This window comes from Salmo salar, chromosome 13, assembly GCF_965601325.2.
Source record: "Salmo salar chromosome 13, fSalSal1, whole genome shotgun sequence".
In the NCBI taxonomy this organism is placed as follows: Eukaryota; Metazoa; Chordata; class Actinopteri; order Salmoniformes; family Salmonidae; genus Salmo; species Salmo salar.
In genome coordinates, this window is record NC_138303.1 from 12,131,930 (window position 1) to 12,244,579 (window position 112,650).

The window sequence follows — 112,650 nt, forward strand, 5'->3', positions numbered from 1 at the left end:
CTTGAAATCTTTGGTTGTTTAGTACATAGCCTCACATGTGAATCCTTAAAGAGATGGGTGGGGCTAAACCTTAAGAGGGTGTGAACAATGCTGAATGGGTGTAGACAATGAGGAGCTCTCCAGTAGATACCAAAACATTCAGTTTATCAACTTTCAAAGCAGAATTTTCTAGCTCTGAGTCTCTACATTTATCCAACGTAAAAAACATAATTTCAAATGTTGCTTCATTTATTTAACCTTTATTTAAACAGAAGGTCACATTGAGATTAAACATCTCTTTTACAAGAGAGCCCTGTATACATTACAATAAAAACAGAATATTTAAACAACATACACATATGTATATAAAACAAAATAATTAAACAAAATTAAACATATTTAATAAAAGCAATCACATTCAACTACATGGCACCAGCACATCTAGCTGCAGTGAACTCTGTATATTGTTCCAGAAATTAGGGGCAAAAAAACAAAATGCAGATTTTCATAAATTTGTGGAGACTGGAGTGATCTCTAGTGTTATCCATTCCTGTGAACGGGTTTGGTAATTTATGATTCTTATCTTAATTAATGATGTTACATTAGAGGACATTTCTGGAAGATTTCTTTGTAAATAAATAAAAGAGAATGCAGCTCTCTTCTTACAGACAGAGAGGTCCATCCCACACTACAATGATGAGTCCTAAAATGGTCCCCTGTGATAAAACGTATTGCTGTATGGTAGACTGCATCCAAGGGTTTCAAAACAGAGGTTGCCACATGCATGTAAACAATATCACCAAAATCCAATACAAGGAGAAGTGTTGTTTGAACAATCTTTCTCCTATTTTTAATGCTAAGGCATGATTTATTTTCGATATAAAAAAAGTATCTTGGATCTTAGCTTCTTAGTCAGATTTTCAATATCCGTTACGAAGGACAACTTGTCATCAATCCAGACACCCAGATACTTATACTGAGAAACAAGCTCAATTTGGGCTCCATTTGTAGTGCAAATATGCAGGGCCTCAGGGTGAACATTTCATGACCTAGAGAACAGCATGAGCTTGGTTTTACTTGTATTTACCACTAATTTAAGATCTGTACGTGATTTCTGAATTTAATCAAAGTCATGCTGAAGTTCACGAATGGCCTGCTGCACTGAGGTCGCACAGGAATACAAAATCTGCATAGAGATGAATGTTAAAAGTATTAACAGTGTTTCCAATGTCATTAATATACAAAGTGAACAATAATGGACCCAAAATCGAACCCTGAGGAACACCTTTTTGAATCTCAAGAAATTCAGATTTAACCCCATCTATCAAGATGGCCTGAGTTCTGTTGCTAAGATAATTCTGAAACCATATCCCAGGCCTACTCTTGATAATTTCTTCAGCAAAACAGAATGATCAATGGTGTCGAACGCCTTTGACAGTTCAATTAACAAGGCAGCACAGCTCTTTTTAGCATCCAAGGCATTGACAAGATCATTAACAACTAGCGTGGTTGTTGTGGTAGTACTATGCCCAGGCCTAAACCTTGATTGGTTTATATTAAGAATACAATTATCAGATAAAAAGGAACGAAATTGTACATTAACCAAGGATTCAAGAATCTTAGCTAAACAAGGTAGTCTTGAAATGGGGCGATAGTTGTCAAGATCATTCATATCCCCACCCTTATGGAGTGGCAGCACATACACGGATTTCCATGCTTTTGGAATACTTCCTGATAACAATGTGAAATAAAAAATGTGGGCTACTGAGCCAGTATTAAGGGGTGCTGCACACTTAAGCAGACCAGGCTCCAAATGATCAGCACCTGTGGATTTTTTTGTTGTCTAATGTTAGCAAAGCATCCAGGACTTCTTCATCAGTGAATTTCCAAAAAGAAAACTCCTGATCAGCATTTTCAGTATCATTCAATAGATTTTCCCCATCTACATCCAAACTTCTCTTTTCAAGAGTTGGCTTTGAAATACATTCAAATATAAAGCCCGCAGAGATAAAATGGTGATTAAATGCATTAATGATATCAATTTTGTCAGTAATAGGGCCAGAATCTGCATTAATTTATTGGGGGAGAGAAGAGGAGACACAAACCCTTCAGTGATTTAACAGCGTTCCATAATTTAGCTGGGTTCCCTGTACATTCAGATAGTGTTTCAACATAATAATCCGATTTTGCTTTTTCAACTAGTTTTACCCACAGATTTCTCAATCGCCTGAAAGACCGAATCGAGTCAGTCGGTCATATATGATATGTGTAGTTTGAATAATATTGACCAACTGACTAAATTATGAATGTATAGTAAATCAAATAATTATTCTTTAAAACGAAGAATGCATTTACTCAATTCAATTAATAGGATTTATTAGTCTCAAAATATTTGACACTCAAAACAATTACAATGTACATGGAATACATGAAACATTACAGAATAACACAGAGTAAATTACTATCAACTAACTAAGACTTAATATGGTTACACGTGTCTTCAGATCAGAATCATCTCTAAGAGAAAAAACAAATGTGTCTGCACATGCTTTCTAACAAGTCTTCAAAGTATGAGCGAATTCCCTGCCCTTTTAACCAAATTCAAACGGGAACTCATTTTGCTAGTGAAAACAAAAAGTCAAGAACAACACACTCAGATTCCAATCTAATCAACTCAATTTGAATGACTGGACAACAGGAATGTGCCTGATAACCCGTCAACAAAACCTTTCATTTCAATTCAGTCACTTTAAAATACATCAACCAGAAAACATACAATGCAATAAGACATATCAACATTTTGCAGCTCTTTATGAACTCTTGAAACAATCCAAACAGGACAATTTAATTCACAGTAATATGAATTTTGTCGGTTCATGTTTCCTCAGTCTTCACATCTAAGGTATTCGTGCTCCCAGGATTCTGTGGGAACGTCACACCCCGGAGAAAGCCATAGATAAGGTGTGTTTGACTCTTGTGACAGCTCACATATGTTCAGCCATCCAAACAATGTCCTAAATCGTGATTGAGTCATCACGCTGGGCCTCGGCCCATGCAAGTCGCTAGACGCGATTATTACCTTATGTAATTTTTCACACCACAACTGAGATGTCATATCTCTATCGCCCTAGAGCTTGCTGGTTTTTAACACTTGGTTTCTCCCCGCATGTGAGACAAGCGCTGTAGAGAGCCGGTCAGCAGGCAGGCAGGCACCTCAGAGCTGCACAGAACCAGTCATAAGCACCTCAGAGAGCTGGAACTGAAGGGTCTTAGACAGCCAGGACAGGGTCTCTGAGGAATACTTTAAACACACCCTCTTCCTTCCCATCCTTCTATGAGGAAATTACTGATCACAAGGTTTGATTGGTGGAAGCAATGGGGTAGAAATCATGTTTTACCCTGTCAACACATTTATAGATCAGTGATTACCTGAACGAAGGCAGGATGGAAGGAAGAGAGGGGCCAGAGTCTCTGAAGAGTACTGCCAGTTAGAACTGCCGCTGCTTCTCTCTAAATCTCACTGAGTCAGAATGGAATAATGCCAGCCTACATTATCTGACAGCTATTACCAGACCCACTGTCATGGTAAGACAAGCAAACAAACAAACTGACTACGGCATGCAGGGATGATTCCAAAGAAATATGAAGAAGATAAATTCCAGCGTCAGCATTAAATTGGAATTGTGTGACCATATGACGGGACGGGACGGATTATGTAGGACCTCTTGTTCTCATTTGCTTTGAGATTGTAATTACTTTTTTTTTCTCAGTAAGAATAATCGTCACTGTTCTACTCAGTGGTTGTGTCTGAAATGACACCATATACCCTATATAGTGCACTACTTCTGACCTGAGCCCTATGGAACCCTATGCCCTATATAGTGCACTACTTTTTTTCCTGAGCCGTATGGAACCCTATGTCCTTTATAGTGCACTACTTTTGACCTGAGACCATATGAGAATAGGGTGTAATTTCAGACCCAGCAGCCTGTGTCTCAGTGGCCTTCAGCCTAATTAATAACACTCATGTCACAGGGTCAAGTTAATGCTTAGGCTGCAGGAATGTGTCTGAAGAGAGATGGAGGGAGAAGATATATTAGGGACAGAAAAGGAGCGAAAGAGAAAGAGAGAGAGAGAGAGAGAGACTGACGCAGACAGGCAGCATGATAGACAGTTGGAGAGAGACACAGAGAGCAAGGCTAGAGAAAGAGACTTAAATCCTTCCTGATCTAAACTCTAAAATTGTCCGTCTGCCTGTCAGTAAGCGCTGACCTATCATGCTGTCATGCTGCCACATCTGAAAGCAAGCGTGACCTCTGATTGGTCTCTGCAGAGGTGTGTGTGTGTATTTGTGTGTGTGTGTGTATTTGTGTGTGGAGAGAGTCAGTGCAGAAACCAGTTGAACCAATGTTGTTTACAAATAATTTCAACAAAAACTTTCAATGTGATGATGTTGAATCAACACGGAAAACGGATTCGATTTGAAAAAAAGTAATCAAGGTGCACACGCACACGCACACACACACACACACACACCACCACCACACAGACACACACACACACACACACACACACACACACACACACACACACACACACACACACACACACACACACACACACACACACACACACACACGCCGCAGATGAAGAAGAAGACAGGTGTTCATCTCCTCTCCTCTGTTCCCTCGCTCTCTCATTCCTCCTTGTCAGAGTGACTCAAAGTGATTAAAAATGTATCTCTATCCTGCTGTTACTTCCTCTCTCAAAATATTTATCTTTCTCACTTTCACTCTCTCCCTCTGTCTCTTTCTCACGCTCTCTAGAATAATTCTCCCTCCATCTTTTTCTCTCTCTCTTTCTTCCAAACCTTCTCTCTCTCTGCCTTTCTCTCTCTCTGTCTCTCTTTCTTCAGTCTCTCTCACACTCTAAAATAACTCCCCCTCCATCTGTCTCTCTGCCTCTCTTTCTATCCCCGTCGCAGCTTTGCTTAAAAAAAAGTTAGCCATTAAGAGTGCCTTCATGCACTTCAAGTTGTCCGAGTCATATTTTATTTAGTGATAGTATGTCCCATTGAGCATCATGGTAGATTTGTGTGGGACCGACTCCGGCGGAAGTCGTGACATACTACTAATAATAACATAGTAAGAACAATAACATTTATAATAATAATACTAAAATGGTAATAATAACATCTAATAATAATAACAACATTTATGTGTCATTTGGTTGTCTATTTGTAGCACAAAACACTGAATTTAAAGTATGATAGGTGTCGTCACGCTTGTTGTATGAAAGAGACCAAGGCGCAGCGACCAAGGCGCAGCGTGCTTATCGTTCCACATCTTTATTTCTATGTGAAACTATGCAAGACAGACAAACTATAAACAAAAACAACAAACCGTGACGAAGAGGTGCTACATGCATAAACTCTAAATAATCTCCCACAAACACTAGTGGGAAAAACAACAACTTAAATATGATCCCCAATTAGAGACAATGATGACCAGCTGCCTCTAATTGGGAATCATACGAAAATCCCAACCTAGGAAAAAGAACCTAGAATACAACATAGAAAATTTAAAGTAGACAAAAACCCAACATAGAAAAAAGAAACTAGAACCAAACATAGAAATAAATAATCTAGACAAAACCCCCAGTCACGACAAGACCTACTCTACCATAGAAAAATACGAGCTCTCTATGGTCAGGACGTGACAGGTGTAGTGAAATGTGGTGTTTAACAGGGTGTGAGAGCAAAATTGCAAGATTATGTTATAATATTGCATCAAATGGAATACAGAATATAGGGTTCTTATAACTATTGTGTCTGTGTAAACTGAAAGTGGGCCTCTAGGAGATAACACTGACAGGAGATTTGCAATGTCTTTTGGGTGATAAAATTGAAAGAGCGTTCCAGAGCATGAGATAACGTTTCTGTTCTATATAGTGCCAGGAAGAGATGATCCCAGGGTCAGACCTTGGTCTCTACACAAAGAGAATGGTTGTTACAGCAGATACTGTCTGGTGTGAATTATAAGTATCTTTCATACAAATCTTAACCTTGCGACCCATTCCATACAGCTGTTGTTCGTCATGTAGACTGAGAGGGGTGTATCTTAGCTATAAAAGACCTTTCTACTTTTGTCTCGTGGCTCTCAACGAATCGTAGAGCACTCAATCGATTCACTTGATATGTGTGCGTTGTATTGACCTGCTCCCTTATTAACAAAGTGAATAAAGATTTAGTTTAAGTATATCTCTGACTTGTGTGATAAGTTTGTCTCTCCTCATTTGATAGTAAAGAAATTAGCCACCACAAGCGTCAGCCATAGTAGTATGATAGGTGCAGTGAAATGTGTTGTTTAACAGGGTCAGCCATAGTAGTATGATAGGTGCAGTGAAATGTGTTGTTTAACAGGGTCAGCTATAGCAGTACAGCACCCCTGGAGCAAATTAGGGTTAGATGTCTTGATCAAAGGCACATTGACAGATTTTTCACCTTGGGTAGTCAAACCAGCGACCATTCGGTTACTGGCCCAACGCTTTAACCACTAGGCTACCTGCCACCCTATCAGTAGAAGCATATGAACATCATAATCCGTGATTATAATGTAAAAAGTATGTACATTGGTCAGAAGATCAGTCAAATTATTCCAAATTTTGCCCTGCACCATGCAGTTGCTTTAGGATGTGCATTTTGCCATTTTTGATGAGGCAATAGAATGACAACTTTATGGGTGACCAGTCAGGGCCAGTGATTGGTTGGTATGCATGAGAGCTAGTCTTTCAGTTCCCTGCCCTTGTCTCCTGTTTCACTCATACAATGGGATTGATTAAAATGGATTGTATAGGAAACCTTGGCGATGACTGGTGGGAGTCTAAGAGATTTTATTGTCGGCAGTGTGGGTGCCATACTCCTACATCTAACAGTATACCTATAAGTTATATGACTGTAGTACTACAGTATAAGTAGTAGTGGAATAGTGGTTATCATCAGTGTGGATGGTGTGTAAATATGCTGTAGAAATGTTCCCATGAGCTCAGAAACATTGTCTATTTCAGCAGAAAGTAAACATTGTCGGCATACAATATTTCAAAAATCGCTGTGACATTCACTTGATTCCAGCCATCCCATTTGAATTGAGTGAATATAAGATTATGGAGTCCGGAAACCCCAGATGATTTTGATTCAAGTCTGTCATTACGCAATGGGTTTATCATGAGGAGGATCTGAGGACCGAGACAGATGACATAATCCAGACGTGACCAGACCAAATCAGACTCGCTCTCATCAGATATCTCACCAACAACAGATTACCGCATTATCCTCAGATTAGGAGATCTGTGTTAGGATATCTGCCTCGGAGAGATCCAGCCTCGTACTACTGTTATCCATAGATAACCTTACAGCAGTGTGTGTGTGTGTGTGTGTGTGTGTGTGTGTGTGTGTGTGTGTGTGTGTGTGTGTGTGTGTGTGTGTGTGTGTGTGTGTGTGTGTGTGTGTGTGTGTGTGTGTGTGTGTGTGTGTGTGTGTGTGTGTGTGTGTGTGTGTGTGTGTGTCACCAGAGAATATCTCTTCGGCACCTGAACAAAGAAAATCGACCAAAGCAATGTACAGCTATGTTTCCCAGATAAGTGATACCCTATGTTGCGAAGAGTATTACACTCAAAGTGAGCTCTCATACATAAAGTGATTATTTCCCCGGAATGACTTGAACCCTTTCAAGATGAATAATTTGAACCAGCTCAAGATGAATGACTTGAACCCTCTGAAGATGAACAACAGAAGTTCATGTTTCTGACTCAGATCACACATTATGTGTTTCTTCTCTAAATGAAAAGATGAGAAGTGGTTTGATTAAGAAATCAGGCACCCGTACTGTGTCAGTTGGAAACAGTCATACTGTAATAGTCTCAAGATTGTCGTCTGATGCCTCAGCTCGGGGATGGGTCAGTCACTTTCTAAATGTAATCTGTTACAGTTACTGTCCAAAATTGTAATCAGTAACGTAACTTTTGGATAACACAAACTCAGTAAAGTAGTCTGATTACTTTTTTGTTACTTTTGGATTTCTTTCCCTTTAAGAGGCATTAGAAGAAGACAAAAAGGATCCGTCAAACACATTTGGTGTGTCATCATAGTGGTCTCTGACTTGTGGTCAGACTCGCTCAGGTGGAACGAACTTAAACTTGCGCCTATGTTCAGTGCTGAATTGAATCCCATTGTGAAAACAGAAAGGTTGTGTAGTTTGGTCAGGACGTGGCAGGGGGTGTTTGTTTAAAGTGTTTCAGGGTTTGTTGGGCTATGTTCTTTGTTAGTCTATTTCTATGTTAGTTCTAGAATGTCTATTTCTATGTGATGTTTATTGGGTGGACCTTCAATTGGAAGCAGCTGCTCCTCGTTGCTTCTAATTGAAGGTCCTATTTAAGAGGGGTGTTTTTTCTATGGGATTTGTGGGTAGCTGTTCCTTGTTTAGTGTTTGTTGCACCTGACAGGACTGTTTAGTTTTTGTTCTTCTTTTGTATACATATTTAGTTGTTTCTCCTTCTTCAAAATAAAAAGAAGATGAGTATACATATTCCCGCTGCATTTTGGTCCAATCCTTACGACAACCGTGACAAAGGTATCAATGTATTTTTTTCCACAAACGTCCTTTCTGAAGTTAATAGTAATCCAAGCAGTAATAATCTAGTTTTTCAAAAGTATTTGTAATTTGATTACACTTTTTTTTTTTTTGCTGGTAACTCAATAGTTTATTTTAATTTTTTATCAGATTACATGTAAGTGATTACACATGAATGTTTGTTCGACCACATGCTGCTAAGTCTCTTATCCTGGTAACCAATCAATCAATCAATCAAATGTATTTATAAAGCCCTTTTTACATCAGCCGATGTCAGAAAGTGCTGTACAGAAACCCAGCCTAAAACCCCAAACAGCAAGCAATGCAGATGTAGAAGCACTGGGAACCAATAGAAGATAACCTGTATATGGGTATTTCTATAAACTAAAGTTCCAGTGAGGATTTACTACACTGGACAACTTGTTACAGCTGTTGAGAAGTCATTGATAATAATCTGCAAAAAAAATGTATGTCATTAAGCATTTTTCTACGGCTGGCCATGCTTTCCACCTGGCTACTCCTACCCCGGCCAACATCTCAGCACCCCCTGCAGCAACTTGCCCAAGCCCCTCCCGCTTCTCGTTCACCCTACTCCAGACAGCTGATTTTCTGAAAGAGCAGCAAAATCGGGAACCCTAAAAATCAGCTGGGCTAGAGAATCTGGACCCCCCCCCCCCCCTTTCTAAAATGATCTGCCGAAATTGTTGCAACCCCTATTACTAGCCTGTAGCCCCTATTACTAGCCCCCTCTTTCGTATCGTCTGAGATACCCAAAGATTCGAAAGCTGCCGCGGTCATCTCTCTCTTCAAGGGGGGATACACTCTAGCCCCAAACTGCTACAGACCTAAATCCATCCTGCCCTGCCTTTCTAAGGTCTTCGAAAGCCAAGTTAACAAACAGATCACTGACCATTTCGAATCCCACCGTACCTTCTCCACTATGCAATCTGGTTTCCAAGCTGGTCATGGGTGCACCTCAGCCAAGCTCAAGGTCCTAAACGATATCATAACCGCCATCGATAAAAGAGAGTACTGTCTTCATCAACCTGGCCAAGGCTTTCGACTCTGTCAATCACTGCATTCTTATTGGCAGACTCAAAAGCCTTGGCTTCTATAATGATTGCCTCGCCTGGTTCATCAACTACTTCTCAGATAGAGTTCACTGTGTCAAATCGGAGGGCCTGTTGTCCGGACCTCTGACAGTCTGTATGGGGGTGCCACAGGGTTCAATTCTCGGGCTGACTCTTTTCTCTGTATATATAAATGATGTCGCTCTTGCTGCTGGTGATTCTCTGATCCACCTCTACGCAGACGACACCATTCTGTATACATCTGGCCCTTCTTTGGACACTATGCTAACAAACCTCTAAACGAGCTTCGATGCCATACAACACTCCTTCCGAGGCCTCCAACTGTTTTTAAATGCAAGTAAAACTAAGTGCACGCTCTTCAACCGATTGCTGCCCGTACCCTCCCGCCCGACTTGCATCACTACTCTGGACGGTTCTGACTGAGAATATGTGGACAACTACAAATACCTAGGTGTATGGTTAGACTGAAAACTCTCCTTCCAGACTCACATTAAGCATTTCCAATTCAAAATTAAATCTAGAATCGGCTTCCTATTTTGCAACAAATCCTCCTTCACTCATACTGCCAAACATACCCTCCTAAAACTGACCATTCTACCAATCCTTGACTTTGGTGAAGCCATTTACAAAATAGCCTCCAACACTCTACTCAGCAAATTGGATGTAATCTATCATAGTTGCCACTGCAACCTGTATGCTCTCGTTGGCTGGCCCTCACTACGTATTCATCGCCAATCCAACTGGCTCCAGGTCATCTATAAATCTATGCTAGGTAAAGCCCCGCCTTATCTCAGCTCACTAGTCACCATAGCAACACCCACCCGTAGCATGCACTCCAGCAGGTATATTCCACTGGTCACCCCCAAAGCCAACACTTTCTTTGGCCGCCTTTCCTTCCAGTTCCCTGCTGCCAATGACTGGAATGAATTGCAAAAATCACTGAAGCTGGAGTCTTGTATCTCCCTCTCTAACTTTAAGCATCAGCTGTCAGAGCAGCTTACCGATCACAGCCAATCTGTAAAAAGCACACCCAACTACCTCATCCCCATATTGTTACTTACCCTCTTGCTCTTTTGCACCCCAGTATCTCTACTTGCACATCATCATCTGCACATCTATCACTCAGTGCTAAATTGTAATTATTTTGCCTCGTTGGCCTATTTATTGCCTTACCTTCCTACTCTTCTACATTTCCACACACTGTACATAGATTTTTATATTGTGTTACTGACTGTACGTTTGTTTGTGTAATTCTGTGTTGTTGTTTTGTCACACTGCTTTGCTTTATCTTGGCCAAGTCACAGTTGTAAATGAGAACTTGTTCTCAACTGGCCTAGCTGGTTAAATAAAGGTGAAATATATATATTTTTAGATAAACAGTGCATTCAGAAAGTTTTCAGACCCATTGACTTTTTTCACATTTTGTTACGTTACAGCCTTATTCTAAAATTGATTGAATAATTTTTTACCTCATCAATCTACACACAATACCCATAATGACAAAGCAAAAACAGGATTTTAGACATTTTTGCAAATGTATTAAAAATAAAAAACAGAAATAGCGCTTTTGCATGAGACCCTTTAATCAGTACTTTGTCGAAGCACCTTTTGCACTGATTACAGCCTCGAGTCTTCTTGGATAGGACGTAAAAAAGTTGGCACACCTGTATTTGGGGAGTTTCTCCCATTTTTCTCTGCAGATCCTCTCAAGCTCTGTCAGGTAGGATGGGGAGCGTTACTGCACAGCTATTTTCTGGTCTCTCCAGAGATGTTCGATCTGGTTCAAGTCCGGGCTCTGGCTGGGTCACTCAAGGACATTCAGAAGCCACTCTTGCTTTGTCTTGGCTGTGTGCTTAGGGTTGTGTTCCTGTTGGAACGTGAACCTTCACCCAAGTCTGTGGTCCTGAGCATTCTGGAGCAGTTTTTCATCAAGGATCTCTTTGCACATTGCTCCATTCAACTTTGCCTAGATACTGAGTAGTTTCCCAGTCCGTGCCGCTGAAAAACATCCCCACAGCATGATGATACCACCACCATGCTTCACCGTAGGGATGGTACCAGGTTTCCTCCAGACGTGACACTTGGCATTCAGGCCAAAGAGTTCAATCTTAGTTTCTTCAGACCAGAGAATCTGGTTTCTCATGGTCTGAGAGTCTTTAGGTGCCTTTTGGCAAACTCCAAGCGGGCTGTCATGTGCCTTTTACTGAGGCGTGGCTTCCATCTGGCCACTCTACCATAAAGGCCTGATTGGTAGTGCTGCAGAGATGGTTGTCCTTCTGGAAGGTTCTCCCATCTCCACAGAGGAACTCAAGAGCTCTGTCAGAGTGACAATTGGCTTCTTAGTCACCTCCCTGACCAAGGCCTTTCTCCCCCGATTGCTCAGTTTGGCCCGGTGGCTAGCTCTAGGAAAAGTCCTGGTGGTTCCAAATTTCTTTCATTTGAGAATGATGGAGGACACTGTGTTCTTGGGGACCTTCAATGCTGCAGAAATGTTTTGGTACCCTTACCCAGATCTGTGCCTCGACACAATCATGTCTCGGAGCTCTATGGACAATTCCTTCGACCTCATGGCTTGGTTTTTGCTCTGACATGCACTGTGAACTGTGGGACCTTATATAGACAGGTGTGTACCTTTCCAAATCATGTCCAATTAATTGAATTTACCACTGGTGGACTCCAACCAAGTGGTAGAAACATCTCAAGGATGATCAATGGAAGCAGGATGCATCTGAGCTGAATTTCGAGTCTCATAGAAAAGGGTCTGAATACTTACATAATTAAAGTATTTCTGTTTTTTATTTTTAATATATTTGCTAAAATGTTGCTTTGTCATTATGAGGTATTGTGTGTAGATTTCTGAGGGAAACAAATATTTAATACATTTTAGAATAAGGCTGTAACGTAGCAATGTAACGCAGACGCTGGGAGTCGAAAAGCAGGTGCAGGTGGTAAGTTTAATATAACAAATAATATGGTACGATACAACGTAGGATTAGCATCTAGACATGAACAACAGAAACAAGACTGCCTGGGGAAGGAGCCTATTTTCTGTAATCTATATAAAGTGTAATATTGGGATGGAAACTCAAAATGGAATACATTTCAACTCTATATGTGACATGGTACTTTTGTCTTCTTTTCTTAAGCCCATAACCATGTGTGTGAGGTGTATACTTTTGTTTCATAGTAGATTTGTTTAAGACTACCAAGAAACACTGTGTGACCCTGATTTAGCCCACTACAGTAAAAGGTTAACCCTTTCTCATGGTTTGTGTCTTGACGGATTTGTCCAAAATTGTGTGACTTATCGCATTAATCAGTTAAATTAGACATTGAAATTGAACCCTGTAAGAAACATGGATCTAGCTGTTGAACAGTTTTTTGTATATGTAACATTTTGTGTCTCATTATGTTACGTGGTGAAAACGGTTTTCATGGGCACACAAATCCAAAATAATAAATGCAATTGCACAATCGAATGCTTCTGACCGAAATAGTCACCTTACCTTGATACTTCAAATCAAAATTGATACTGTCGTTAATGTGGTTCTTCAACAATTATGCGCATTTGGTGTCCAGCTGATTAGTTACGCTGTGATATTTTAACACATCATCATCTGATCCAGGAAATAATTTACCGAATGACATCTTTTGTGATAGCGCATGCAATAAAACAATAGCCCAAGTGCTGGAAAAAAAGGTGTTGGCAAAGAATGCCTAGAAAATTTTGGTGTCTCATTTGTTACACTGGTGAAGACAGTTGTGCCATTGGATCTAATATCCCTTTTATTTAACCAGACAAGTCAGCTAAGAACAAATTCCTATTGACAATGACAGCCTACCCCGGCCAAACCCTAAACCGGACGATGCTGGGCCAATTGTGCTCCGTCCTATGGGACTCCCATCACGGCTGGTTGTGATACAGTGGAATTCAACCAGGGTCTGTAGTGACACCTTCTAGCACTGAGATGCAGTGCCTTTGACCGCTGCGCCAATCGGGATCCCCCTAGTGAATTGAGGTCGATCATCTGTTGTTGTCTGCTTGATTTACAGCAGGGTCTTGTTAGATTTAACAGAGAAAGCATCAAGGTACACTTCAATTTGCTTACCGCCCCAATAGATCCACAGACGATGCAATCGCCATCACTCTGCACACTGCCCTATCCCATCTGGACAAGAGGAATACCTATGTAAGAATGCTGTTTATTGACTATCGGTCAGCATTCATTTACATTTTACATTTACGTCATTTAGCGGACGCTCTTATCCAGAGCGACTTACAAATTGGTGCATTCACCTTATGATATCCAGTGGAACAACCACTTTAAAGTAGTACATCTATATCTTTTTTTTTGTGGGGGGGGGGGGGGGTAGAAGGATTACTTTATCCTATCCCAGGTATTCCTTAAAGAGGTGGGGTTTCAGGTGTCTCCGGAAGGTGGTGATTGACTCCGCTGTCCTGGCATCGTGAGGGAGCTTGTTCCACCATTGGGGTGCCAGAGCAGCGAACAGTTTTGACTGGGCTGAGCGGGAATTGTGCTTCCGCAGAGCTAGGGAAGCGAGCAGGCCAGAGGTGGATGAACGCAGTGCCCTTCTTTGGGTGTAGGGACTGATCAGAGCCTGAAGGAACGGAGGTGCCGTTCCCCTCATAGCTCCGTAGGCAAGCACCATGGTCTTGTAGCAGATGCGAGCTTCAACTGGAAGCCAGTGGAGTGTGCGGAGGAGCGGGGTGACGTGCGAGAACTTGGGAAGGTTGAACACCAGACGGGCAGCGGCGTTCTGGATGAGTTGTAAGGGTTTAATGGCACAGGCAGGGAGCCCTGCCAGCAGCGAATTGCAGTAATCCAGACGTGAGATGACAAGTGCCTGGATTAGGACCTGTGCCGCTTCCTGTGTAAGGCAAGGTCGTACTCTGCGAATGTTGTAGAGCATGAACCTACAGGATCGGGTCACCGCCTTGATGTTAGCTGAGAACGACAGGGTGTTGTCCAGGGTCACGCCAAGGCTCTTAGCACTGTGGGAGGAGGACACAATGGAGTTGTCAACAGTGATGGCGAGATCATGGAACGGGCAGTCCTTCCCCGGGAGGAAGAGCAGCTCCGTCTTGCCGAGGTTCAGCTTGAGGTGGTGATCCGTCATTCACACTGATATGTCTGCCAGACATGCAGAGATGCGATTCGCCACCTGGTTATCAGAAGGGGGAAAGGAGAAGATGAATTGTGTGTCGTCTGCGTAGCAATGATAGGAGAGACCATGTGAGGATATGACAGAGCCATAGTACCCTCCAAGCTTATCATTAAGGTTGAAAGCCCTGGGTCTGAACCCCGCCCTGTGCAACTGGGTCCTGGACTTCCTGATGGGCCGCCCCCAGGTGGTGAAGGTAAAAAACATCACCTCCACTCTGCTGATCCTCAACACTGGGGCCCCACAAGTCTGCGTTCTCAGCCCCCTCCTGTACTCCCTGTTCACCCATGACTGCGTGGCCAAGCACGCCTCCAACTCAATCATCAAGTTTGCAGATGACACAACAGTAGTAGGCTTGATTACCAAAGATGACGAGATAGCCTACAGGGAGGAGGTGAGGGCTCTGAGAGTGTGGTGCCTGGAAAACTACCTCTCACTCAAAGTCAACAAAGCGAAGGAGATGATCGTGGACTTCAGTAAACAGCATAGGGTGCACTCCCCTATCTACATCAACAGGACCACAGAGGAGAAGGTGGAAAGCTTCAAGTTCCTTGGTTACACATCACTGACAAAATGAAATGCACCACCAACACAGATCATGTGGTGAAGAAGGTGCAACAAAGCCTCTTCAACCTCAGCAGGCTAAAGAAATTCACCTAATACCCTCACAATCTTTTACAGATGCACAATTGAAAGCATCCTGTCGGGCTGTATCACCGCCTGGTACAGCAACTGCACCGTCTGCAACAGCAAGACTCTCCAGAGGGTGGTGCGGTCTGCCCAACTCATTACCGGGGGCAAACTACCCGCCCTCCAGGACACCTACAGCACCCAATGTCACAGGAAGGCCAAAAAGATCATCAAGGACAACAACCACCCGAGCCACTGCCTGTTCACCACGTTATCATCCAGAAGGCGAGGTCAGTATAGGTGCATCAAAGCTGGGACCGAGAGACTGAAAAACAGCTTCTATCTCAAGGCCATCAGACTGTTAAACAGCCATCACTAGAACATTAGAGGCTGCTGCCTATAGGCATAGACTAGAAATCACTGGCCACTTTAAGGAATGGAACACTAGTCACTTTAATAATGTTTACATATCTTGCATTACTCATCTCATATGTATATCCTGTATTCTATACTATTCTACTGTATCTTAGTAGGTTCTGCTCTGACATCACTCGTCCATATGTATAGTCTCAATTCATTCCTACTTAGATTTGTGTGTATTGGGTATATGTTTTGTAATTTGTTAGATATTACTTGTTAGATATTACTGCACTGTCAGAGCTAGAAGCATAAGCATTTCTCTACACCCGCAATAACATCTGCTAATCACGTGTATGTGACCAATAAAATTGGATTTGATTTGGTAATGAGTTCATGTTTTCATATGTTTTTGTGCCTCGTATTGGACACCGAGTCCACTGTGCGCAATTGTGTAGGATAGACTATTGCGCAACACCCAAGCTATTCCTATTAATTATTCTGGATATAATGAAATGACATAGTCTAGTGGGCTTATCAATATGATCTGGTAATGAAATAAGATGACAGATGTTAAACATTTCAAGGAGCTCAAAGTAGAATACTTGATCTTGAATTTGGAGTACTGGAATGTGCCTATCTTGAAAAGGACATTTCCTTAATTTGGTGCTTGAAAAGTCCTTGCAATTTATTTTAGCCAATTTATAAGTTCTCCTGCTCCCTTACAATTATCTGTGATTACATTTGTTATCTGTTTTTGTGAGAGATGTGGCCACTTTCGTTTGTTTTCCGCCTCTTCAATTGAACGGTGTTGCGCTACTCTGTTGCAGTAAATCCATATTCGGTTATTATGAGGACCACAGCATCTAATTATGGCTTCAACTTGGCTTTCCATAAGAAACCCTTCACTTAAAAAAGGAACCTGTTTTTTGGTCCCTTTCTCATTATAAAAACAGTGACAGTGAGATTAAAATGGTGAGATTAATGCATGAATCCAATCTATTTTGTCAGGTAATGGCCACATTATTCTCACATATTTTAGAATGTAAGAAAATATCAGTGCATTGGCAAGGCCAAACATTTTTACTATTCTTAAAGTGGCAACATATAATTTATATAAATTATACAATTGTATAACATTGAGGCCATTGAAAATGACTATTAAGTGCTTGAATTTGACCTGCCAATGTCTGTAAAAACCCTAAAACCCTTTAAAGAATGTACAGTATAGTCCTATGCCATGGTGTTGTATAGGTGTAGTTATGAGTCAATTTTCATATATTAGCTTTTATTCCACTAAGTACACATATGGAACTGCATGAAAATCCTTTTTCGTTTTTTCAAAACATTTTGAAATGTTGATCTCAATGTCACACATTGGCTCCATTATTTATAAGTGCTGCCACTCTTGAAAAAAATGACCTGCTTAGAGGAAATGCTGAGCTTGTTGTTGCATTATTATTGCTAACCTCCACATCTATTGGACAATGTCTGAAAACTCTCTAAACACCATTGGTAAAGTAAGAGAGAGACATTAGTCATTGTGTCCATCGTTACATTCATCACAGGCTGAATTGCAGGGGAGAAAACAGAAGCCAGGGGTAAAACAAACTGTGTTGTCACTGTGTGATCGTTAGATTCCTCATTAGACTCTCAGTCCATTACCTCAATTACCTCGACTAACCTGTACCCCCGCACTTTGAGTCGGTACCGGTATCCCCTGTATATAGCCTCGTTATTGTTATTTTACTGTGTTACTTTTTTAACTTTAGTTTATTTTTCTTAAAACTGCATTGTTGGTTAAGGGCTTGTAAGTAAGCATTTCACGGTAAGGTCTACTACACCTGTTGAATTCGGTGCATGTGACAAATACTATTTGATTTGATCCTTTATCTACCCTAAAAAAAAGCAAAGTTATCAAAACCACCCTTTGAGAAAATATCTTCAACCATTGTTGTACAGATCCAACAGACTTTAACCACTTTAACCTGCTGCTTTTTCAACTGTAACATCAGTGTTCCACGCAGGGGTGGGCAACTCCAGTCCTCGAGGGCATGATTGGTCTCACACTTTTTCTCCATCCCTAGCAAAAACAGCTGATTAATCAAATTACATTCTATACTGAAGATCATGATTAGGTGATTATTGGAGTCAGATGTGTTAGCTGGGCCTGGGGCAAAACTGTGACCCCAATCAGGCCCCAAGGACTGGAATTGCCCACCCCTGTGACTAGTGTATACACCCTGATGTTATGCTAGGGAAATGTTGTTTCCAAAGCTAGGGATGATAGTGAGTATTTGGGAAAAGCACAATCAACAACCTCTGCATAATCAAACAGTTGCTTTGCGGGACACAAAGGTGTAAACCCATGTTCACAGTTAGTCATTGTTATGTTAATACCACCCGGAAAGCCCCAGAGCAGGTCCATTGAGGCCATGGCCCAGTATGTCCCAGGAGCCAGGCCGTGTAAGTGGAAACCCAAGACTCTGAGGCTTTCAGGTCAAATACTGGGGGAACTCCTCAGTGGAAATGCATCAAAACCCGGACTCCGGCCCTGGGAGTTATTTCACACCTCTGGGCCTGGCCACACTGTTGCTAAGGGGGTGTGCTACGGGTCCCTATCACATTGTGGGGTCAGCTAATCACAGGCAGTCATCTGGAGTTACAGATCCCCAATTCCTGCTTCCCTCGCTCAGTCTTCAGCAACAGCGGCAGAGTGAGAAGATCTCTCATAAACCTCTGCCCAGCACACCAACAGCTGGGCTACAACCTCTGGACTCTTTTCCAGCAGCCCTGGACTCTCACAACACATGCTAGTATCAGTGCGTCACTGACCTACAGACCACTATCACTTCCAGTAGTCCCTTCTGTTTGTAATGCAGTGTGTGTGTCTGTTTGGTATGTGCAATGAACGTGTGAATTGGATCCCCTGTCTCCTGCTGGTCATACATGTCCTCTGGGACAGGACGCTGGAACAGTTGTACCTATATTTAAACCTGCACCTCTTTTGAGACCACCACCCATGTGGCTCAGTTGGTAGAGCATGGTGTTTGCAATGCCAGGGTTGTGGGTTTGATTCCCACGGGGGACCAGTACGGGGGGGAAAAAAAATAAAAATGTATGAAATGTATGCATTCACTACTGTAAGTCGCTCTGGATAAGAGCGTCTGCTAAATGACTAAAAATGTAAAAAATGTGGTGCTCTTGTTCAGCATCACTGGCTGTATCTGTAGTTGATGTCTGGTAGATATCTACGTAATTGATTGGTTATGCGTGTCATTGTTATAACTGGATATTAACAATGAGGACTAGCAGATAGTAGCTTGGTGGACTGCATGTTAATTGTCTGATTTAGGAGTTAAACATAACTGAACTGGATAATTCACTGCCTTATCTCCATCAGAATTAAAGAACTAACAGAGGAAAATGTCGAAATTCAACGCACCAGTGCCGTTCAATTTCTCGCAGCCGTTGGCGCTCCGGATCTAGAGACAATGTTTTTCCCATTTTCGAGTGGTATCGAATCTGGATAAGGAGACCTGTTGCAGGTGAATTCATTACTTTATACAATTGGGAAAGAAGCAGAGATTGTCTATAATGCATTCTCCTTTGATGACTTTAATGATGAGTTCAACTATGATGTGGTGATTGAAAAAATGAATGAACATTTTGTGCCACAGCTAGGGGTGACAGTGAGCCAAGTTGTGATTCACGAACGAGCATGTTTCCATAAAGGGGACAGACAGTGGAATCTGCATGAGCTGGCTGAACACTGTGAGTTTGGAACTACAAAGGATGAACAAATAATGGACAGGATTGTGATTGGCAGTATGAACAACAGGGATGTTTCACAAAAGCTACAGCTCGAGCCAGACTTGACACTGGAGAAGGCGATACAAATGGTGTGCCAGTAGATAAAGAAGCAGCATGCTCCAGTCAGAGCAGATATAGAAGTAGCACGAGGACATGAGTGCAGGAGCTGAGAACTACGTTGATGAGGTGAGACGCCAACCACAGCATCACAAAAATCATTCTAAGTAGACTGCAGGTGGCCAGAACAAACAGTTCTCAGCAAAGAAACAGTCAGTCAAAACAGGGAAGTTTGCCCACGTTGTAACCGCAGCCATGATGACAGTGAAAATTGTCCAGCACGCAACAAAGGATGCATGAAGTGTAACAAAATTGGGCATTTTGAGATTGCATGCAAAACAAAAATGGCCAAATAAGTTACAGCTGAGGATGAAGAGGAAATGCAAGGGGTGTTATTTTTAGGATCAGTTACTAAGCAGTCTGATTCTGAAGAACAGTGGCATGTTGAGCTCCCAGTGAATGGCACGTGTAAAGTTCAAGGTTGACACTGGTGCTGATAATATAGTGATGTCTCAGAGCACTTAACAGAGGTTGCCACAGAGCCGCCTGCTGGTTAACATTGAAACTGACGTTCACAGCCAAGGTGGCAGGATTGATTGTATGGGGAAATTCCTAGCAACAAGTAAAAGAAAAGTATATGCTAATAGCCTACTTAGCAGAACCGTTGCATGAAATATGGGTTTGGTCCTCAGAGCAGATGAGATCAGCACAGATGTGTTTGGAGAGATAAGGCTACTGAACTTTGAACCAGTCAAGTGAGCTTAGGCCTGATGCAGTCCCCTATTCTCTGACTTCGCCACGCAGAATTCCTTTTCCACTCCTTCCAAAAGCGGAGGAAGAACTGGACAGAATGAGAAAAAATTGCCTCATCGAGGGAGTAACCAAGCCTACAGACCGGTGTGCTCCCATGATGCTGGTGTTGAAGAAAAATGGCAAAGTGAGAACATGTGTAGACTTAAAACAACTCAACGAAGCACCGAAACAGGATAGGTTCACTTTACCCACCTTGGAGGATATAGCACCAAACCTATCTGGGGCGAGAGTCTTCACCCCATTCGATGCATCTAGCGGTTTTTGGCAGATACCGCTTGAACAGAGCTTCAGAGAACTGACGACTTTCATTACTGCTATGGGGAGATTCTGCTTCAAGCGCCTTCCTTTTGGAATAACCAACGCGCCAGAGAATCTTTCAGAGGGAGATGAGCAAGCTCCTGAGAGGACACAAGGGCACAGTCGTTGTGATGGATGACATTCTGGTCTACGGTGCAAACAAGGAAGAACCCAACAGGAATCTGAGCAAAGTGCTACAGACCATCAAAGAGTTATGACTAAAGCTGAACAAAGACAAGTGTCACTTTGGGAAGTCGGAGATCCAGTACTTCGCTCATGTGATCGGAGCGGATGGGATAAAGCCGGATGACAGCAAAGTGAAAGCCGTCTCCGAGATGCCCAGTCCAATTAACATCACTGAGCTTTGCCAAATACTGGGACTGCTGAACTACTTGCGCAAATTCTTGCTGGTTCTGTCATCAGTGCTACACCCCATCACTGAGCTGTTGAAAAAAAGAGACAGAGTGGATGTGGGGAGACCGATAGGAGCAGGCATTCCACAAGGTCAAGGCTATGGTAGTGTCAACACAGGTATTAGATAGTAACCTGCTGGTACCACTGATGTCATCAAGGCAAAGGGTGGCAACTTTGAAGAAATATATTTTGATTTGTTCGGTTACTACATGATTCCATATGTGTTATTTCATAGTTTTGATGTCTTCACTACTATTCTACAATGTTAGAAAACAGTAAAAATAAAGAAAAACCCTTGAATGAGTACGTGTGTCCAAACTTTTGACTGGTATTGGACATACATCACATCACTGCGTATTCATCACCCCCTGTGCTTTCTCCATGCACACATCCAACCCTAGCAGGAATAATGCATTTCACACATCCTAATGACTTCCTCTCCATGAATTATGTATAGCTCCCTCCCACATAGAGAGAGAGCGAGCGAGAGAAAGTCATATTTCACATTACCCATAGTTCACTGATGATCAATAAGAGGTGATAGCAGCTGAAGAATAAAACCATGATGGGTCCAATTGTTCTAATTTATGAAGGGGAAGAGTAATTACAAAATATGAACAAGAGTTGCAAAACAGTCTATTCATCATCACACCAGTGAGCATGATTTTCAACAGGATAAAGTTTTCAGCTACTTTCTCAGTGCTCAAAGCACTGAAGCGTTAAAACATGTAAACACAAGAGAAAATTGAGTTCAGGTAGGACGCAGCGCTCCGGCAAACAACAGAAAGTGCTCAAAATGAGGGGTGCTCAACAACAATGACAGGAATCCAACAATATCTTACCCAGGGAAAAAAATAAAAAATGACGACTTCATGGTAAACAGTAAACAGGTGTTGGAGCAGTCAAAAAACAGCCAGATATATATATATATAAAGATACAGTATGGACAGAAATACAGTGAGATATATACAGAGATAATGTACAGCTCCAACAGTATTGGGACAGTGACACTTTGTTGTTGTTTTGGCTCTGTACTCCAGCACTTTGAGGTTAAAGTGCAAACTGTCAGCTTTAATTTTAGGTTTTCGTCATCTATGAACCATTTACAAATTACAGAACATTTTGTACATAGTCCAACCATTTTAGGGAAACAAAATTATTGGGACAAATTCACTTTTATGCATATTAAAGTAATCAGTCAAAAGTTTAGTATTTGGTCCCCATATTCCTAACATGTAATGATTACATCAAGATGGTGACGTTACGAATTTGTTGGATGCATATGCTGTTTGTTTTGGTTGTGTTTCAGATTATTTTGTGCCCAATAGAAATGAATGGTAAATAATGTATTGAAGCTGACAGTTTGCACTTCAACCTCACTGTCACAACCTGATCTGTTTCACCCTGTCTTGTGACTGTCTCCACCCCCTCCAGGTGTCACTTATTATCCCTGGTGTATATATCCCTGTGTTTCTTGTCTCTCTGTGCCAGTTTGTCTTGTATGTTTTTCAAGTCAACCAGTGTTTTTCCCGTACTTCTGCATCTATTCTCTTTTGCTAGTCCTCCTGGTTTTTGACCCTTGCCTGTTTTCTGGACTCCGTACCCGCCTGCCTGACCTTTCTGCCTGCCTTGACCTCGAGCCTGCCTGCCACTCTGTATCTCCTGGACTCTGAACTGGTTTTGACCTTTTGCCTGTCCACGAACATCTCTTGCCTACCCCTTTTGGATTGTTTAATAAATATCAAGACTCAAACCATCTGCCTCTCATGTCTGTATCTGGGTCTCCCCTTGTGCCCTTATACTCATAGTCATTGTATTGTTTCAAATCCAAAGTGCTGTAGTACAGAGCCAAAACAATAAAAATGTGTTACTGTCCCAATACTTTTGGAGCTCACTGTATAAACAAGAGAACAGTTTTCAGGGCTCAAAATGTGTGAGAAGTCAAATCACCACTTTCAGCCAGGCTGTGCTTTGTGTGGAGTACCTGTTGCATCTGTATCTGTTTTGTATCTTTTATCTCTGTCATGTCAATGGATATGTAGCGCTGTCAGGTCAAAGTCAATGGATCTGTTAGCGCTGTCAGGTCAAAGTCAATGGATCTGTTAGCGCTGTCAGGTCAAGTCAATGGATCTGTTAGCGCTGGCAGGTCAAAGTCAATGGATCTGTTAGCGCTGTCAGGTCAAAGTCAATGGATCTGTTAGCGCTGTCATGTCAAAGTCAATGGATCTGTTAGCGCTGTCATGTCAAAGTCAATGGATCTGTTAGCGCTGTCATGTCAAAGTCAATGGATAAGTAGCGCGGTCAGGTCAAAGTCAATGGATCTGTTAGCGCTGTCATGTCAAAGTCAATGGATCTGTTAGCGCTGTCAGGTCAAAGTCAATGAATCTGTTAGTGCTGTCAGGTCAAAGTCAATGGATCTGTTAGCGCTGTCATGTCAAAGTCAATGGATCTGTTAGCGCTGTCAGGTCAAAGTCAATGGATCTGTTAGCGCTGTCAGGTCAAAGTCAATGGATCTGTTAGCGCTGGCAGGTCAAAGTCAATGGATCTGTTAGCGCTGTCAGGTCAAAGTCAATGGATCTGTTAGCGCTGTCATGTCAAAGTCAATGGATCTGTTAGCGCTGTCATGTCAAAGTCAATGGATCTGTTAGCGCTGTCATGTCAAAGTCAATGGATCTGTTAGCCCTGTCATGTCAAAGTCAATGGATCTGTTAGCGCTGGCAGGTCAAAGTCAATGGATCTGTTAGCGCTGTCAGGTCAAAGTAAATGGATCTATTAGCGCGTTCATGTCAAAGTCAGTGGATCTGTTAGCGCTGTCATGACAAAGTCAATGGATCTGTTAGCGCTTTCATGTCAAAGTCAATGGATCTGTTAGCGCTGTCAGATCAAAGTCAATGGATCTGTTAGCGCTGTCATGTCAAAGTCAATGGATCTGTTAGCGCTGTCAGGTCAAAGTCAGTGGATCTGTTAGCGCTGTCATGTCAAAGTCAATGGATCTGTTAGCGCTGTCATGTCAAAGTCAATGGATCTGTTAGCGCTGTCAGGTCAAAGTCAATGGATCTGTTAGAGCTGTCAGGTCAAAGTCAATGGATCTGTTAGCGCTGTCATGTCAAAGTCAATGAATCTGTTAGCGCTGTCAGGTCAAAGTCAATGGATCTGTAGCACTGTCATGTCAAAGTCAATGGATTTGTTAGCGCTGTCATGTCAAAGTCAATGGATCTGTTAGCGCTGTCAGGTCAAAGTCAATGGATCTGTTAGCGCTGTCATGTCAAAGTCAATGGATCTGTTAGCGCTGTCATGTCAAAGTCAATGGATAAGTAGCGCTGTCATGTCAAAGTCAATGGATCTGTTAGCGCTGTCATGTCAAGGTCAATGGATCTGTTAGCGCTGTCATGTCAAAGTCAATGAATCTGTTAGCGCTGTCAGGTCAAAGTCAATGGATCTGTAGCGCTGTCATGTCAAAGTCAATGGATCTGTTAGCGGTGTCATGTCAATGTCAATGGATCTGTTAGCGCTGTCAGGTCAAAGTCAATGGCCTTCTGGCTTGCACACCTTCATAACCTTTGTCTCTGTGTCTTTTCTACCATTTTGTTGTTTTAGTTGCTAAACACCAAGGAAAAGGCTGTACTCACCTCAACAATCTTCATGTCAAACTAAACAGTTACATAATTGTCGGTGTGTTATTTTGGGCTTCGGCATTGCTCACATCAGTGAGATGACTCCTGAGCTTTGGTTCACTCTGACACACAAAACATATCAGCTTTCAATAATACTAATACAATAATAATAATATTTCTATCCACACTTATAGCATTATGGGATGAATACCTTGCCTGTGGTAGACGTAAGAGCTCTCTTTTTAAGTTTGTCTTTCAACTTCCCTGGCCGGTCGTTTGATTCGGATCAATATTTCTTCCCTTTGAAGGAGCTCCAACCTCCATCCCTCCTTGCTTTACAATTCCCTTCATCCCTGCCCATTTGAAGGAGATCCAACATCCCTCCATCCACCCCTTCATCCTACCAGGATAACATGCCCTGTGCTGGACAGGATGAAGTGAAAATTCATGCCATAATATTAATGCACCACTAAATTGGTTTAGGAGCTAGTCTGATCTACCTCAGTAAGGCCTTTGATTTGGTCCGGAGGAGTCATAAATAAAGCATAGAGCGTGTCCTGACCCAGGTGTGTGTGTATGTGTATATTCTGCCCCTGCTGCTTCAGCCACAGGAAACACTGCTGGGCCCTAACCTCATCTCCATAGGACAGTACTGATTTGGTCTAGAACTGCTTTACCAAAAGTACATGACAGCCTCACTGACCGAGACAGAGAGACAGAGAAAGAGAGAGAGACATGTGAAGTGTTGAATAGAGCACATTGACATGTTCACTCCTTTCCGCACATGCACACACACAAATTCACAGCTGCTAAACAGGAGAAGTCCAACAGAGCACAAAACAGCAAGATCAGCCAACCAAGTGTACACCATAACACATATGGCTCTGTTCAACAGTAGTGCAATAGGGAACAGGGTCGCATTTGTGATTCTTTGTATTTGTTGTGTCTGTTCTGTCTGTTTGTTGGTGTATTCATGTTGTGTGTGTGTGTAAAAAATCTAAACAACTGTTCAAGTAATCATGTTTTTTTATTTTTTTTACATGGGCTGATTGATGATCCTCATAATAAGCAACAGTCAACATTTCAAGCCTCTTGTATTGTTGTTGAACCCATAGGCCTTTTCTAATCTGGGCAAAAGTCCTTCTTCTCTCCTCCGGGACCTGGAAACCAATAAGTGGTCGAGGAGATGTCACTTCGTTAGTAGAAGAGTGTCCTCAATAGCCACCTTTCATCCTTTGTGGAAGAGTTTGGAAAACTGCCACACCCTCTTTGAATCAGCGTTTGTTTGTCGTTGGAGAAAGGAATGCACACATTTAAAAACAATATGTTACTTATCATTTTTTATCTATAAAACATCTCGCACAGCTAACTTCATTTGTTTTTATAACTTTACACATTTATTTTGGGATCCACCCCTGTAAATGTCATTTGCCTGATAACGCTCGAGTGGAGAAGGAGACTCTCATTTCATATAAGTGCATTTTCGTCCACATTCCCGCTCCTCGCCACCTCTTGACATTTTTCAAAAGGAGGCGAGAGAGGATGGAAGACAGAGGACGCAGGAGTTGAACAAATTCAATTTGTATTCATTATGTCTCCTCAATAGTTCCTGCCAAGGCAGCAGCTACTCTTCCTGGGGTTTATTAAGGATCGCCATTAGTTCCTGCCAAGGCAGCAGCTACTGTTCCTGCAGTTTATTATGGATCCCCATTAGTTCCTGGCAAGGCAGCCACTACTGTTCCTGCAGTTTATTATGGATCCCCATTAGTTCCTGCCAAGGCAGCAGCTACTCTTCCTGAGGTTTATTATGGATCCCCATTAGTTCCTGCCAAGGCAGCAGCTACTCTTCCTGGGGTTTATTATGGATCTCCATTAGTTCCTGCCAAGGCAGCAGCTACTCTTCCTGAGGTTTATTATGGATCCCCATTAGTTCCTGCCAAGACAGCAGCTACTGTTCCTGGGGTCCAGCAAACATTTAAGCTAATGAGCAAAGGCCATAGAGATACAATATGATACATGTCATAGCCTAATATAATTTCTGTTTTGTTTAATTCAGTAGTGGGACTCTTGTGAAATAACAACAGATGACAGTCAAAGCAGCATGTGAATCTGTTCTCCAATAAAGGGAACAGTTGGATGCTGAAAATACGTATTTCCCACGTACCCCAAAACAATCAATTATTCACTGCAGTGCCATACAAAATCAGGGCAACATCAATATTTCATGGCCTGTTATATCTTTAAGAAATATTTTTCTTCTACTCTGAAAGAGTGTTGTGAAAACATGTCAGCCCAGTAGCAGGGACTTGAAACGCAGGCCGCTATTGGTTGTTTCAGTTCAAACACTTTATTTCAAATTCCGTGTGAAATGCATTATATTTAGTTGAAATATGAATGTCTGCTAAACAAAGGAATTGAACACATTATCAAAGTGTGACAAAGCTGACCGATACCTTGTCAACATAAAAGGCTTCTCAAAAACTACTGAGAAATAATAGGCATAAAGTATTTTACTTTAAAACTGCATATTTACTGGATATTTTTATTGGGTTTGACAAGTAAATGAAATTTCTCAAAATCTAAAAAGGCACAACCTAGATTTGAGCCAATATCTTAACCCTTGTGTGGTGTTCGGTTCTGTGGGACCCATTTTCAATATTTACAAACAGAAAAATGAAAAAAGAAATTCAACCTGAGACTCATTGGCCTTGGCTCATTTTCTGTGAAGAACATGTAAAATAACACATTTTCATTGAATGCACACTGTGCACGCCCCTATACATTTATATTACATATGTGGTGTTCAGGTCCGCTGGACCTGAGGGTAATAAAAGTGTGGAAAAGTGTGTGTGTGTAGGTGAAAACAAGTAAAAATGAAACAAAAAGGTTTGTTGTGTGCCTTATCTCTGTCTTCCTTCTCCCTGAGCCTGCTGTTTCAACATAGCAGCAAAAACCTGTCTGTCTCCGTGCCTGTCTGCCTGTCCCGCTTTTCTCGCACTCTTTACCCTTTGTTGTGTGAAACTACACAATGTCTTGCGGGAACCTGCACAATGTTATTACAATACATTATTTTGAAACATTATTTCGATACATTGAAAAAAATACATTTTTTCCCCAACACTCTACCCCAGCCAGGTGAAAATTGGGGGAGGGACACAACAAATAAATAGCTTTGCATGTGTGGCTCCTTACCACAATCAATCAGTATGGCAAAAATGATCTCTGCTCACAGGGCAGCTTGGACGATGAAGATATTTCTGAATATGAGGGTCATTTCTCTCTCTCGGAGGACCTGAGCCCTAGGACCATGCCTCAGGACTACCTGGCTTGATGACTCCTTGCTGTCCCCAGTTCACCTGGCCGTGCTGCTGCTCCAGTTCCAACTGTTCTGCCTGCAGCTATGGAACCCTGACCTGTTCACCGGACGTGCTACCTGTCCCAGACCTGTTGTCTCAGACCTGCTGGAACCCTGACCTATTCACCGGACGTGCTACCTGTCCCAGACCTGCTGTTTACAACTCTCTAGAGACAGCAGGAGCGGTAGAGTTACTCTCACAGATCGGCTATGAAAAAGCCAACTGACTCTTACTCTTGTGTTACTGACTTGTTGCACCCTCGACAACTACTATGATTATTATTATTTGACAATGCTGGTCATTTATAAACATTTGAAAATCTAGGCCATGTGCTGTTATCCTGTTAGGGCTAGGGGGCAGTATTGACACGGCCGGATAAAAAACGTACCCGTTTTAATCTGGTTACTACTCCTGCCCAGTAACTAGAATATGCATATAATTATTGGCTTTGGATAGAAAACACCCTAATGTTTCTAAAACTGTTTGAATGGTGTCTGTGAGTATAACAGAACTCATATGGCAGGCAAAAACCTGAGAAGATTCTGAACAGGAAGTGGCCTGTCTGACAAGTTGTTGTTCATCTTGGCTCTTTTTATTGAAGAGTGAGGATCTTTTATTTTCTCTCTCTTTGTACGTATACACGCTTTCCCGGTCGGAATATTATCGCTTTTTTACGAGAAAAATGGCATAAAAATTGAATTTAAACAGCGGTTGACATGCTTCGAAGTACGGTAATGGAATATTTAGAAAATTTTGGTCACGAAATGCGCCATGCTCGTCACCCTTATTTACCCTTTCGGATAGTGTCTTGAACGCACGAACAAAACGCCGCTGTTTGGATATAACTATGGATTATTTGGGACCAAACCAACATTTGTTATTGAAGTAGAAGTCCTGGGAGTGCATTCTGACGAAGAACAGCAAAGGTAATAACATTTTTCTTATAGTAAATCTGACTTTGGTGAGTGCTAAACTTGCTGGGTGTCTAGATAGCTAGCCCTGTGATGCCGGGCTATCTACTTAGAATATTTCAAAATGTGCTTTCACCGAAAAGCTATTTTAAAATCGGACATATCGAGTGCATAGAGGAGTTCTGTATCTATAATTCTTAAAATAATTGTTATGTTTTTTGTGAACGTTTATCGTGAGTAATTTAGTAAATTCACCGGCAGTGTTCGGTCGGAATGCTAGTCACATGCTAGTCACATGCTAATGTAAAAAGCTGGTTTTTGATATAAATATGAACTTGATTGAACAAAACATGCATGTATTGTATAACATAATGTCCTAGGGTTGTCATCTGATGAAGATCATCAAAGGTTAGTGCTGCATTTAGCTGTGGTTTGGGTTTTTGTGACATTATATGCTAGCTTGAAAAATGGGTGTCTGATTATTTCTGGCTGGGTACTCTGCTGACATAATCTAATGTTTTGCTTTCGTTGTAAAGCCTTTTTGAAATCGGACAGTGTGGTTAGATTAACGAGAGTCTTGTCTTTAAAATGCTGTAAAATAGTCATATGTTTGAAAAATTGAAGTTTTTGCATTTTTGAGGTATTTGAATATCGTGCCACGGGATTACACTGGCTGTTGAGTAGGTGGGACGCAAGCGTCCCACCTAGCCCATAGAGGTTAAAATCTCCACCCGGCACAGCCAGAAGAGGACTGGCCACCCCTCATAGCCTGGTTCCTCTCTAGGTTTCTTCCCAGGTTTTGGCCTTTCTAGGGAGTTTTTCCTAGCCACCGTGCTTCTACACCTGCATTGCTTGCTGTTTGGGGTTTTAGGCTGGGTTTCTGTACAGCACATTGAGATATCAGCTGATGTAAGAAGGGCTATATTTGATTTGATTTTGATTTGATGTCTCTGTGAATTCGGAGTCTGACAGTGAGTTGGAAGAAGAGGATGAGATTGACCCTCAGCCAGCCACAGGACCAGGCCGTCAGCAGCCAGTCCCAGGACCCGCCCATCAGCAACCAAGCTCATCAGCAGCCTGCAGGAGGAGAAATATAGATGTAAAGAAATTGTGAAATTGAATAATCTTCTTGCCCAAGGAATGAGCCACCCCGCATGGCTGCCAATGTGATAAGGATGCAACCAGGGCCGATACGGATGGCTGTTACTCATGTGCAGGACATAAAGTCTTTTTTTCAACTGTTCATCCCAGACACCATCCAGAAAATCATTCTGGACTGCACTAATTTGGAGGTAAGGCGTGTTTTTGGAGAGAGATATTACTCATTTTCATGCATACTTCTGGGTTCTTATCCTTGCTGGTGTTTTCAGATCCAATGGCGAATCCACAGGATCCCTGCAGGATGCAGACACTGGCAGAGAACTTTTCCGTGCAACAATGTCTCCAGGATTATCCGCTTCGATAACCGAGACACCAGACCAGCTCGGCGGCAGAGAGACAAGCTAGCTGCAATCAGGTCAGTGTGTGACAAGTGGGTGGACCGCCTTCTCCTGTTTTACAACCCTGGGCCCAACGTTACTGTTGATGAGCAGCTTATGCCATTTAGGGGCCTCTGCCCCTTCAGGCAATACATACCGTCTAAACCCACAAAATATGGAATCAAGATCTGGGCTGCCTGTGATGCTTCTTCATTATATGTGTGGAACTTGCAAGTGTATATGGGGAAGCCAGATGGAGTGGTCCCTGAGAAGAACCAACGTGACACAGGGACTCCGTGGCCACAACTTCATATGCAATAACTTTTTTACTTTGCACAAGCTGGGACAGAAACTCCTCAAGGGGAAGTTGCCTATTGTAGGAACAATACGAAAAAAACAAGCCAGAGCTCCCACCTCAGCAGTTGAATATTGGGGGCTTCTGAGGCTCCCGAGTGGCGCAGTGGTCTATGGCACTGCATCTCAGTGTAAGAGGTGTCACTACAGTCCCTGGTTTGTTCCCAGGCTGTATATCACATCCGGCTGTGATTGGGAGTCCCATAGGGCAGCTCACAATTGGCCCAGTGTTATCCGTGTTTGGCTGGGGTAGGCCGTCATTGTAACTAAGAATGAGCTCTTAAATGACTTGCCTTGTTAAATAATGGTTAGTTTAAAAAATACACAGAACAGGCCTATCAATTCCTTTTAGTTTGTGTTCATGGCCAACACGTCCCTAATGTCCTACTTGCCAAAGAAAACCACAAATGAGTACGCTGAATAGAGATGGGAGAATCTCTGGCCAGGAATATCAAAAAACAGAAATCGTAATGGATTACAATGCCACAAAAGGAGGGGTGGACTATTTAGACAAGCTGGTGACAGCTGCAAAAGAAGAACCCTACGCTGGCCACTTGTGATATTCTTCAACATCTTGGACATCTTGGCACATAACTCTTTTGTCATCTGGATGGCGTTAAACCCAGATTGGAACAGATGGAAGCTCCAGAGGAGACGACTCTTTCTCGAGGAGCTGGGCAAGGCATTGGAAAGACCTCAAATCCAGAGGAGGCAACATATCCCAAGGACCCCAGCTTCTGCAGCCATTGTGAGGAGGATTCAGGAGGAGGATGCTGGTGCCCCATTTGCCTGACCCACAGAACCAACAACTTCAATACCGGAGGTAAGTGTGAGTGAAGCTGTTGCATGTGTGTGTGTGTCTGACTCTCCTACCTTGGCCTGCTGTAACTATATATGTGAGTGAGTGAGAGACATGTTAGTAAAATTCCTGAACTAAGTTTTTCCATCATTCTAGATTGCAGCCGGTAGAAACAAGAAGAAGCGTTGCGATGTGTGTGGACCCAAGAAGGACAGGAAGACACAGTACACATGCATCAAGTGCAAGAAATACATTTGCAACACACACAGTAAAACTCTATTCCTCATGTGGTGTCTAGACCAGCCTTAATTTGTGTTCAATTTGGGTCATTTATCATTTGCGTAAAATACTGTATATAAAATGTGTCCTTCCAATTTTTTCAGTTCAAGCAATAAACATCAATAGTGATGAAAACCTTGTTTCATTTATATTTGTTCAAGATAAACATGATTCATTCCACCGATGTCTTGATTAGCCCATCCAACTACTTCATCCCCAAACTGCATTTATTTATCTTGCTCCTTTGCACCCCTGTATCTCTACTTGCACATTCATCTTCTGCACATCAATCACTCTAGTGTCTAATTGGTATATTGTAATTACTTCGCCACCATGGCCTATTTATTGCCTTACTTCCCTTTCTTTACCTCATTTGCACACACTGTATATAGATTTTCTTCAACTGTATTATTGACTGTATGTTTTGTTTATTCCATGTGTAACTCTGTGTTGTTGTATGTGTCGAACTGTTTTGCTTTATTCTTGGCCAGGTCGCAGTTGTAAATGAGAACTTGTTCTCAACTTGCCTACCTGGCTAAATAAAGGTGAAGTAAAAAAATATATAAAAAATTATAATAGATTGTTGTTCATAAAAATCACCTTTTGGTTTTTAAACAAATAGCACTTTTATTGATAAATGTGATCAAGCAGAGGTAAATGGCAAATATTAACCATGCATGCCGTCTATATTGCTTGTAATTGATATAAGTCAACTTCTCAGTATTAAGTATTTTTACATAAATTGTTATGGCTGTATTAAAAACAAAATAATGTTGTGGGTCCATTAGACCCGCAAACATTGGGTGAATTACAAAAAACATGAACACCACACAAGGGTTAAGTAGTTCACCACGTTACTGACACGTTTTCATTTTCGTCAAAAACGACTTTATATCAAAGGAGTGCATTTGAAGGCCTGCAGATGTACAGTTTGGCTTGAGATTAACATTGGATCCAATGACATGCTTCTACGCATGAGCTCTGCCTAGGAATGTACACTGTAAGTTCCTATGATCTTTGCTAGCCAATGTCGCCATGACATGGCCTACAAATGTGATCAGGGAATTCTATTGGCGAAGCAGTTTTAGGCTATCTTCATACTATACCATCTTTGGTAGTATGCTAAGCTCACTATTGTGTTAAATGTATACACGGAGACACAAGGACAGCTGTTGAGGGCAGAGGTCAGAAAACTCAGATCAACATTACTTGTATCCTGAGGCACGTTTGGTAGGGAAACGTTATGAAACGTTGCAGACAGAAATATCATCAATAGATGTGATTCCTTACTTAAAATGTCAGAGAAGCATGCTTGTTTTACATAATATATTTCTGTCTCAACATTTCACAATGTCATGCTGAATGTGGCCTGGTCAGTTGGAACGTGTTAAATACTGCCTAGGCTGAGCAAAGCAATAGGTTTGTCACTAGGAATATTACACTTCTTAGTGATTACTATGGGTCCAGAAAATCCTGTTTTGTGTGTTTCTTGATTTTTAATATCACTTGCAGTGTACAGTGAAATCTTGCCAGCGCCAGCTTCTTGCCAGCTCCAAACCCAACAATGCAGCAATCAATATCAACGTAGAACTAAAAATAACACACTGAGAAATAAAAATAAGAAAGTAAGAAGCTGTACAGGGTCAGTTCCAATACCATATTTACAACGTCCAGAGATACTGGAGTGATCAAGGTAGATATGTATATGGGTCAGCTGACTAGGCATCAGGATACACGATAAACAGAGTAAATGTGTGCATGTTGGAGTGTCAGTGTTTTGTTTTTTTTACATTTAACTAGGCAAGTCAGTCAAGAACAAATTCTTTTTGACAATGACAGCCTACCCCCAGATGACTCTAGACCAAATGTGCGTCGTCCTCCAGGACTCCCAATCACAGCCTGATGTGATACAGCCTTGTTTCAAATCAAGGACTGTAGTGATGCCTCTTGCACTGAGATGCTGTGCCTTAGGCCGCAGCGCCACTCGGGAGCCCCGAGTCAACTCAGATAGTCCATTTAGCCATTCTGTTAGCTATTTAGCAGTCTTATGGCTTGGGGATAGAAGATGTTCTGTATGTGTGTGTGTGTGTGTGTGTGTGTGTGTGTGTGTGTGTGTGTGTGTGTGTGTGTGTGTGTGTGTGTGTGTGTGTGTGTAAGAGAGAGAGAGAGAGAGAGAGAGAGAATTGTCAGGGGATGTATCTTCACAGCTGCTATAGGGGGAGGTGATATTGTAGTGTTTTCCATTGCCATGGACCGTTTTATAGGATAATGAGATATTTTCCTGTCGTATATTGACATCTAGTGGACAATTTGGGTTAGTGGACATATTTATCAAAATATTATGAAGGAGTCATTTTCATTACAAAATGTATTTCCCTTCCTGCCTTGTCCTCCTGTAATTTCTATAGATTATATATATAGATAGAGATTATATTGGGACTGTTTTCTTTTTTTGTGCGTATTGTTCTTTTTTGAGTATTAAAACAGACAATTTACTTGCATTGACGCTGCTCAACATTTCCATGACATTCAGTCATCTAACAGACTCCCATCCAGAGCGACCCACAGAAGAAACCAGGGTCAACGCCCTGCTCAAGGGCACGTCGACAGATCTCCCACAAGGTCAAAAACAGGGAACCGAATCAGCAACCAATCAGCTACTTACCCGAGCTCCCAACCACCAGGGCACCAGCCCTCCAAGATCCCCAAGTGCTGCTCCTCAACCATCCAACACTTTTTCGGTTACTACATGATTCCATATGTGTTATTTCGTAGTTTTGATATCTTCACTATTATTCTACAATGTAGAAAATAGTACAAATAAAGAAAAACCATGGAATGAGTAGATGTGTCCAAACCTTTCAATGGTAATGTGGCTGAAGCCATTTAGCTCCACTGTCCATCACAGAACTCTAGACTGTCATTGAACTCTCATGGTGCAAAGCTTTTACTTCCTGTTTTTTTAAATTCCGTTTCTCTCCCCAATTTACTAATATCCAATCACAATCTTGTCTCATTGCTGCAACTCCCCAACGGGCTGAGGTGAGGCAAAGGTCGAGTCACGCAACCTCCGAATCATGATCTACCAAACCACACTGCTTAACAACCGCCCGCTTAACCCGGAAGCCAGCCGCACGAATTTGTCAGAGGAAACACCGTTCACATGACGAACAAAGTCAGCCTGCAGGCAACCAGCCTGCAACAAAAGCCAAGTAAAGCACCCCCGGCCAAACCCTCCCCTAACCCAGACGACACTGGGCCAATTGTGCACAGCCCAATGGGACTCACAGTCACAGCTGGTTCTGACACAGCCTGGGATGGAATTCAGGTCTGCAGTGACACCTACAAGCACTGAACCACTTGGGAGGCCCTACTTCCTGGTTCTTTATACATCAGTGGCCACACTGGGTGCAGCGAAAATAGATACATACAGTGCATTAGGAAAGTATTCAGACCCCTTGATTTTTTCAACATTTTGTCACGTTGCAGCCTTATTCTAAAATTGATTACATTGCCCCCCCCCCCTTTTTTTGCAAATTTAATGAAAACCAAGCTTCCAGAGATGGCTTGTGGAGGCTAATCATGCTGGCCAGTGATGTGTACAAGCTGGCTAAACACTTGAATTGTTAGCCAGTTCAGCTTTACACAGTTAATCTTTACAGTTGGTATGTTTGAACTCATTCAAAAAATTTCCTTTTTCCGTGACATCGGAATATCTCAATTGCATACTGCTCACGTCCTCTCTCCTCTCACCTCGCCTACTTCTCAAAACCCATTGGATGAGAAAACCAGAGGTCCCTCCTCTCTGACTTTCTCCACCAATGGTGCAATGAAATGCCTGAAAAAGGTACTTTTGAGAGTCAAACTCAGGATCTCCTGTTCATAAGACAGGAGGTTTAACCAACTTAGCCACAGCACGCTGCTCAACTATTCGTTTTGTGATTAGGCTGCGGGACTTAGAGGTAATTTGAGTTTTAGTACGGTACCCTGCATCACTCCTTCATTGCTCCAGACCAGCGTGGGGGAGTTAGAGCACTGATTATGCTTTTGGGTCCTAAGGCGCTACTGTGTCTCTAACTGACAATGAATGGGCGACATAAACCAAATAGAAACTGAGAATTGTGCACTTACTTACTAAAACGGTTGTTACACTATGGTTTTTATTCTAAGAGAAACTTAGACTACAATTAGAGTGAGGAAATGTTAGGATTATTTTGCTCTTACTGTAGTACTGTAGGCTTCTCCCGACTAGTGAGGTTGTACAGAGCCTGAGTGGCGCAGCGGTCTAAGACTGTGTTTCTACGGTTTAATATCTGAGCAGAGCAGACACAAAAGACTGACCTAGCCCATTGGGAAGGGAGGAGGAAGAGGGGGGTAGCTACCCAGTGCTACCCCACTGGGTAGCAAGGGGGAGGACCCCCACCCCGCCCCACTGGGTAGCACAGAGTAACACTTTAAGGGGCATTGCACGAATAATGGCGCTGACTAGGGAAACGTTCCAACTGTTCTTTGTGCCTGTCTGCACGTTCAAACTAAAACAATGTAACTAATAATGGCACGAAGAATGCCTCTTAGATATGAATTTGGAGGGCAGAAATGATTAAATATTAAAGCAATAGACCTCTCACTAAAGGCGTCAGTCAAAAGTTATACTTAAATCAGAACTGGAGTTAACGAAAAATGACATGAAAAGTGCACATTTGTAAATCCCAAACTCTAAAAGTAATTGGAAAGGTAGATACAAATTATTTGTGACATTGTGGTTACAATAAAGAATGTAAACAAGATGTAAACAAGATGCTGCACTTTTATTTACAGTAGTGATGGACAGCTGGAGGCATTTTGAAAATGTGTTTTTAACAAGTATACTGTAATACTGTAGCAGGTGGAGCCCTATTAGTAGCATAATAGACTCATTATAGCCCGGCTATTGAATGTAAGAAAATCCCCCAACTTCAAATCAAAAATCAAATCAAATCAAATGTGATTAGTCACATGCGCTGAATACAACAGGTCCTTACAGTGAAATGCTTACTTCCAAGCACCTAACCAACAATGTGGTTTAAATACAAATAAGAAAAATAAATAAAAGTAACAAGTAGCTAAAGAGAAGCAGTAAAATAACAATAGCGAGACTATATACAGGGGTACCGGTACAGAGTCAATGTGCGGGAGCACCGGTTGTCGAGGTCATTGAGGTAATATGTACATGTAGGTAGAGTTATTAAAATGACTATGCATAGATAATAACAGAGAGTAGCAGCGGCGTAAAAGAGGTGGGGGGCAATGCAAATAGTCTGGGTAGCCATTTGATTAGATGTTCAGGAGTCTTATAGCTTGGGGGTAGAAGCTGTTTAGAAGCCTCTTGGACCTAGAGTTGGCGCTCCGGTACCGCTTGCTGTGCGGTAGCAGAGAGAACAGTCTATGACTAGGGTGGCTGGAATCTTTGACAAATTTTAGGGCTTTTCTCTGACACTGCCTGGTATAGAGGTCCTGAACGGCAGGAAGCTTGGCCCCAGTGATGTACTGGGCCGTACGCACTACCCTCTGTAGTGCCTTGCGGTCGGAGGCCGAGCAATTACCATACCAGGCAGTTATTCAACCAGCTCTCGATGGTGCAGTTGTAGAACCTTTTGAGGATCTGAGGACCAATATTAGTAAATAACAACTGTTTTGTGTTGTGATTTCAATATTAGTAAATAACAACTGTTTTGTGATGTGATTTTGCAAGACAGCGCTTTGGGTTAAAGGAATGAGACTGGTTTGATTTAAATACGTGTGGCAGTGACCTTACCTGCATCAGAAATGATGTCAATGGGCGCTGTGGCTTAGTTGGTTAAAGCGCCTGTCTAGTAAACAGGAGATCCTGAGTTTGAATCTCAGCAGAGCCTTTTCAAGCAGTTCATTGAACACATAGATGGAAAAGGTCAGAGTGGAGGGCACTCTGCTTTTCTCAACCAATGGTTAACAGAATTATGAGTGTTGAGAGGAGAGAAAACTTGAGGAGGGTGCAATTGAGATATTCCAAATTCACGGAAAAAGAGAACTTTTTGAATGAATTACAACGTACCAACTGTCTGAAGTTCAACTGGTTCTTCAGTTTATTCATTTCGAGCGCTAAATGAAAAGAGTTTAGCCAGCTTGTACAACTCTCTGTCAGAGCATGAGTAGGCTCTACAAGCAATCTCTGTTAGCTTGCTGTGATCGTATAGTGGTTGGTACTCTGCGTTGTGGCTGCAGCAACCCCGGATCGAATCCGGGTCACGGCACTTCATTGCTATTTTGTAAGGGTTGTAATTTTGATTGAGTTGAAACTTACTCTCTGAGCTAAGAAACTCCCCGAAACGACTAAAATGATGAAGAAATAGTGTATGATTCTGAATGTTTACTCATATCTCGTGACACACCTATCACATGTTAATGCCCACTTTGGGTCCCAAACCGTAGTTTAAGAATCCATGTCAGAGGATCTTGAGTTTATTCAGCTCGAGACCCAAATGAAAAATGTACTGTCCTCGAATGACCCAAATTAAGAAGAAAAACGTATGTGACTACAAATGTTTACTGATATCTCACTGCCCACCTCTCACATACTCAGGCCCACTTTGGGTCCCAAAACATAGCATAAGAAACCCTGTTGCTAGACAATTGAAGGTGTCCATATCGATTCCAAAATTAGTAAATAACATCTGTTTTGTGATGTGATTTTGCAAGACAGAGATATGGGTTAAATGAACGAGACTGGTTTGACTTAAATACGTGTGGCGGTGACCTTACCTGCATCAGACGTGATGTCTATGGGCGCTGTGGCTTAGTTGTTTAAAGCACCTGTCTAGTAAACAGGAGATCCTGAGTTCGAATCTCAGCAGAGCCTTTTAAAGCAGTTCATTGAACACATTGATGGAAAAGGTCAGAGTGGAGGGCACTCTCCTTTTCTCAACCAATTGGTTAACAGAATTAGGAGTGTTGAGAGGAGACTTGAGGAGGGTGCAATTGAGATATTCCAAATTCACGGAAAAAGAGAGCTTTTTGAATGAATTACAACGTACCAACTGTCTGAAGTTCAACTGGTTCTTCAGTTTATTCATTTCGAGCGCTAAATGAAAAGAGTATAGCCAGCTTGTACAACTCTCTGTCAGAGCATGAGTAGGCTCTACAAGCAATCTCTGTTAGCTTGCCGTGATCGTATAGTGGTTGGTACTCTGCGTTGTGTCTGAAGCAACCCAGGATCGAATCCGGGTCACGGCACTTCATTGCTATTTCGAAAGGGTTGTAATTTTGATTGAGTTGAAACTTACTCTCTGAGCTAAGAAACTGCCCGAAACGACCAAAATGATGAAGAAATAGTGTATGATTCTGAATGTTTACTCATATCTCGTGACACACCTATCACATGTTAATGCCCACTTTGGGTCCCAAACCGAAGTTTAAGAATCCATGTCAGAGGATCTTGAGTTTATTCAGCTCGAGACCCAAATGAAAAATGCACTGTCCTCGAATGACCCAAATTAAGAAGAAAAACGTATGTGACTACAAATGTTTACTGATATCTCGCTGCCCACCTCTCACATACTCAGGCCCACTTTGGGTCCCAAAACATAGCATAAGAAACCCTGTTGCTAGACAATTGAAGGTGTCCATATCGATTCCAAAATTAGTAAATAACATCTGTTTTGTGATGTGATTTTGCAAGACAGAGATATGGGTTAAATGAACGAGACTGGTTTGACTTAAATACGTGTGGCGGTGACCTTACCTGCATCAGACGTGATGTCTATGGGCGCTGTGGCTTAGTTGGTTAAAGCGCCTGTCTAGTAAACAGGAGATCCTGAGTTCGAATCTCAGCAGAGCCTTTTAAAGCAGTTCATTGAACACATTGATGGAAAAGGCCAGAGTGGAGGGCACTCTCCTTTTCTCAACCAATTGGTTAACAGAATTAGGAGTGTTGAGAGGAGACTTGAGGAGGGTGCAATTGAGATATTCCAAATTCACGGAAAAAGAGAGCTTTTTGAATGAATTACAACGTACCAACTGTCTGAAGTTCAACTGGTTCTTCAGTTTATTCATTTCGAGCGCTAAATGAAAAGAGTTTAGCCAGCTTGTACAACTCTCTGTCAGAGCATGAGTAGGCTCTACAAGCAATCTCTGTTAGCTTGCCGTGATCGTATAGTGGTTGGTACTCTGCGTTGTGTCTGAAGCAACCCCGGATCGAATCCGGGTCACGGCACTTCATTGCTATTTCGAAAGGGTTGTAATTTTGATTGAGTTGAAACTTACTCTCTGAGCTAAGAAACTCCCCGAAACGACCAAAATGATGAAGAAATAGTGTATGATTCTGAATGTTTACTCATATCTCGTTACACACCTATCACATGTTAATGCCCACTTTGGGTCCCAAACCGAAGTTTAAGAATCCATGTCAGAGGATCTTGAGTTTATTCAGCTCGAGACCCAAATGAAAAATGTACTGTCCTCGAATGACCCAAATTAAGAAGAAAAACGTATGTGACTACAAATGTTTACTGATATCTCGCTGCCCACCTCTCACATACTCAGGCCCACTTTGGGTCCCAAAACATAGCATAAGAAACCCTGTTGCTAGACAATTGAAGGTGTCCATATCGATTCCAAAATCAGTAAATAACATCTGTTTTGTGATGTGATTTTGCAAGACAGAGATATGGGTTAAATGAACGAGACTGGTTTGACTTAAATACGTGTGGCGGTGACCTCACCTGCATCAGACGTGATGTCTATGGGCGCTGTGGCTTAGTTGGTTAAAGCGCCTGTCTAGTAAACAGGAGATCCTGAGTTCGAATCTCAGCAGAGCCCTTTCAAGCAGTTCATTGAACACATTGATGGAAAAGGTCAGAGTGGAGGGCACTCTGCTTTTCTCAACCAATGGGTTAACAAAATTATGAGTGTTGAGAGGAGAGAAAACTTGAGGAGGGTGCAATTGAGATATTCCAAATTCACGGAAAAAGAGAACTCTTGAATGAATTACAACGTACCAACTGTCTGAAGTTCAACTGGTTCTTCAGTTTATTCATTTCGAGCGCTAAATGAAAAGAGTTTAGCCAGCTTGTACAACTCTCTGTCAGAGCATGAGTAGGCTCTACAAGCAATCTCTGTTAGCTTGCCGTGATCGTATAGTGGTTAGTACTCTGCGTTGTGGCCGCAGCAACCCCGGTTCGAATCCGGGTCACGGCACTTCATTGCCATTTCGAAAGGGTTGTAATTTTGATTGAGTTGAAACTTACTCTGTGAGCTAAGAAACTCCCCGAAACGACCAAAATGATGAAGAAATAGTGTATGATTCTGAATGTTTACTCATATCTCGTGACACACCTATCACATGTTAATGCCAACTTTGGGTCCCAAACCGTAGTTTAAGAATCCATGTCAGAGGATCTTGAGTTTATTCAGCTCGAGACCCAAATGAAAAATGTACTGTCCTCGAATGACCCAAATTAAGAAGAAATAGTATGTGACTTCAAAAGTTTACTGATATCTCGCTGCCCACCTCTCACATACTCAGGCCCACTTTGGGTCCCAAAACATAGCATAAGAAACCCTGTTGCTAGACAATTGTAGGTATCCATATCGATTCCAAAATTAGTAAATAACATCTGTTTTGTGATGTGATTTTGCAAGACAGAGATATGGGTTAAATGAACGAGACTGGTTTGACTTAAATACGTGTGGCGGTGACCTTACCTGCATCAGACGTGATGTCTATGGGTGCTGTGGCTTAGTTGGTTAAAGTGCCTGTCTAGTAAACAGGAGATCCTGAGTTTGAATCTCAGCAGAGCCTTTTCAAGCAGTTCATTGAACACATTGATGGAAAAGGTCAGAGTGGAGGGCACTCAGCTATTCTCAACCAATGGGTTAACAGAATTATGAGTGTTGAGAGGAGAGAAAACTTGAGGAGGGTGCAATTGAGATATTCCAAATTCACGGAAAAAGAGAGCTTTTTGAATGAATTACAACGTACCAACTGTCTGAAGTTCAACTGGTTCTTCAGTTTATTCATTTCGAGCGCTAAATGAAAAGAGTTTAGCCAGCTTGTACACCTCTCTGTCAGAGCATGAGTAGGCTCTACAAGCAGTCTCTGTTAGCTTGCCGTGATCGTATAGTGGTTAGTACTCTGCGTTGTGGCCGCAGCAACCCCGGTTCGAATCCGGGTCACGGCACTTCATTGCCATTTCGAAAGGGTTGTAATTTTGATTGAGTTGAAACTTACTCTGTGAGCTAAGAAACTCCCCGAAACGACCAAAATGATGAAGAAATAGTGTATGATTCTGAATGTTTACTCATATCTCGTGACACACCTATCACATGTTAATGCCAACTTTGGGTCCCAAACCGTAGTTTAAGAATCCATGTCAGAGGATCTTGAGTTTATTCAGCTCGAGACCCAAATGAAAAATGTACTGTCCTCGAATGACCCAAATTAAGAAGAAATAGTATGTGACTTCAAAAGTTTACTGATATCTCGCTGCCCACCTCTCACATACTCAGGCCCACTTTGGGTCCCAAAACATAGCATAAGAAACCCTGTTGCTAGACAATTGTAGGTATCCATATCGATTCCAAAATTAGTAAATAACATCTGTTTTGTGATGTGATTTTGCAAGACAGAGATATGGGTTAAATGAACGAGACTGGTTTGACTTAAATACGTGTGGCGGTGACCTTACCTGCATCAGACGTGATGTCTATGGGCGCTGTGGCTTAGTTGGTTAAAGCGCCTGTCTAGTAAACAGGAGATCCTGAGTTCGAATCTCAGCAGAGCCTTTTCAAGCAGTTCATTGAACACATTGATGGAAAAGGTCAGAGTGGAGGGCACTCAGCTATTCTCAACCAATTGGTTAACAGAATTATGAGTGTTGAGAGGAGAGAAAACTTGAGGAGGGTGCAATTGAGATATTCCAAATTCACGGAAAAAGAGAGCTTTTTGAATGAATTACAACGTACCAACTGTCTGAAGTTCAACTGGTTCTTCAGTTTATTCATTTCGAGCGCTAAATGAAAAGAGTTTAGCCAGCTTGTACACCTCTCTGTCAGAGCATGAGTAGGCTCTAGAAGCAGTCTCTGTTAGCTTGCCGTGATCGTATAGTGGTTAGTACTCTGCGTTGTGGCCGCAGCAACCCCGGTTCGAATCCGGGTCACGGCACTTCATTGCCATTTCGAAAGGGTTGTAATTTTGATTGAGTTGAAACTTACTCTGTGAGCTAAGAAACTCCCCGAAACGACCAAAATGATGAAGAAATAGTGTATGATTCTGAATGTTTACTCATATCTCGTGACACACCTATCACATGTTAATGCCAACTTTGGGTCCCAAACCGTAGTTTAAGAATCCATGTCAGAGGATCTTGAGTTTATTCAGCTCGAGACCCAAATGAAAAATGTACTGTCCTCGAATGACCCAAATTAAGAAGAAATAGTATGTGACTTCAAAAGTTTACTGATATCTCGCTGCCCACCTCTCACATACTCAGGCCCACTTTGGGTCCCAAAACATAGCATAAGAAACCCTGTTGCTAGACAATTGTAGGTATCCATATCGATTCCAAAATTAGTAAATAACATCTGTTTTGTGATGTGATTTTGCAAGACAGAGATATGGGTTAAATGAACGAGACTGGTTTGACTTAAATACGTGTGGCGGTGACCTTACCTGCATCAGACGTGATGTCTATGGGCGCTGTGGCTTAGTTGGTTAAAGCGCCTGTCTAGTAAACAGGAGATCCTGAGTTCGAATCTCAGCAGAGCCTTTTCAAGCAGTTCATTGAACACATTGATGGAAAAGCTCAGAGTGGAGGGCACTCAGCTATTCTCAACCAATGGGTTAACAGAATTATGAGTGTTGAGAGGAGAGAAAACTTGAGGAGGGTGCAATTGAGATATTCCAAATTCACGGAAAAAGAGAGCTTTTTGAATGAATTACAACGTACCAACTGTCTGAAGTTCAACTGGTTCTTCAGTTTATTCATTTCGAGCGCTAAATGAAAAGAGTTTAGCCAGCTTGTACACCTCTCTGTCAGAGCATGAGTAGGCTCTAGAAGCAGTCTCTGTTAGCTTGCCGTGATCGTATAGTGGTTAGTACTCTGCGTTGTGGCCGCAGCAACCCCGGTTCGAATCCGGGTCACGGCACTTCATTGCCATTTCGAAAGGGTTGTAATTTTGATTGAGTTGAAACTTACTCTGTGAGCTAAGAAACTCCCCGAAACGACCAAAATGATGAAGAAATAGTGTATGATTCTGAATGTTTACTCATATCTCGTGACACACCTATCACATGTTAATGCCAACTTTGGGTCCCAAACCGTAGTTTAAGAATCCATGTCAGAGGATCTTGAGTTTATTCAGCTCGAGACCCAAATGAAAAATGTACTGTCCTCGAATGACCCAAATTAAGAAGAAATAGTATGTGACTTCAAAAGTTTACTGATATCTCGCTGCCCACCTCTCACATACTCAGGCCCACTTTGGGTCCCAAAACATAGCATAAGAAACCCTGTTGCTAGACAATTGTAGGTATCCATATCGATTCCAAAATTAGTAAATAACATCTGTTTTGTGATGTGATTTTGCAAGACAGAGATATGGGTTAAATGAACGAGACTGGTTTGACTTAAATACGTGTGGCGGTGACCTTACCTGCATCAGACGTGATGTCTATGGGCGCTGTGGCTTAGTTGGTTAAAGCGCCTGTCTAGTAAACAGGAGATCCTGAGTTCGAATCTCAGCAGAGCCTTTTCAAGCAGTTCATTGAACACATTGATGGAAAAGGTCAGAGTGGAGGGCACTCAGCTATTCTCAACCAATTGGTTAACAGAATTATGAGTGTTGAGAGGAGAGAAAACTTGAGGAGGGTGCAATTGAGATATTCCAAATTCACGGAAAAAGAGAGCTTTTTGAATGAATTACAACGTACCAACTGTCTGAAGTTCAACTGGTTCTTCAGTTTATTCATTTCGAGCGCTAAATGAAAAGAGTTTAGCCAGCTTGTACAACTCTCTGTCAGAGCATGAGTAGGCTCTACAAGCAATCTCTGTTAGCTTGCCGTGATCGTATAGTGGTTAGTACTCTGCGTTGTGGCCGCAGCAACCCCGGTTCGAATCCGGGTCACGGCACTTCATTGCCATTTCGAAAGGGTTGTAATTTTGATTGAGTTGAAACTTACTCTGTGAGCTAAGAAACTCCCCGAAACGACCAAAATGATGAAGAAATAGTGTATGATTCTGAATGTTTACTCATATCTCGTGACACACCTATCACATGTTAATGCCAACTTTGGGTCCCAAACCGTAGTTTAAGAATCCATGTCAGAGGATCTTGAGTTTATTCAGCTCGAGACCCAAATGAAAAATGTACTGTCCTCGAATGACCCAAATTAAGAAGAAATAGTATGTGACTTCAAAAGTTTACTGATATCTCGCTGCCCACCTCTCACATACTCAGGCCCACTTTGGGTCCCAAAACATAGCATAAGAAACCCTGTTGCTAGACAATTGAAGGTGTCCATATCGATTCCAAAATTAGTAAATAACATCTGTTTTGTGATGTGATTTTGCAAGACAGAGATATGGGTTAAATGAACGAGACTGGTTTGACTTAAATACGTGTGGCGGTGACCTTACCTGCATCAGACGTGATGTCTATGGGCGCTGTGGCTTAGTTGGTTAAAGCGCCTGTCTAGTAAACAGGAGATCCTGAGTTCGAATCTCAGCAGAGCCTTTTCAAGCAGTTCATTGAACACATTGATGGAAAAGCTCAGAGTGGAGGGCACTCTGCTATTCTCAACCAATGGGTTAACAGAATTAGGAGTGTTGAGAGGAGAGAAAACTTGAGGAGGGTGCAATTGAGATATTCCAAATTCACGGAAAAAGAGAGCTTTTTGAATGAATTACAACGTACCAACTGTCTGAAGTTCAACTGGTTCTTCAGTTTATTCATTTCGAGCGCTAAATGAAAAGAGTTTAGCCAGCTTGTACAACTCTCTGTCAGAGCATGAGTAGGCTCTACAAGCAATCTCTGTTAGCTTGCCGTGATCGTATAGTGGTTAGTACTCTGCGTTGTGGCCGCAGCAACCCCGGTTCGAATCCGGGTCACGGCACTTCATTGCCATTTCGAAAGGGTTGTAATTTTGATTGAGTTGAAACTTACTCTGTGAGCTAAGAAACTCCCCGAAACGACCAAAATGATGAAGAAATAGTGTATGATTCTGAATGTTTACTCATATCTCGTGACACACCTATCACATGTTAATGCCAACTTTGGGTCCCAAACCGTAGTTTAAGAATCCATGTCAGAGGATCTTGAGTTTATTCAGCTCGAGACCCAAATGAAAAATGTACTGTCCTCGAATGACCCAAATTAAGAAGAAATAGTATGTGACTTCAAAAGTTTACTGATATCTCGCTGCCCACCTCTCACATACTCAGGCCCACTTTGGGTCCCAAAACATAGCATAAGAAACCCTGTTGCTAGACAATTGTAGGTATCCATATCGATTCCAAAATTAGTAAATAACATCTGTTTTGTGATGTGATTTTGCAAGACAGAGATATGGGTTAAATGAACGAGACTGGTTTGACTTAAATACGTGTGGCGGTGACCTTACCTGCATCAGACGTGATGTCTATGGGCGCTGTGGCTTAGTTGGTTAAAGCGCCTGTCTAGTAAACAGGAGATCCTGAGTTCGAATCTCAGCAGAGCCTTTTCAAGCAGTTCATTGAACACATTGATGGAAAAGGTCAGAGTGGAGGGCACTCAGCTATTCTCAACCAATTGGTTAACAGAATTATGAGTGTTGAGAGGAGAGAAAACTTGAGGAGGGTGCAATTGAGATATTCCAAATTCACGGAAAAAGAGAGCTTTTTGAATGAATTACAACGTACCAACTGTCTGAAGTTCAACTGGTTCTTCAGTTTATTCATTTCGAGCGCTAAATGAAAAGAGTTTAGCCAGCTTGTACAACTCTCTGTCAGAGCATGAGTAGGCTCTACAAGCAATCTCTGTTAGCTTGCCGTGATCGTATAGTGGTTAGTACTCTGCGTTGTGGCCGCAGCAACCCCGGTTCGAATCCGGGTCACGGCACTTCATTGCCATTTCGAAAGGGTTGTAATTTTGATTGAGTTGAAACTTACTCTGTGAGCTAAGAAACTCCCCGAAACGACCAAAATGATGAAGAAATAGTGTATGATTCTGAATGTTTACTCATATCTCGTGACACACCTATCACATGTTAATGCCAACTTTGGGTCCCAAACCGTAGTTTAAGAATCCATGTCAGAGGATCTTGAGTTTATTCAGCTCGAGACCCAAATGAAAAATGTACTGTCCTCGAATGACCCAAATTAAGAAGAAATAGTATGTGACTTCAAAAGTTTACTGATATCTCGCTGCCCACCTCTCACATACTCAGGCCCACTTTGGGTCCCAAAACATAGCATAAGAAACCCTGTTGCTAGACAATTGTAGGTATCCATATCGATTCCAAAATTAGTAAATAACATCTGTTTTGTGATGTGATTTTGCAAGACAGAGATATGGGTTAAATGAACGAGACTGGTTTGACTTAAATACGTGTGGCGGTGACCTTACCTGCATCAGACGTGATGTCTATGGGCGCTGTGGCTTAGTTGGTTAAAGCGCCTGTCTAGTAAACAGGAGATCCTGAGTTCGAATCTCAGCAGAGCCTTTTCAAGCAGTTCATTGAACACATTGATGGAAAAGCTCAGAGTGGAGGGCACTCAGCTATTCTCAACCAATGGGTTAACAGAATTAGGAGTGTTGAGAGGAGAGAAAACTTGAGGAGGGTGCAATTGAGATATTCCAAATTCACGGAAAAAGAGAGCTTTTTGAATGAATTACAACGTACCAACTGTCTGAAGTTCAACTGGTTCTTCAGTTTATTCATTTCGAGCGCTAAATGAAAAGAGTTTAGCCAGCTTGTACACCTCTCTGTCAGAGCATGAGTAGGCTCTAGAAGCAGTCTCTGTTAGCTTGCCGTGATCGTATAGTGGTTAGTACTCTGCGTTGTGGCCGCAGCAACCCCGGTTCGAATCCGGGTCACGGCACTTCATTGCCATTTCGAAAGGGTTGTAATTTTGATTGAGTTGAAACTTACTCTGTGAGCTAAGAAACTCCCCGAAACGACCAAAATGATGAAGAAATAGTGTATGATTCTGAATGTTTACTCATATCTCGTGACACACCTATCACATGTTAATGCCAACTTTGGGTCCCAAACCGTAGTTTAAGAATCCATGTCAGAGGATCTTGAGTTTATTCAGCTCGAGACCCAAATGAAAAATGTACTGTCCTCGAATGACCCAAATTAAGAAGAAATAGTATGTGACTTCAAAAGTTTACTGATATCTCGCTGCCCACCTCTCACATACTCAGGCCCACTTTGGGTCCCAAAACATAGCATAAGAAACCCTGTTGCTAGACAATTGTAGGTATCCATATCGATTCCAAAATTAGTAAATAACATCTGTTTTGTGATGTGATTTTGCAAGACAGAGATATGGGTTAAATGAACGAGACTGGTTTGACTTAAATACGTGTGGCGGTGACCTTACCTGCATCAGACGTGATGTCTATGGGCGCTGTGGCTTAGTTGGTTAAAGCGCCTGTCTAGTAAACAGGAGATCCTGAGTTCGAATCTCAGCAGAGCCTTTTCAAGCAGTTCATTGAACACATTGATGGAAAAGCTCAGAGTGGAGGGCACTCTGCTATTCTCAACCAATGGGTTAACAGAATTAGGAGTGTTGAGAGGAGAGAAAACTTGAGGAGGGTGCAATTGAGATATTCCAAATTCACGGAAAAAGAGAGCTTTTTGAATGAATTACAACGTACCAACTGTCTGAAGTTCAACTGGTTCTTCAGTTTATTCATTTCGAGCGCTAAATGAAAAGAGTTTAGCCAGCTTGTACAACTCTCTGTCAGAGCATGAGTAGGCTCTACAAGCAATCTCTGTTAGCTTGCCGTGATCGTATAGTGGTTAGTACTCTGCGTTGTGGCCGCAGCAACCCCGGTTCGAATCCGGGTCACGGCACTTCATTGCCATTTCGAAAGGGTTGTAATTTTGATTGAGTTGAAACTTACTCTGTGAGCTAAGAAACTCCCCGAAACGACCAAAATGATGAAGAAATAGTGTATGATTCTGAATGTTTACTCATATCTCGTGACACACCTATCACATGTTAATGCCAACTTTGGGTCCCAAACCGTAGTTTAAGAATCCATGTCAGAGGATCTTGAGTTTATTCAGCTCGAGACCCAAATGAAAAATGTACTGTCCTCGAATGACCCAAATTAAGAAGAAATAGTATGTGACTTCAAAAGTTTACTGATATCTCGCTGCCCACCTCTCACATACTCAGGCCCACTTTGGGTCCCAAAACATAGCATAAGAAACCCTGTTGCTAGACAATTGTAGGTATCCATATCGATTCCAAAATTAGTAAATAACATCTGTTTTGTGATGTGATTTTGCAAGACAGAGATATGGGTTAAATGAACGAGACTGGTTTGACTTAAATACGTGTGGCGGTGACCTTACCTGCATCAGACGTGATGTCTATGGGCGCTGTGGCTTAGTTGGTTAAAGCGCCTGTCTAGTAAACAGGAGATCCTGAGTTCGAATCTCAGCAGAGCCTTTTCAAGCAGTTCATTGAACACATTGATGGAAAAGGTCAGAGTGGAGGGCACTCAGCTATTCTCAACCAATTGGTTAACAGAATTATGAGTGTTGAGAGGAGAGAAAACTTGAGGAGGGTGCAATTGAGATATTCCAAATTCACGGAAAAAGAGAGCTTTTTGAATGAATTACAACGTACCAACTGTCTGAAGTTCAACTGGTTCTTCAGTTTATTCATTTCGAGCGCTAAATGAAAAGAGTTTAGCCAGCTTGTACAACTCTCTGTCAGAGCATGAGTAGGCTCTACAAGCAATCTCTGTTAGCTTGCCGTGATCGTATAGTGGTTAGTACTCTGCGTTGTGGCCGCAGCAACCCCGGTTCGAATCCGGGTCACGGCACTTCATTGCCATTTCGAAAGGGTTGTAATTTTGATTGAGTTGAAACTTACTCTGTGAGCTAAGAAACTCCCCGAAACGACCAAAATGATGAAGAAATAGTGTATGATTCTGAATGTTTACTCATATCTCGTGACACACCTATCACATGTTAATGCCAACTTTGGGTCCCAAACCGTAGTTTAAGAATCCATGTCAGAGGATCTTGAGTTTATTCAGCTCGAGACCCAAATGAAAAATGTACTGTCCTCGAATGACCCAAATTAAGAAGAAATAGTATGTGACTTCAAAAGTTTACTGATATCTCGCTGCCCACCTCTCACATACTCAGGCCCACTTTGGGTCCCAAAACATAGCATAAGAAACCCTGTTGCTAGACAATTGTAGGTATCCATATCGATTCCAAAATTAGTAAATAACATCTGTTTTGTGATGTGATTTTGCAAGACAGAGATATGGGTTAAATGAACGAGACTGGTTTGACTTAAATACGTGTGGCGGTGACCTTACCTGCATCAGACGTGATGTCTATGGGCGCTGTGGCTTAGTTGGTTAAAGCGCCTGTCTAGTAAACAGGAGATCCTGAGTTCGAATCTCAGCAGAGCCTTTTCAAGCAGTTCATTGAACACATTGATGGAAAAGCTCAGAGTGGAGGGCACTCTGCTATTCTCAACCAATGGGTTAACAGAATTAGGAGTGTTGAGAGGAGAGAAAACTTGAGGAGGGTGCAATTGAGATATTCCAAATTCACGGAAAAAGAGAGCTTTTTGAATGAATTACAACGTACCAACTGTCTGAAGTTCAACTGGTTCTTCAGTTTATTCATTTCGAGCGCTAAATGAAAAGAGTTTAGCCAGCTTGTACAACTCTCTGTCAGAGCATGAGTAGGCTCTACAAGCAATCTCTGTTAGCTTGCCGTGATCGTATAGTGGTTAGTACTCTGCGTTGTGGCCGCAGCAACCCCGGTTCGAATCCGGGTCACGGCACTTCATTGCCATTTCGAAAGGGTTGTAATTTTGATTGAGTTGAAACTTACTCTGTGAGCTAAGAAACTCCCCGAAACGACCAAAATGATGAAGAAATAGTGTATGATTCTGAATGTTTACTCATATCTCGTGACACACCTATCACATGTTAATGCCAACTTTGGGTCCCAAACCGTAGTTTAAGAATCCATGTCAGAGGATCTTGAGTTTATTCAGCTCGAGACCCAAATGAAAAATGTACTGTCCTCGAATGACCCAAATTAAGAAGAAATAGTATGTGACTTCAAAAGTTTACTGATATCTCGCTGCCCACCTCTCACATACTCAGGCCCACTTTGGGTCCCAAAACATAGCATAAGAAACCCTGTTGCTAGACAATTGTAGGTATCCATATCGATTCCAAAATTAGTAAATAACATCTGTTTTGTGATGTGATTTTGCAAGACAGAGATATGGGTTAAATGAACGAGACTGGTTTGACTTAAATACGTGTGGCGGTGACCTTACCTGCATCAGACGTGATGTCTATGGGCGCTGTGGCTTAGTTGGTTAAAGCGCCTGTCTAGTAAACAGGAGATCCTGAGTTCGAATCTCAGCAGAGCCTTTTCAAGCAGTTCATTGAACACATTGATGGAAAAGGTCAGAGTGGAGGGCACTCAGCTATTCTCAACCAATTGGTTAACAGAATTATGAGTGTTGAGAGGAGAGAAAACTTGAGGAGGGTGCAATTGAGATATTCCAAATTCACGGAAAAAGAGAGCTTTTTGAATGAATTACAACGTACCAACTGTCTGAAGTTCAACTGGTTCTTCAGTTTATTCATTTCGAGCGCTAAATGAAAAGAGTTTAGCCAGCTTGTACAACTCTCTGTCAGAGCATGAGTAGGCTCTACAAGCAATCTCTGTTAGCTTGCCGTGATCGTATAGTGGTTAGTACTCTGCGTTGTGGCCGCAGCAACCCCGGTTCGAATCCGGGTCACGGCACTTCATTGCCATTTCGAAAGGGTTGTAATTTTGATTGAGTTGAAACTTACTCTGTGAGCTAAGAAACTCCCCGAAACGACCAAAATGATGAAGAAATAGTGTATGATTCTGAATGTTTACTCATATCTCGTGACACACCTATCACATGTTAATGCCAACTTTGGGTCCCAAACCGTAGTTTAAGAATCCATGTCAGAGGATCTTGAGTTTATTCAGCTCGAGACCCAAATGAAAAATGTACTGTCCTCGAATGACCCAAATTAAGAAGAAATAGTATGTGACTTCAAAAGTTTACTGATATCTCGCTGCCCACCTCTCACATACTCAGGCCCACTTTGGGTCCCAAAACATAGCATAAGAAACCCTGTTGCTAGACAATTGTAGGTATCCATATCGATTCCAAAATTAGTAAATAACATCTGTTTTGTGATGTGATTTTGCAAGACAGAGATATGGGTTAAATGAACGAGACTGGTTTGACTTAAATACGTGTGGCGGTGACCTTACCTGCATCAGACGTGATGTCTATGGGCGCTGTGGCTTAGTTGGTTAAAGCGCCTGTCTAGTAAACAGGAGATCCTGAGTTCGAATCTCAGCAGAGCCTTTTCAAGCAGTTCATTGAACACATTGATGGAAAAGGTCAGAGTGGAGGGCACTCAGCTATTCTCAACCAATTGGTTAACAGAATTATGAGTGTTGAGAGGAGAGAAAACTTGAGGAGGGTGCAATTGAGATATTCCAAATTCACGGAAAAAGAGAGCTTTTTGAATGAATTACAACGTACCAACTGTCTGAAGTTCAACTGGTTCTTCAGTTTATTCATTTCGAGCGCTAAATGAAAAGAGTTTAGCCAGCTTGTACAACTCTCTGTCAGAGCATGAGTAGGCTCTACAAGCAATCTCTGTTAGCTTGCCGTGATCGTATAGTGGTTAGTACTCTGCGTTGTGGCCGCAGCAACCCCGGTTCGAATCCGGGTCACGGCACTTCATTGCCATTTCGAAAGGGTTGTAATTTTGATTGAGTTGAAACTTACTCTGTGAGCTAAGAAACTCCCCGAAACGACCAAAATGATGAAGAAATAGTGTATGATTCTGAATGTTTACTCATATCTCGTGACACACCTATCACATGTTAATGCCAACTTTGGGTCCCAAACCGTAGTTTAAGAATCCATGTCAGAGGATCTTGAGTTTATTCAGCTCGAGACCCAAATGAAAAATGTACTGTCCTCGAATGACCCAAATTAAGAAGAAATAGTATGTGACTTCAAAAGTTTACTGATATCTCGCTGCCCACCTCTCACATACTCAGGCCCACTTTGGGTCCCAAAACATAGCATAAGAAACCCTGTTGCTAGACAATTGTAGGTATCCATATCGATTCCAAAATTAGTAAATAACATCTGTTTTGTGATGTGATTTTGCAAGACAGAGATATGGGTTAAATGAACGAGACTGGTTTGACTTAAATACGTGTGGCGGTGACCTTACCTGCATCAGACGTGATGTCTATGGGCGCTGTGGCTTAGTTGGTTAAAGCGCCTGTCTAGTAAACAGGAGATCCTGAGTTCGAATCTCAGCAGAGCCTTTTCAAGCAGTTCATTGAACACATTGATGGAAAAGCTCAGAGTGGAGGGCACTCTGCTATTCTCAACCAATGGGTTAACAGAATTAGGAGTGTTGAGAGGAGAGAAAACTTGAGGAGGGTGCAATTGAGATATTCCAAATTCACGGAAAAAGAGAGCTTTTTGAATGAATTACAACGTACCAACTGTCTGAAGTTCAACTGGTTCTTCAGTTTATTCATTTCGAGCGCTAAATGAAAAGAGTTTAGCCAGCTTGTACAACTCTCTGTCAGAGCATGAGTAGGCTCTACAAGCAATCTCTGTTAGCTTGCCGTGATCGTATAGTGGTTAGTACTCTGCGTTGTGGCCGCAGCAACCCCGGTTCGAATCCGGGTCACGGCACTTCATTGCCATTTCGAAAGGGTTGTAATTTTGATTGAGTTGAAACTTACTCTGTGAGCTAAGAAACTCCCCGAAACGACCAAAATGATGAAGAAATAGTGTATGATTCTGAATGTTTACTCATATCTCGTGACACACCTATCACATGTTAATGCCAACTTTGGGTCCCAAACCGTAGTTTAAGAATCCATGTCAGAGGATCTTGAGTTTATTCAGCTCGAGACCCAAATGAAAAATGTACTGTCCTCGAATGACCCAAATTAAGAAGAAATAGTATGTGACTTCAAAAGTTTACTGATATCTCGCTGCCCACCTCTCACATACTCAGGCCCACTTTGGGTCCCAAAACATAGCATAAGAAACCCTGTTGCTAGACAATTGTAGGTATCCATATCGATTCCAAAATTAGTAAATAACATCTGTTTTGTGATGTGATTTTGCAAGACAGAGATATGGGTTAAATGAACGAGACTGGTTTGACTTAAATACGTGTGGCGGTGACCTTACCTGCATCAGACGTGATGTCTATGGGCGCTGTGGCTTAGTTGGTTAAAGCGCCTGTCTAGTAAACAGGAGATCCTGAGTTCGAATCTCAGCAGAGCCTTTTCAAGCAGTTCATTGAACACATTGATGGAAAAGGTCAGAGTGGAGGGCACTCAGCTATTCTCAACCAATTGGTTAACAGAATTAGGAGTGTTGAGAGGAGAGAAAACTTGAGGAGGGTGCAATTGAGATATTCCAAATTCACGGAAAAAGAGAGCTTTTTGAATGAATTACAACGTACCAACTGTCTGAAGTTCAACTGGTTCTTCAGTTTATTCATTTCGAGCGCTAAATGAAAAGAGTTTAGCCAGCTTGTACAACTCTCTGTCAGAGCATGAGTAGGCTCTACAAGCAATCTCTGTTAGCTTGCCGTGATCGTATAGTGGTTAGTACTCTGCGTTGTGGCCGCAGCAACCCCGGTTCGAATCCGGGTCACGGCACTTCATTGCCATTTCGAAAGGGTTGTAATTTTGATTGAGTTGAAACTTACTCTGTGAGCTAAGAAACTCCCCGAAACGACCAAAATGATGAAGAAATAGTGTATGATTCTGAATGTTTACTCATATCTCGTGACACACCTATCACATGTTAATGCCAACTTTGGGTCCCAAACCGTAGTTTAAGAATCCATGTCAGAGGATCTTGAGTTTATTCAGCTCGAGACCCAAATGAAAAATGTACTGTCCTCGAATGACCCAAATTAAGAAGAAATAGTATGTGACTTCAAAAGTTTACTGATATCTCGCTGCCCACCTCTCACATACTCAGGCCCACTTTGGGTCCCAAAACATAGCATAAGAAACCCTGTTGCTAGACAATTGTAGGTATCCATATCGATTCCAAAATTAGTAAATAACATCTGTTTTGTGATGTGATTTTGCAAGACAGAGATATGGGTTAAATGAACGAGACTGGTTTGACTTAAATACGTGTGGCGGTGACCTTACCTGCATCAGACGTGATGTCTATGGGCGCTGTGGCTTAGTTGGTTAAAGCGCCTGTCTAGTAAACAGGAGATCCTGAGTTCGAATCTCAGCAGAGCCTTTTCAAGCAGTTCATTGAACACATTGATGGAAAAGCTCAGAGTGGAGGGCACTCTGCTATTCTCAACCAATGGGTTAACAGAATTAGGAGTGTTGAGAGGAGAGAAAACTTGAGGAGGGTGCAATTGAGATATTCCAAATTCACGGAAAAAGAGAGCTTTTTGAATGAATTACAACGTACCAACTGTCTGAAGTTCAACTGGTTCTTCAGTTTATTCATTTCGAGCGCTAAATGAAAAGAGTTTAGCCAGCTTGTACAACTCTCTGTCAGAGCATGAGTAGGCTCTACAAGCAATCTCTGTTAGCTTGCCGTGATCGTATAGTGGTTAGTACTCTGCGTTGTGGCCGCAGCAACCCCGGTTCGAATCCGGGTCACGGCACTTCATTGCCATTTCGAAAGGGTTGTAATTTTGATTGAGTTGAAACTTACTCTGTGAGCTAAGAAACTCCCCGAAACGACCAAAATGATGAAGAAATAGTGTATGATTCTGAATGTTTACTCATATCTCGTGACACACCTATCACATGTTAATGCCAACTTTGGGTCCCAAACCGTAGTTTAAGAATCCATGTCAGAGGATCTTGAGTTTATTCAGCTCGAGACCCAAATGAAAAATGTACTGTCCTCGAATGACCCAAATTAAGAAGAAATAGTATGTGACTTCAAAAGTTTACTGATATCTCGCTGCCCACCTCTCACATACTCAGGCCCACTTTGGGTCCCAAAACATAGCATAAGAAACCCTGTTGCTAGACAATTGTAGGTATCCATATCGATTCCAAAATTAGTAAATAACATCTGTTTTGTGATGTGATTTTGCAAGACAGAGATATGGGTTAAATGAACGAGACTGGTTTGACTTAAATACGTGTGGCGGTGACCTTACCTGCATCAGACGTGATGTCTATGGGCGCTGTGGCTTAGTTGGTTAAAGCGCCTGTCTAGTAAACAGGAGATCCTGAGTTCGAATCTCAGCAGAGCCTTTTCAAGCAGTTCATTGAACACATTGATGGAAAAGGTCAGAGTGGAGGGCACTCAGCTATTCTCAACCAATTGGTTAACAGAATTATGAGTGTTGAGAGGAGAGAAAACTTGAGGAGGGTGCAATTGAGATATTCCAAATTCACGGAAAAAGAGAGCTTTTTGAATGAATTACAACGTACCAACTGTCTGAAGTTCAACTGGTTCTTCAGTTTATTCATTTCGAGCGCTAAATGAAAAGAGTTTAGCCAGCTTGTACAACTCTCTGTCAGAGCATGAGTAGGCTCTACAAGCAATCTCTGTTAGCTTGCCGTGATCGTATAGTGGTTAGTACTCTGCGTTGTGGCCGCAGCAACCCCGGTTCGAATCCGGGTCACGGCACTTCATTGCCATTTCGAAAGGGTTGTAATTTTGATTGAGTTGAAACTTACTCTGTGAGCTAAGAAACTCCCCGAAACGACCAAAATGATGAAGAAATAGTGTATGATTCTGAATGTTTACTCATATCTCGTGACACACCTATCACATGTTAATGCCAACTTTGGGTCCCAAACCGTAGTTTAAGAATCCATGTCAGAGGATCTTGAGTTTATTCAGCTCGAGACCCAAATGAAAAATGTACTGTCCTCGAATGACCCAAATTAAGAAGAAATAGTATGTGACTTCAAAAGTTTACTGATATCTCGCTGCCCACCTCTCACATACTCAGGCCCACTTTGGGTCCCAAAACATAGCATAAGAAACCCTGTTGCTAGACAATTGTAGGTATCCATATCGATTCCAAAATTAGTAAATAACATCTGTTTTGTGATGTGATTTTGCAAGACAGAGATATGGGTTAAATGAACGAGACTGGTTTGACTTAAATACGTGTGGCGGTGACCTTACCTGCATCAGACGTGATGTCTATGGGCGCTGTGGCTTAGTTGGTTAAAGCGCCTGTCTAGTAAACAGGAGATCCTGAGTTCGAATCTCAGCAGAGCCTTTTCAAGCAGTTCATTGAACACATTGATGGAAAAGCTCAGAGTGGAGGGCACTCTGCTATTCTCAACCAATGGGTTAACAGAATTAGGAGTGTTGAGAGGAGAGAAAACTTGAGGAGGGTGCAATTGAGATATTCCAAATTCACGGAAAAAGAGAGCTTTTTGAATGAATTACAACGTACCAACTGTCTGAAGTTCAACTGGTTCTTCAGTTTATTCATTTCGAGCGCTAAATGAAAAGAGTTTAGCCAGCTTGTACAACTCTCTGTCAGAGCATGAGTAGGCTCTACAAGCAATCTCTGTTAGCTTGCCGTGATCGTATAGTGGTTAGTACTCTGCGTTGTGGCCGCAGCAACCCCGGTTCGAATCCGGGTCACGGCACTTCATTGCCATTTCGAAAGGGTTGTAATTTTGATTGAGTTGAAACTTACTCTGTGAGCTAAGAAACTCCCCGAAACGACCAAAATGATGAAGAAATAGTGTATGATTCTGAATGTTTACTCATATCTCGTGACACACCTATCACATGTTAATGCCAACTTTGGGTCCCAAACCGTAGTTTAAGAATCCATGTCAGAGGATCTTGAGTTTATTCAGCTCGAGACCCAAATGAAAAATGTACTGTCCTCGAATGACCCAAATTAAGAAGAAATAGTATGTGACTTCAAAAGTTTACTGATATCTCGCTGCCCACCTCTCACATACTCAGGCCCACTTTGGGTCCCAAAACATAGCATAAGAAACCCTGTTGCTAGACAATTGAAGGTGTCCATATCGATTCCAAAATTAGTAAATAACATCTGTTTTGTGATGTGATTTTGCAAGACAGAGATATGGGTTAAATGAACGAGACTGGTTTGACTTAAATACGTGTGGCGGTGACCTTACCTGCATCAGACGTGATGTCTATGGGCGCTGTGGCTTAGTTGGTTAAAGCGCCTGTCTAGTAAACAGGAGATCCTGAGTTCGAATCTCAGCAGAGCCTTTTCAAGCAGTTCATTGAACACATTGATGGAAAAGGTCAGAGTGGAGGGCACTCTGCTATTCTCAACCAATGGGTTAACAGAATTAGGAGTGTTGAGAGGAGAGAAAACTTGAGGAGGGTGCAATTGAGATATTCCAAATTCACGGAAAAAGAGAGCTTTTTGAATGAATTACAACGTACCAACTGTCTGAAGTTCAACTGGTTCTTCAGTTTATTCATTTCGAGCGCTAAATGAAAAGAGTTTAGCCAGCTTGTACAACTCTCTGTCAGAGCATGAGTAGGCTCTACAAGCAATCTCTGTTAGCTTGCCGTGATCGTATAGTGGTTAGTACTCTGCGTTGTGGCCGCAGCAACCCCGGTTCGAATCCGGGTCACGGCACTTCATTGCCATTTCGAAAGGGTTGTAATTTTGATTGAGTTGAAACTTACTCTGTGAGCTAAGAAACTCCCCGAAACGACCAAAATGATGAAGAAATAGTGTATGATTCTGAATGTTTACTCATATCTCGTGACACACCTATCACATGTTAATGCCAACTTTGGGTCCCAAACCGTAGTTTAAGAATCCATGTCAGAGGATCTTGAGTTTATTCAGCTCGAGACCCAAATGAAAAATGTACTGTCCTCGAATGACCCAAATTAAGAAGAAATAGTATGTGACTTCAAAAGTTTACTGATATCTCGCTGCCCACCTCTCACATACTCAGGCCCACTTTGGGTCCCAAAACATAGCATAAGAAACCCTGTTGCTAGACAATTGAAGGTGTCCATATCGATTCCAAAATTAGTAAATAACATCTGTTTTGTGATGTGATTTTGCAAGACAGAGATATGGGTTAAATGAACGAGACTGGTTTGACTTAAATACGTGTGGCGGTGACCTTACCTGCATCAGACGTGATGTCTATGGGCGCTGTGGCTTAGTTGGTTAAAGCGCCTGTCTAGTAAACAGGAGATCCTGAGTTCGAATCTCAGCAGAGCCTTTTCAAGCAGTTCATTGAACACATTGATGGAAAAGGTCAGAGTGGAGGGCACTCTGCTATTCTCAACCAATGGGTTAACAGAATTAGGAGTGTTGAGAGGAGAGAAAACTTGAGGAGGGTGCAATTGAGATATTCCAAATTCACGGAAAAAGAGAGCTTTTTGAATGAATTACAACGTACCAACTGTCTGAAGTTCAACTGGTTCTTCAGTTTATTCATTTCGAGCGCTAAATGAAAAGAGTTTAGCCAGCTTGTACAACTCTCTGTCAGAGCATGAGTAGGCTCTACAAGCAATCTCTGTTAGCTTGCCGTGATCGTATAGTGGTTAGTACTCTGCGTTGTGGCCGCAGCAACCCCGGTTCGAATCCGGGTCACGGCACTTCATTGCCATTTCGAAAGGGTTGTAATTTTGATTGAGTTGAAACTTACTCTGTGAGCTAAGAAACTCCCCGAAACGACCAAAATGATGAAGAAATAGTGTATGATTCTGAATGTTTACTCATATCTCGTGACACACCTATCACATGTTAATGCCCACTTTGGGTCCCAAACCGTAGTTTAAGAATCCATGTCAGAGGATCTTGAGTTTATTCAGCTCGAGACCCAAATGAAAAATGTACTGTCCTCGAATGACCCAAATTAAGAAGAAATAGTATGTGACTACAAATGTTTACTGATATCTCGCTGCCCACCTCTCACATACTCAGGCCCACTTTGGGTCCCAAAACATAGCATAAGAAACCCTGTTGCTAGACAATTGAAGGTGTCCATATCGATTCCAAAATTAGTAAATAACATCTGTTTTGTGATGTGATTTTGCAAGACAGAGATATGGGTTAAATGAACGAGACTGGTTTGACTTAAATACGTGTGGCGGTGACCTTACCTGCATCAGATGTGATGTCTATGGGCGCTGTGGCTTAGTTGGTTAAAGCGCCTGTCTAGTAAACAGGAGATCCTGAGTTCGAATCTCAGCAGAGCCTTTTCAAGCAGTTCATTGAACACATTGATGGAAAAGGTCAGAGTGGAGGGCACTCTGCTATTCTCAACCAATGGGTTAACAGAATTAGGAGTGTTGAGAGGAGAGAAAACTTGAGGAGGGTGCAATTGAGATGTTCCAAATTCACGGAAAAAGATAGCTTTTTGAATGAATTACAACGTACCAACTGTCTGAAGTTCAACTGGTTCTTCAGTTTATTCATTTCGAGCGCTAAATGAAAAGAGTTTAGCCAGCTTGTACAACTCTCTGTCAGAGCATGAGTAGGCTCTACAAGCAATCTCTGTTAGCTTGCCGTGATCGTATAGTGGTTAGTACTCTGCGTTGTGGCCGCAGCAACCCCGGTTCGAATCCGGGTCACGGCACTTCATTGCCATTTCGAAAGGGTTGTAATTTTGATTGAGTTGAAACTTACTCTGTGAGCTAAGAAACTCCCCGAAACGACCAAAATGATGAAGAAATAGTGTATGATTCTGAATGTTTACTCATATCTCGTGACACACCTATCACATGTTAATGCCCACTTTGGGTCCCAAACCGTAGTTTAAGAATCCATGTCAGAGGATCTTGAGTTTATTCAGCTCGAGACCCAAATGAAAAATGTACTGTCCTCGAATGACCCAAATTAAGAAGAAATAGTATGTGACTACAAATGTTTACTGATATCTCGCTGCCCACCTCTCACATACTCAGGCCCACTTTGGGTCCCAAAACATAGCATAAGAAACCCTGTTGCTAGACAATTGAAGGTGTCCATATCGATTCCAAAATTAGTAAATAACATCTGTTTTGTGATGTGATTTTGCAAGACAGAGATATGGGTTAAATGAACGAGACTGGTTTGACTTAAATACGTGTGGCGGTGACCTTACCTGCATCAGATGTGATGTCTATGGGCGCTGTGGCTTAGTTGGTTAAAGCGCCTGTCTAGTAAACAGGAGATCCTGAGTTCGAATCTCAGCAGAGCCTTTTCAAGCAGTTCATTGAACACATTGATGGAAAAGGTCAGAGTGGAGGGCACTCTGCTATTCTCAACCAATGGGTTAACAGAATTAGGAGTGTTGAGAGGAGAGAAAACTTGAGGAGGGTGCAATTGAGATGTTCCAAATTCACGGAAAAAGATAACTTTTTGAATGAATTACAACGTACCAACTGTCTGAAGTTCAACTGGTTCTTCAGTTTATTCATTTCGAGCGCTAAATGAAAAGAGTTTAGCCAGCTTGTACAACTCTCTGTCAGAGCATGAGTAGGCTCTACAAGCAATCTCTGTTAGCTTGCCGTGATCGTATAGTGGTTAGTACTCTGCGTTGTGGCCGCAGCAACCCCGGTTCGAATCCGGGTCACGGCACTTCATTGCCATTTCGAAAGGGTTGTAATTTTGATTGAGTTGAAACTTACTCTGTGAGCTAAGAAACTCCCCGAAACGACCAAAATGATGAAGAAATAGTGTATGATTCTGAATGTTTACTCATATCTCGTGACACACCTATCACATGTTAATGCCCACTTTGGGTCCCAAACCGTAGTTTAAGAATCCATGTCAGAGGATCTTGAGTTTATTCAGCTCGAGACCCAAATGAAAAATGTACTGTCCTCGAATGACCCAAATTAAGAAGAAATAGTATGTGACTACAAATGTTTACTGATATCTCGCTGCCCACCTCTCACATACTCAGGCCCACTTTGGGTCCCAAAACATAGCATAAGAAACCCTGTTGCTAGACAATTGAAGGTGTCCATATCGATTCCAAAATTAGTAAATAACATCTGTTTTGTGATGTGATTTTGCAAGACAGAGATATGGGTTAAATGAACGAGACTGGTTTGACTTAAATACGTGTGGCGGTGACCTTACCTGCATCAGATGTGATGTCTATGGGCGCTGTGGCTTAGTTGGTTAAAGCGCCTGTCTAGTAAACAGGAGATCCTGAGTTCGAATCTCAGCAGAGCCTTTTCAAGCAGTTCATTGAACACATTGATGGAAAAGGTCAGAGTGGAGGGCACTCTGCTATTCTCAACCAATGGGTTAACAGAATTAGGAGTGTTGAGAGGAGAGAAAACTTGAGGAGGGTGCAATTGAGATGTTCCAAATTCACGGAAAAAGATAACTTTTTGAATGAATTACAACGTACCAACTGTCTGAAGTTCAACTGGTTCTTCAGTTTATTCATTTCGAGCGCTAAATGAAAAGAGTTTAGCCAGCTTGTACAACTCTCTGTCAGAGCATGAGTAGGCTCTACAAGCAATCTCTGTTAGCTTGCCGTGATCGTATAGTGGTTAGTACTCTGCGTTGTGGCCGCAGCAACCCCGGTTCGAATCCGGGTCACGGCACTTCATTGCCATTTCGAAAGGGTTGTAATTTTGATTGAGTTGAAACTTACTCTGTGAGCTAAGAAACTCCCCGAAACGACCAAAATGATGAAGAAATAGTGTATGATTCTGAATGTTTACTCATATCTCGTGACACACCTATCACATGTTAATGCCCACTTTGGGTCCCAAACCGTAGTTTAAGAATCCATGTCAGAGGATCTTGAGTTTATTCAGCTCGAGACCCAAATGAAAAATGTACTGTCCTCGAATGACCCAAATTAAGAAGAAATAGTATGTGACTACAAATGTTTACTGATATCTCGCTGCCCACCTCTCACATACTCAGGCCCACTTTGGGTCCCAAAACATAGCATAAGAAACCCTGTTGCTAGACAATTGAAGGTGTCCATATCGATTCCAAAATTAGTAAATAACATCTGTTTTGTGATGTGATTTTGCAAGACAGAGATATGGGTTAAATGAACGAGACTGGTTTGACTTAAATACGTGTGGCGGTGACCTTACCTGCATCAGATGTGATGTCTATGGGCGCTGTGGCTTAGTTGGTTAAAGCGCCTGTCTAGTAAACAGGAGATCCTGAGTTCGAATCTCAGCAGAGCCTTTTCAAGCAGTTCATTGAACACATTGATGGAAAAGGTCAGAGTGGAGGGCACTCTGCTATTCTCAACCAATGGGTTAACAGAATTAGGAGTGTTGAGAGGAGAGAAGACTTGAGGAGGGTGCAACTGAGATGTTCCAAATTCACGGAAAAAGATAACTTTTTGAATGAATTACAACGTACCAACTGTCTGAAGTTCAACTGGTTCTTCAGTTTATTCATTTAGAGCGCTAAATGAAAAGAGTTTAGCCAGCTTGTACAACTCTCTGTCAGAGCATGAGTAGGCTCTACAAGCAATCTCTGTTAGCTTGCCGTGATCGTATAGTGGTTAGTACTCTGCGTTGTGGCCGCAGGAACCCCGGTTCGAATCCGGGTCACGGCACTTCATTGCCATTTCGAAAGGGTTGTACTTTTGATTGAGTTGAAACTTACTCTGTGAGCTAAGAAAATCCCTGAAATGACCAAAATGATGAAGAAATAGTGTATGATTCTGAATGTTTACTCATATCTCGTGACACACCTATCACATGTTAATGCCCACTTTGGGTCCCAAACTGTAGTTTAAGAATCCATGTCAGAGGATCTTGAGTTTATTCAGCTCGAGACCCAAATGAAAAATGTACTGTCCTCGAATGACCCAAATTAAGAAGAAATAGTATGTGACTACAAATGTTTACTGATATCTCGCTGCCCACCTCTCACATACTCAGGCCCACTTTGGGTCCCAAAACATAGCATAAGAAACCCTGTTGCTAGACAATTGAAGGTGTCCATATCGATTCCAAAATTAGTAAATAACATCTGTTTTGTGATGTGATTTTGCAAGACAGAGATATGGGTTAAATGAACGAGACTGGTTTGACTTAAATACGTGTGGCGGTGACCTTACCTGCATCAGATGTGATGTCTATGGGCGCTGTGGCTTAGTTGGTTAAAGCGCCTGTCTAGTAAACAGGAGATCCTGAGTTCGAATCTCAGCAGAGCCTTTTCAAGCAGTTCATTGAACACATTGATGGAAAAGGTCAGAGTGGAGGGCACTCTGCTATTCTCAACCAATGGGTTAACAGAATTAGGAGTGTTGAGAGGAGAGAAGACTTGAGGAGGGTGCAACTGAGATGTTCCAAATTCACGGAAAAAGATAACTTTTTGAATGAATTACAACGTACCAACTGTCTGAAGTTCAACTGGTTCTTCAGTTTATTCATTTAGAGCGCTAAATGAAAAGAGTTTAGCCAGCTTGTACAACTCTCTGTCAGAGCATGAGTAGGCTCTACAAGCAATCTCTGTTAGCTTGCCGTGATCGTATAGTGGTTAGTACTCTGCGTTGTGGCCGCAGGAACCCCGGTTCGAATCCGGGTCACGGCACTTCATTGCCATTTCGAAAGGGTTGTACTTTTGATTGAGTTGAAACTTACTCTGTGAGCTAAGAAAATCCCTGAAATGACCAAAATGATGAAGAAATAGTGTATGATTCTGAATGTTTACTCATATCTCGTGACACACCTATCACATGTTAATGCCCACTTTGGGTCCCAAACTGTAGTTTAAGAATCCATGTCAGAGGATCTTGAGTTTATTCAGCTCGAGACCCAAATGAAAAATGTACTGTCCTCGAATGACCCAAATTAAGAAGAAATAGTATGTGACTACAAATGTTTACTGATATCTCGCTGCCCACCTCTCACATACTCAGGCCCACTTTGGGTCCCAAAACATAGCATAAGAAACCCTGTTGCTAGACAATTGAAGGTGTCCATATCGATTCCAAAATTAGTAAATAACATCTGTTTTGTGATGTGATTTTGCAAGACAGAGATATGGGTTAAATGAACGAGACTGGTTTGACTTAAATACGTGTGGCGGTGACCTTACCTGCATCAGATGTGATGTCTATGGGCGCTGTGGCTTAGTTGGTTAAAGCGCCTGTCTAGTAAACAGGAGATCCTGAGTTCGAATCTCAGCAGAGCCTTTTCAAGCAGTTCATTGAACACATTGATGGAAAAGGTCAGAGTGGAGGGCACTCTGCTATTCTCAACCAATTGGTTAACAGAATTAGGAGTGTTGAGAGGAGAGAAGACTTGAGGAGGGTGCAATTGAGATGTTCCAAATTCACGGAAAAAGATAACTTTTTGAATGAATTACAACGTACCAACTGTCTGAAGTTCAACTGGTTCTTCAGTTTATTCATTTAGAGCGCTAAATGAAAAGAGTTTAGCCAGCTTGTACAACTCTCTGTCAGAGCATGAGTAGGCTCTACAAGCAATCTCTGTTAGCTTGCCGTGATCGTATAGTGGTTAGTACTCTGCGTTGTGGCCGCAGGAACCCCGGTTCGAATCCGGGTCACGGCACTTCATTGCCATTTCGAAAGGGTTGTACTTTTGATTGAGTTGAAACTTACTCTGTGAGCTAAGAAAATCCCTGAAATGACCAAAATGATGAAGAAATAGTGTATGATTCTGAATGTTTACTCATATCTCGTGACACACCTATCACATGTTAATGCCCACTTTGGGTCCCAAACTGTAGTTTAAGAATCCATGTCAGAGGATCTTGAGTTTATTCAGCTCGAGACCCAAATGAAAAATGTACTGTCCTCGAATGACCCAAATTAAGAAGAAATAGTATGTGACTACAAATGTTTACTGATATCTCGCTGCCCACCTCTCACATACTCAGGCCCACTTTGGGTCCCAAAACATAGCATAAGAAACCCTGTTGCTAGACAATTGAAGGTGTCCATATCGATTCCAAAATTAGTAAATAACATCTGTTTTGTGATGTGATTTTGCAAGACAGAGATATGGGTTAAATGAACGAGACTGGTTTGACTTAAATACGTGTGGCGGTGACCTTACCTGCATCAGATGTGATGTCTATGGGCGCTGTGGCTTAGTTGGTTAAAGCGCCTGTCTAGTAAACAGGAGATCCTGAGTTCGAATCTCAGCAGAGCCTTTTCAAGCAGTTCATTGAACACATTGATGGAAAAGGTCAGAGTGGAGGGCACTCTGCTATTCTCAACCAATGGGTTAACAGAATTAGGAGTGTTGAGAGGAGAGAAGACTTGAGGAGGGTGCAACTGAGATGTTCCAAATTCACGGAAAAAGATAACTTTTTGAATGAATTACAACGTACCAACTGTCTGAAGTTCAACTGGTTCTTCAGTTTATTCATTTAGAGCGCTAAATGAAAAGAGTTTAGCCAGCTTGTACAACTCTCTGTCAGAGCATGAGTAGGCTCTACAAGCAATCTCTGTTAGCTTGCCGTGATCGTATAGTGGTTAGTACTCTGCGTTGTGGCCGCAGGAACCCCGGTTCGAATCCGGGTCACGGCACTTCATTGCCATTTCGAAAGGGTTGTACTTTTGATTGAGTTGAAACTTACTCTGTGAGCTAAGAAAATCCCTGAAATGACCAAAATGATGAAGAAATAGTGTATGATTCTGAATGTTTACTCATATCTCGTGACACACCTATCACATGTTAATGCCCACTTTGGGTCCCAAACTGTAGTTTAAGAATCCATGTCAGAGGATCTTGAGTTTATTCAGCTCGAGACCCAAATGAAAAATGTACTGTCCTCGAATGACCCAAATTAAGAAGAAATAGTATGTGACTACAAATGTTTACTGATATCTCGCTGCCCACCTCTCACATACTCAGGCCCACTTTGGGTCCCAAAACATAGCATAAGAAACCCTGTTGCTAGACAATTGAAGGTGTCCATATCGATTCCAAAATTAGTAAATAACATCTGTTTTGTGATGTGATTCTGCAAGACAGAGATATGGGTTAAATGAACGAGACTGGTTTGACTTAAATACGTGTGGCGGTGACCTTACCTGCATCAGATGTGATGTCTATGGGCGCTGTGGCTTAGTTGGTTAAAGCGCCTGTCTAGTAAACAGGAGATCCTGAGTTCGAATCTCAGCAGAGCCTTTTCAAGCAGTTCATTGAACACATTGATGGAAAAGGTCAGAGTGGAGGGCACTCTGCTATTCTCAACCAATGGGTTAACAGAATTAGGAGTGTTGAGAGGAGAGAAGACTTGAGGAGGGTGCAACTGAGATGTTCCAAATTCACGGAAAAAGATAACTTTTTGAATGAATTACAACGTACCAACTGTCTGAAGTTCAACTGGTTCTTCAGTTTATTCATTTAGAGCGCTAAATGAAAAGAGTTTAGCCAGCTTGTACAACTCTCTGTCAGAGCATGAGTAGGCTCTACAAGCAATCTCTGTTAGCTTGCCGTGATCGTATAGTGGTTAGTACTCTGCGTTGTGGCCGCAGGAACCCCGGTTCGAATCCGGGTCACGGCACTTCATTGCCATTTCGAAAGGGTTGTACTTTTGATTGAGTTGAAACTTACTCTGTGAGCTAAGAAAATCCCTGAAATGACCAAAATGATGAAGAAATAGTGTATGATTCTGAATGTTTACTCATATCTCGTGACACACCTATCACATGTTAATGCCCACTTTGGGTCCCAAACTGTAGTTTAAGAATCCATGTCAGAGGATCTTGAGTTTATTCAGCTCGAGACCCAAATGAAAAATGTACTGTCCTCGAATGACCCAAATTAAGAAGAAATAGTATGTGACTACAAATGTTTACTGATATCTCGCTGCCCACCTCTCACATACTCAGGCCCACTTTGGGTCCCAAAACATAGCATAAGAAACCCTGTTGCTAGACAATTGAAGGTGTCCATATCGATTCCAAAATTAGTAAATAACATCTGTTTTGTGATGTGATTTTGCAAGACAGAGATATGGGTTAAATGAACGAGACTGGTTTGACTTAAATACGTGTGGCGGTGACCTTACCTGCATCAGATGTGATGTCTATGGGCGCTGTGGCTTAGTTGGTTAAAGCGCCTGTCTAGTAAACAGGAGATCCTGAGTTCGAATCTCAGCAGAGCCTTTTCAAGCAGTTCATTGAACACATTGATGGAAAAGGTCAGAGTGGAGGGCACTCTGCTATTCTCAACCAATGGGTTAACAAAATTAGGAGTGTTGAGAGGATAGAAGACTTGAGGAGGGTGCAACTGAGATGTTCCAAATTCACGGAAAAAGAGACCTTTTTGAATGAATTACAACGTACCAACTGTCTGAAGTTCAACTGGTTCTTCAGTTTATTCATTTAGAGCGCTAAATGAAAAGAGTTTAGCCAGCTTGTACAACTCTCTGTCAGAGCATGAGTAGGCTCTACAAGCAATCTCTGTTAGCTTGCCGTGATCGTATAGTGGTTAGTACTCTGCGTTGTGGCCGCAGGAACCCCGGTTCGAATCCGGGTCACGGCACTTCATTGCCATTTCGAAAGGGTTGTACTTTTGATTGAGTTGAAACTTACTCTGTGAGCTAAGAAAATCCCTGAAATGACCAAAATGATGAAGAAATAGTGTATGATTCTGAATGTTTACTCATATCTCGTGACACACCTATCACATGTAACCTCTTGGGGCTAGGTGGGACGCTAGCGTGCCACCCGTGGTGCACTCCATCAACAGCAGGTGCATTTCAAGAGCGGCAAATTTGAATCCAAATAAATGTCAAAATTCAAATTTTTCAAAAATACAACTATTTTACACCATTTGAAAGATAAACATCTCCTTAATCTAACCACGTTTTACGATTTCAAAAAGGTTTTACGGCGAAAGCATAAATTTAGAGTATGTTAGGACAGTACATTCACAAGAGTTGTGTGTAATGTTTTGTCAAGTCAAAGACAGGGTCACCAAAACCATAAAACCAGCTAAAATGATGCACTAACCTTTTACAATCTCCATCAGATGACACTCCTAGGACATTATGTTAGACAATGCATGCATTTTTAGTTCTATCAAGTTCATATTTATATCCAAAAACAGCGTTTTACTATGGCATTGATGTTGAGGAAATCGTTTCCCTCCAATAACCGGCAGTCAAGTCAGCGTCACAAATTAAATAATTAAAATTAGAAAACATTGGTAAAATATTATATTGTCATTTAAAGAATTATAGATTTACATCTCTTGAACGCAATCAACTTGCCAGATTTAAAAATAACCTTACTGGGAAATCACACTTTGCAATAATCTGAGCACTGCGCCCAGAAAAATACGCGTTGCGATACAGACTAGACGTCATGTTGGGGAGATCTAAAATCGAAAATACTATGTAAATAATCCATTACCTTTGATTCTCTTCATCAGATGTCACTTCCAGGTATCACAGGTCCATAACGAATGTAGTTTTGTTCAAAAAAGCTCATCATTTATGTCCAAAAATCTCCGTCTTGTTAGCACATGATCTAAGCCAGCCGGACTTCTCGTCATGAACGAGGGGAAAAAATATATTTACGTTCGTTCAAACATGTCAAACGTTGTATAGCATAAATCATTAGGGCCTTTTTTAACCAGAACATGAATAATATTCAAGGTGGACGAATGCATACTCTTTTATAACGTATTGGAACGAGGGTACCCAACATGAACACGCGCGCCAGGTGTCTAATGGGACATCATCGTTCCATGGCTCTTGTTCGGTCAGATCTCCCTCCAGAAGACTCAAAACACTTTGTAAAGGCTGGTGACATCTAGTGGAAGCAATAGGAAGTGCCAAAATATTCCTAAGCCCCTGTGTTTTTCAATGGGATAGGTTTAAAGTCAATACAACACATCAGGTATCCACTTCCTGTCAGAAAATGTCTCAGGGTTTTGCCTGCCAAATGAGTTCTGTTATACTCACAGACACCATTCAAACAGTTTTAGAAACTTTAGAGTGTTTTCTATCCATATATAATAAGTATATGCATATTCTAGTTACTGGGTAGGATTAGTAACCAGATTAAATCGGGTACATTTTTTTTATCCAGACGTGCAAATGCTGTCCCCTAGACCCAACAGGTTAATGCCCACTTTGGGTCCCAAACTGTAGTTTAAGAATCCATGTCAGAGGATCTTGAGTTTATTCAGCTCGAGACCCAAATGAAAAATGTACTGTCCTCGAATGACCCAAATTAAGAAGAAATAGTATGTGACTACAAATGTTTACTGATATCTCGCTGCCCACCTCTCACATACTCAGGCCCACTTTGGGTCCCAAAACATAGCATAAGAAACCCTGTTGCTAGACAATTGAAGGTGTCCATATCGATTCCAAAATTAGTAAATAACATCTGTTTTGTGATGTGATTTTGCAAGACAGAGATATGGGTTAAATGAACGAGACTGGTTTGACTTAAATACGTGTGGCGGTGACCTTACCTGCATCAGATGTGATGTCTATGGGCGCTGTGGCTTAGTTGGTTAAAGCGCCTGTCTAGTAAACAGGAGATCCTGAGTTCGAATCTCAGCAGAGCCTTTTTAAGGAGTTCATTGAACACATTGATGGAAAAGGTCAGAGTGGAGGGCGCTCTGCTATTCTCAACCAATGGGTTAACAAAATTAGGAGTGTTGAGAGGAGAGAAGACTTGAGGAGGGTGCAACTGAGATGTTCCAAATTCACGGAAAAAGATAACTTTTTGAATGAATTACAACGTACCAACTGTCTGAAGTTCAACTGGTTCTTCAGTTTATTCATTTAGAGCGCTAAATGAAAAGAGTTTAGCCAGCTTGTACAACTCTCTGTCAGAGCATGAGTAGGCTCTACAAGCAATCTCTGTTAGCTTGCCGTGATCGTATAGTGGTTAGTACTCTGCGTTGTGGCCGCAGGAACCCCGGTTCGAATCCGGGTCACGGCACTTCATTGCCATTTCGAAAGGGTTGTACTTTTGATTGAGTTGAAACTTACTCTGTGAGCTAAGAAAATCCCTGAAATGACCAAAATGATGAAGAAATAGTGTATGATTCTGAATGTTTACTCATATCTCGTGACACACCTATCACATGTTAATGCCCACTTTGGGTCCCAAACTGTAGTTTAAGAATCCATGTCAGAGGATCTTGAGTTTATTCAGCTCGAGACCCAAATGAAAAATGTACTGTCCTCGAATGACCCAAATTAAGAAGAAATAGTATGTGACTACAAATGTTTACTGATATCTCGCTGCCCACCTCTCACATACTCAGGCCCACTTTGGGTCCCAAAACATAGCATAAGAAACCCTGTTGCTAGACAATTGAAGGTGTCCATATCGATTCCAAAATTAGTAAATAACATCTGTTTTGTGATGTGATTTTGCAAGACAGAGATATGGGTTAAATGAACGAGACTGGTTTGACATAAATACGTGTGGCGGTGACCTTACCTGCATCAGATGTGATGTCTATGGGCGCTGTGGCTTAGTTGGTTAAAGCGCCTGTCTAGTAAACAGGAGATCCTGAGTTCGAATCTCAGCAGAGCCTTTTCAAGCAGTTCATTGAACACATTGATGGAAAAGGTCAGAGTGGAGGGCACTCTGCTATTCTCAACCAATTGGTTAACAGAATTAGGAGTGTTGAGAGGAGAGAAGACTAGACGAGGGTGCAACTGAGATATTCCAAATACACGGAAAAAGAGACCTTTTTGAATGAATTACAACGTACCAACTGTCTGAAGTTCAACTGGTTCTTCAGTTTATTCATTTAGAGCGCTTAATGAAAAGAGTTTAGCCAGCTTGTACAACTCTCTGTCAGAGCATGAGTAGGCTCTACAAAGCAATCTCTGTTAGCTTGCCGTGATCGTATAGTGGTTAGTACTCTGCGTTGTGGCCGCAGGAACCCCGGTTCGAATCCGGGTCACGGCACTTCATTGCCATTTCGAAAGGGTTGTACTTTTGATTGAGTTGAAACTTACTCTGTGAGCTAAGAAAATCCCTGAAATGACCAAAATGATGAAGAAATAGTGTATGATTCTGAATGTTTACTCATATCTCGTGACACACCTATCACATGTTAATGCCCACTTTGGGTCCCAAACTGTAGTTTAAGAATCCATGTCAGAGGATCTTGAGTTTATTCAGCTCGAGACCCAAATGAAAAATGTACTGTCCTCGAATGACCCAAATTAAGAAGAAATAGTATGTGACTACAAATGTTTACTGATATCTCGCTGCCCACCTCTCACATACTCAGGCCCACTTTGGGTCCCAAAACATAGCATAAGAAACCCTGTTGCTAGACAATTGAAGGTGTCCATATCGATTCCAAAATTAGTAAATAACATCTGTTTTGTGATGTGATTTTGCAAGACAGAGATATGGGTTAAATGAACGAGACTGGTTTGACATAAATACGTGTGGCGGTGACCTTACCTGCATCAGATGTGATGTCTATGGGCGCTGTGGCTTAGTTGGTTAAAGCGCCTGTCTAGTAAACAGGAGATCCTGAGTTCGAATCTCAGCAGAGCCTTTTCAAGCAGTTCATTGAACACATTGATGGAAAAGGTCAGAGTGGAGGGCACTCTGCTATTCTCAACCAATTGGTTAACAGAATTAGGAGTGTTGAGAGGAGAGAAGACTAGACGAGGGTGCAATTGAGATATTCCAAATACACGGAAAAAGAGACCTTTTTGAATGAATTACAACGTACCAACTGTCTGAAGTTCAACTGGTTCTTCAGTTTATTCATTTAGAGCGCTTAATGAAAAGAGTTTAGCCAGCTTGTACAACTCTCTGTCAGAGCATGAGTAGGCTCTACAAAGCAATCTCTGTTAGCTTGCCGTGATCGTATAGTGGTTAGTACTCTGCGTTGTGGCCGCAGGAACCCCGGTTCGAATCCGGGTCACGGCACTTCATTGCCATTTCGAAAGGGTTGTACTTTTGATTGAGTTGAAACTTACTCTGTGAGCTAAGAAAATCCCTGAAATGACCAAAATGATGAAGAAATAGTGTATGATTCTGAATGTTTACTCATATCTCGTGACACACCTATCACATGTTAATGCCCACTTTGGGTCCCAAACTGTAGTTTAAGAATCCATGTCAGAGGATCTTGAGTTTATTCAGCTCGAGACCCAAATGAAAAATGTACTGTCCTCGAATGACCCAAATTAAGAAGAAATAGTATGTGACTACAAATGTTTACTGATATCTCGCTGCCCACCTCTCACATACTCAGGCCCACTTTGGGTCCCAAAACATAGCATAAGAAACCCTGTTGCTAGACAATTGAAGGTGTCCATATCGATTCCAAAATTAGTAAATAACATCTGTTTTGTGATGTGATTCTGCAAGACAGAGATATGGGTTAAATGAACGAGACTGGTTTGACATAAATACGTATGGCGGTGACCTTACCTGCATCAGATGTGAGGTCTATGGGCGCTGTGGCTTAGTTGGTTAAAGCGCCTGTCTAGTAAACAGGAGATCCTGAGTTCTAATCTCAGCAGAGCCTTTTCAAGCAGTTCATTGAACACATTGACGGAAAAGGTCAGAGTGGAGGGCACTCTGCTATTCTCAACCAATGGGTTAACAAAATTAGGAGTGTTGAGAGGATAGAAGACTTGAGGAGGGTGCAACTCAGATATTCCAAATACACGGAAAAAGAGACCTTTTTGATTGAATTACAACGTACCAACTGTCTGAAGTTCAAACGGTTCTTCAGTTTATTCATTTGGAGCGCTAAATGAAAAGAGTTTAGCCAGCTTGTACACCTCTCTGTCAGAGCATGAGTAGGCTCTACAAGCAATCTCTGTTAGCTTGCCGTGATCGTATAGTGGTTAGTACTCTGCGTTGTGGCCGCAGGATCCCCGGTTCGAATCCGGGTCACGGCACTTCATTGCCATTTCGAAAGGGTTGTACTTTTGATTGAGTTGAAACTTACTCTGTGAGCTAAGAAAATCCCTGAAATGACCAAAATGATGAAGAAATAGTGTATGATTCTGAATGTTTACTCATATCTCGTGACACACCTATCACATGTAACCTCTTGGGGCTAGGTGGGACGCTAGCGTGCCACCCGTGGTGCACTCCATCAACAGCAGGTGCATTTCAAGAGCGGCAAATTTGAATCCAAATAAATGCCAAAATTCAAATTTTTCAAAAATACAACTATTTTACACCATTTGAAAGATAAACATCTCCTTAATCTAACCACGTTTTACGATTTCAAAAAGGTTTTACGGCGAAAGCATACATTTAGAGTATGTTAGGACAGTACATTCACAAGAGTTGTGTGTAATGTTTTGTCAAGTCAAAGACAGGGTCACCAAAACCATAAAACCAGCTAACATGATGCACTAACCTTTTACAATCTCCATCAGATGACACTCCTAGGACATTATGTTAGACAATGCATGCATTTTTAGTTCTATCAAGTTCATATTTATATCCAAAAACAGCGTTTTACTATGGCATTGATGTTGAGGAAATCGTTTCCCTCCAATAACCGGCAGTCAAGTCAGCGTAACAAATTAAATAATTAAAATTAGAAAACATTAGTAAAATATTATATTGTCATTTAAAGAATTATAGATTTACATCTCTTGAACTCAATCAACTTGCCAGATTTAAAAATAACCTTACTGGGAAATCACACTTTGCAATAATCTGAGCACTGCGCCCAGAAAAATACGCGTTGCGATACAGACTAGACGTCATGTTGGGGAGATCTAAAATCGAAAATACTATGTAAATAATCCATTACCTTTGATTCTCTTCATCAGATGTCACTTCCAGGTATCACAGGTCCATAACGAATGTAGTTTTGTTCAAAAAAGCTCATCATTTATGTCCAAAAATCTCCGTCTCGTTAGCACATGATGTAAGCCAGCCGGACTTCTCGTCATGAACGAGGGGAAAAAATATATTTCCGTTCGTTCAAACATGTCAAACGTTGTATAGCATAAATCATTAGGGCCTTTTTTAACCAGAACATGAATAATATTCAAGGTGGACGAATGCATACTCTTTTATAACGTATTGGAACGAGGGTACCCAACATGAACACGCGCGCCAGGTGTCTAATGGGACATCATCGTTCCATGGCTCTTGTTCGGTCAGATCTCCCTCCAGAAGACTCAAAACACTTTGTAAAGGCTGGTGACATCTAGTGGAAGCAATAGGAAGTGCCAAAATATTCCTAAGCCCCTGTGTTTTTCAATGGGATAGGTTTAAAGTCAATACAACACATCAGGTATCCACTTCCTGTCAGAAAATGTCTCAGGGTTTTGCCTGCCAAATGAGTTCTGTTATACTCACAGACACCATTCAAACAGTTTTAGAAACTTTAGAGTGTTTTCTATCCATATATAATAAGTATATGCATATTCTAGTTACTGGGTAGGATTAGTAACCAGATTAAATCGGGTACATTTTTTTTATCCAGACGTGCAAATGCTGTCCCCTAGACCCAACAGGTTAATGCCCACTTTGGGTCCCAAACTGTAGTTTAAGAATCCATGTCAGAGGATCTTGAGTTTATTCAGCTCGAGACCCAAATGAAAAATGTACTGTCCTCGAATGACCCAAATTAAGAAGAAATAGTATGTGACTACAAATGTTTACTGATATCTCGCTGCCCACCTCTCACATACTCAGGCCCACTTTGGGTCCCAAAACATAGCATAAGAAACCCTGTTGCTAGACAATTGAACGTGTCCATATCGATTCCAAAATTTGTAAATAACATCTGTTTTGTGGTATGATTTTGCAAGACAGAGATATGGGTTAAATGAACGAGACTGGTTTGACTTAAATACGTGTGGCGGTGACCTTACCTGCATCAGATGTGATGTCTATGGGCGCTGTGGCTTAGTTGGTTAAAGCGCCTGTCTAGTAAACAGGAGATCCTGAGTTCGAATCTCAGCAGAGCCTTTTTAAGGAGTTCATTGAACACATTGATGGAAAAGGTCAGAGTGGAGGGCGCTCTGCTATTCTCAACCAATGGGTTAACAAAATTAGCAGTGTTGAGAGGATAGAAGACTTGAGGAGGGTGCAACTGAGATGTTCCAAATTCACGGAAAAAGATAACTTTTTTAATGAATTACAACGTACCAACTGTCTGAAGTTCAACTGGTTCTTCAGTTTATTCATTTAGAGCGCTAAATGAAAAGAGTTTAGCCAGCTTGTACAACTCTCTGTCAGAGCATGAGTAGGCTCTACAAGCAATCTCTGTTAGCTTGCCGTGATCGTATAGTGGTTAGTACTCTGCGTTGTGGCCGCAGGAACCCCGGTTCGAATCCGGGTCACGGCACTTCATTGCCATTTCGAAAGGGTTGTACTTTTGATTGAGTTGAAACTTACTCTGTGAGCTAAGAAAATCCCTGAAATGACCAAAATGATGAAGAAATAGTGTATGATTCTGAATGTTTACTCATATCTCGTGACACACCTATCACATGTTAATGCCCACTTTGGGTCCCAAACTGTAGTTTAAGAATCCATGTCAGAGGATCTTGAGTTTATTCAGCTCGAGACCCAAATGAAAAATGTACTGTCCTCGAATGACCCAAATTAAGAAGAAATAGTATGTGACTACAAATGTTTACTGATATCTCGCTGCCCACCTCTCACATACTCAGGCCCACTTTGGGTCCCAAAACATAGCATAAGAAACCCTGTTGCTAGACAATTGAAGGTGTCCATATCGATTCCAAAATTAGTAAATAACATCTGTTTTGTGATGTGATTTTGCAAGACAGAGATATGGGTTAAATGAACGAGACTGGTTTGACATAAATACGTGTGGCGGTGACCTTACCTGCATCAGATGTGATGTCTATGGGCGCTGTGGCTTAGTTGGTTAAAGCGCCTGTCTAGTAAACAGGAGATCCTGAGTTCGAATCTCAGCGGAGCCTTTTCAAGCAGTTCATTGAACACATTGATGGAAAAGGTCAGAGTGGAGGGCACTCTGCTATTCTCAACCAATTGGTTAACAGAATTAGGAGTGTTGAGAGGAGAGAAGACTAGACGAGGGTGCAATTGAGATATTCCAAATACACGGAAAAAGAGACCTTTTTGAATGAATTACAACGTACCAACTGTCTGAAGTTCAACTGGTTCTTCAGTTTATTCATTTAGAGCGCTAAATGAAAAGAGTTTAGCCAGCTTGTACAACTCTCTGTCAGAGCATGAGTAGGCTCTACAAGCAATCTCTGTTAGCTTGCCGTGATCGTATAGTGGTTAGTACTCTGCGTTGTGGCCGCAGGAACCCCGGTTCGAATCCGGGTCACGGCACTTCATTGCCATTTCGAAAGGGTTGTACTTTTGATTGAGTTGAAACTTACTCTGTGAGCTAAGAAAATCCCTGAAATGACCAAAATGATGAAGAAATAGTGTATGATTCTGAATGTTTACTCATATCTCGTGACACACCTATCACATGTTAATGCCCACTTTGGGTCCCAAACTGTAGTTTAAGAATCCATGTCAGAGGATCTTGAGTTTATTCAGCTCGAGACCCAAATGAAAAATGTACTGTCCTCGAATGACCCAAATTAAGAAGAAATAGTATGTGACTACAAATGTTTACTGATATCTCGCTGCCCACCTCTCACATACTCAGGCCCACTTTGGGTCCCAAAACATAGCATAAGAAACCCTGTTGCTAGACAATTGAAGGTGTCCATATCGATTCCAAAATTAGTAAATAACATCTGTTTTGTGATGTGATTTTGCAAGACAGAGATATGGGTTAAATGAACGAGACTGGTTTGACATAAATACGTGTGGCGGTGACCTTACCTGCATCAGATGTGATGTCTATGGGCGCTGTGGCTTAGTTGGTTAAAGCGCCTGTCTAGTAAACAGGAGATCCTGAGTTCGAATCTCAGCGGAGCCTTTTCAAGCAGTTCATTGAACACATTGATGGAAAAGGTCAGAGTGGAGGGCACTCTGCTATTCTCAACCAATTGGTTAACAGAATTAGGAGTGTTGAGAGGAGAGAAGACTAGACGAGGGTGCAATTGAGATATTCCAAATACACGGAAAAAGAGACCTTTTTGAATGAATTACAACGTACCAACTGTCTGAAGTTCAACTGGTTCTTCAGTTTATTCATTTAGAGCGCTAAATGAAAAGAGTTTAGCCAGCTTGTACAACTCTCTGTCAGAGCATGAGTAGGCTCTACAAGCAATCTCTGTTAGCTTGCCGTGATCGTATAGTGGTTAGTACTCTGCGTTGTGGCCGCAGGAACCCCGGTTCGAATCCGGTTCACGGCACTTCATTGCCATTTCGAAAGGGTTGTACTTTTGATTGAGTTGAAACTTACTCTGTGAGCTAAGAAAATCCCTGAAATGACCAAAATGATGAAGAAATAGTGTATGATTCTGAATGTTTACTCATATCTCGTGACACACCTATCACATGTTAATGCCCACTTTGGGTCCCAAACTGTAGTTTAAGAATCCATGTCAGAGGATCTTGAGTTTATTCAGCTCGAGACCCAAATGAAAAATGTACTGTCCTCGAATGACCCAAATTAAGAAGAAATAGTATGTGACTACAAATGTTTACTGATATCTCGCTGCCCACCTCTCACATACTCAGGCCCACTTTGGGTCCCAAAACATAGCATAAGAAACCCTGTTGCTAGACAATTGAAGGTGTCCATATCGATTCCAAAATTAGTAAATAACATCTGTTTTGTGATGTGATTTTGCAAGACAGAGATATGGGTTAAATGAACGAGACTGGTTTGACATAAATACGTGTGGCGGTGACCTTACCTGCATCAGATGTGATGTCTATGGGCGCTGTGGCTTAGTTGGTTAACTTCTCTAGGGCCGGCGGGACGAAATCGTCTCACCTACGTAACAGCCAGTGGAATCCTGTGGCGCGTTATTCAAATACCTTAGAAATGCTATTACTTCAATTTCTCAAACATATGACTATTTTACACCATTTTAAAGACAAGACTCTCGTTAATCTAACCACACTGTCCGATTTCAAAAAGGCTTTACAACGAAAGCAAAACATTAGATTATGTCAGCAGAGTACCCAGCCAGAAATAATCAGACACCCATTTTTCAAGCTAGCATATAATGTCACAAAAACCCAGAAGACAGCTAAATGCAGCACTAACCTTTGATGATCTTCATCAGATGACAACCCTAGGACATTATGTTATACAATGCATGCATGTTTTGTTCAATCAAGTTCATATTTATATCAAAAAACAGCTTTTTTAAATTAGCATGTGACGTTCAGAACTAGCATACCTCCGGTGAATTTACTAAATTACTCACGATAAACGTTCACAAAAAACATAACAATTATTTTAAGAATTATAGATACAGAACTCCTCTATGCACTCGATATGTCCGATTTTAAAATAGCTTTTCGGTGAAAGCACATTTTACAATATTCTCAGTAGATAGCCCGGCATCACAGGGCTAGCTATTTAGACACCCACCAAGTTTAGCCTACACCAAAATCAGATTTACTGCAAGAAAAATATTATTACCTTTGCTGTCTTCGTCAGAATGCACTCCCAGGACTTCTACTTCAATATGTGGTTTGGTTTGGTCCAAAATAATCCATAGTTATGTTCCAACAGCGGCGTTTTGTTCGTGCGTTCTAGACACTATCCGAATGGTAAATAAGGGTCACGCGCATGGCGCATTTCGTGACAAAAAAATTCTAAATATTCCATTACCGTATTCCATTTTTATGCCATTTTTCTCGTAAAAAAGCGATAATATTCCGACCGGGAATCTGCATTTAGGTAAACAGACGAAAGAAAATAAAGCATGGGGTCGACTCGGGCACGCGCCTAAGCTCATAGTACTTTTCTCGTAAAAAAGCGATAATATTCCGACCGGGAGTCGTTGAATCCGTTCAGAGACGATAGAATAAAAACATGGTGTCGTCTCGTGCACGAGCATGAAGCCCTTTGTCCTCTGATAGACCACTTAGCAAAAGCGCTTGTGTGTTTCAGCCCATGTTTTTCCCGGGCTCTGAGAGCCCATGGGAGCCGTAGGAAGTGTCACGTAACAGCAGAGATCCTTTGTAATGGATAGAGATGACAAAGAAGGCCAAGAAATGGTCAGACAGGGTACTTCCTGTACAGAATCTTCTCAGGTTTTGGCCTGCCAAATGAGTTCTGTTATACTCACAGACACCATTCAAACAGTTTTAGAAACTTTGGAGTGTTTTCTATCCAAAGCTAATAATTATATGCATATTCTAGTTTCTGGGCAGGAGTAATAATCATATTAAATCGGGTACGTTTTTTATCCGGATGTGAAAATACTGCCCCCTATCCATAACAGGTTAAGAAATACAACTTTTACATTACCCTGCAGTTTACCTATAAAGTGGGCTGATGGTGAAGTAGACATACTCGGTACTCATATCACAAAATATATAAATAAGCTCTCCACAATGAATTTCAATAGAAAACTTGTAAAAATAGACTAGATCCTGCAACCATGAAGAGGTAAATACCTGTCTATTTATGGAAAAATTGCCCTGATTAACTCCTTAGTCATATCTCAGTTTACGCACTTACTTATGGCGCTACCTACTCCTGATGATTCATTTTTCAAATCAAATGTGTAAAAAATATTTTGCTTTATCTGGGACGCTAAACCAGACAAAATAAAATGTGCCTATCTATATAATGAATATGAATTGGGTGGTTTGAGATTATTAAATATAAAAGCACTAAACCTCTCTCTAAAAGCTTCACTCATTCAAAAGTTTTATTTGAACCCTAAATGGTTCTCAAGTAGATTACTAAGAAAAGCTCATCCATTGTTTAAAAATTGCCTTTTTGCCTTAGTGCAGATTGCCATGTCTCATTTTCAATTAATTGAAAATTATACTTTTTAAAAAGTATCTCTCTTTTTCAAACAAGCATTGCAGAACTGGCTACAACTTCAATTTCATCCCCCTGAAAAGATAGAACAAATATTACAACAAATATTATGGCTGAACTCAAATGTGCTGGTTGATAAAATACCTGTATTTATGGGAAAGATGTTTGAAAAGGATATTTTATTCTTAAATGAAATTGTAAATTGGAATGGCAGAGTTATGTCCTTCATGATGTTATCAGAATTGTATGGAAAGGTCTGCTCAATCCAAGAGTACAACCAATTGATTACAGCATTGCCCCAAAAAATGGAGGAGGCGGGTGGCGTTGGGAGTAGGTAGGGAACTGGTCTGTCTGCCCAATATAAAGGATCAAAACTGGCGGTGGAATAAAAATAGCATAAATAGGAAAGTATACTAGTTTCATTTGAGGACCAGGATGTTGACAACTGTGCCATACAGATTGCAAAATAGTTGGGAAGAGATTTTTGATGTACCGATTCCATGGTACAGGGTGTATGAGTTGATATATAAAACAACGCAAGATTCAAGACTTTGTGCTTTTCAGCTAAAATTATAATATAGAATTCTTGCCACCAACAAAAGGTTGAATACTTGGGGCATAAAATCATCGAAGCTCTGCAGATTTTGTTCTAAGGATACAGAATCAATAGACCATTTATTTTGGTATTGCCCTCAGGTAGCCTGTTTCTGGTCTCAGGTTCAGGAATGGCTGAAAATGCATAGCATTGATCTAAAATTGACCCTAGAAATAGTACTGTTGGGAGATCTGGAGAGACCGGGTCAGTCAATTACTAATATACTAATACTTTTAGTAAAAGTATTTATCTTCAACTCACAATCTGTGGATTCTATTCGATTTGATAGATTGAAATTGTACATTAACCTGTTGGGGCTAGGGGGCAGTATTTTCACGGCTGGATAAAAAAACGTACCCGATTTAATCTGGTTACTAATCCTACCCAGTAACTAGAATATGCATATACTTATTATATATGGATAGAAAACACCCTAAAGTTTCTAAAACTGTTTGAATGGTGTCTGTGAGTATAACAGAACTCATTTGGCAGGCAAAACCCTGAGACAGATTCTGACAGGAAGTGGATATCTGATGTGTTGTATTACCTTTAAACCTATGCCATTGAAAAACACAGGGGCTGAGGAATATTTTGGCACTTCCTATTGCTTCCACTAGATGTCACCAGCCTTTACAAAGTGTTTTGAGTCTTTTACTGTGAGATCTGACCGAACAAGAGCCATGGAACGGTGATGGCCGATTAGACTCTGGCGCGCGAGTTCATGTTGGGTACCCTCGTTTCAATACGTTATAAAAGAGAATGCATTCGTCCACCTTGAATATTATTCATGTTCTGGTTAAAAAAGGCCCTAATGATTTATGCTATACAACGTTTGACATGTTTGAACGAACGTAAATATATTTTTTCCCCTCGTTCATGAAGTGAAGTCCGGCGGGCTTAGATCATGTGCTAACAAGACGGAGATTTTTGGACATAAATGATGAGCTTTTTTGAACAAAACTACATTCGTTATGGACCTGTGATACCTGGAAGTGACATCTGATGAAGAGAATCAAAGGTAATGGATTATTTACATAGTATTTTCGATTTTAGATCTCCCCAACATGGCGGCTAGTCTGTATCGCAACGCGTATTTTTCTGGGCGCAGTTCTCAGATTATTTCAAAGTGTGATTTCCCAGTAAGGTTATTTTTAAATCTGGCAAGTTGATTGCGTTCAAGAGATGTAAATCTATAATTCTTTAAATGACAATATAATATTTTACCAATGTTTTCTAATTTTAATTATTTAATTTGTGGTGCTGACTTGACTGCCGGTTATTGGAGGGAAACGATTTCCTCAACATCAATGCCATAGTAAAATGCTGTTTTTGGATATAAATATGAACTTGATAGAACTAAAAATGCATGCATTGTCTAACATAATGTCCTAGGAGTGTCATCTGATGGAGATTGTAAAAGGTTAGTGCATCATTTTAGCTGGTTTTATGGTTTTGGTGACCCTGTCTTTGAATTGACAAAACATTACACACAGCTATTGTCAATGTACTCTCCTAACATAATCTAACTTTATGCTTTCGCCGTAAAACCTTTTTGAAATCGGACAACGTGGTTAGATTAAGGAGATGTTTATCTTTCAAAGGGTGTAAGATAGTTGTATGTTTTAAAAATTTGAATTTTGACATTTATTTGGTTTCAAATTTGCCGCTCTTGAAATGCACCTGCTGTTGATGGAGTGCACCACGGGGGGGACGCTAGCGTCCCACCTAGCCCATAGAGCTTAAACATCACAGTATAGTTGAAAGATATGTGTTGCATACAAACCCAAAGTGGGTGGCCAGCAGAGATAGATGGAATGGGCTGAGGGAAGCTGAGGGTTGGTATGTGGAATTGGAGACAAGTGGGAGTGGAGATGCTGGGTGTGAGATAGAATGATGGACAAAGATAAAAGTTCAAAAACATATTTAAAAAGTAAAAATAAATCATAATAAAAAGTACATTTCAATGACACTAAGTGGCAGTGTTTTTACAACTAATGTCGGTTTGCCTGAGGCTGATGCCGTGCAGGTGTTTGTACACATGCATATACACACACTCTCATTCAAATAAACACATACAAGAACACACATGTAATAGTGCCAGACATGCACACAAACATATACAGTTGGCATTGCTGTTATGATTTTAGTTGTCCTTGATGTCCTTTGTTTAAATTATTATAATAATTTTTTTGAATAGTTGTTTGCTATTTTCTTCTGTCTTTTCCTTTTTTCTCTTTAATTCAGTCTCTTGGTTGTTGGTGCATTGGGGGTTTCTTGTGGATGGGGAATCAAATCAAATCAAATGTATTTATATAGCCCTTCTTACATCAGCTGATATCTCAAAGTGCTGTACAGAAACCCAGCCTAAAACCCCAAACAGCAAGCAATGCAGGTGTAGAAGCACGGTGGCTAGGAAAAACTCCCTAGAAAGGCCAAAACCTAGGAAGAAACCTAGAGAGGAACCAGGCTATGAGGGGTGGCCAGTCCTCTTCTGGCTGTGACGGGTGGAGATTATAACAGCACATGGCCAAGATGTTCAAATGTTCATAAATGACCAGCATGGTCAAATACTAATAATCATAGTAGTTGTCGAGGGTGCAACAAGTCAGTAACACAAGAGTAAGTGTCAGTTGGCTATTTCATAGCCGATCTTTGAGAGTATCTCTATCGCTCCTGCTTTCTCTAGAGAGTTGAAAATAGCAGGTCTGGGACAGGTAGCACATCCGGTGAACAGGTCAGGGTTCCAGCAGGTCTGGGACAGGTAGCACGTCCGGTGAACAGGTCAGGGTTCCATAGCTGCAGGCAGAACAGTTGGAACTGGAGCAGCAGCACGGCCAGGTGAACTGGGAACAGCAAGGAGTCATCAAGCCAGGTAGTCATGAGGCATGGTCCTAGGGCTCAGGTCCTCCGAGAGAGAGAAAGAAAGAAAGAGAGAAAGAGAGAATTAGAGAGAGCATATTTAAATTCACACAGGACACCGGAAAAGACAAGATAAATACTCCAGATGTGACAGACAGACCCTAGCCCCCCGACACAAACTACTGCAGCATAAATACTGGAGGCTGAGACAGGAGGGGTCAGGAGACACTGTGGCCCCATCCGATGACACCCCCGGACAGGGCCAAACAGGTAGGATATAACCCCACCCACTTTGCCAAAGCACAGCCCCCACACCACTGGAGGGATATCTCCAACCACCAACATACCATCCCGGGACAAGGAAGAGTATAGCCCACAAAGATCTCCGCCACGGCACAACCCAAGGGGGGGCGCCAACCCAGACAGGAAGACCACGTCAGTGACTCAACCCACTCAAGTGATGCACCCCTCCCAGGGACGGCATGGAAGAACACCAGTAAGCCAGTGACTCAGCCCCTGTAATAGGGATAGAGGCAGAGAATCCCAGTGGAAAGAAGGGAAACCGGCCAGGAATGGAATTAATTGTATTTTTTTTTTTTTCATCCTGACTGTGGGAGGGGTCTTGAATGGTTGAGGGACAGCTATTGGGGAACTATGGGGGGGATCTTGGAGGGTTCGGGTTCACGATTTTTGGCCTGGTGGTAGATCGGTCAACGTGCCTTTGAGCAGGGCATTGACCCTGGATGCTTCTGTGTGTCGCTCTGAATGGGAATCTGTTGGATGACTGGTATGATGTAGTTATTGAGCGGCTTCACTGCAAGTATATTGTATGTTTCGAATATTCAATAAATAATAAAAAAAATTAATAAATAAATGGTATACTCCTCACGTCCTCTCACCTCGCCTACTTCTAAAAACCCATTGGAAGAGAAAACCTGAGGTCCCGCCCCCCTGACCTTCTCCAGTGTCATAACGTTGCCCTCTTTGGGTTTTCTATGCACCATTCCCCTACCTCTGTCTCCCACACCCAGGCTCTGTGAGAGCGGTCGTAAATTCCTAATGAGAATGTCCTGCCTCATGGCCACAGTATGGAGACAGAGTGGGTTTCATAGAAAGAACCAAGGAGTTCTTCCACCTCACAGGACTGGAGAACCGAATTACATTTATGTTCTGGAGAAGGTATAAAAGATCGGTGAAGATTCCACCTACGAACTGGTCCGTTTGGTACAATTTTGTGAAACTCATGAGAGACAATACGGCCACATTACCATGGCGCTGTTTATATAATAGCCTCAGTTGTGAGACTTACATCTAATGGTTGTATAAAAATGAATGAATAAGGATAAAGCAATTGGGAATATGTTGGCATGCTTGTAAGATGTTAATGTGAGAGAATTGTATTTCTGTTTAAAGTTTCAACAAGTCATTGGCACGTCCCCATGAACAGACGGGACCTGGCGTCATGAGACAGCCTTTTTCTGTTATCCGAATATAACCCCCACCCAGTGTTTCTATCACCAGACCATCTTACCTCAATAACGAGAGGGCCAAGGTTTGACCATGCATTCCGTTTTCTGAACTTTAACCATACAACATGATTAACCTCTATCGGCTAGGTGGGACGCTTGCGTCCCACCTACGTAACAGCCACTGGCAGCCTGTGGTGCGATTTTCAAAACCTTAAAAATCCTATTACTTCAATTTCTCAAACATATGACTATTTTACAGCTATTTAAAGACAAGACTCTCGTTAACCTGTTAGGGCTAGGGGGCAGTATTGACACGGCTGGATAAAAAAACATACCCGATTTAATCTGGTTACCACTCCTACCCAGTAACTAGAATATGCATATACTTATTACATATGGATAGAAAACACCCTAAATTTTCTAAAACTGTTTGAATGGTGTCTGTGAGTATAACAGAACTCATTTGGCAGGCAAAACCCTGAGACATTTTCTGACAGGAAGTGGATACCTGATGTGTTGTATTACCTTTAAACCTATCCCATTGAAAAACACAGGGGCTGAGGAATATTTTGGCACTTCCTATTGCTTCCACTAGATGTCACCAGCCTTTACAAAGTGTTTTGAGTCTTCTGGAGGGAGATCTGACCGAACAAGAGCCGTGGAACGATGATGGCCCATTAGACACCTGGCGCGCGAGTTCATGTTGGGTACCCTCGTTCCAATACGTTATAAAAGAGTATGCATTCGTCCACCTTGAATATTATTCATGTTCTGGTTAAAAAAGGCCCTAATGATTTATGCTATACAACGTTTGACATGTTTGAACGAACGTAAATATATTTTTTCCCCTCGTTCATGACGAGAAGTCCGGCTGGCTTAGATCATGTGCTAACAAGACGGAGATTTTTGGACATAAATGATGAGCTTTTTTGAACAAAACTACATTCGTTATGGACCTGTGATACCTGGAAGTGACATCTGATGAAGAGAATCAAAGGTAATGGATTATTTACATAGTATTTTCGATTTTAGATCTCCCCAACATGACGTCTAGTCTGTATCGCAATGCGTATTTTTCTGGGCGCAGTGCTCAGATTATTGCAAAGTGTGATTTCCCAGTAAGGTTATTTTTAAATCTGGCAAGTTGATTGCGTTCAAGAGATGTAAATCTATAATTCTTTAAATGACAATATAATATTTTACCAATGTTTTCTAATTTTAATTATTTAATTTGTGACGCTGACTTGACTGCCGGTTATTGGAGGGAAACGATTTCCTCAACATCAATGCCATAGTAAAACGCTGTTTTTGGATATAAATATGAACTTGATTGAACTAAAAATGCATGCATTGTCTAACATAATGTCCTAGGAGTGTCATCTGATGGAGATTGTAAAAGGTTAGTGCATCATTTTAGCTGGTTTTATGGTTTTGGTGACCCTGTCTTTGAATTGACAAAACATTACACACAACTCTTGTAAATGTACTGTCCTAACATACTCTAAATTTATGCTTTCGCCGTAAAACCTTTTTGAAATCGTAAAACGTGGTTAGATTAAGGAGATGTTTATCTTTCAAAGGGTGTAAAATAGTTGTATGTTTGAAAAATTAGAATTTTGACATTTATTTGGATTCAAATTTGCCGCTCTTGAAATGCACCTGCTGTTGATGGAGTGCACCACGGGTGGCACGCTAGCGTCCCACCTAGCCCATAGAGGTTAATCTAACCACACTGTCCGATTTCAAAAAGGCTTTACAACGAAAGCAAAACATTAGATTATGTCAGCAGAGTACCAAGCCAGAAATAATCAGACACCCATTTTTCAAGCCAGCATATAATGTCACCAAAACCCAGAAGACAGCTAAATGCAGCACTCACCTTTGATGATCTTCATCAGATGACAACCCTAGGACATTATGTTATACAATACATGCATGTTTTGTTCAATCAAGTTCATATTTATATCAAAAACCAGCTTTTTACATTAGCATGTGACGTTCAGAACTAGCATACCCCCCGCAAACTTCCGGGGAATTCGCTAACATTTTACTAAATTACTCACGATAAACGTTCACAAAAAGCATAACAATTATTTTAAGAATTATAGATACAGACCTCCTCTATGCACTCGATATGTCCGATTTTAAAATAGCTTTTTGGTGAAAGCACATTTTGCAATATTCTAAGTACATAGCCCAGGCATCACGGGCTCGCTATTTAGACACCCGGCAAGTTTAGCACTCACCATAATCATATTTACTATTATAAAAGTTTGATTACCTTTTGTTGTCTTCGTCAGAATGCACACCCAGGACTGCTACTTCAATAACAAATGTTGGTTTGGTCCAAAATAATCCATCGTTATATCCAAATAGCGGCGTTTTGTTCGTGCGTTCCAGACACCATCCGAAATAGTAAAGAAGTGTCGCGCGCATGGCGCAATTCGTGACAATAAAATTCTAAATATTCCATTACCGTACTTCGAAGCATGTCAACCGCTGTTTAAAATCAATTTTTACGCCATTTTTCTCGTAGAAAAGCGATAATATTCCGACAGGGAATCTCCTTTTCGGCAAACAGAGGAAAAAATCCCAAAGGCGGGGGCGGTCGGGTCATGCGCATAAGCCCAGTGTCCCTTGATCGGCCACTTGAGATAGGCGATAATGTGTTTCAGCCTGGGGCTGGAATGACGACATTCTGTTTTTTCCCGGGCTCTGAGCGCCTATGGACGACGTGGGAAGTGTCACGTTAGAGCAGAGATCCTTAGTAAATGATAGAGATGGAAAAGAAGTTCAAGAAATGGTCAGACAAGCCACTTCCTGTAAAGGAATCTCTCAGGTTTTGACCTGCCATTTGAGTTCTGTTATACTCACAGACACCATTCAAACAGTTTTAGAAAATTTAGGGTGTTTTCTATCCATATGTAATAAGTATATGCATATTCTAGTTACTGGGTAGGAGTGGTAACCAGATTAAATCGGGTATGTTTTTTATCCAGCCGTGTCAATACTGCCCCCTAGCCCTAACAGGTTAAACTCTTAGACTATCGATACCGACAGAAAAAGAACAAGTCTTTGATATTAATTACTAGTCTGCAGCTAGGAATTTGGTATCATTGAATGCAAAGACCGTTGAAACTGCCATTCTATAACAACATGAATGAATGTCACTCTGAATGATCCATTCTAACCACGACAGAGAGAGAGAGAGAGAGAGAGAGAGAGAGAGAGAGAGAGAGAGTGCTGACAAACTCTCCAACAGAAACAAACTTTTCAACAAAGATCCCGACGACACACTGAGCGTAAATATATATATTGATTGCAATTATTCCCGAATGAGTGAGCGTTCATGTGCAAAGGGTTAGCATTTCAATTGTTATAATTATCAACTCTGTAGTGTCTTCTCAGCCTCCCCCACTCCCCTTTTGTTTAACAAGCTGCCATGCCGGTTTAGCCCACTAGGGCACATTCCTCTAACATTTCTTGTAACAATATCTACTGTTTGTTATGCATTTCTGTGAATTACTTAGTTAGTAAATAAATGATGTTAAGACAATTGATCTATGGATGACTCCTAGTGAAGACCGGGTTCGTGCAGATAACCAACAATTTACGACGTTTGGAATGAGACTGACGAGGTAACTAATACGTCATTAATCAGAAGACTAATAGATCAGATATTATAATATCTGAAAGTTATATTAGGAAAATTATAACTTTGTAATCTGAATATTTTCCTTGGTGCCCCGACCTCCTAGTTAATTACAGTTACACGATTTATCAGTTTAATCGCGTAATAATAATTATAGAGAGTTATTTGATAAACATGTCTTCAGTTTTAATGATGACAAAGACACGACACCACCAATCGGTACAATGAAATGCTTGAAAAGGTTCTGCTGTGATTTGAACTCAGGAACTCCTGTTTGCCAGACAGGTGCTTTAACCAACTAAGCCACAGAACCCATAGATGTGAGGTCTGTTGCAGAACACCCACATCTATTTGAATCAAACCAGTCTCATTCATTTAACCCATATCTCTGTCTCGCAAAATGAGATGTCACAAAACAGCTGTAATTTCTTGATATTGGACTCGATACGGACACCTTCAATTGTCTAGCAACAGGGTTTCTTAAGGTATGGTTTGGGACCCAAAGTGGGCCCTGAGAATGTGAGAGGCGGGTCGCGAGATATGAGTAAATATTTATAGTCACACACTATTTCGGTCACTATGTCGGTCGTTCGAGGAGAGTACATTTCTCATCTGGGTCTCAAGCTGAATAAGCTGAAGAAACTCTGTTCTACTAATTCTAATTGGTGTCTTCTCTGAACAACTATCTCCCTATAGAGACCATTCTAATAGGTGTCTTCTCTGAACAACTACCTCCCTATAGAGACCATTCTAATTGGTGTCTTCTCTGAACAACTACCTCTCTCTAGAGACCAGATTCACACGGAATTGTTGTGCAATTTAAATGTTTGAATATGAAACTATTTGTGAAAAGATTAAGTGTAATTTTAGCTTCCAAATGAGAGAATTGGGTTTTCATAAGGTTAGAGCCCTGCTCAATCAGTGGCCCGCTGCAGGCAGAACAGTTGGAACTGGAGCAGCAGCACGGCCAGGTGAACTGGGGACAGCAAGGAGTCATCAAGCCAGGTAGTCCTGAGGCATGGTCCTCGCTCTTTCATTCAAGCCCAACCCCCTCTCTTTGTGTAACAAGCCATCATACAGGTTCCGTCCACCAAGGACGTTTTCTGTATGACATCATTTGCATTCTGTGTATATGTAATTCTGTGTGATTAGTTAGGTATTTAGTAAATAAATCATTAAACCCAATTTTGTATTGCTGATTCAACTTGTTAGTCAGGGTTCGTGAAGATAACCAAGAATTTACAACTTTCAGATGAGACTGAAATAAGGTGACGATTAATATTGACTGCTATTGATGTAAAATATTACTAGGTCTTTAAGAGTTTATTCGGAAGATAACAGCTCTATAAACATTATTTTGTGGTGCTCCAACTTTCTAGTTAATTACATTTACATGATTAGCTTAATCAGGTAATATTAATTACAGAGAAAGGATTTTATAGAATAGCATGTCATAACACTTAATCCGGCATACCCAAAGACACGACAGACCATTCTAATTGGTGTCTTCTTTGAACAACTACTACTCTGTCTAGAGACGATTCTAATTGGTGTCTTCTCTGAACAACTACCTCTCTCTAGAGACCATTCAAATCAAATGAAATGTATTTATATAGCCCTTCTTACATCAGCTGATATCTCAAAGTGCTGTACAGAAACCCAGCCTAAAACCCCAGCAAGCAATGCAGGTGTAGAAGCACGGTGGCTAGGAAAAACTCCCTAGAAAGGCCAAAACCTAGAAAGAAACCTAGAGAGGAACCAGGCTATGAGGGGTGGCCAGTCCTCTTCTGGCTGTGCCGGGTGGAGATTATAATAGAACATGGCCAAGATGTTCAAATGTTCATAAATGACCAGCATGGTCAAATACTAATAATCACAGTAGTTGTTGAGGGTGCAACAAGTCAGCACCTCAAGAGTAAATGTCAGTTGGCTTTTCATAGCTGATCATTGAGAGTATCTCTTCCGCACCTGCTGTGTCTAGAGAGTTGAAAACAGCAGGTCTGGGACAGGTAGCACGTCCGGTGAACAGGTCAGGGTTCCATAGCCGCAGGCAGAACAGTTGAAACTGGAGCAGCAGCACGGCCAGGTGGACTGGGGACAGCAAGGAGCCATCATGCCAGGTAGTCCTGAGGAATGGTCCTAGGACTCAGGTCCTCCGAGAGAGAGAAAGAAAGAGAGAAAGAGAGAATTAGAGAGAGCATACTTAAATTCACACAGGACACCAGATAAGACAAGAGAAATACTCCAGATATAACCATTCTAATTGGTGTCTTCTCTGAACAATTACCTCTCTCTAGAGACCATTCTAATAGGTGTCTTCTCTGAACAACTGCTTCTCTCTCTAGAGACCATTCTAATAAGTGTCTATAGCCAATGATCTTTAGTAAAGCTAGTCTCAGAATTTGGTAGAAAAGTTCCTCTTCACGCAACAAACACATTTTCATCTAGGACCGATGACCTTGATGGATCATCCACCTTTTTAAGAAGTGACTCAAGATCTCCTCCTGGACCCCTGAACTGATTTCCACAAAACTTGGTGTACAGCATCTATAAACCAAGGTCTTTACTAATCCCATCAATTAAGTTGATATCTTAAAAAGCATGACCACAGTAAGCCAATGAATTTGAGTGTGGGCGTGGCCTGACTTCAACATCTCCTCCTCGACTGCTAAACTGATTTCTGCAAAACATGGTGTACAGCATCTACAGACAAAGACATTTAATAACAAACAAACAAATTTAAAATGTAAATCTTAAATGGCATGGCTACTGTGTGCCAATGAATTTGAGTGGCCTGACACATGACACATGGCCTGGTGGCTGAGATCATGTTTAAATATCTATCAATGAAACAGTGTACCAATAGCGCATTGCCACAACTCTTTGAATACTAAGGATGTGGCAGTACTATAACATACATATGTTCTGACATGAATACTTACAGTTATGGTCTTGGAGTGTTGGAGCCCCCCCCCCCACCCCCCCCCCCTTGCTTTGCTATGCATCTCAATACTCTACACTTTTCCCTGCAGTCTGAACTTGTCCATTACCCAACATGGATACAACAGTATAAGATTGGTGTAAAGGCCAGAATGTCGTTTTTGCCAATCCCTGTTCATACTGAGGAACCGTCTTCTGTAGCTCAACCATGTTATTTATGGTAATTGGTTCAATTTAGTTACTGTGCGATGGCCATTTTAGCAGGAATTTCGATCAACCTTGTGTGTCCTTGCGGCAGTGTCTATTGAAAGTGACGTCCACACCAATAACTACTGACCATATCATTTTATGGGCGTGGGGGGAGTTTTGCTGCTATATAAGAGAGTCCAAATTATTGAACTGCAGGGAAAGGTGAACTGAGACAGGAAGTTCTTCATGCCAGCCCTTTTGCTCACTTAAAGCTGCAGTAGGTACTTCTGGAGAAAGCAGACTTTGCTAGCAATAGTGCAAAGTTAGCTGGAAAGTTGGCCATTTTATGTAGGTGACTGGTGCTTTCTTGGCAAAAAAACAGGCTTTGTTCAGTCACTTTACCAACTTTATTATCCATAATGTAAAGTGAATGCATAAACAGGAATGTTACCAACAAACAGACACTTATCTGGTAGGTAGGAAACAACACCTCCACTTTGCTAATCCTCAACACAGGGGCCCCACAAGGGTGCGTGCTCAGCCCCCTTCTGTACTCCAAGTTCACCCATGACTGCGTGGCCACGTACGCTTCCAACTCAATCATCAAGTTTGCAGACAACACAACAGTAGTAGGCCTGATTACCAACAATGACGAGACAGCCACAGGAGGTGAAGGCCCTGGGAGAGTGGTGCCAGAAAAATAACCACTCACTCAACGTCAACAAAGCGAAGGAGCTGATTGTGGACTTCAGGAAACAGCAGAGGGAGCATGCCCCTATCCACATCAACGGGACTGCAGTGGAGGTGAAAAGCTTCAAGTTCCTTGGCATACTGTGATGGAAATTCTAACCAAGTGAGAGAGTCTTTGTTATTTCTTCAAACAATCAATATTTATTATTGATTAAGAATTGTAATAATGGAGGTGAATTGCTGAGAACCCAACGAGCAGATTTGGGTTACAGCTTTTTATAGTAAAGTACATCATCCTGAATGTTCATGACAAACAACAGATGCGTAGAATTATACAAAGGTACATTGTGCTATCAAGCAACAAAAGATTTACATTGCGCCAGGTTTCTGTCTCTAGGTCATTTACTGCTTGTTTATACAGGGTTCTCTTCTAAGTTTTGCACTCCTTAACACACAGATACTAATGCAACAAGTCCAGTGTCCAGCATTTCATAGACACTAATCATTCAATGGAATGCAGGCTGTAGGTTGTATCACCAAGCCATCATAAATCAATTGCCAGAGGCCCAACTCAGTCCCACAGACACAGATGAGAGAGTACTGAAAAACCTTATTTGACGCATAAACAGTATTATAACAAAGTCTTGTCATTTTTCTGCCATAGTTCACATCACTGAAATGGTCCACCCACACAGACTGTGTGGTGAAGAAGACGCAACACAGACTATACACAGACTTGAAATCACTGGCCACTTTAACAATGCAACACTAGTCACTTTAATAATTTTTTTATAATGTTTACATACTGCTTTACTGCTCATATGTACATACTGTATTCTATTCTACTGTATTTTAGTCAATGCCACTCCGACATTGCTCGATCTAATATTATTATATTTCCTAATATCAAATCAAATGCGCCGAATACAACAGGTGTAGACCTTACAATAAAATGCTTACTTACAAGCCCTTAACCAACAATGTAGTTTTAAGAAAAATACATAAAGAAATAAGAAATAAAGTAACAAATAATTAAAGAGCAGCAGTAAAATAACAGTAGCGAGGCTATATACAGGGGGTACCGTTACAGAGTCAATGTGTGGGTAGAGTTATTAAAGTGACTTATGCATAGATAATAACAGAGAGTAGCAGCAGCGTAAAAGAGGGTGGGGGGGAAATGCAAGTAGTCTGGGTAGCCATTTGATTAGATGTTCAATAGTCTTATGGATTGGGGGTAGGAGCTGTCACAGGCCGGCTCATAGCCTGTGGCAAAAATGAGGGGACATGAACAACAGGTATAGGCCAATCAAAAGGAGCTTTATTGTAAACCAAAAACTATTAACTTTAAACAAAGAAAAAGGAATGAGGTGTGGAAATGTCATAATGTAGGGTGTATGTAAAGTGCATGGATGCATGAATCTGTGTGTGTGAACATGACTGAGTGGAAACTAAGTAAACCTACAAAGGAACAAACAAAACAGGATCATACCTGGAGGAGCAGAGAGAGAGAGAGAGAGAGAGAGAGAGAGAGAGAGAGAGAGAGAGAGAGAGAGAGAGAGAGGCAACGGTACCGCTGGCTCTTAGGTAGCAGAGAGAACAGTCTGGGACGAGGGTGGCAGGAGTCTTTGACAATTTTTAGGGCCTTCCTCTGACACCGCCTGGTATAGAGGTCCTGGATGGCAGGAAGCTTGGAAACAGTGATGTACTGGGCCGTACGCACCACCCCCTGTAGTGTCTTTACCGGTCAGAGGCTGAGCAGTTGCCATACCAGGCAGTGATGCAACCAGTCAGGATGCTCTCGATGGTGCAGCTGTAGAACCTGTTGAGGATCTGAGGACCCATGCCAAATCTTTTCAGTCTCCTGAGTTTGAGTTGGAGTTTATTTTATTTTTACAGGGACAGTGCACATTAATCAACGTTTCAGTAAAAGTGCAGGTTTTAGCCAGCCGGCTAATTTTCAACTGCAGTCCCTGGGCAGGTTATTATTAAAAGCAATTACAATATAGACAATCATTGAGCAGTGAGCACACACAGAGCAACATAGTACAAGCAAAACGTAGCATACAGACAGAGCAACATAGAACAAAAAGCAACAAGACAAAATCCATAAAAGCAACAAAGTGTTTCCACACCTCACAAGCTACAGACAACAGACGACATGGAAAGCGGCAATACAGAGCTAGGGATTATGTTCACAAATCTGATTGACCTTTAGCCATGTCTTCATGCATTTTGTGAAAGTGTGATAGGTGGTGCAATTATGTGTGTCTGATGGCAGTGTATTCTAGACATGGGAAGCTCTCACAGAGAAAGCGGATTTACTAAATGTGCTTTTCCTTAAGGGAACTAACTATACAGTCACCTCTCATGGCAGACGTTGTGGATCTGCTGCCATATGTTTGGGTTTTCTGTTTAACAAAAATACTGTGTGGAGGGGGAGCCAGGCCATTTAGGATCTTGAATACAAGACATGCGTCGGTGTATTGCACAAGATTTTCCCAACTCAGAAGCTCATGCTTTTTGAGGATGTAACAGTGATGATGGCTATTGGGCTTCCTATCAAGAACTTTGAGAGCCTGTTTGTAGACAGACTGAATAGGTTTTAATGTTGTTCAGTTATCTTGGGCCCAACTAGTCAATCAGTATGTTAAGTGGGGAAGTATCATAGATTTGAAGTACAGTTTTGCTACCTTGGTAGTCAAACAATTTCGTATAAATCGTAAATTAGCTAGGTTGAATTTGGTTATTTGAATTAACTTTTCACATGCTTTTTAAAAGAGAGGTTGGAATCAAGTATGATGCCAAGGTACTTAAAATCAGATACCACCTGGAGCTTCTCCCCTGACACATAGACATCTGGCTCAGTAGCATCTGTTGCCCTCTTTGTGAAGAACATGCAAACAGTTTTTTTCACATTGAGATGCAAAGTCACTGAGCCACTTTGTAACCTGGATCATTACAGTAGTGAGTTCTTGTGCAGATTGTTGTTGGTCTTTGCATGCACATACAGTGAGGGAAAAAAGTATTTGATCCCCTGCTGATTTTGTACATTTGCCCACTGACAAAGAAATGATCAGTCTATGAATGGTAGGTTTATTTGAACAGTGAGAGAAAGAATAACAAAAAAATCCAGAAAAACGCATGTCAAAAATGTTGTAAAATGATTTGCATTTTAATGAGGGAAATAAGTATTTGACCCCCTCTCAATCAGAAAGATTTCTGGCTCCCAGGTGTCTTTTATACAGGTAACGAGCTGAGATTAGGAGCACACTCTTAAAGGGAGTGCTCCTAATCTCAGCTTGTTACCTGTATTAAAGACACCTGTCCACAGAAGCAATCAATCAATCAGATTCCAAACTCTCCACCATGGCCAAGACCAAAGAGCTCTCCAAGGATATCAGGGACAAGATTGTAGACATACACAAGGCTGGAATGGGCTACAAGACCATCGCCAAGCAGCTTGGTGAGAAGGTGACAACAGTTGGTGCGATTATTCGCAAATGGAAGAAACACAAAAGAACTGTCAATCTCCCTCGGCCTGGGGCTCCATGCAAGATCTCACCTCGTGGAGTTGCAATGATCATGAGAACGGTGAGGAATCAGCCCAGAACTACACGGGAGGATCTTGTCAATGATCAAGGCAGCTGGGACCATGTCACCAAGAAAACAATTGGTAACACACTACGCCGTGAAGGACTGAAATCCTGCAGCGCCCGCAAGGTCCTCCTGCTCAAGAATGCACATATACATGTCCGTCTGAAGTTTGCCAATGAACATCTGAATGATTCAGACGACAACTGGGTGAAAGTGTTGTGGTCAGATGAGACCAAAATGGAGCTCTTTGGCATCAACTCATCTTGCTTGGAGGAGGAGGAATGCTGCCTATGACCTCAAGAACACCATCCCCAACGTCAAACATGGAGGTGGAAACATTATGCTTTGGGGGTGTTTTTCTGCTAAGGGGACAGGACAACTTCACCGCATCAAAGGGACGATGGACGGGGCCATGTACCGTCAAATCTTGGGTGAGAACCTCCTTCCCTCAGCCAGGGCATTGAAAATGGGTCGTGGATGGGTATTCCAGCATGACAATGACCCAAAACACATGGCCAAGGCAACAAAGGAGTGGCTCAAGAAGAGGCACATTAAGGTCCTAGAGTGGCCTAGCCAGTCTCCAGACCATAATCCCATAGAAAATCTGTGGAGGGAGCTGAAGTTTCGAGTTGCCAAACGTCAGCCTCGAAACGTTAATGACTTGGAGAAGATCTGCAAAGAGGAGTGGGACAAAAACCCTCCTGAGATGTGTACAAACCTGGTAGTCAACTAAAAGAAACGTCTGACCTCTGTGATTGCCATCAAGGGTATTGCCACCAAGTACTTGTTTTGCAGAGGGGTCAAATACTTATTTCCCTCATTAAAATGCAAATCATTTTAGAACATTTTTGACATGCATTTTTCTGGATTTTTTTGTTGTTCTTCTGTCTCTCACTGTTCAAATAAACCTACCATTAAAATTATAGACTGATCATTTCTTTGTCAGTGGGCAAATGTACAAAATCAGCAGGGGATCAAATACTTTTTTCCCTCAACGTATATCACTGTATCATCTGCATATATTTGAACTTCAGACCCAGTACAGACAGAAGGCAGATCATTAATGTACAAGCTGAACAGGAGGGGCCCCAGTATTGACCCTTGGGGCACGCCCACATCATAGCTAAGAGTGAGCGACAGCTCATTGCTCACTCTGACACACTGAGTTCTGCCTTCAAGGTATGATTTCATCCATCTCAAGGCATCTGGGGAAAAGTTGAACTTGGACAATTTTGTGATGAGAATCTCATGGTTAATCTCATGGTCAAAAGCCTTTCTTAGGTCCAGAAACACAGCCCCAACAATGCCCCCTTTGTCCATCTTGGACTTCACATTTTCCAGAAGAAAGCAGTTGGCCGTTTCTGTGGAATGTTTCGCTCTGAAGCCAAACTGCATGGAGTGTAACGTGAAGGGGCTGTTGTTGAGGTGGGCAATCAGTTGTTCTGCTACACACTTTTCAAATACCTTCGACACCACAGGTAGTATACTAATGGGCCTGTAGTTACTCACGTCAGCAGGGTCGCCCGATTTAAAGATGGCCGTTATTATGGCCGACTTCCATACCCTTGGAAACACCCCCAGACAAATAGATGTGTTGGTGACCTTAGTAATGGGGCCAATGAGTCGTTTTTAAGAACAGAAGGTAGAGTCCAGCCCAAACACATCTTTAGCTTTAGAGTTCTTTAGTGAGCTAATCACCTTGTTCACCTTTGACTCAGAAACCTCCCTTATGATGAAGACAGGTAGGGTGTCATTTATTAGCACTGAGCCCAAGAAACCAGTGGAGTGGTTCTGTGTCAGTACCCAGACAGAGTCAATAAAGTAGGAATTGAAGGCTATTGCTATTTCGACTGCATCCTGTGTTAGATTGTTATTCACCATGATTTCTGGTCTTTTTGCAGTGTTACTATGGTCTTTCTCTTTGAGTGGGAATAGGTTTTGCTGTGCCCTCCTCATGACTGTCTTGGTGTGCTTGGACCATGTTAGTTTGTTGGTGATGTGGACACCAAGGAACTTGAAGCTCTCAACCTGCTCCACTACAGCCCCGTCGATGAGAATGGAGGTGTGCTCTGTCCTCCTTTTCCTGTAGTTCACAATCATCTCCTTAGTCTTGATCACGTTGAGAGAGAGTTTGTTGTTCTGGCACCACACAGCCAGGTATCTGACCTCTTCCCTATATATTGTCTTGTCATTGTTGGTGATCAGGCCTACCACTGTTGTGTCATTGGCAAATTGAATGATGGTGCTGGAGTCGTACCTGGCCGTGAAGTCATGAGTGAACAGGGAGTACAGGAGGGGACTGAGCACGCACCCCTGATGGGCCCCCGTGTTAAGGATCAGCGTGAAAAATGTGTTGCTACCTACCCTTACCACCTGGTGGAGGCCCGTCAGGAAGTCCAGGATCTAGTTGCAGAGGGAGGTGGTGAGTCCCAGGGTCCTTAGCTTAGTGATGAGCTTTGAGGGCTCTATGGTGTTGAACGCTGAGCTGTAGTCAATGAATAGCATGCTCACATAGGTGTTCCTTTTGTCCAGGTGTGAAAGGGCAGTGTGGAGTGCAATAGAGATTGCATCATCTGTGGATCTGTTGGGGCAGTTATCCCAGGGTGTCTGGGATAATAGTGTTGATGTGAGACATGACCAGCCTTTCAAAGCACTTCATGGCTACAGACGTGAGTGCTACTGGTCGATAGTCATTTAGGCAGGTTAGCTTAGTGTTCTTGGCCACAGGGACTATGGTAGTCTGCTTGAAACATGTTGGTATTACAGACTCCGACAGGGAGAGGTTGAAAATGTCAGTGAAGACACTTGCCAGTTGGTCAGCGCATGCTCGGAGTACACGTCCTGGTAATCTGTCTGGCCCTGCGGCCTTGTGAATGTTGACCTGTTTAAAGGTCTTCCTTACATCAGCTGCGGAGTGTGTGAACACACAGTCATCCGGAACAGCTGGTGCTCCTCTCATGCATGTTTCAGTGTTACTTGCCTTGAAGCGTGCATAGAAGTAATTTAGCTTGCCTGGTAGGCTTGTGTCACTGGACAGCTCTCGGCTGTGCTTCCCTTTGTAGTCTGTAATAGTTTGCATGCAACATCCGACGAGCGCCGGAGCCGGTGTAGTATGATTTGATCTTAGTCCTGTATTGATGCTTTGCCTGTTTGATGGTTCGTCGAAGGGCATAGCGGGATTTTATATAAGCTTCCGGGTTAGAGTCCTGCTCCTTGAAAGTGGCAGCTCTACCCTTTAGCTTAGTGCGGATGTTGCCTGTAATCCATGGCTTCAGTCACTGTGGGGAAGACGTCATCGATGCACTTATTGACGAAGCCAGTGACTGATGTGGTGTACTCCTCAATGCCATCTGATGAATCTGGAACATATCAAATGAGATTTTGTTTTACTACAATGTAAAAAACTATTTAAACTGAGCCATGTTGGTTTAAAAAGCTGACTCTTCCAAATGAAAAATGTATTACTAGCAAAACGTCCTGTAGCTTAGCATCTGCTTCATCTGACCACTTTTTTATTGATTGAGTCACTGGTGATTCCTGCTTTAATTTTTGCTTGTAAGCAGGAGTCAGGAGGATAGAATTATGGTCAGATTTGCCAAATGGAGGGCGAGGGAGCGATTTGTACGCATCTCTGTGTGTGGAATAAAGGTGGTCTAGAGTTTTTTTTTCCCTCTGTTTGTACATTTAACATGCTGATACAAATGAGGTAAAACGGATTTAAGATTTCCTGCATTAAAGTCCCCGGAAACTAGGAGCGCCGTCTTTGGATGAGCTTTTTCCTTTTTGCTTATGGCGGTATACAGCTCATTGAGTGCAGTCTTAGTACCAGCATCGGTCTGTGGTGGTAGACAGCTACATAAAATACAGATGAAAACTCTCCAGGTACAGTTGAAGTCGGAAGTTTACATACACCTTAGCCAAATATATTTAAACTCAGTTTTTCACAATTCCTGACATTTTATCCTCGTAAAAAATTCCCTTTCTTAGGTCAGTTAGGATCACCACTTCATTTTAAGAATGTGAAATGTCAGAATAATAGTAGCTAGAATGATTTATTTCAGCTTTTATTTCTTTAATCACATTCCCAGTAGGTCAGAAGTTTACATACACTCAATTAGTATTTGGTAGCATTGCCTTTAAATTGTTTAACTTGGGTCAAACGTTTTGGGTAGCCTTCCACAAGCTTCCCACAATAAATTGGGTGAATTTTGGCCCATTCCTCCTGACAGAGCTGGTGTAACTCAGTCAGATTTGTAGGCCTCCTTGCTCGCACACACTTTTTCAGTTCTGCCCACAAATTTTCTATAGGATTGAGGTCAGGGCGTTGTGTTGGTCACTCCAATACCTTGACTTTGTTGTCCTTAAGCCATTTTGCCACAACTTTGGAAGTATGTTTGGGGTCATTGTCCATTTGGAAGACCCATTTTTTAAATTGTTTTATTTATTTAACCTTTATTTAACCAGGAAGGGCTCATTTAGATTTAAAATCTCTTTTTCAAGAGCATCCTGGCCAAGATAGGCAGCGCCAAGTCATTACAAAAATTACAGACAAACAACATGAAAAACTACAAGTAATCTAGTAAAAACCATAGAATTCACAAGAGTATAACAAAATCAAAAACAGCAAATTAAAAACATTGACAGGTCAGGGAATCAGACTCAAGATCATTCATCAGTGATTTAAAAATGCCAATCGGGACAAGTTCTTCCAGTTTAAAAGTATTTTGTAAGGCGTTCCAAGACGATGGCGCAGAGTACATAAAAGACCTTTTACCAAATTCAGTTCAGACATTTGGAACAGTTAGCAGGATAAAGTCCAGCGAACGAAGAGAGTACCCACCACATTTCAGAACAATAAAAATGCCCGAATAAAAAGGTAGTAAACCCAAAATGGCTTTGTAAATAAAAGTATACCAGTGACTGAGCCTACGAGTGACTAGAGAAGGCCAGCCAACCCTGGTATACAAAGTGCAGTGGTGCGTAAGGGTTTTGCAGTTTAAAATAAATCTCAAAGTGCCATGGTAAAGGGTGTCAATTGATCTCAAACACTGAGCGGAAGCATTCATATATAAAATATCCCCATAGTCTAGTAAAGGCATAAATGTAGCTGATACTAGCCTCCTTCTGGCTTCAAAATAATAAAATCCTAATTTCAGCTTCAATTTTGTTGAATATGCATTTTAAAAGAGAGGCCATCATCAATCAAAATTCCAAGATATTTGTATGAGGTTACAACCTCAATCTCTTTGCTCTGACAGGTAGTAATAGGTGAAAGGTTCAGAGGTCTATTTCTTGCTTTAGAAAACACCATTAGTTTAGTTTTGTCAGTATTGAGGATAAGCTTCAATTGACACAAGGTATGTTGAACAGTATAAAAAGCAGTTTGCAAGTTCTGGAAAGCTTTTGTAAGAGATGAGGCACAACAGTAAATAACAGTATCATCAGCATAAAAATTAAGTTGCGCATTTTGGAAATTTGTCTAAATTATTTATATAAATAGTGAATAAGATAGGACCAAGTACAGAGTCTTGGGGCACACCACTACAGACAGACAATTTAACAGACCTAAGCCCATCAAATTGAGTGCACTGAGTTCTATCAGACAGATAGTTAACAAACCATGCAACTGCATGCTCTGAAAGACCTACACTCGACAATCTCCGCCTTAGTATAGCATGATCAACTGTATCAAAAGCCTTAGAGAGATCAATAAAAAGTGAGACACAATGCTGTTTTTTGTCAAGAGCTTCAGTGATATCATTTAAAACCTTCATGGCTGCTGTAATTGTGCTATGCTTCTTCCTGAAACCCGATTGGTACATTGATAAAATAGAGTTAGTAAATAAAAACGTTTAGCTGTTCACTCACAAGGGTTTCAAGTATTTTCACGAGGGGTGACAGCTTTGAGATTGGCCTATAATTATTTAAAAGAGTTGGATCTCCCCCTTTTAAAAGTGGCAGGACAAATACTGATTTCCAGATCTTTGGAATTTCATTACATTCCAGGGTTAAATTGAACAGATATGTAAGTGGTTCAGCTATGAAATCCGCTGCCAGATTTAAAAAGCAGGGATCCAAAAGATCAGGACCTGCAGGCTTTCTCTGATCTAAGGATTTCAGGGCTTTATGTACCACCTGCACTGAGAATGGCAAAAAGCTAAAAGTTTGACCAGCTCTCACTGGTTCATCCACACAAGGTTGTAATGAGACAGAGGACACTGAATCAAACAGCCTACCAGATGATAAAAAGTACTCATTGAAACAATTCAGCATTTCAGTTTTGTCATATACAGCAACAGAGTCCTTCAATACACATGACGGTAATTCATTAACATTACTGTTACCAGACATAGACTTAATAGCCTTCCAAAACTTTCTAGGGTCATTCAGGTTATCAGTGGTAACAGACATAAAATATTCAGACTTGGCCTTCCTAAGAAGAAAAGAACACTTGTTTCGTAACTGCCTAAAAACAAGCCAATCAGCCTCAGAACACGATTTCCTTGCTTTAGCCCAGGCTAGATTACGGTCGTGAACAATGCAAGACACCTTAGAAGAAAACCATGGATTATCCCTCCCTTTAACCCTGAACCTGCGGAATGGATCATGTCTGTTTACTATTTGGAGAAAACCATCATGAAAGAATTTCCAGGCAGTTTCCACATCAGGGATAAGCTCAATCTTGCTCCAGTCAAAATAAAACAAATCATGAAAGAAAGCCTGCTCTTCAGATTTCTCTTACGAATAAAACACGGGTTAGTCTTAGGAATCTTAGTATTTCTAATAGCAACAACAGCACAATGGTCACTTAAATCATTACAAAAAACACCAACCGCAGAATATTTATGTGGAAGATTTGTCATTATCAAATCAATCAGGGTAGATATATCTGGGCATTTTAGATTTGGGCGAGTGGGTGAGTTAATCAACTGTGTAAGATTCATAGAATTACAAAACATTTTTAAATCATCAGACACCGGCATTAACCAACACCAGTTGAGATCACCAATCAAGATCATTTCACTGTAAAGAAGTTTAGACATAAGGTGCGTCAAAGAAGAAAATGCATCACCGAGAGCAGAGGGGGGTCTATAACAGCCAATCACAGTTATAGAAAGACCCTTTGAAACATCAATATTTAAAGCAAGAAATTCCAACTGTTTACAAATAGTTTCAGGCTTTGCCACACTTACAGGGAATTTCGTTTTTACATATATAGCCACACCCCCACCTTTCTTAACCCGATCAGTGCGATAAACATTGTAACCACTTATCCTTATCAAAAACAGACTTGCTGAGCCAGGTTTCAGAAAACACAATTACATCAGCATCAGTTGATTTAGCCCAAATCCTAACCCCATCCATTTTTGACAACAGGCTGCGTACATTCAAATGAAAAATACCAAGACCAGATCTAGATTTAAGGGGGTTTGGAGACATTGCATATCAGGGCCAGGGTTAGGTTGCACGTTACCTGATATCAACAAAAGAAGAATAACTAGGCGCCTCTGTTTAATAACTTTGCACAGCTTCTCTTTTTTAAGAGACCTACTGCAAGCGAAGTCTACAAGTGAGTTTCCAGACAATACAAAACAGTCATTTAAAACCAATAGACTTTGGTAGTGACACAAATTCGTACTGTTCACATCATGCCACAAATACATCGGCACTTGGACGAGTGGAACGAGTGAAAAAGAGCGAGTTCCTGCAGACAAAATGTCCAATGGACGGGAGAGCACATTGTCAGATGTACTCACCCAGCGACAATGTTCGTTTTCTCCAGAGCTCAGTAAAGTCAGTGCACAAAGTAATACAACGAAAATTGTCATTTTCTCTGACAAATGTAAATAATAGAGCCCAACGAAGGTAAGGGGAGAGAGGGACAGCGTATATGTAAGTCTGAATGTGAGTATTTGCATGTGTAAGTAGATTGGGTATTGAGGTCGATTGAGAGAGCGGGTTGGGGATTGTTGAGCTGCCACTGACAGCCAGGCGAAGAGCAAAAAGGAGCGGCTTGGACGAGACAGTCCGTGGACGAAGAAGGAATTCAGGCCAGCCAGAGATAGGGTTACTTTGGTAAACTTCAAGTAATGAAGTGCCGAGTTGAGGAAGACCCATGATCTTTACACCAGCAAAAACAAAATAGTTTGCACTACACAACAAGGAAGTTACTCAGCCATAAATAAATAGGTTATTAGTAGGTTAAAATGTACTAGTCACAGACAAACGATTTGACATGCTACCATCTTGGATTTGGATCTTGGGGTTATTATAAACTTAGACAACTCATACGTAGACAACCCATTTGCGACCAAGCTTTAAACATTCATGAAAATACAAGTGTTATACATCAGTTAAAAGCTTAACTTCTTGTTAATCCAGCCGCTTCGTCAGATTTTAAAAAGGCTTTACGGCGAAAGCACACCATGCGATTACTGAGGACAGCGCCCCGCACACAAAAGCATTACATACATTTCCAACAAAGCAGAGGCGTCACGAAAGTCATAAATAGCGATAAAATAAATCACTTACTTTTGAAGATCTTCATCTGGTTGCAATCACAAGGGTCCCAGCTACATAACAAATGGTCCTTTTGTTCGATAAAGTCCTTCTTTATATCCCAAAAAAGTCAGTTTCATTGGCGCGCTTGACTCAGTAATCCACCGGTTTCCCTCGTTCAAAATGCATACAAATGATTCCCGTAAGTTACCAATAAACTTCTTCCAAACATATCAAACAACATTCCTAATCAATCGTCAGGTACCCTAATATGTAAATATACACTAAAATTTAAGACGGAGAATACCAGAGACCATTACCGGAGATAAGTAACAAAGTGCGCGCCCTCACCGGAACGCGCAACAAACACTACAGCCAAAATGGGAGCCACTTAGAAAAACTACAAATTCTAGCTAATTTCTCAAAAAACAAGCCTGAAACTCTTTCTAAAGAATGTTGATATCTAGTGGAAGCCCTAGGAACTGCAATCTGGGAGGTATTTATTTTATATTCCCATTCCCAGCCAAAATATTTCTGGATGGATTGTCCTTGGGTTTTCTTTCGCCTGCCATATCAGTTCTGTTATACTCACAGTGTCACGACCGTCATAATAGATGGACCAAGGTGCAGCGGGTACTTGAATGCTCATTTTATTTAACACGAAACAAAAACAAGAAAACGATGAACGGCCGACAAACAGCCTTGTAGGCTCACACACAGCAATACAATAAACAATCTCCCACAAACCCCAAAACAAATATACTCCTAATTATAGGACCTTCAATCAGAGGCAACGATAGACAGCTGCCTCCAACTGAAGGCCCCAACACCAATTAGCAAAACATAGAAATACAAACGACTAGACAGAACATAGAAATCAACTAACATAGAACAATAACCAAAAACCCCGGAAAACATAAATCTAACACAACTCTACATACACAACCACCCCGAACCATATAAAACAAATACCCCCTGCCACGTCCTGACCAGACTCAAATAACAAATAACCCCTTTACTGGTCAGGACGTGACACACAGACATTATTCTAACAGTTTTGGAAACTTTAGAGTGTTTTCTATCCAATACTACCAATTATATGCATATCCTAGCTTCTGGGCCTGAGTAACAGGCAGTTTACTTTGGGCACCTCATTCATCCAAACTTCCGAATACTGCCCCCTTGCCCGAAGAAGTTAATTCCAAGACTTTGGAAAGCACTGGGTCTTTCCTCTGCTATGTCTGAAGCAGATATGGGCAGTTCGTCGATGAGAGAGATCTGGAAGACTGCTCTATCATCTTCACTGTCGGAGTCACTATTGCATGTAGTCTTGATAGTGCATCTGCATTTACGTGATCACTGGATCGTCTGTACTCGATCTCGTAGTCGTAGGCTAGCAATATCAGAGCCCAACTTTGCATTCGAAGTGCAGCAAGGGTTGGTATGGCTGATTTTGGTCCAAGGATGGCCAACAAAGGCTTGTGATCTGTCAGCAGTTGGAACTTCCTTCCCTAGAAGTATTTGTGAAACTTCTTCACTCCGAATATTATGCTCAGGGCTTGGAGCAGTGGAAATGCGTTCTCTGGAGTGATGAATCACACTTCACCATCTGGCAGTCCGAAGGACAAATCTGGGTTTGGCGGATGCCTGGAGAATCCTACTTGCCCGAATACATAGTGCCAACTGTAAAGTTTGGTGAAGGAGGAATAATGGTCTGGGGCTCTTTATGGTCTAGGCCCCTCGAGGGAAAGGACATTTTTACGCTACAGTATACAATGACATTCTAGATGATTCTGTGCTTCCAACTTTGTGGCAACAGTTTGGGGAAGGCCCTTTCCTGTTTCAGCATGACAATGCCCCTGTGCACGAAGCGAGGTCCATACAGCAATGGTTTGTCGAATTCGGCGTGGAAGAACTTCACTGGCCTGCACAGAGCCCTGACTTCTAACCCATCGAACACCTTCGGGATGAATTGGAACGCCGACTGTGAGCCAGGCCTAAATGCCCAACATCAGTGCCCAACCTCACTAATGCTCTTGTGGCTAAATGGGAGCAAGTCCATGCAGTAATGTTCCAACATCTAGTGGAAAGCCTTTCCAGAAGAGGGGAGGCTGCTATTATCACGACTCAGGATATGACCAAGATGCAGACACAGGAAGCGGATAGTACAGTTCGAAATAATTTATTATTACACGGGGCAAAGGGAAGGTCGAGGACAGGCAGAGGTTCGTAATCAGGTCAGAGTCAGGCAGGTACCGGACGTCAGTCAGGCTCGGGGTCAGGGCAGGCAGAATGGTCAGAACTGGGAAAACTAGGAAACAAACACTTGAGAAACAGGAACGCACGCTGGTAAGACCTGACAAGACGCACTGGTAACAGACAAAAAGAGAATACAGGTATAAATACTCAGGGGATAATGGGGAAGATGGGCAACAGACACCTGGAGGGGGGGTGGAGACAAGCACAAAGACATGTGAAACCGATCAGGGTGTGACAGCTATAGCAGCAAAGGGGGGACCACCTCCATATTAATGCCCATGATTTTGGAATGAGATGTTCGACAAGCAGGTGTCCACATGCTTTTGGTCATGCAGTGTAGCTATATTCAACAAAATTCATGAGTTGATTTAAAACCTACAGTATGTTTAATATTTTCTCATGGTTGGTGTCATGACGAATTTGTCCAAAATCGTGTGACATAAAACATTACTTTTGTGGCAGTGTAAGTTGTTGTTATATTATAGATTAATAAATTAAATTAGACATTAAACTTGAACACTGTAAGAATGCTTGATCTAGCTGTTGGAATGTTTGAAATGAGTGAAATGCAGTGTATATTTCATGCCTCTTTATGTTACTGGGTGAAAGTAGTTTTCATGGGCACACAAATGAGATGTTCCCCCCAAAAATGTTATCGCAAAATCAAACCTTCTAACAGAAAGAGTATAACCTAAATCGATAGTGCCATTAAAACCTGTTGGGGCTAGGGGGCAGTATTGAGAATTTTGAAACAAATATGTGCCCATTTTTAACGGCCTCCTACACCAACTCAGAAGCTAGGATATGCATATTATTAACAGATTTGGATAGAAAACACTCTGAATTTTCTAAAACTGTTTGAATGGTGTCTGTAAATATAACAAAACTCATATGGCAGGCAAAAACCTGAGAAAAATACAAGCAGGAAATGAGAATTTTGTGGCTGTACTATTTTCGAGTCATTGCTAATAGATCACACAGTGACAAAGGATTCATTTTGCACTTCCTACGGCTTCCACTAGATGTCAACGATCTTTATAAAGTTGTTTGAAGCGTCTATGATGAACAGAGACCGGATGACAAGGAAGGGAAGTTGATGTCCCTGGGATGTCGTCACTTCATTATTGCGCGCACATGCGCGTTCATATGAGGCGAGACATTTTTCAAAACGTTTTTCAAGACACAGGAGAGGTCGGGTTGAAATATTACTGATGTTTCACGTTAACTGTTAATCTGATGGATTGTGGATGTCCTTGGTTTAATTTATTTGTTCGAGGGCCTATACTATCTGTCACTTCCTGACCAGTGAAAAGGGTCATTTCCCATAGTAGAATGGTCAGGGCGTGGCAGGGGGGTTGTTTTGTGTGTTTTGGGGTTTTTGTTTCTAGGGGAATGTGTTCTTGTTTTCATTTTCTATGTTTCGTTTTCCAGGTTTGGCCGAGTATGGTTTCCAATCAGAGGCAGGTGTCTATCGTTGTCTCTGATTGGACGCCATACTTAGGCAGCCTGTTTTCCTTTGGGTTTTGTGGGTGGTTGTTTTCCGTATGGTCTGTGTACCTTAGGGAACTGTTTGCCGTTTGGTTATTTTTGTTCAAGTGTTCTCTTAAAATAAATGAAGATGAGCACTATACACGCTGCGCCTTGGTCTAATCCTTTCGACGCCTGTGACAGAACCACCCACCAAAAGAAGACCAAGCAGCGTGGGAGGAGGAGCAGGACCGAGCACTATGGCTTGGAATCATGGACCTGGGAGGAAATCCTGGATGGGGCAGGACCGTGGACAAGGCCGGGAGAGTATTGCCGCCCGCCGGAGGAGATAGAGTCAGCGAAGGCGGAACGGCGATACTGGGAGGAACGGCTGGGTCCATGGAATCATGGACCTGGGAGGAAATCCTGGATGGGGCAGGACCGAGTATCGCCACCCACCGGAGAAGATAGAGGCAGCGAAGGCGGAACGGCGATACTGGGAGGAACGGCTGGGTCCATGGAATCATGGACCTGGGAGGAAATCCTGGATGGGGCAGGACCGAGTATCGCCGCCCGCCGGAGAAGATAGAGGCAGCGAAGGCGGAACAGCGATACTGGGAGGAACGGCTGGGTCCATGGAATCATGGACCTGGGAGGAAATCCTGGATGGGGCAGGACCGTGGACAAGGCTGGGAGAGTATCGCCGCCCGCCGGAGGAGTTAGAGGCGACGGCACTGTGCTACACCCCCCCTCCCCAACCCACCTATATTGGAGGCGGCTCAGGTGCGGGACGTGGACCCCGCTCCACCCTCAGCGTCGCCCACTTAGGTGGCGCCCCTGGCTGCTCCGGAGAACTAGTGGGTGCCCCTGACTGCGCCTGACTGGCGGGCAACCCTGGCTGCGCCCGGCTGGCGGGCGACCCTGGCTGCGCTCGCCTGGCTGCTGACCCTGGCTCCGGCCTGGCTGGCGGCTCCAGACTGGCTGGCGGCTCCAGAATGGCTGGCGGCTCTGGCGGCTCCAGACTGGCTGGCGGCTCTGGCGGCTCCAGACTGGCTGGCGGCTCTGGCGGCTCCAGACTGGCAAGGCTGGGCTGACGCACTAGAAGCCTGATGCGTGGGGCTGGTACTGGACGTGCCAGCCTGGAGACACGCACCTCAAGGCTAGTGCGTGTAGCGGGAAACACTGGACCGTAGAGGCGCACTGGCGGTCTCGAGCGCAGGGCTGGCCTCACCCCTACTGGCTGGATGCCCACTTTCCCCTGGCACATGCGGGGCGCTGGTACTGCGCATACCGGCCTGAAAATACCAGGCCTCACCACAGCACCCACCCCAAAGCACGGGACCTGTCCAGTATGTCTCTGCACAAAAAGGGTACGGGGAGTTGGCCTGGGGCTCCATTCTCGCCCCGCCAAACTGCCCTTGTGCCCCCCCAAAAAAGATTCTTGGGGCTGCCTCTCGGGCTCCCTTACCAGCCGTGTTCCCCGGTCCTCGCCAGATTTCCTCCGCTGCTTGGTCCTGTTGTGGTGGGTAGTTCTGTCACAGGTGTCGTAATGTAGAGACCAAGGCGCAGCGGGTTGCGTGCTCATAATTATATTTATTATAACGAACACGGAAAAACAATAAACAAAGAACGACCGCTAACAGATTTGCAGGCTATGACTACAAGCAGTGCAAAGACAACTACCCACAAAATAACCAACCAAACACACACCTCTATATAGGACTCTCAATCAGAGGCAACTAGAAACACCTGCCTCTAATTGAGAGTCCAACACCCAATCCTAAACATAGAAAACTAGACAGACCATAGAAATGCATACACAACACAAACCCTCTGCCACGCCCTGACCAAAACTAATACAATTACTCCCTCTGCTGGTCAGGACGTGACAAGAGCACAGGCACCGTCGTAGACGGTGGCCACCCTCCCTTCCCTCCCTTTAGGTTTGGGGTTGTTTTTGTGAGGTTTTGTTTGAGGTGCTGTTGGGGTCTGCACCTTCGGGGGGGGGGGGGGGGGGGGGGGGTACTGTCACATCCTGACCAGTGAAAAGGGTCATTTGCCATAGTAGAATGGTAAGGGCGTGGCAGGGGGGTTGTTTTGTGTGTTTTGGGGTTTGTTTGTTTCTAGGGGAATGTGTTCTAGTTTTCTATTTCTATGTTTCGTTTTCCAGGTTTGGCCGAGTATGGTTTCCAATCAGAGGCAGGTGTCTTTCATTGTCTCTGATTGGAAGCCATACTTAGGCAGCCTGTTTTCCTTTGGGTTTTGTGGGTGGTTGGTTTCCGTTTAGTCTTGTGTACCTGACAGGACTGTTATCAATCGTTTGTTGTTTTTTGGTTGAGGTGTATTCATTAAAGAAAAGAATGAGCACTTTACACGCTGCGCCTTGGTCTCCATATCATGACCCCTGTGACACTATCTTCATGATACACGAGGCCAACTTTACCATATTATCCCAGAGGCATACTTATACACCCAGTTCCAATACTTTGCGTGAATATGCCTCAACTTTAAACAATGCCAAATTAGAATATAAAATAATTTGTTTAGTTTCTATTCTCTGTGACTACCTGAAATAGTAAACATAACGTGAATTCAGTGATGACATTTGTTTACTTCATCTTTATGGCTCCTTGATGAAACGGTAACATCTATTGCTGTCGTTCGGCTTAGATAACCTTACTCTAGGTAATCTATGATTTACTTTAGCAGGGACAACTCAAATCAAATTTTATTGGTCAAACACACATATTTAGCTGATGTTATTGCAGGTGTAGCAAATTGCTTGTGTTTCTAGCTCCAACAATGCAGTTGTATCTAACAATTCACAACAATATACACATCTAAAAGAAAAATAATGGAATTAAGAAATATATAAATATTAGGATGAGCAATGTCGGAGTGGCATTGACTAAAATACAGTAGAATAGAATAGAGTATATAAAGAATACAGTATCTTTTCACGCCACTTCAATACAAAGGGATTTTCGTAGTAAGTTAGGATTGCATTTTCATTAACCCTAACCATTTTCCTAACCTTAACCATGGTTTAGCTGTGTTTTGAATAGATTCCACGATCCGGATTTGAGCTAGTGCTCGATCGTCTCGTTCTCGACAGCGTGCACCCGCGCTGAAATCTATACCCACCATGACGTATAGAAATTTATTGAAAAGTGTCCCAAAACTACACAACCCTGCAGACAACCACAGTCATCTGGCTGCCACAGGGGTTGCTAGTGCCCTGCGTTATTCACCTGGCGGTGCTCAACCAATGAATGCCCCACCCACAGGAAACT

At 41.9% G+C, this 112,650-nt stretch overlaps 75 non-coding genes across 75 annotated transcripts; 74 read left to right on the forward strand and 1 right to left on the reverse strand.

The window, feature by feature from the left end:
* Positions 1–37,870: 37,870 nt before the first annotated feature.
* trnat-agu (transfer RNA threonine (anticodon AGU)) lies at positions 37,871–37,944 on the forward strand. Its single transcript has one exon. It is a non-coding gene; the product is annotated as a tRNA-Thr (tRNA).
* Positions 37,945–38,853: 909 nt separating this feature from the next.
* trnat-agu (transfer RNA threonine (anticodon AGU)) lies at positions 38,854–38,927 on the forward strand. Its single transcript has one exon. It is a non-coding gene; the product is annotated as a tRNA-Thr (tRNA).
* Positions 38,928–39,832: 905 nt separating this feature from the next.
* Positions 39,833–39,906, forward strand: trnat-agu (transfer RNA threonine (anticodon AGU)). Its single transcript has one exon. It is a non-coding gene; the product is annotated as a tRNA-Thr (tRNA).
* Positions 39,907–40,811: 905 nt separating this feature from the next.
* trnat-agu (transfer RNA threonine (anticodon AGU)) lies at positions 40,812–40,885 on the forward strand. Its single transcript has one exon. It is a non-coding gene; the product is annotated as a tRNA-Thr (tRNA).
* A 306-nt stretch (positions 40,886–41,191) lies between these two features.
* trnah-gug (transfer RNA histidin (anticodon GUG)) lies at positions 41,192–41,263 on the forward strand. The gene has a single exon. It is a non-coding gene; the product is annotated as a tRNA-His (tRNA).
* A 530-nt stretch (positions 41,264–41,793) lies between these two features.
* trnat-agu (transfer RNA threonine (anticodon AGU)) lies at positions 41,794–41,867 on the forward strand. Its single transcript has one exon. It is a non-coding gene; the product is annotated as a tRNA-Thr (tRNA).
* Positions 41,868–42,174: 307 nt separating this feature from the next.
* On the forward strand, positions 42,175–42,246 carry trnah-gug (transfer RNA histidin (anticodon GUG)). The gene has a single exon. It is a non-coding gene; the product is annotated as a tRNA-His (tRNA).
* A 530-nt stretch (positions 42,247–42,776) lies between these two features.
* trnat-agu (transfer RNA threonine (anticodon AGU)) lies at positions 42,777–42,850 on the forward strand. The gene has a single exon. It is a non-coding gene; the product is annotated as a tRNA-Thr (tRNA).
* Positions 42,851–43,157: 307 nt separating this feature from the next.
* On the forward strand, positions 43,158–43,229 carry trnah-gug (transfer RNA histidin (anticodon GUG)). Its single transcript has one exon. It is a non-coding gene; the product is annotated as a tRNA-His (tRNA).
* Positions 43,230–43,759: 530 nt separating this feature from the next.
* Positions 43,760–43,833, forward strand: trnat-agu (transfer RNA threonine (anticodon AGU)). The gene has a single exon. It is a non-coding gene; the product is annotated as a tRNA-Thr (tRNA).
* A 307-nt stretch (positions 43,834–44,140) lies between these two features.
* On the forward strand, positions 44,141–44,212 carry trnah-gug (transfer RNA histidin (anticodon GUG)). The gene has a single exon. It is a non-coding gene; the product is annotated as a tRNA-His (tRNA).
* Positions 44,213–44,742: 530 nt separating this feature from the next.
* Positions 44,743–44,816, forward strand: trnat-agu (transfer RNA threonine (anticodon AGU)). The gene has a single exon. It is a non-coding gene; the product is annotated as a tRNA-Thr (tRNA).
* A 307-nt stretch (positions 44,817–45,123) lies between these two features.
* trnah-gug (transfer RNA histidin (anticodon GUG)) lies at positions 45,124–45,195 on the forward strand. The gene has a single exon. It is a non-coding gene; the product is annotated as a tRNA-His (tRNA).
* A 530-nt stretch (positions 45,196–45,725) lies between these two features.
* Positions 45,726–45,799, forward strand: trnat-agu (transfer RNA threonine (anticodon AGU)). The gene has a single exon. It is a non-coding gene; the product is annotated as a tRNA-Thr (tRNA).
* A 307-nt stretch (positions 45,800–46,106) lies between these two features.
* Positions 46,107–46,178, forward strand: trnah-gug (transfer RNA histidin (anticodon GUG)). Its single transcript has one exon. It is a non-coding gene; the product is annotated as a tRNA-His (tRNA).
* Positions 46,179–46,708: 530 nt separating this feature from the next.
* On the forward strand, positions 46,709–46,782 carry trnat-agu (transfer RNA threonine (anticodon AGU)). Its single transcript has one exon. It is a non-coding gene; the product is annotated as a tRNA-Thr (tRNA).
* Positions 46,783–47,089: 307 nt separating this feature from the next.
* trnah-gug (transfer RNA histidin (anticodon GUG)) lies at positions 47,090–47,161 on the forward strand. Its single transcript has one exon. It is a non-coding gene; the product is annotated as a tRNA-His (tRNA).
* A 530-nt stretch (positions 47,162–47,691) lies between these two features.
* Positions 47,692–47,765, forward strand: trnat-agu (transfer RNA threonine (anticodon AGU)). Its single transcript has one exon. It is a non-coding gene; the product is annotated as a tRNA-Thr (tRNA).
* Positions 47,766–48,072: 307 nt separating this feature from the next.
* Positions 48,073–48,144, forward strand: trnah-gug (transfer RNA histidin (anticodon GUG)). The gene has a single exon. It is a non-coding gene; the product is annotated as a tRNA-His (tRNA).
* A 530-nt stretch (positions 48,145–48,674) lies between these two features.
* Positions 48,675–48,748, forward strand: trnat-agu (transfer RNA threonine (anticodon AGU)). Its single transcript has one exon. It is a non-coding gene; the product is annotated as a tRNA-Thr (tRNA).
* A 307-nt stretch (positions 48,749–49,055) lies between these two features.
* On the forward strand, positions 49,056–49,127 carry trnah-gug (transfer RNA histidin (anticodon GUG)). The gene has a single exon. It is a non-coding gene; the product is annotated as a tRNA-His (tRNA).
* Positions 49,128–49,657: 530 nt separating this feature from the next.
* trnat-agu (transfer RNA threonine (anticodon AGU)) lies at positions 49,658–49,731 on the forward strand. The gene has a single exon. It is a non-coding gene; the product is annotated as a tRNA-Thr (tRNA).
* Positions 49,732–50,038: 307 nt separating this feature from the next.
* Positions 50,039–50,110, forward strand: trnah-gug (transfer RNA histidin (anticodon GUG)). The gene has a single exon. It is a non-coding gene; the product is annotated as a tRNA-His (tRNA).
* A 530-nt stretch (positions 50,111–50,640) lies between these two features.
* trnat-agu (transfer RNA threonine (anticodon AGU)) lies at positions 50,641–50,714 on the forward strand. Its single transcript has one exon. It is a non-coding gene; the product is annotated as a tRNA-Thr (tRNA).
* A 307-nt stretch (positions 50,715–51,021) lies between these two features.
* On the forward strand, positions 51,022–51,093 carry trnah-gug (transfer RNA histidin (anticodon GUG)). Its single transcript has one exon. It is a non-coding gene; the product is annotated as a tRNA-His (tRNA).
* A 530-nt stretch (positions 51,094–51,623) lies between these two features.
* trnat-agu (transfer RNA threonine (anticodon AGU)) lies at positions 51,624–51,697 on the forward strand. Its single transcript has one exon. It is a non-coding gene; the product is annotated as a tRNA-Thr (tRNA).
* A 307-nt stretch (positions 51,698–52,004) lies between these two features.
* On the forward strand, positions 52,005–52,076 carry trnah-gug (transfer RNA histidin (anticodon GUG)). The gene has a single exon. It is a non-coding gene; the product is annotated as a tRNA-His (tRNA).
* A 530-nt stretch (positions 52,077–52,606) lies between these two features.
* On the forward strand, positions 52,607–52,680 carry trnat-agu (transfer RNA threonine (anticodon AGU)). The gene has a single exon. It is a non-coding gene; the product is annotated as a tRNA-Thr (tRNA).
* A 307-nt stretch (positions 52,681–52,987) lies between these two features.
* trnah-gug (transfer RNA histidin (anticodon GUG)) lies at positions 52,988–53,059 on the forward strand. Its single transcript has one exon. It is a non-coding gene; the product is annotated as a tRNA-His (tRNA).
* Positions 53,060–53,589: 530 nt separating this feature from the next.
* Positions 53,590–53,663, forward strand: trnat-agu (transfer RNA threonine (anticodon AGU)). The gene has a single exon. It is a non-coding gene; the product is annotated as a tRNA-Thr (tRNA).
* A 307-nt stretch (positions 53,664–53,970) lies between these two features.
* trnah-gug (transfer RNA histidin (anticodon GUG)) lies at positions 53,971–54,042 on the forward strand. Its single transcript has one exon. It is a non-coding gene; the product is annotated as a tRNA-His (tRNA).
* Positions 54,043–54,572: 530 nt separating this feature from the next.
* trnat-agu (transfer RNA threonine (anticodon AGU)) lies at positions 54,573–54,646 on the forward strand. Its single transcript has one exon. It is a non-coding gene; the product is annotated as a tRNA-Thr (tRNA).
* Positions 54,647–54,953: 307 nt separating this feature from the next.
* Positions 54,954–55,025, forward strand: trnah-gug (transfer RNA histidin (anticodon GUG)). Its single transcript has one exon. It is a non-coding gene; the product is annotated as a tRNA-His (tRNA).
* A 530-nt stretch (positions 55,026–55,555) lies between these two features.
* Positions 55,556–55,629, forward strand: trnat-agu (transfer RNA threonine (anticodon AGU)). The gene has a single exon. It is a non-coding gene; the product is annotated as a tRNA-Thr (tRNA).
* A 307-nt stretch (positions 55,630–55,936) lies between these two features.
* Positions 55,937–56,008, forward strand: trnah-gug (transfer RNA histidin (anticodon GUG)). Its single transcript has one exon. It is a non-coding gene; the product is annotated as a tRNA-His (tRNA).
* Positions 56,009–56,538: 530 nt separating this feature from the next.
* On the forward strand, positions 56,539–56,612 carry trnat-agu (transfer RNA threonine (anticodon AGU)). The gene has a single exon. It is a non-coding gene; the product is annotated as a tRNA-Thr (tRNA).
* Positions 56,613–56,919: 307 nt separating this feature from the next.
* On the forward strand, positions 56,920–56,991 carry trnah-gug (transfer RNA histidin (anticodon GUG)). The gene has a single exon. It is a non-coding gene; the product is annotated as a tRNA-His (tRNA).
* A 530-nt stretch (positions 56,992–57,521) lies between these two features.
* On the forward strand, positions 57,522–57,595 carry trnat-agu (transfer RNA threonine (anticodon AGU)). Its single transcript has one exon. It is a non-coding gene; the product is annotated as a tRNA-Thr (tRNA).
* A 307-nt stretch (positions 57,596–57,902) lies between these two features.
* trnah-gug (transfer RNA histidin (anticodon GUG)) lies at positions 57,903–57,974 on the forward strand. Its single transcript has one exon. It is a non-coding gene; the product is annotated as a tRNA-His (tRNA).
* A 530-nt stretch (positions 57,975–58,504) lies between these two features.
* trnat-agu (transfer RNA threonine (anticodon AGU)) lies at positions 58,505–58,578 on the forward strand. The gene has a single exon. It is a non-coding gene; the product is annotated as a tRNA-Thr (tRNA).
* Positions 58,579–58,885: 307 nt separating this feature from the next.
* On the forward strand, positions 58,886–58,957 carry trnah-gug (transfer RNA histidin (anticodon GUG)). The gene has a single exon. It is a non-coding gene; the product is annotated as a tRNA-His (tRNA).
* Positions 58,958–59,487: 530 nt separating this feature from the next.
* trnat-agu (transfer RNA threonine (anticodon AGU)) lies at positions 59,488–59,561 on the forward strand. Its single transcript has one exon. It is a non-coding gene; the product is annotated as a tRNA-Thr (tRNA).
* Positions 59,562–59,868: 307 nt separating this feature from the next.
* Positions 59,869–59,940, forward strand: trnah-gug (transfer RNA histidin (anticodon GUG)). The gene has a single exon. It is a non-coding gene; the product is annotated as a tRNA-His (tRNA).
* A 530-nt stretch (positions 59,941–60,470) lies between these two features.
* On the forward strand, positions 60,471–60,544 carry trnat-agu (transfer RNA threonine (anticodon AGU)). Its single transcript has one exon. It is a non-coding gene; the product is annotated as a tRNA-Thr (tRNA).
* A 307-nt stretch (positions 60,545–60,851) lies between these two features.
* On the forward strand, positions 60,852–60,923 carry trnah-gug (transfer RNA histidin (anticodon GUG)). The gene has a single exon. It is a non-coding gene; the product is annotated as a tRNA-His (tRNA).
* Positions 60,924–61,453: 530 nt separating this feature from the next.
* On the forward strand, positions 61,454–61,527 carry trnat-agu (transfer RNA threonine (anticodon AGU)). The gene has a single exon. It is a non-coding gene; the product is annotated as a tRNA-Thr (tRNA).
* Positions 61,528–61,834: 307 nt separating this feature from the next.
* Positions 61,835–61,906, forward strand: trnah-gug (transfer RNA histidin (anticodon GUG)). Its single transcript has one exon. It is a non-coding gene; the product is annotated as a tRNA-His (tRNA).
* Positions 61,907–62,436: 530 nt separating this feature from the next.
* Positions 62,437–62,510, forward strand: trnat-agu (transfer RNA threonine (anticodon AGU)). Its single transcript has one exon. It is a non-coding gene; the product is annotated as a tRNA-Thr (tRNA).
* Positions 62,511–62,817: 307 nt separating this feature from the next.
* Positions 62,818–62,889, forward strand: trnah-gug (transfer RNA histidin (anticodon GUG)). Its single transcript has one exon. It is a non-coding gene; the product is annotated as a tRNA-His (tRNA).
* Positions 62,890–63,419: 530 nt separating this feature from the next.
* trnat-agu (transfer RNA threonine (anticodon AGU)) lies at positions 63,420–63,493 on the forward strand. Its single transcript has one exon. It is a non-coding gene; the product is annotated as a tRNA-Thr (tRNA).
* Positions 63,494–63,800: 307 nt separating this feature from the next.
* trnah-gug (transfer RNA histidin (anticodon GUG)) lies at positions 63,801–63,872 on the forward strand. Its single transcript has one exon. It is a non-coding gene; the product is annotated as a tRNA-His (tRNA).
* Positions 63,873–64,402: 530 nt separating this feature from the next.
* On the forward strand, positions 64,403–64,476 carry trnat-agu (transfer RNA threonine (anticodon AGU)). The gene has a single exon. It is a non-coding gene; the product is annotated as a tRNA-Thr (tRNA).
* A 307-nt stretch (positions 64,477–64,783) lies between these two features.
* trnah-gug (transfer RNA histidin (anticodon GUG)) lies at positions 64,784–64,855 on the forward strand. The gene has a single exon. It is a non-coding gene; the product is annotated as a tRNA-His (tRNA).
* Positions 64,856–65,385: 530 nt separating this feature from the next.
* On the forward strand, positions 65,386–65,459 carry trnat-agu (transfer RNA threonine (anticodon AGU)). The gene has a single exon. It is a non-coding gene; the product is annotated as a tRNA-Thr (tRNA).
* A 307-nt stretch (positions 65,460–65,766) lies between these two features.
* On the forward strand, positions 65,767–65,838 carry trnah-gug (transfer RNA histidin (anticodon GUG)). The gene has a single exon. It is a non-coding gene; the product is annotated as a tRNA-His (tRNA).
* A 530-nt stretch (positions 65,839–66,368) lies between these two features.
* On the forward strand, positions 66,369–66,442 carry trnat-agu (transfer RNA threonine (anticodon AGU)). The gene has a single exon. It is a non-coding gene; the product is annotated as a tRNA-Thr (tRNA).
* A 307-nt stretch (positions 66,443–66,749) lies between these two features.
* Positions 66,750–66,821, forward strand: trnah-gug (transfer RNA histidin (anticodon GUG)). Its single transcript has one exon. It is a non-coding gene; the product is annotated as a tRNA-His (tRNA).
* A 530-nt stretch (positions 66,822–67,351) lies between these two features.
* trnat-agu (transfer RNA threonine (anticodon AGU)) lies at positions 67,352–67,425 on the forward strand. Its single transcript has one exon. It is a non-coding gene; the product is annotated as a tRNA-Thr (tRNA).
* Positions 67,426–67,732: 307 nt separating this feature from the next.
* Positions 67,733–67,804, forward strand: trnah-gug (transfer RNA histidin (anticodon GUG)). The gene has a single exon. It is a non-coding gene; the product is annotated as a tRNA-His (tRNA).
* Positions 67,805–68,334: 530 nt separating this feature from the next.
* trnat-agu (transfer RNA threonine (anticodon AGU)) lies at positions 68,335–68,408 on the forward strand. The gene has a single exon. It is a non-coding gene; the product is annotated as a tRNA-Thr (tRNA).
* Positions 68,409–68,715: 307 nt separating this feature from the next.
* Positions 68,716–68,787, forward strand: trnah-gug (transfer RNA histidin (anticodon GUG)). The gene has a single exon. It is a non-coding gene; the product is annotated as a tRNA-His (tRNA).
* A 1,967-nt stretch (positions 68,788–70,754) lies between these two features.
* trnat-agu (transfer RNA threonine (anticodon AGU)) lies at positions 70,755–70,828 on the forward strand. The gene has a single exon. It is a non-coding gene; the product is annotated as a tRNA-Thr (tRNA).
* Positions 70,829–71,135: 307 nt separating this feature from the next.
* On the forward strand, positions 71,136–71,207 carry trnah-gug (transfer RNA histidin (anticodon GUG)). The gene has a single exon. It is a non-coding gene; the product is annotated as a tRNA-His (tRNA).
* A 530-nt stretch (positions 71,208–71,737) lies between these two features.
* Positions 71,738–71,811, forward strand: trnat-agu (transfer RNA threonine (anticodon AGU)). Its single transcript has one exon. It is a non-coding gene; the product is annotated as a tRNA-Thr (tRNA).
* Positions 71,812–72,119: 308 nt separating this feature from the next.
* trnah-gug (transfer RNA histidin (anticodon GUG)) lies at positions 72,120–72,191 on the forward strand. The gene has a single exon. It is a non-coding gene; the product is annotated as a tRNA-His (tRNA).
* A 530-nt stretch (positions 72,192–72,721) lies between these two features.
* On the forward strand, positions 72,722–72,795 carry trnat-agu (transfer RNA threonine (anticodon AGU)). The gene has a single exon. It is a non-coding gene; the product is annotated as a tRNA-Thr (tRNA).
* A 308-nt stretch (positions 72,796–73,103) lies between these two features.
* Positions 73,104–73,175, forward strand: trnah-gug (transfer RNA histidin (anticodon GUG)). The gene has a single exon. It is a non-coding gene; the product is annotated as a tRNA-His (tRNA).
* A 530-nt stretch (positions 73,176–73,705) lies between these two features.
* trnat-agu (transfer RNA threonine (anticodon AGU)) lies at positions 73,706–73,779 on the forward strand. The gene has a single exon. It is a non-coding gene; the product is annotated as a tRNA-Thr (tRNA).
* A 307-nt stretch (positions 73,780–74,086) lies between these two features.
* Positions 74,087–74,158, forward strand: trnah-gug (transfer RNA histidin (anticodon GUG)). Its single transcript has one exon. It is a non-coding gene; the product is annotated as a tRNA-His (tRNA).
* Positions 74,159–76,125: 1,967 nt separating this feature from the next.
* On the forward strand, positions 76,126–76,199 carry trnat-agu (transfer RNA threonine (anticodon AGU)). The gene has a single exon. It is a non-coding gene; the product is annotated as a tRNA-Thr (tRNA).
* Positions 76,200–76,506: 307 nt separating this feature from the next.
* On the forward strand, positions 76,507–76,578 carry trnah-gug (transfer RNA histidin (anticodon GUG)). Its single transcript has one exon. It is a non-coding gene; the product is annotated as a tRNA-His (tRNA).
* Positions 76,579–77,108: 530 nt separating this feature from the next.
* trnat-agu (transfer RNA threonine (anticodon AGU)) lies at positions 77,109–77,182 on the forward strand. Its single transcript has one exon. It is a non-coding gene; the product is annotated as a tRNA-Thr (tRNA).
* Positions 77,183–77,489: 307 nt separating this feature from the next.
* trnah-gug (transfer RNA histidin (anticodon GUG)) lies at positions 77,490–77,561 on the forward strand. The gene has a single exon. It is a non-coding gene; the product is annotated as a tRNA-His (tRNA).
* A 530-nt stretch (positions 77,562–78,091) lies between these two features.
* On the forward strand, positions 78,092–78,165 carry trnat-agu (transfer RNA threonine (anticodon AGU)). Its single transcript has one exon. It is a non-coding gene; the product is annotated as a tRNA-Thr (tRNA).
* An 11,793-nt stretch (positions 78,166–89,958) lies between these two features.
* trnaa-ggc (transfer RNA alanine (anticodon GGC)) lies at positions 89,959–90,032 on the reverse strand. The gene has a single exon. It is a non-coding gene; the product is annotated as a tRNA-Ala (tRNA).
* Between the last annotated feature and the right edge of the window lie 22,618 nt (positions 90,033–112,650).